The sequence below is a fragment of the Cyclopterus lumpus genome, chromosome 5 (genome assembly GCF_009769545.1).
Source record: "Cyclopterus lumpus isolate fCycLum1 chromosome 5, fCycLum1.pri, whole genome shotgun sequence".
NCBI classification, from domain to species: domain Eukaryota; kingdom Metazoa; phylum Chordata; class Actinopteri; order Perciformes; family Cyclopteridae; genus Cyclopterus; species Cyclopterus lumpus.
In genome coordinates, this window is record NC_046970.1 from 22,618,816 (window position 1) to 22,762,994 (window position 144,179).

The window sequence follows — 144,179 nt, forward strand, 5'->3', positions numbered from 1 at the left end:
AAAAACATTTGAGTTGGTACGTACATAATAATGAGATTGTGTTAAAATGTACCAGTTGTGATAACATAATAGCAAATATATAATGTGAATAACAAAGTAAGACAAAATAAGTACATTAATGGTTTTAAATTATTGCTTCACATGCAGCAGTGCATATGCAAAACCTAAAAAGAAAAAATATTCTCATAATTACAAAACTATAATCAATCATTATTATTATTTTGTATTATTGTTTTTTTTTATCATTGTTTTTATTATTTGTTTAAAAAAAAAGAAAAACTACGATACAGTATTTTTTAAAGATGCAAACATGCTAAACAATTTCACACAAACACTGCAGCTTTTTAGCTTCACTCCTTAAGCATTAAGCCGGGTCAAATAATCACGTCTTCGGCGATTATAATAGTGAACCGCGCGCTGAAATCAATCTGTGATGCCCCTCGTGTGCATTATTAGGGCCGTAATTTAACAGGGAATTTGTGTTGCATGTATTTTGAGGTACGTTGTGTGTTTACTGTTCTCGGTACACTACAGTCGGATATCTGAGCCACAGAGAGGATTTACGCCGCATTCAGACATCTCTGCTTTGCATTATGTGTATTTACTACGCAGCCGTTATAACATAGCGTGGCAGAAAGATCTCTGTGGGCAGTATTAATATCATTTCTTCAACATCTTTCTCTTCTGGCTCAAGTCAATACTCGGCCTGTATGGAACTCATTACAGCAGGTAGGGGGGGGGGGGGGGGGGGGGGGGGGGGGGGGGCGGGGGGGGAAGCATGCTTTCCTCAGCGCCTCGCCGTTTTGTTCCATCTGTGTTGTAGTCACCTGAACATGATCTGAACTCAGCCAGTCAAGTGACCTGGAATCAATACAGTCAAACTCAGTGGAGGCAAATAAATCAGCCTGGCTCATTTAACCCACGAGAGCCCCCGCTGCTATACGCGTAATAAGAAAGGCATGTTTGATGACAAATAATTCATTCTGGAATCCGGTTTCCTCATCCAGCTTTAGTGGCTCCATACTTCACGTCCATTTTGGCCTATTTCTCCAGGCGAGTTTACCCATTTCTTGTGGACTTTGTGGGCCTTGTAATTCCTCATGGACACATCTGAAAGCCAGCTTTTTATTTACTTTTTTGTTGTTGTTGTTTTATGTCTGCCTCCATCACTTTCTTTGTGCAAAAAAAAGGAAAAAGAAGCTATTTGGACATTTCTGTGTACATTGGGACTTTATTTTGATGGTGCTTTTCTTTCTCTGCAGGTATTTTCTTTGCATTTCAAACAAAGCATTTCTGCAGCTGCTTCGGTGTATCCCTATGGCATCTGTCTCCATGCCTGTCATATGAAAAGCAGAACTCTGTAAAGAAACTGGAATTTTACTACCAGCTTCTGGGAGCAGGACATTTTATTAAAAATATGGCGCACAAGTCACTCAAAACTTTGACTTTTTTTTTTGTTGGAAAAGTGTAATCCTATTAAAACTCATAAAAATGGAATGTGTTATGGTTACTAATATGCATATTTACGTATTGCATTTGCATTGAGCGTTGGAAAATGATTGCCAGTAATGTGGCTGCCAGACTGCGACTTAAATCAACTTTGCGTGAACAAGTTATTTCTGCAAGATTAATTGTGACGCGTCTCGAAGTACTTTGAGCCAACATCACATCAACTGATTATGGTTTTATGATGATTCACGAACGGGGAGGAACGTTTTTTTTTTTTTCCCCATTCGGGAGCAAGCGATATTTCACTTTGACTTTGATTCTTTGGCTCACACGGGTCACATGGTGCCTTCCATGTGATGCACAAACGCTGGTTAGCCGCCAGAAAACAACTTCATATATTTGAAAGAGCACCTCCAGCTTGATTGATCAAAAATGAATATGAAATTCACATTATCCAAATGTCAACATTGTTTACTGCGCAAAGACCAATCAATACTGCCATTATGGATTATGCATTCACTGTTATATTTCAATTAATTCCCATGTCACGGATAGACATCTCCCTCTGACATAAACCTTTAATGGACCACTTAAGTAACAGCAGGTAGACATTTTCTTTGTGGTGTATCTTGCCAAGTCATTAAATTGACCTAACAATTCCTTTGAATCACTCAATGTTTGGGAATGAGTAAGATGCTGACTCAGCTACTATCATACTTCACTTTAATACATCAGACTGCACTATTTTACAGCAGGAATAGAGTGCTGCAACTGGGACCGTCCCCACAGCTTGTAGTAATGGCCTTAAGTATTTTCTTTATTAGCAGGACACTTAAGTTCATTTTAACTGCCTTGTGGTGGTAAAGCAGTAAATTATGTATAAAAGTTTCAAAAAATCAATACAATTTAATTATATATATATATATATACAAATCTATCAAGTTTCTAAATCTATTGCGTGGGTTTAAATACACTGAGAAATGAAAAAGTGTTATTCAGATTTACATATGGAATACATCATAGCGACCTCGAGGTATAGTTTAAATTCTGTAATAAACGACCAATACGGTATGTAATTACACGCGTGTACTGTGGCTAGTGTGAGTGATTAATGAGTGCCAGTGATTAATGTGTTTACATGCTAAACAACTAGAACAAAAGCTTAATTCATTTAATGTATTGCATAAAATGTAGATTATAATTATATATTATTCGGATATTCGGATTTCCACTATCAATGTATTCCCACCCCCCCGCCCCCCCCCCAAAAAAAAAACTGATAAACATGCAGAAAACTAATAATACTCGTATTTTATCAATCATAACAATTGTAATACAAAACATGAATCTTTGCACACTAAAAAAAAAAGAAGTTAATTAATTAAAACAAATAGCGTCACGAGGCCCGAGCAGAAGGCTGGGTGCGAACCTGTAAAGTGGCCACCAATTAAACAATAACTATTAAAGAGGTGAAATGTGGGCTAAAAGAAACTAACTCAAACTTACTTTAATTGCTCATGCGGTGCTCGTCACCTGTTGTTACGAGCGCCCTTCGCAGCGCACGGGGAACCCCGCAGACACGCTGTAAAGCTCCGTCTGACAAAAGGATACAAAAACAGTATTTCCATTCCGAGTGGTCGCAGCGGTGAGAATAGCGGCTCCATCTTTTATAAATGCCCCACATGGTCCCAAAACACTTAATTATCGCTAGGTACGGCGGCGTGGGACTGTCCCTTCCACTGGTGATTGACAGCGAGGGTGAAGGGGGGTGAATCGAAGCGGCTTCGAAAGGGGGGTCGAGGGGATCCTCTTGTCGAGCGGCTGCATCGATAATTAAAATATTTTAAAACGCCCCGTCATTAATAATATAAACACAAGTGTCGTTTCTCAATCCCGCAGAAGACGAACTGTAGAAATGTTGCGTTGAAACGCGCGCGCCCGGCTTCCGCGTTGTTCCGCACTCCCCTCCGTCTGTGGGTTTTTTGGTTTCGCCCAAACTTGGTTCAGATTTGAGTTCGTTTTCGCTGCTATCTGGGATCGCTCTATCGGAGGAGAAGGACCGCCCGTCCCCACTCTGCCCCGCGCTGTCAATGGCTCTCGGGACGTATTTCATTTGAATGTCCGGGCGATATAAGTGACCGATAATGGATATTCTATGGATATTATGGACCTTACCGGTCGTAATAGCTGTTGAAGGTAAGCGAATGTGTTGCGCACCCCCCCCCCCACGCCGACGGAAAAAAGCCGCATCTTGACGGCTTTTTGAGTTTCGGACAGAAAGCGCGTGCATGGACCATTTTAAACACAGGGATGCAACCTGGAGAGAGGGGGCGGGGGGGGGGGGGGGGGGGGGGGGGGGGGCACTTTTCGTCTCCGTTAACGTGCATTAATGTGTCATAACGTTGCGCGTGTGGTGCACGGGAGTCAGCCGGCGAGGGGGATGATGATGATGATGATGGTGATGGTTGTGGTGGTGGTGGTGGTGATGATGGTGGGACACAAAAAAACATGCTTCCCGCATCCCCGCAGGTAGACAGACGGGTGCTGTTGCACGTTAATTAGGGGACACAATTAGTAAAAAAAAAAAAAAAAAAAAAGCTCGCGAGGGCAGGTAAGAAAACGGTTACACGCGTGACGCGTATAGGGTGTCCGTGGAGGCGTGTCACTGTTTTTTGGGGGTTTTTTTTTCAGCTGGTGGTGATGATACCGTGAAAGACAAACGTCTCCTTACAGGGTTTTTTTTTTTTTTCCTGTTTTTTTTTCTACCCTCTCCCCTCCCTCCCAGCACGTGCGAGACTAAATGTGCATTAAATGCCTTTACAGTTGGACTTACCAAAGCCTCTGTCTGGTCCTCGTGCTCATCGTTTGTATGCAAAGCTTGGCTAAGCAGTAACATGCAGCGTGGCTCTACGCACAATGAGACAGGTCGAATGTTGAAAATGTGTGTGTGTGTGTGTGTGTGTGCATGTGTGTGGTGTTTACAGCAGTGAGTCTGTGATTTCAAATGCATAGGACCTCTAGCACCTACAGGGTCTATTATTCTCAAACTTGACCCCGTAACCTTCGCAAAACATATTTGGAGATCACGAGAGCTGCGATTCTTTTAATATTATTGGGAGTGTCAGTCTGCAGTTTGAATGGTAATGTTCAGGTGACGAGGACAGGACGCCACAACGATGAATGGAAAGTGACAGCCCCGGCCCGTACATTTATTCAGGCTATTTTTACGATGCTGTCGGAAAAAAACAAACATGTCTTCTTCCTCTGGTCGGGTCGAACTAAATCTCATAATTGCAGGTGGGGATAGAGAAACTATGTAGGAACTCAACTGAACGCAACCGCAGGTTAAAACGACAACGGAAAGGAAAAACAGGAAAAGAAACACACACACACACACACAAAAAAAACTATTTAGCTGTTCGTTTACTGTAAACTAATTCGCTTGGCATCCATCACAGCAAAGGTCGAGGGGACCTGTCGGGCCCGGTGACGGGCTGGCACGGACTTTGACAGACGTTGTGCGTATTCATGCAGACTTCCACCCCGAATGCTGCTGTTTATGGTTACATCCGAGAATTAACCCGAGCCATCTTGGAAAGGCTCGCGTTAAATTTCACGTTGGCATGCTTTTGAAACGTGAGTCACGAGCTTTAAAAATTTGCGTCGTAGCTTTTCCATTTCGTTGAAGCTTTTATCACCAGACATTGATCCAGGACACACTTTATTTATTTATTTATTTTAAAGGAAATCGTATGCACAATCCAGCCTCGCCATTAAATGCACACCGTACAAACACAGGGACCGTTATGCAGCCTATATTTTATAGCATACATTAATATTTTTTTTTTATTTGAATATATATTTTTTTAAATTGGGTGTATTTTTCTTTATGTTGTAATAACAAACATTTCGCAAGCACAATAAAACAAATCAGATGTGTTAATATTAAAGCTGAAGCTATACTGTCACGTCCCACGGCTTTTAAATAAATACATTGAATATTAATATATCCATGGATGTATATACAAGATTTACGTATGTCCATCAGTAAAAAAGAAAAAAAAGTCTCATAATAAGTAACTGTATACGTCGTACATGCACATAATAATCAACATGATTTGTCACTGATATCACGATTTCTATCCATTACAACGGTCAGGCCTATTTATTTATTTATTTGTATCCGTGCTGTTTTCTCCAAACCCTCAGGAGTTGAAAAAATGCCCCAAAACAACGACAGATTCACGCCACACCAGGTTCCACTTCCCCATGTTTGTTGTTTCTCTCTGAAAAGCACAGACATGGCCACAGTTACGGTTTGTCCACATGTATATAAAAAAAAAAATCTTGCTGTGTGAAGCTGTGTTTGAGTAAGCTGAGAGCATACGGCGAGTGCCTCGAATACCAATCGGCACGGTTCTTCAAATAGTCATTTCAAGCGGATTGAAGTGCACTCCTTGCTCGATCGAGAAGGCGCTGTTGACGTTTGGCGTTACGCTGGGTGTAAAGAGTGCAGCGTCTCGCGGGTCTTTGGTGTCTCACTTCTTGATTCGTGAAAAAAACCAGCTAGTCCCGACCGCCAACCCGAGTACAACCCCGCCCCCCAACCACCCCCTCCATTGCAGCCTGTGAATCACCCTAGCCGACCGTCCAATGAAGTTGCGAGGATGTCTTACGTATGAGAAATAAAGGGTTGAAAAAGAGGTCACAGCAGCTATAATCCGAAGAAAAAAAACGTCCCAGCATGCAACAGAAAAAGAAGCCTCGATTGGATCGTTTTGACACATTTAGTGCCGGGACGCTACTTTTTTGTTGTTGTTGTTGCTTTTGTTTAACACAGGGTGACGTCTTTGCATGCTGTAGTTCTGTTTCTTTTTGGACGTTTTCGAACGTTACCCGCTAAATTACAAAATGAGTTGATTGCCAAAGCCCCGATATATACACGCTGAATATTTACGATTCACTAGTAAAACCTTACTCCCACATTTCTTGAAGTGTGCCTGATTTCCGGAGGAACAAACGCCTGAAAGGATGGCGACTTGTTATACAAATAATCAATAATCAGCCGGGGGGGCCATACCGGAGAGGATTAGAGGATTAAAACTGGGGGCCAAACTTAAAGAAAATCCTATCTGTGTCCCAAGTATCCGTTTAGCGAATAGTGTCAACAGTGCACGCCGTGTGAAGTCCGTGTCTCTATTCAGGCCACTCTCCCTGGTGAGATCGCCATGTTGGACAACCGCAGATGCCCGTTTCGCTCGTCGGCGGGGCATTCAGCCGCGTTTCAAAGGGCATTTAATTCACCCCCGTGGAATGTGAGACGAGCCAAAGATGTTGATTAGTGTTAACGTGATCCGCCACCGACGCGCACTTCTTATAAACGGGAACAGGCAAGGCTCTCTTTTTGAAATGTAATGGAGGTAGTACTGCCAGGGAAAATTAGCCTAGCTATGTCAAACACGCCTATGAAAACGCCGTGTGGATTAATCCCTTCATTAGTCCCCCCCCCCCCCCCCCCACACACACACTCATTGTCAACAGTGCTCACAACGGCACTCATCTAATTCTGTTGAGTGGATATTCTCAGATCCATCCCCGGCCATAAAAAAAAATGCTACTAGCCCGTACTGTTGGGGAGGAGATGAAATTTACTAGACGGATCATTTGGCCTCCCCCTCTCCCAAACCTCCCCCACCCTTCTGCTGTGGTATTACCGTTTGTACAGTGCAAACAGCAAACGTTTTCAGGGAGGATTGGCGTTGCCATGATTCAATAACAACCTCCTCCAGACATACACGTTGTTGTTGTTGTTGTGGTGGTGTTTCGGCAGGATGATAGATGACTTTGAAACACGCTTTCTTTCTTTCTTTCTTTCTTTCTTTCTCTTTTTTTCTTTGACGAAAGCACAACGGTACAGAACCCACAGCGGAGGATGTCGACGGTTTGGGGGTAGAATGAGATCACAGCGTGGAGCCTTTCAAAAAAAAAAATGTCTGGGCCAGATTTTGATTGCATTTCAATATGCGCACGCATTCCTTCAGTGCTCCGCTGAGCACCGGAGCACGCTCACTTTAAAGTCGCCAAAAACACTCCGGTCAAGACGACGCTTTGACATTTATTTTTTTAATTTCTCCAAAATTTGTTTTCATTCAGAAAATTACATATTCCATTGGTGTTTAGCGTATCCCCTTCACAGTGGCATTCCACTCACAAAACAAGGCACAGTATGATTGTTGACGTTTTTGAAAAAATAAATCCTGCCAAGTTCGGCGGAAGACGCTTTCATATGTAAATCCAGTCGCTGTTTTTGACCGGAATTGCTTTTGTTAGGGATAGACTTGTGAGTGTAACATGGAGGCATTGTGTTTTTTTGCGGAGGAGTGACAAAAGACGGACGGAGGTGGGCTACCGAAACGGGGTTAGATAAAAAGGTAAAATGAGCGACCGTACACAATCTAGTGTTTTCCCAGTCCACCCGATGAGCAGATGCAGGGGAGCCGGCCCGCACGCCAACCGCCACAGTAGGCTTTCACAAAGAATCTGTCTCTATTCAAGCCTTAATCCATGCTGCCGAGGGCCCAGGCATTGTCACTTTGCATGCAAAATTTCAATTAGTGCTGGTACCAGTTGTTTCACTGGAAAGAGGGGGGGGGGGGAGTGTCACATTTCAGAGACATCTATGGCTACCTTTTGGGGTGAGATTAAGGCAGAAGTGTCACCGCTTCGCCGATGAAAATCTTCCATTGCGTAAAAGGTCACCTACCAACGCTGGCACCGAGCTGCTGTGCTTTGTTATTATGGCCGCCCGTACGCATTAGGCCCGGCTCTAGATCTTCAGAGCTCGGGACATACACAACGTTTGTTAGCCAAAAGTCAAGCGGGACAAAAAGAATGCTTTTCATTAAAACTCTTCCCATGTGGGATTTCATTGTTGTAGGTTTGCGTCCCAGCTGGCTCCGCGAGCGAAGTAGTTGCGTATGTGGCTCCTGGCTCCCAGCTCTCGTTCAACCAAATTCACTGAGGATTCGGTTCAAGACACGTTGGTGGTGGGGGCGGGGGGCGTTCGACACTGTTTCCACGCTTTCAGCTGTTTGACTGCTGCGGTTCTCTGGCTCGAGCCCACTCTTTATTTGTTCCACACACATCTGCCCTCTGGAGGTGATGCTAAAGCGGTGGCGTTTGACCAAAGAGCTAAAGTTTTAACAAATTCAACAGCGGATTCATAGCATGTATTTAAGTAGCGCCAATATGTCTTCGTACTCGTGCGGCCCTGAAAGGATTCGGACGAGCCACGTTGGTACTTTCAGAAATATCATATTTATGTTCATTTATGCGACACATGGACAACGAGAACACCCGTCACTCACTATCACTAACCCAGTGCACCCCTGACGATGCTGCAAATGTGGGCTACGAATCCACGTTGAAATAGGCTGGAGGAGAGCTAGCTAACGAAGGTGGCATTGAGTCGCATTGCGTCGCGTTCAGGCTCTATATTTGCGAAAGCGAGCATTGAGCAAAGGTGAATCATCACATTATCATCACGTGTTCCAATGTTATCTTGTATAATTTAGTTTTCGGGGGAGAAACGTGAATAAATTCAGTAATTAAGACCTCTATACAATTCTTTTTGTTTTTAACACACTGGCGATACGCGCGTTCTGGTATCGGCACGAAAAGAAATGGCATCTCGACGCTTCAATAAAACAAAACAAGGTGCAAATAACAGCCTCACAAAAAAGGTAATCATCGGCACATGAGAGATGGTAACTGAGTTGTTCTCCGCACACGAGTTGACCCACCGGGCCTCTGAGGGGTGGTGTTGCTACAACGCCCCACGAGCTCGCTGACAAATCATTCCGGGACTCGGGGAGTTCTGGTCGTCGCCGCAGCGCAATTCCCCCCAAAATCCACGTGCTCCGGTGTTGCGTATCACGTTTGTGTCAAGTTTGCTTACATTCACTTTTCCACGAAGTGCACTGCAGAGTACAGAGCGGAGGGATCAGTTTACCGAAGCCCCCGCGTTTAACTGCCACACTGGGAAGTACTATTATACTTTTAAAAACACACTATAACCTACTCAATGACAACCTCAGAAGCCGAGCCAAAAAGAACTGAGCTGTGTCACGCTGCACGGGCTGGACCTCGTGGCTTAACACTCAATATTACTGTACGTGCCTCATACTGTATCACCAATTTTCGCATACTGTAGATTTACCGCATTTAGAGTGGCTTTTGTTATTAATAGCTTCTTAAAGAAAAGAACAGGTGTTTAATCTTCTGTCTCTTTGGTCGGTAATCAGCCCTGTTTATTTTGTAGAGACCAGCTGGTCCGATATGGCTGCGACTTGATGCTATCGGGAAAATGAAAATATTTTCATAATCGACAGGTGCTTCGAAGGCTTTCTTGCCCGTGCCCGTGATGTCAACTGAAAACATCATTTTTTTAAAAGTGAATATTAAGTTCTTTCGCTGGTTAATGGCGAATGGATATTTGCACAACAATTGGAAACACTTGGAAAGAACCTATGAAAAAGAGGAGAAATCCCATTGCGGTTAATTTATTTGTTTATCCCCCCCCCCCATCCCCAGGAAAGAAAAACCTGAGAGCTGTAAATCATACACAAGCACAGCTATTTTTTTTTACGGGTTCACAGCCATGAGGACATCTTTGCAAGCGCGTACATGTTCCTCTTGGCGATTGAAGTCTGACAGGATATCGTAATCTACAATTTCATAAATCTTAACCACACGAACAGCAACAGCTGTAACCAACCGGCTTTTCCCTGAAGATTAAGCTTGGTCATATCAAACAAAAGCATGCGCAGGTTAAATGCTAGTTGCATTTAAGCCTTTAGCATTTGATGCATCCTCTCCCAAAGTGCCTAAAAGGTGGGATTAACTTTTTAACTTAATTGCTAGTCCCTTAAAAAAAAATAAAAAATACACAAAATGACTTTGAAATACTTTCCTTGATTGTTTAAACTGTTTCTGGCACCCGTGTTTTCCACCCGCAACAAATCAAAGTGCAGACAATGAACATGTTTTTTTACAACCAAACCAAATACACATTATTAATGTTCAGAACAAGTGATCCAAATGTAGCGCACATGCACGTTGAAGAACTTTTGTCGGGCGAGAATTGCACATAAATATAAAAAAATCATGCTGCAAAGTTGAGGGACGGCGAAGAGAGGCATTATGCGGAGATTGTCATTATTATTTAGTGGCGATCGGGCGAATTTAGGGATCTCCAGATTTGTTTTTCTTTGCAGCGCTCGAAGGATAGGTGTGTACGCCGTGTGATTGGCGGGCTGTAATTGTTCCAGCGTGTCGCTATTCCAACGGCGTCATATAGGGCAAAAAGTACGGCACTCCAAACACTTTTAAAACTGCACAAAAGATCAAACTGTTCTCAAGAATTTACCCTATTAAACTCGCAGGCAGATGTTATAAAGTTTAACCCAGGAATTTATTTGGAGTGAGTGACCAATGTGCCCGGCTTCAATCAAGTTGGCGTCCGGTGTTTTTCTCGCTGATTACAGTTTAAATATGGAAAAGAAACTCGCTTCACCTTCCACGTAACCTCTCACGCAGGAAATCTAGATCAAGGATGTTCTCACGTCCTGCTATCTTAATTAGCACATGCTAATTGGCAACGTGCCGTCTCTTTGGAAGTCATATTTATGAGCCGATGGGAATAGAAATCATTAGGGGACAGTATTTTCAGATATTATTCATAACAGGAAAACGTGCCGTGGCGCTCCACAGTCAAAATGGCCCCGCAACATCGAGGCCTAATTTTGCCGTCAGAATTATTAGTTTTTTGTCCGTGTCTACTTAATTTTTTAACGGACGTCTCACTCGCGTCGTTGTGTGGAATGAAAACGTTTTTTTATGTCTCCGCCACTTTAAATGTCTTCTTCCTATTCAGGCAGTAAAAATTGTTGTTCATCAAGTCGGAACAACAATAACTGATTAATGTGACTCCCCTCCCCCTCTTGTTCCTCTCCCATCCTTCACGTGAACATTGAGTCATACACGTTAACAATATGGCACTATTTGATATTCAACCCAGCAATGCTACTCAGCTAAGGGGAAGAAGAAAAAAAAGAGGGACAGAAGAGGAGGAGGAGGAGGGAGAGTGTACCCTGAGAGAGGTCAGACCTCGTTTCAGAGACCCTCATCCACACACACCCCAGGTACTGTGACACTGCCTATATGAGCGCGCCCGGAGAACACAAACCCAGCGGATTAGTGCCTGGCTCTCAATGTCCCCGGAGCCCATCGCCCCCCTCCCCCCGAGACAAAGCAGCGCTGATTGCGTTGTCATCTGCATCACAAAGGGAAGCCTTTTCTCTACCTGAGCCGCGCCGCACATCACATCGCTCAGCGACTCTAGACCCACGTGACATCTGCCTTTTGTTTTTTCTCCATCTCTTGTCCCCAACCCCCCTCTTCCCATTCTCTCTCTCTCTCCCTGACCCATGCCGTCTGTCCACCGTGGCCCATATCAACAGCAGGACTCCCCCTCCTTCCCTCCCCCTGTGAAAAAACTAGCTTCTCACTCGGCAGCATGTGCCGTTTATGTGCCGAGCGGCGTGCGCATCGCGGCGTGCGCATCGCGGCGTGCACATCGCGGCGTGCACATCGGCACCATCTTTCACAGCCACCGACACATTTGTCGTCCTTCCTCTCCTCCTCCTCCTCCCTCTTCCCCCCCCTACGGCTGGCCAGCTGTATCGCAGCTCAGCGAACACACCCAGATGAGATGCTTCCAGCAAGTGGACGGGTTTTCTCTGACCAGAGTGGCGGCCAGGCAGGCTCTGCTCCACTGGTACTCATCACAGTGTTGGTGACACGGGCAGGTCCTGCAGCCATAACATACATCAAGCTTCCCTATTCGGATTATCTTCTTACGCTGTACGAGTTTACCATAAGCCTCATGTTGGCTTTGGCCAAAATCCCCCATCTTCCCTCCGTGTTTTGTGACCTACGTGCACTTGAACGTACATCCCATGAAATACAACGTAAATCTTGGTGGAGAAAACAAAAGGCGTTGGAGCGAGGAGAAAAAACACACTTTTCCATCTTCCCGTTTACTGTCAAGACACTTAACGAATACATTCAGAGGATTAAACAGGGCGTGACTTTTAAAAAGCAGAGAGGAAGAGATGACTTTTTTTTTGTGTCCTAAAGTGTAATAGTTGGGTTTCCGTTCACACGTAATTGCATTAGCTCGGAGAGAATAGGGAATTAACACGAGGCAATTAGCTGATTTGGCCTTTGGCTGTGACTTTGTCTGGGTTTTTAAATAAAAAATGCGGCGACCTTGTGAAGCCGACAACGGGCGACCGCATAGAACCGGATGTGTGTGTCGGAGAAATGAGCGAAATGCAGTCGACATCGGTGCAGAGCGGCGTTGTGTGTTTATTAAAGGGATTCTATCCATCCGTGTCATGGACCGCACGGTGCTGTGTGTTCCTGACGTTAGACATGAACGGTTTTATTTATTCATGTGTAACCGCAAACATGGAGGTTTACTTTCTTTTTACTGATGATTCATTTAAGTGGTGGGCGGGAGTACGTGAGCAGCCTCTGTTTTCCTCTTTAAAATAAATAATACGCTCACTTTGTGTTAAGCATCCTTAAATTCTAAATCGAGATAATTTCACGACTGAAACCGTCTTTTTTTTCTTTTCTTATAAAAGGCCTATTTGTTTATTATTGCCCGAAGACATGATGACATTCTAAGGACGAAAAAAAAAAAAAGATGAGATAGAAAGATAAGATGAGCCTTTAATGATCCCCGGAAGGGAGATTTATTTAGGTGTTGGAGCAGCACAAGGACAGAAATAAGTACAGCGAAGCAGAAAAAAAAAGAAAAAGTTAATTAGAAAAGCATGTAACGTAAAAAAAATATAAACCACGAGTGATCAATTAAACTCAAAATTACAAGGCAAACCCTGGAAGTTAGCATTTCACTGGTTCCCTCTACAACAAACCAATGAGATGTTTGCCATTAGGGAAATGCTTCAAAATGTATTTCATATCTTAGTAAAGAAATATTTGCTTTAACCACATCAAACCCAACAAATCCCATGAAAACAAAACATTCACTGTGAGATGAATTTCAATACAGACTCCTATTCCTGTATTTGGGACGATGGCGGGTTCTCAGCTTTAAGTTAAAAGTCGTTAACAAAACTTTTCCCCCTCAGAAGAAAATGTCAGTTCGCTGGCCAGCGACTGCAATCGTGAGCCAGTCAGACAATAAGAGGGCTCTGTTTTGCACATGTTCTGACAAATCCTTGAAAGGAAACTACTCGAGGGGGGATGTGTCTCTCCTTCACGCGGCCAACAGCGATCAATAGATTTCAGATCATCAGGAGGAGACGCTGCACACTGAACGTCACTGTGGTTTCATTGCGAGGGCTTTATTTTGATTTCAAACAGAGGGATAACTTCAGATGAATAAAAGACGGCGTTTGTGTGTGTTTTTTTATTTTTTCCTTCTTCTTTTTCTTTTTTCTCTGACCTCGTGCCAATGTAATCAGTCCACCTCGGCTTCCAGCTCCAAAATCAATAACCCCTTGGACTCAGCAAAGATTATACCCTTTATGATGGCGTTTACGCAGCCCCGTCAATTGACACCTCGTTGCGGCCGTTTCATATTCAGCAAGCCGCCGATGAATGGGAAAAGTTTACACCCCGGCATTTACATAATCACTCGTCTGAAAAGTGGAGGATCTCGTGCGGGGGAGCAATCAGCAGCATCTGCCGCACCCACACTCCTGTTGACGCACTGACATATTGCCCCCCCCCCCCCCCCCCCAAAATCATTGTTATTTTATTCTAATTCCAAACCTGTTAAAAGATTTCCAGCAGCAAAAAACTCGAGACTGGGCCGCGACTCTAGAGCTGCCAGAGAAAGACCGATACAGGTCCTCGAGGAGGGAGGGGGGGGGGGGGGGGGGGCTTACAAGACAGGAGCCAGGTAGCCTATATAAGGAGAGGGTGAAATGATGAGTGTTTTCCATGCCTTCCTTCCTCTGGCGCTTTTTTTTGTCGGGGGGGGGGGGGGGGAATAACAATGGATCAATTGGGGAGGGCAGCTGGAAAATCCATAGAGGATCTCAGGAGGCCTGCTGTGCCTGTGAAATCAATACGGAGGTTCCAGCTGAGACCATTAAATGAAACGCATGTCACACGATAGGGTTAAACATGTTTTAATATTATTATTCATACAGTCCGAAATAGGTATTTCATCTGTGGATAACAAGAGCGGGCGTGGACGTCAATGAAGATCACGTCTTGTATTGAAAAGCGCCCGCTACTACGCGCACAAGCGATCCGTCACGTCTCCGAACCTGTTGTTGGCCGGTAAGAAAGAAAGAGAGAGAGCAAATGCATACGAGCTTTATTTGGTCTGCGTTTCATCCTGGTTTATTGCTAAATATGAGGCACTGTGGCGGCGCGCAGGGTCGCGGGCACTCTGGGATAAAAGCTGGCCGACAGCCGTAAGGTAGCTTTGCTATTTGTGGACATTTTCCCCCCCTCACTTAATATGGAAAGAGGGATTTTTCTTTTTCTTTTAAGATTTTTAAAACGAAGACTAATCTGTGTGTGTGCGTTTTTTTTGTTTGTTTATATCTTTATTTTTCTAGATTTGAGTAATTGTAACGCAGCAAAAAAAAAAAAAGGAAATTTTTTAATAGCTTTTTGTTACGTAAGACGGAGAAAAAGAGAAAATCCTCACATTTGGAACCAGGAAACGTTTTCTTTCTTTTTTTTTTGCTTGTCAAATGCCATATATGATTAATCCAGAACAGTTACTTATTAATCTCACGTTGCCTCGTGGAACTAATGTTTCCTCCGCCGCTCCCGTGTCCCTATGGAGGTACATTTCTGTTTTGCCACTCTGTTGTCAGTTTATTCAGCGTAATAGCCGTGCAAAACCTTTTCAAGCCGTTAAACACAACATTTGTAAAACAAAGTATATTGCAAACATATGCCTTTTTTTTCATCCAAAGTGCCTTTCAGGGTAACACAAGGGGACAAATACAATTGTGGCACTGGGGTTGGGGGGGCACCGCCGCTCCACGTGCTTTCTGTGCTCACTGCTGCAGCCGCCGCGGCCTAATTACACCTTCGTCTGGGCACTTTTCAATCTGCTTTCCTTCAGAAAAATGGTTTGACACTGCGTAGCGGTCGGCTGCTTGCATGCACTACGCGGCATGCAAGCAGCGCCTGTGAGAGTTGACGGGGGCCGCCGCTGTCAGGACGCCTGCCAGTTGGAGTGATTGAAAAGGCATGTTCGGGATTAGCCGTCTGTCTGTGTGTGTGAGTGTGAGTGTGTGTGTGTGTGTGTGTGTGTGTGTCTCCGGGGGCCGGCCTGGGTGTTGAGAGGTGCGATAGGTGGAGCTGGAGTCCTCTCACAATGCAAAAAAAGACACACACACACACACATACGCTAATGCTGTAAACAGATTTTTTTTGCCTCATGACCTGCACATGCTAGCGAGCACACATCATGCCCCCTTTGCTCCGTGGCTCAACCTATTCATGTCTCCGGCTCAGAAGGAAGTCATCGTCCTCCTGCTCCAGATGTCCCTTTTGGCCACGTTGGCTTCAGGAGCTTTAACACAAAAGAGAGACGCAATTGTTGTTTTGACTTCACTGAGAACAACGGAAAGGCTTTGGGTCGTTTTTTTAATATATATATATATATATATATGTGTGTGTGTGACTTAACTTTTCTTCCCGACCATGAGAACTAGCAAAAACAGCACATTACGCAAAAATGTAACTCCTTTGATCTTAGTGCCTACAGTAATATGTCCCATTTCTTTCCAAAATGAGAAAGTGAGACCCATATTAGTGTTTAGTGGTTTTCCTTCTTAATCTGTATTTCAGATACTAGGATGCTCATTTTCTGTCTCTCCAGTCTTGTCTGTGTGTCCCTCACACACACACACACACACACACAAATGTATGAACACAACATTTTTTTTTTCATTCGGGTTTACAGCATTAACATGGAAACCAGAGGCCCGAAGCCGGATTAGTCGAGAGGAGGTGTGAACACAAGGTCGGGGCGGAAGATGGCCTTTCAGCCAACATGTTGTCCTCGTACTTTTGACTCCTGTGTGTCTCATCACAGTCCTTCGCACATACAAAAGGAAGAAATTGATGTTGCAGCCGGAGGCAGGTGTTTTGAGGAGCATCAAGTCTCCTTTTGTTGCATGAACATTATGGCAACTGGCAGCTTCTCCAAAGCTACAGGCGCGGGTTTGTATTTTAGATCTACATCCCTAGAAATCAATAAATCATATGCTCTGACAAAAAAAAAGAAGCGATCCGGTACGTGGGACTGTTGCAAGACTGTTAAACAGTTCAGTCTGGCTGAATAAAAGGATTAGCCTACCTGTCTGTCTACCTCCCTCTGTGTCTGAGTCTCATTTTTTAAATGTATTTCACCCCTCATGTTACCTACCCGAGCTTTGAGTGTCTCGCCCCTGGAAAATGTGGTTTAAATGGCCGTAGCCGTCATCTCTGCGAACTCCACCACAGCACAGGTCCGCTCTGCTTTGTCCCATGAAGACTTGAACCTGCCAGTTGTCAGGGAAACGAAACGTTTCTAGTGGAAGTCGAAAATGTCAGTGAGTAGCATTTACTGAAGTGATGAAAACTGGATGGCGTCGGGGCAAAAAAAAATTGCAGACGAGACATAAAAGAAGAGCCTCTCCAACCGACTAAATGGACTCCGAGCACCGCGCAGATGGATAATAAAACGACGCGTCGCCCCGGACTAGCAGTGAGGAAGCAGTCAGGACAGTCGGGGGACTGACGGACAGCTTCGCGTTTACAGCCCCTCCATCGGACACACGACATTTACTGCCCCCCTCCCCCCCCCCCCCCCCCCCACCACTTCAGAGGAAGTCTTTCATTATTCTCCCGACGAATGGGCATTTTAAGCATGAGAGGAATCAAGAGCGTGCGTTTTCAGGAAAGCGATTACCTAACACTAACAGTAGCTCTTACATTTTTTTGTATTTATTTTTGCCTCAATGGTCGGACCACCGATTCCACAGCAGCACCTAAGTGCGCTGACCTCCCGCCCGTTAGCTAGCTGGAGGGCACTTCTCAACCGCTAACTCTCACGCAGCCACGTCGGCTGCCATCTTTAGCTCCAGGCCCCGCCCCGTGAAGACACAGCCTCACTCGCTATGACCATCCGCCACCTGTCACGTCAAAAAATGCTAATGTGTATCCGCTAACAGCCCCTACGCATCACCTCGTAGAAATACATTACCTGTCACTCTGTCTCTGAGGTTAGGTCTTCACCGGTGCCAAATGATTTAAGGGCCTTTATTTTTTTTGCTAGGTTGTCAGGGGAGAGAGAGACATGATTGTGGCCGTAAAGAAACATATGTGCTGTATTTCTTTTGAAGGCGTCAGGCAGGCAAGTACCAGATGTGTGCGGTGAATGGTGTTGTTGTTCTTTCTTTTCTTTTCTCACTTCAACGTGTGTCAAGACGCCTTGTACAGCTGCGCGGAGGAAGAGTTAAGTCTGTTTCACGGGGAGTGAGGAGGAGGTGAGAACCAGCAGGTCTAATTGAGGCGGCTAATGGGCTGTCTGAAACCATCCCCTCCTGCCCGACGCGGCTCTTCGTCCCCCGAATTGGATCTGATAAAAACATTCAAAGACAAGCCACGAGCCCGAAGACTTTGCTTGATTAATAATATCATGCTTGAGTATTTTGCAGCAGATGTGGAGTATTTATAGAGCTCTCGCTACGGGCTGCAACAGTGCCTCTTTGTTTTGTCTTCCTCCTCGGCTGAAAAACGTCCATGTTGCTTTTCATCTCTAATTCCATCAAATTTCTTCCCAGGCAAAAAAAAAAAAAAAAAGGCTAATTTAACCACCCATTTTTTTTATCTTAAAACTTTTAAACGTTCCCCTTAAATAAAACATCAGCCATGACATAACTTAATTAGTTTCCAGTGAAGCCTTGTTTGGAGATTCTGAACGCTCGTGGTAATATCTTGGCAAAAAGAATGGACGGAACCTTTTTTTTTTTTTCTCTCAGCGGAGTAACCCCAAAAAGGGGTGAAGCTGCATCGGAAAACTACATCGAAAGAGTAATTATCTCTGTCACATTCAGACATGTCTTCATGTGTTTTCGCTGAACAAAAATCTGCTAAGTACATGGATAAATAACTTAAGATTATTTTTTGTTGCTGTTTTCCAGGCCTCAGTTGGCCTCCGTCAGCGCCGTCTCAACCACATCCCTCCCAAGCCCCATTCCTCTCCGCCTGGCTTTAGTCCCGGCTTATAGTCCCGACCTTCCTCCCCCAGCTCTATCTCGGTTCCTCCCACCGCGGCCACAGCCCAGATCCATGCTCAACTCCCAGTCGCAACCAAAAAACATGCTCAGGGGGTGGGTGGGTGGGTGGGTGGGGGTGTTGGTTTTATGCACTCTGAACACACTTTAAACATGTCAGGACGAAGCTGTTTACTGGGAAGTTGTACCGGTGGCTTTTTGGAGCAGACGCCTACCAAAAGCAGCTTGGTGGTCCGTGTGTTGTTCAAGGGCATCCCAACGGAAACAGGAGAGAAAGTTCCCCTTTGTGCATTTCACCGAACCGCTTTATCTGGCAGAGTGACCTCTGTCGTGGTTCTGAGGGTGTGAGGGCAGCAGAGGCTTGGAGGGGGCGAGGGAGCTGGAGAAAGGGGCGGGCGGGTGGGTGGGAGGGAGGCTAGAAGAGGGGGGGGGTGTTCTTCATCATTGACACAGGGAATTGCTCCTCTGGGATTGCACTCTGGAGAAGGTGCAAGGTTGTGTCAGAAGCAAAGTGTGGTTGGGTTTAGGGAACAGGCATTCATTATATCCGAGCTTTGCAGCTGGATCACATATTTCCCAGCAACCGTGGCAGGCGCCGTCACGGAGGTCCGCTGGGGGGGAAGTATAGCGAGTGTGCAAATCCAGGCTAGATGCACAAGTAAGTGGAGATACCTGCATTGCTCGGTGGGATGTGTGTGGGACACTGCAACGACACGGCATAATGAAAGCACAAAAAAAAAAAATCACAACTGATCTTTCTCCGCCGAGAAAACGTTTCATGCCGGAATTGTGAAATAGTTGTGCAATCGTCTGAAATGTCAGGAAGGGGGGGGGGGGGGAGCAAATGATGATTAACCACTTAAAGTTGGCATTAATCAAGTTTTGCGTTTTGCGTTTTGCACCCCAATCACCCTTTTGCGATTAAAACCCCACGCTCGCTCCGGCTAGGCGGCGTTTGACCTCGTCGGCGTGTTTGACCTCGTCGGCGTGTTTGACTTCGCCGTCCGGCTCTCCGACGGTGAGCCACCGAAGGATTTTGAGCTCTCGGTGAGAGATAACGAGGCCTCCCTTCGTCGTTACGCTCTATAATCAGTTTTAAAATGTGGGGCCGCGGGGGCCTTTCGGGCAGACTTCAATCGGCGGCGGGTTTCGATGAATAGTCGGCGAGGGTTCAATTCGCACAATCTCTCACTGCGGCGGACGAACGATCCGCTCAAACGATCCGCTCAATAATTACCTTGGATTTTTTGCAAAAAAACTGGCTTCATATATTTATCTCAACGCCGCCAAGATTATTCAGTGTTTTTTCTTTGATAGGCCCTCCTGTTGTCACGCAGGAGGAGCTGCTGCTGCAAAAAAAAGAAGAAAATGTTCTATTTTTTGTGCTATTTTCATATTCAGCATACAGCGTCGCGATCACCCTTCAAATAGAAAATAGAACACCCGCCATGTCCTTGATGGCCGTCTACCTTTCAATCACTTTCCCTTTCTCCTCGACACAGATCGTACTCATTCAGTCGGCGCTCCCGTTCCAATGTTTATTCCTCCACACTATTACAGTGTTTTCAAATCAGATCCTCAAATTACAGGCCGAGCAGAACCGAGGTTGATTATTCATCTCGCCGTGTGGATGTGGCTTTTTCCTCTGACAAACATATATAAATAAAAGGAATATTATTTTGTGTTAAATTGGGCCTTTTTTCTTCTTCTTTCTTCTGACGACCTTTCGAATTCAATCGACGCAAAAGCATTTTCTTCCCCGCCGACTTATAGGAGTCGGATGTGATTTTCCACCGAAGAAGACCATCTGCACGGAGGATCTTTCGCTCGTGCAAGCAGCGTACGCTCCGGGGCGCGTAGATAACGGAGGGGGGTGGGGGGGGTGGTAAACAAGCTCGTTCCCTGAGTGAATTAACCTGCCGTGACACGCTCGCGGTTGTCCTCCATCTTGGTCGTGGGACTACGTGACAGTGAGGGGTTAATCTTTAATTCCCCCCATCCACCCACTCTCCCCGGCCTCTTTAAAAACACACACCGGTCCCATCCACGGAGAGCAGATCCATCACTAGAGCATGACTCATTAGTTCCCCTTTGGCTCCCCGGCTAGCCGACTCAAACAGATTGCACACTCGACTCTCGGAGATTGCTGAGGGACTTACTGCAAACAATAATCACATATTTTCGTCGGGAGAGCTCAAATCTCGAGTTAACTGCAACCGACTGCCTTTTCCTTGTCAGCGGCAGTATTTAATGTGCTGATTATTAAAGCCGCGCTTGGCAGGCCGCAGTCCGAAGCAATAAATTACCGCGACGCGCGGTGATGTTTGCTCCCTGAGAGCCGTGGGGAGGGAAAATCATACCTAATCCGCTCATTAAAAATGCAGAAGCGAGCATGTTTTTTTTCTTGTTTTTTCTGTCTCCCTGTATTCGTGCGCTTCCTTTATTACCTAATGGCAGCCGGCATCTGGAGACGGGGCTCAGCTGCGGCAGGCTGTAGTTTCATTTTCAGACGCCCGGCAGGCAGATGGGGGGTGGGGGGTGGGGGGGGTTTTAGACGTAGGTTTCGTCACGTTAGTCTGGAGAGGCAAAGCGTGGGTTATTACACAGCGGAGCGAGTTCAGCGGAGGATAGTCTCGACACAAAAAAAACGTTGAGACGTCACATTTCTAATATTTTCACCATTTTCAAGAAAGTGGTGACTTTGCATTTTTATTTGAGGGGGGTGTTGGTCTAGATTCATTCAGCAGCCGCTATCAAATAACAACAAAGAGCAGCGTTTAAATGTCGCGTTTTGATCTCCGTCGGACTAAATGAAACCGGGGGTTTCGCCCAGCTAGAAAACGTAAATTCTCGCGTGCGCTTCAGGTCGCCCCTTTTTTTATTCTGCGGCGTACTGCGCATGTGCAACCCCCTCAATAGAGATGAGAAATAACCTTCCTTTCACTGAAATAAATTATAGAGGCAGGAGGAATTGTTGACTTGCACATGACGCCATGGCATGTTTCTTGCCCTGGGCCAGCGCGCGATCCCTACCGGCCAGAGGAGGAGGGGGGGGGGGGGCAAGGCACTGGGAGGATAGCTTACTCACTTCTGAACCCGTGAGGACTTCATCCGGCCCCCCGACTGACTATATATGAGTAATAGCTGTGTTTTAACTGCTCCACTTTACGCCGCTTTCTCTTTTTTTTTTAGCGTTTAAAGGAGTTTAATATCCCTCGGCAATAACACCGAAACCACAAGGGGAAATATCGCCCTATAATTTCTCCTCGGCTTGTTCTAGCGGTTCCCTTTTGTTCCCCTCTTTTGCTTAATACAGTAAGTGACACGTCTACTCGGGTTAACAGAAGGAACTCTGCCCTCGTTTTCGAAGCACAGAGCTGCTTCCGCATCCACTCGGGAGCAGATCTTCAGGGCGGGGGGTGGGTGGGGTGGGGGGGGGGGGGGATTGTGTCCGTCCTCTGCTTAATCATTGCCTCGCGTCGTGCACTTCTCAGGGGGAAACAGATACGCGCTCTCAGACCGACATGTTTATGGTTCTCCGAAAGAAGATCTACAGATTACCGCGGAGATTTGATCTGTGAGGCACTGTGGCCATCGACGGGGCTTAATATATTTCTCGGTGAGAGCCGAGAGGCTTCGCCGGGCCTGATTTCCATACCGTTCGGGGAGGGGAGGGATCATCTGTAGTGGCTGCACTCGAGACCAATGTTGTCCCAGACAGCTAATCAACAAGTCATTCAGCCAGCTAAACAGCAGCTCAGCTGACGTCTCACTCTTCAGTCGGGGGGGGGTGGACGAACCGCTTTTCCGAAAAGGGACAGATTTTGTTTTAATTCATTTGAAAAGCATTTCCTTTAATAAGGGGATATCTTCAATGCTTGTGAAGATGACAACTCGGCTAAACCACTCCTCTTTAGCTTCCGATGTGGGTCGTCGTGTTATTCGTTTCACAATTGAAGGCGATCGGGCTTTTAGAGGACAATCGCTCGGACGAATTCAAGGTCCTCGATTTCATTTTGTGTGTTTTTCCTTCTTCTTCTTCTTCTTCCAAAACAAACACAAGGGCGGTAACGAGAGATCGGTGGATAAGCGGGACCGCTGACCCGACTCGAGTCTGATTGTGAAATAAGTGCACGGGCGGACCAGTAAATGCATAATTATTCAGAGCATTACGAGGCTGGTCAGGTCAGCAGTGTGACGAGAGGCTTTCGGCTCCCGACGCACGCCGGAGAATTTAAATGTCATAACGAACAAAAACAACACATTAGGTTCATTTTGTCTCTTTGTGTTCTGTGCATTTAATCTATTTGGTATTATCCAGTGCTTGCTCTCAAGGCTGGAAGTGGCTCTAATTAGAAATGTGCTGCTGTTTAGTCCTCATTATCTTCTTTCAGACCTGGTGGATAAACCTTCGCGACCGTCTACGCAGTTTAAAAAAAAATATTGTCAGTGATAGCGTTTCAATTAAAGCTCTCGGGGGGGGGGGGGGGTCTTTTGGTGTCAAGGTTTTCCCGAAGAAAAAAAAAGCCGTCTTTCGGGGTCAAAGCTGTGTTGGGAGCTCTGCTGCGGATAAGCAGATGCTAAAAATAGCCTCAGGGGTCCATCGGCCAGAGAAAGTGCCGTCTCCCTCCAACGAGAGAACCCGGGTGGCGACAACGCTCCGCCTCCTTCTTTGTTCTTTCTCTGAGAACACAGCGGGTCGTGGGGGCGACATCGGCTAGTGCCGATGTCTCCGCACGCTGTCACGGAAAACCAGCATGTGTTAATTGTCCTTTCTCGTCTCTGCTAAGTGTACCGCGCGCGGTAGGAGAGGAGAGAAAAGATGTCTGCTATATGTCCTACGTGGGCGTATTAACCAGAGAGAACAAAAGGTGAAGACGCGGATTAGGCTTTGTTTTTTTTCCTCCCCCCCCCCCCTCATGAGACACTGAAAATATGCACAGTCATGTTTTCCAGAGGTTTCAAACGCCTCTGATCTGCTGTACTGCTCTACACATTTAGTCTAATATTGACTTCATCTAAAATGAACATTAGTTGAGTACCTTCGCTGTTACCGAATGATCTCTCCCCCCTTTTACACGCCGCTTGGTGTAATAGCCAGTATCCACAGAATGAAAGCATTTAACTCCAATCAACGGGATTTATGGCCCCTTTAAAAGGCAAAGGTGTCTTTTCTCTCTTGAAAGTGCTGTTTTGGCTTCCTTCCAGCTCGGATCGGACCAATAGCTGTGCATGATGAATTGTTATTATCCCGGGTGCCTGCTTAGGATTCACACTTGTCTCCCCCGAGTTTGAAAGGGCCGCAACATCATCCCGCATTAAGCGGCCGGGCGAAGCGGATTTAGGCAGGAGTTTTTTTTTACCTGCCAACTATGTGCCATGTCTTGAGGAGGATGAAACCAGACAAATATAAACCAAACAAATGCAGCTCGAGCCGGAGATTTATTGGACAGCTTACACACAGCCCATCATTACTTTCCTCCCAAGCCTCTGTTCCACGTCTCCTTCATGCACCGCCTCTTGAATTCCAGCAAAGTACCTGTTCATGAGGCCATTAGACAGTGAGTCTGCCCCCCCCCCCCGCAGATTAGCTCACGCAAGCAAAATAGATTGGGAGCAAGTGTCAAGGAGTGAGCACTGTCTGGGTTAACAACAATGTTCTCTCTGGTCCTGCTCATGTGTAGGAGAGAGGGGGGGGGGGGGAGTGTACATCATGGTTAATGCCATAAGCTGGAGAGAGTGGTGTTACCAACCTCAGGACTAATTCTGTTGTTTAGTTAGTTGCGCCTGGTTAGCGTTGTACTTCTTCACTGGAATAAGAGCCGAGGCTTTTTCTCCGTGGGAAAGACGTTCTTTTTTGGAGTTTTTGAGTTTGACAGACACATCTGGGTTCATCCAATCACCTGCCAAGTATGCCTTTGAAAGTGCCCGCCCTCCTCCAAAACGGTTTCCAACGATGGGTTCTCCGATGGTTGTGCGTAACGAGCCATCTGGGGGCAGGGGGGGGCATCGGGTTCGCCAACTTTTACATTTGTCTTGTCGTCGATGGATGAAATGTATTCGGGTCTTTGGGATCAATAAATCACAATCGCAAACTACTTATTTGATCACGTGGTCAATATGTGCCATGAAACCCACATTTAATAAGCACTGCATTGGGAATCAATGTGTTTTCTTTTCTTGGGTGAGTTTTAACTCGGCCCCTCTCAATCCCAAAACTTCAATCTTGCAGATCAATAATATAGTTTCTCCTCTCAACTACATGCCCATCTTTAACAAAGGCAAGAATTTGAGTATACCTTAATATAATATATTATATACCAGAATATATGCTTTTTTGGGACCTTGTGCTCAGACTGTTATTGCATGCTAACACACTTACGAGTTATCATAGGAGTACGCAGGTCTTTATTTGACCAAGCTAATGTAATTGTACTCATTTGTGTCCCATCTCAATGCGAACAATACGACCCTCAAACAAACGGATAAAGAAAAGGCGCCGCGTCTTATTTGACTTGATGTAGAATTAACGACTGCCAAAAAGGTTTCCCCGGCTCCTCGTGCACTACATTGGCACGAGTCGTGACCTTTCACCCCTCTCTCGGCTGACGAGTCCTGTGGGAATGAATGGTGTTGATTCTGCATTGACATGGAATCGGGGCAGATGGCTAAAAAAAAGGGGACTGGAGCAGAATCTTAATGATGTCAGTACAGTACAACCTGTTGATGTCACGGTAACAACATTTTATTTGTACTTTTTTGCCCTCCTTTTTTTATTACGACTGGATGTTACGCATTAGGAGGAGGTGGGGAAGCTGTAATCGGCTCCACATCAGTCTGAGGACTCGATACCATTCTGTGTCCTGCTGTAACCGTGCTGTGTGTGTGGGTTGTTTGATGGAAAATCCACATTGCTGGGACGGAGTCCAAACTGGGATACTGGGACTCCCGAATGTGAGATTTCATTATCTGATAAAAGGAGAGATTGGACTTTCCCAGCAAAATGTATTTATTGTGCCGAGGAAGTAAATTGGAAATGGAATGCGTGCAGCTTCACCGGTCTACATGAACTCGCGCTATACGGCCAAATCACATCACGTAGATAGCTGTTGCCTTTTTTTTTTACTGCTGCTGTCATTCAAAAAAGAAGAAAAAAACTCTTGTCTGGTTCGGATTTGTTTACAGTAGAAAAAAAAAAACTGCCCTTGTATCCAATGCAGGTGAACGTGGCACGAAAAAAGAGAAAATACCGTCCCCTGAAGAATTGAAACACACTTTATTTATGGCTCATCGTGTTTTCTTGCTACATTTCTGACGTTTTAATGCGTCTTTCCGTCTCTCTCTCTCTCTCTCGTCATCTGTTTCACAAACTGCTGCGTTTCCTCCTTCGCCAACTGCTGGAATTCCTTTTGAGAATAAGTGAGGAATAATGAATTGCTGCGTGCCGCTTGTTGAAAAAACAAACAAACAAACAAAAAAACCCCGACAGGAAGCGGTTCGATTGACGCTCGGCGACGTTTTGCGGCGCGTTTTTTTCGAGAGCCTTCAAATTCGCCTTCAAAAGAATGTCCCATTGTCATCGACGGGGATGCTCATTCTCAATCTGCCACGTACATTTTGGGACTTTAAGAAAGAAAGAAATAAAGGAAAAAGGAAGGGTATTTTAATAGGCACTCGCCGTGATTGTGGCTCCCCATCAAAATCAGACGACAATGTGAGATTATATGAGGAAGTAAAATAGTACTTATTAAGTGCTCCTTAGTTTTTGGTGAATGTCAGGATTGATTTTTGGAAAAGGGAGTGGGGTGCGAGATTCTGTCTATAGACTGTGCTTGGGACCTCATTTGCCTAATCTTGGGAACTAGAGTGGAAGCTGCATATAATGAGGACTAAGGCTTGTCTGGGATGGCGATTTGGGGCTGGGTGGGTGATTGGGGGGGGGGGGCTGAAAGACATGAAGGTATTAATCGGACAAAGGGGCAACCGAGAAGTTTATGCAGAGCGGAGAGCGCCTGTTGAATGGTCAAGCATTTTTTTTTGGTGGTGGGGGGGGGGGGGGGCATTTTGACTGCCTTTGTGCGAGTGCAAATCAAAAGACAGGAAAAGAGTTGGAGAAAGGGCCGAATGCCGGGATGCTTTTAAGGTTTTTTTTTTTTTCCGAAGGCTCCTCTTGAAGAAAACTTTTTGTCCACGTTTGGAGCGACGGCGCAGACCAAGCAATGTGCAAATTATTCTCGTGACGGATGAATCCTTCCACGTTTCTGCTTCGTTGAACCTAAAAAGGAAGGAGGAACAGTTGCCATGATAATAGACACTTCTGGTCGCTTTTTGCCACTCGACAAAAAAATAAAAAATAAAATCCTACGCCGGGCTAAAATTAACCGTGTAAAACCTTTAGACTGCAGCAACTAATTAGTGAAAACTGGAACGTCCCTAGTATTTAGCAATACTTGAGGAAACATCGGGCGTAAAGGTGAAGAACAGGTCTTCAGTCTTCATGGAATCCAAAATGGCGACCGTTTTTTATCTCCTTAAATGGACTGCAACTTTTCCAGGTTACAAGAAGTTAAACGATTGACACAATGATGTGAATATTTTTGGCAAGGTAGCGTTATCCTTTGTCAACCAAAAAAAAAAAAAAAAAGAAAATCCCCTCTCTTGAGCTTTTATTTTGATGAACCTCTCTTTAAACCTGAGGCTCACATGCACTCAAAACAAACAATGAGTCTCCATCATTACGCTCAAGCTGAGTCATGCAGGCTGTTCGCCCGCGTGCACATCTGCTTGTGTATAATCAAACACCACTTCCCACTTACGTGGGTGTCTCAAGGGTCCACAGTGGCCTCCTCGAAACACACAAATGCACATTTGCCGCCTGCATTGACACACCAAGACCACTGTCAGCCTAATTTGGTAATGATACGGGCATTATCCAGTGTAATCTAGCAGTAAATTAATTACAACCCACAATCCCTCTGCGCTCCCTCAGGAGATGACCACAGTTTGCATTTCCATTCATCCGGCTGGATGTCAGCGACAAGAGCAAGAACATCGGAAACATCCCCTCGTGGGGTTCACACACTTCTCTCTATGTCACGGGGACCGGAGCATCTACAAAGCAAACAGATCAAAGCGTCACAGAAAAAAAATAATATAAAAGCCCTCCAACTATGTAACCTTGGCGAGCGAGAAAGCCCCCCCCCCCCCCCCCCCCCCCTCCCTCCTGATCAAATATTCAGTTTATTTTGCATAAAATCTGCCAAAGGTGTGAATGCATTACTGTGTGGCGTCCCGTCGACCAAGGTCAGGCGTACATTTCAAAGTAGCCCGCAACTTCCAGGAAATGAATTCACCCTCATAAATTACAATTAATGCCGGGCGAAGTTTGACTTTGCTGTAATTAGTTTTACGAACCATCGCCCGTAGAAAAAATACAGAGCCTGTTGTTTAAACATGACATTGAAAAAAAAATCGTATTAAAGCTTACGGCCTGAAAGTGATTTTTAATTGATGCGAACGCAATCATTGTCAGTTTTTGTACTCGTCAAAAACAAAACAAAAAAAAAAACATTTTTCGGGGCGCCATTGTCCTTCGCTATTCAAAAAGGAGAAAAACTTTCAATTAGATTGCGTCCCCATTTGTGCAGAGAAATGGGTCAAACACATCCGGTCCCGGTTCAGTCTGGATGGGTCGAAGACGCCTCAAGTTAGCGGCGCTCGGGCTTCTGGGTATTGCAGCCGCTGCATGCATGCACTGGGGCTCACAGAGGGCCCCCCCCCCCCCCACCACACCACACCTCTTGAGCCAGCCAAGTAATCCAAGATTAAAATGTACATACAGCCATTATCGAGGAGGAGCGGGTGGAGGAGGCCACGCACCCCGAGTGCGGGCGAGCACACACACGGTCGCATACGCGAAGGGGGAAGCGGGGTCGCCTGCGCCGGGCCGGGGCAGAATGTGCTCAACGTATGCAGACGCACACCCTCGGCAGAGAGAACACACGGGTAAAATTAATGCGCACGCACACCTCCTCCCAGAGATAAGCTGCGGCAGCACGTCGTCGGGGGAATTCGAGCATCCATATCATCGACAAGGGGAGAAAAAAAACCCGAAGGCTCCATTAAATTTTAAAACCCATTATGTTTGGTAGTTTCTGGTGTTTATTTGCAGCTATCTCAAGGAAAGCGACCCGCATTTCACCCCTCCTGCCACACCCACCCGCCCCAACAAAAAAAAGAAGAAAGAAAGAATGAAATGTTCCCTGTTACTTTTTAAGCGTTTGAATATCTGACGCCGTTGCAAAACAAAGATAACACAAGCAGCGCTTTAGCTACCTACGGGGCACTCGCACTTCAGAGAGTTGCTTGCTTTGCATACACGAGCTGTCTGGCGGAAAGGATCTCCAGAAATAATTGACACAGCGAACAGAGCCAGACGGGTTGTGGCTGACAGGGGGGGGGAGGGGGGGAAGGAATGAAAAATAGGAACAACTTGATAAGTTTAACCTGGATATCGGATTGTTAGTCACATTATAAGAGAGTACACCGTAATCCCTCTGGCTTTTTTCTCTTGATGTTAAGTTTTCGCACGTCAGATCAGTGTGTACTTTTAGGTGGAAACTTTCCCTCTGAAGTCTTTATCCCCGATGAGCAAAAAAACCTGCTTCCTGTTGGTGGAGGAGAGCGTTTGTCCTCAAGAATCCTAAATAAAGAACAAGCGGAAAGAATCAAAAACACGCAAGAGAGGCGCGGAGGATGATTATTTCTTATTTCTTTTTTTCCTCCGCACGACGGCGCCCTCTTTTTTGAGTCGGGGGCCTGAGAGTACGACCGATGTTTGGAGATCGTCGTGTCCCGGGCTAAGTGTTCTCGTCGTTGTCTGGACGCAGCCCCCCGGGTGTACGGTTCCTTGTGCAGATGTGGTTAATTACGTACTCCTTTGGACAATTAGTGAATGAGTCTGACAGTAACCTTCATGCATTAATCACAGTGAATTACACCGAGGAAGGCGCAGCACGGAGGTTCAATTAACCTTTTAGCCCTCGTCTGAATGTGGCGGATGGGGCCTGGTTGTTCAGCGAAAGGCTCCGACACTCTCTCAGATCACCGAGGGAGAGAAGGGGGGTGGGGGGGGGGGGGGCACTGAGGACTTGTCAGAGTCGGTCCCACCCTCCCTCCGCCTTCCCAGCGCTGTCCTCGGCAGTCCCAGTCACCCACCCTTGGGAATCATTGAGCTGTCTGGAAATCAAGGCGACCTTTGTGTCTTGTGCGGGTTTTCTCACAGCTGCGGTGGCATTTTATTTCCCAAGGAGGTTCTGCCAGAATCCCCCTTGTATTTGTTGCTGTTTAATTTAGCCGATGGTGGATGCTGACCTCGCGAAAGACCACCGGCAGAATCCCCCCCCCAAAAAAAGATCTTTAGCTATCGCGCCGATTGGAAACGCGAAGGGGCTTTCGGTCTGTGTGTGACTCTCGGAGCCGGAGTTTCCAAATTATTCTGCGGGCTTTCTGACATACCGTCATTCATGCTTCGTTCTGTAAGCCAATTTCGGTCCGGGCCCTATCTCTGGCGCAGGGTCCCCCCCCTCCGATGGCCGCGTTGCTTTAAGATAAATGAGTGACATTAATCTTTAACAGCTATCACCTCATTGCCCTGCAGAGCGAGACACTAATCCACTGAGCAAGCTCTGAGGCTTAAGTACATGTGGGTGTTTCCTCTTCCCCAACTGCGATCCTGGACGGTGCCTTTTCGTGTGTGAGTGTTTTCCCAGTCAGTCTGCTGAGTTAACGTTTGCCTTTGGTAACACTATCACGTGTTTTTTTTTTGATTTTATGCGACCCTAAGTAATACTGTAATACCGTCTTGATATACTGCTCCTCTTGCGTTCTTGCACTTCGTCAGAGGAGGAATGCGCCTGAAGACCAGAGATGTAATCCGAGGATATCAAATTAGCACTTTTGCGTTCGAACGTTCCCTTTTTCCAGTCGTCGTTGGATTCGCAACCTCCTCCCTGAGCAAAGATGGAGAAGGGAGAAGGACGGAGACATACTTTACCCCCCCCCCCCGCCCCCCCCAGCACCATGAGACAGAGGAAGGCACACAGACAGATGAATGTGGACGGCCGCCGTTGAGTCAGTTCCCGAGTGACACAGTGCCGCCTCTGTCCGGCCCGGTCCGGGGTTTTTGTCCTTGTGGGCTGATGCTGATGTTTCAGGATTGATTTGTCTGCATTCAGCAGTGAGGGCCCCCCCCCACCCCCCCAGCACAAACAATGAAACAGGCATGCGGCCCTAACACGCTGCCCTCTTGTTTCCAACTGCCCAGTGGCCCTGTGAGAACCAGCGGTCACATGACCTGGCGCAGTCATTGCACTTTGGGGTTGTACTCCCCCCCCCACACCCCTTTTGTGGTCCCCCTGAAATCCCTGCTCCCCTGGGCCCACAGTTCTCTCTCTCTCTCTCTCTCTCTCACACACACACACACACATGCTAAACCACTATCCACTAATGCCTTTCTGTTGTGCCAACACACACACACACGCATCATCTCAGCACACAAGCGCTCGCACTAAACCCACACTCATTCACGCACACACCTATGTGTGTGTACACACTCCACCCATAACTCCATGCACGGCCACCCACAGGCACAACAGGCACGACCGACAATAAAACACAACCTCGGGGGCTCGTGGATGCCTAAAAGAACACGACCCTTTGTCATCCACACTGGGACCTTTGAGGGGCGGTGGGGGGTCGAAACATGATTTTAGCCTTTAAACCTCCGTCCCGACACATTAAAGGCCTCACACAGACACACGCACATCAAGCCGTACTTCCCCTTCTTTTATCCCCGTCGTGTCTTTGTGTCTTCCGCGGGACAAGAAATCCTTAATAAGTCACGTAATCCAAAGACTGGCTCCTAAATCCGGATTCTTCCTGGAGAACAACACGTGTTCTGTTGGTTGTTATTATTATTTTTTATTTCCTTAAACCCTTCGACGGCCCGCCTTGTTGACAGCTGCTATTTTTAAGTGGTTCCTCATGCGGCATATCTTTGGAGAGCTAAGACCACCAACAAGCAAACGTATGAGTAAAACCTTAAGGCAGCCCGCCCCCCCCCCCCCCCCCCCCCCCCGAAGCCTCATTAGTAATCCACTGGTCTCGTTACATTGGAAAAGGTCCGGACGATCAATCCAGTAAAATATCAATAAATACGCACACGCTGCTGTCGCATTATTTCAAGTTAGTAGGCAGATTGCTTAATCTTCCACATATTCTAACTTCTCCAGTTCGCATGCAAACATTGTCGCTATCTTGGTATCAAAATGGCGGCTGCACTTAGACCTTTTGATTGACACCTCAGATGAGCCAATAGGAGCTTCTCGGTCCTGTTCACAGCCTCCAATATACTCGCAGATTGAAACACACATTGATACATGTGCATACTGGAGGGTTGAACAGAAAAAAACGTTAACAACTAAAATGCACATTCCTAGTTATGAATGTCAGTGGAAGAAGAATTATATATTTTAAATAAATCGCTTGTGTTGATAACTAATGCTTCGTGGAGCCAAATGTTGGATACACCCAAAACATACCCTTAAAAAACATGTGCCAAATATAAACGTTCTGTAACTTGGACTGGGTAAAGCTTCATGCTGTTTTCCAGCTAATAAATTCCAGTTTATCTGCATAAATAAATAAAAAGTCTTATTTCATTGTGTTCAAACTCGGCGATATCGTGAACGATATTTATGTCACGATAGGATCTTCTTTTTTTTTCAATGTGCAATTTTTACAATAAGCTGAGTATTGCAATCACTTTATACTGCGATTTACTTTTTTTTTTCATCTGCAAATTATGCAGTTTTCACTCAGCTGAATGAGTTTTAGTCGAGCAGACTAAAACTCCCGTGTCTGCTTTCACCAACTTCCTGCCAATTTTCCATTTCATTTTTCAAAAAACCCACAAAAAAAACAACCTTTAATTTGTATTTGCAATATAAATACGATACAATAAAAGATCTTGTATTGATTTCTCCCCCTTCCAGTAAACTTTAAGCACATTTTACTGGGAATGACAGGAGGTCCATAAAGAAAGTTAAAAATATTTACACGTCATATCTTACTTGTTGGGACGATGCGTGTTTAAAAAAATAAATATGAAGTGACCCTTTTGTTTAACAGGCATTTTTTGCAGTGCATGACTAGCCCCCCCTCCCTCCACTCTTGTTGCCGCTCGGCTGGAATTCCTCGCGGATCACTGCCCGCGCCCTCTTTATTCCCATTCTGTGCCTCCTCCGACACCTGGCCGTTGCCCCCCTCCGCCCTCCCCCTCGTCCTCTCTGCCCTCTCCCTGCTCTCCCCTCTAGCCCCTCATTAATCGGTCCTGATATTGATGGGAGCTGAACGCTTGGCAAATGACTGCCTGTGAAGCCACCTCGTACCCCCCCCCCCCCCCCCCGCTTCTCACCCCCGCACGCAAAAAAAAAAGAAGCCACATGCAGGCGTGATTAGCATGCGGGCCGCGCACCGCTCCTCTGAATCAATCCCTCTGTGCCTCAGCCGGCTCGGCCCTTCACTCCATCTCTCTCTCTCTCTCTCTCTATCTATCTGTTTATTTATCCGTCGTTCGGTTTGCGCTCGTTCTTTTTCTGGCCTCCGGGACAAGAAGCGTCTCACTTTTTTTTTTGTCCTGCCGCCTCCAGTGTTCCCTCTTCGCCACCTGTTGATGCCTTTCAGACCGAGAGGCTTTGTCAGCTCGCCCCTTTTATACAAAACAAGTTTTCGAGCTGAAAAGACACACATCCTGTCGCTCGGTCTGTCACACACAGGCGGCAATTAAGACTCGAGGTAATTGTCCTCCGGAGACACAAAAACATCCACCATGAGTCTTTTTTCAAGTTGGGAGTTTTGGCCCCCGAAAAATATTTGATGTTCCTCAATGAACTTTTTATGATAATCGCCATCGGCACATCGAGTTTCTCCACAAACGATCACGCCTGCTTTAAATCTCGTGTTTCGCGTGAGTTTCCCGGAGAGGTAAGTCTCCCGTCAATATTGTGTGTCACGCTCAACATCGTTTCTGCACCATCTTGTGATGCAATATTTGTGCGCACAGATATTGTGTAGCGTGTTGGGAGTGGCAGCCTCGCGAGTGGGCAAAGAATAACCTTTCGGCATATTTCAACCTAATGCCGTTGACTGCTTCTCATGCGGGACACTTTGCATTGTGGGATATTATTATTATTGTGTGTGTGTGTGTGTGGGGGGGGGGGGGTTGCTGTTGACTGCAATGCAACAAAGATGCCATTGTTTGGAGAGGAAATCAAACCACACTGCACCGAATACCTGGACAGTGAGGCAACATGTTTATCTCCCCGACTGATAACCAGCTTCCTTTACGACGCTATCTTGTCTTGTGGGGGGGGGATGACAGCATGTCATTGTTAATGACATGCTGTCCATCACAACTCAGCACCCTGCTGACCAGTTGCCGTAGCAACGAGCGTTCGCTGCGCTATGTTCAAAGTCTTATTTGCTCTGCCGAGTTCCGGACTTTGAGCCACACCAGGCAAATTACTCAAATACCCCCCCCCCCACACACACACACACACACACACACACACACACACACACACACACACACTATCTCCTGCTATTACTCTGCACCTTGCTCTGTTTGGATATCTTCCTCCTGGGCTCGGGCTCACCTGTCAGAGGTGCTGAAATATGTCTTTTGTTTAGTTATTTCTTTTCTCCCCCCCCACCAGCGTTGGAATGAAACCTGCAAAGCCCCCCCCCCCGCGCAGACGAGACGTTTGCTGTTCCTTTTTACAAGCGCTCACTCAAAGGCAATCAGTCTTTGATCCGTGCCACGAGTAAACAACGGCGATAGGAGCTAAACCCAAGGTTGAACAGGCGCTGAAAACACTTATGCGTTTTAGCCGCTCAGGAGATAAGGGAAACAAAGTGCTCTGTCAAGCTAAGTGGCTGTAATGGCCACAAAACAAACAGACGCAGGGGCTGGACGCTCCAGAGCAAAGAAGGACTTTGCATTCCACAGAGGACGACAAAAAAAACACCCCAAAAAAAAAAAGCATCTCTGGACTCAACTCCAGCCAGACACCGTTTGTTTACCTAGCGGTCGTAAAGATGCAAACTTTTATCAGAGTTTATGGGTTAAGAGTCGGTCCACACCTTCCTGTTCCGAGACACGCAACGCAGCACTAAGCGACTTGTTGCGTCTGCAGGAAACACTCGTTTTAGAAGTTGAGCATTTTCACTTTAGTCGGCCTGGCACATTCTTAGCTGTGTGAAAATACAAGGCCAAACAGGGTGAACAAAGCAGTGCTCAGCTCTTCTTTGTTCTTGTTCTTCTTCACCTCGAGAGAAGGTCCCTCAACAATACATTCTCACACCAAAGTACGGCCGCGACAAACACAACTAAGTGCTGCTGAGATGACTCGCTTCTGGAGGCCAAACTCCCCCATCCCCCAGCCCCCTTAAAAAAAGTAATTAAAAAACAAAATTTTCTGTGGCACATTTTCATAATCAAGCTCTCCAGCAATGGACACGCTCATGATTTGAATCGTGAATGCAAAAAAAGGGGAGAAGTAAAAAAGCCGAAGTGAGGCTATCGATGAAACTCTTTGGAGCTTCTTTTTTTTACACCGAAAAACAAAAAAACAAAATAAAAGTAGTGCCCATGTTTTAGGACTCACACACCTGCATCTCTCTATTGAACTCTATTGTTTTCCAGGAGCTGCCCCCAAGCCCAAAACACGTCAATACTCCCCCCCCCCCCCAGTAGGAAAATATATGGATTTGTGATTGCGCTGCACTTTCTCAAAGACACGGGGAACAGTTTTTGCCGCAGTGCCCCCATCTATAAAATGTTGATTGAGTCTGCTCGTAAAAGTGTTACGATTCAGTAAAAAAAAGGACGAAAGTTGACTATCATAATTTATAACGATTCATAAAAAATAATATAATAATATTTTTTTTTTTTTGTTTGAGCGCTCGGTAATTCAAGTCGTCTGGACGTTTAATGAAAATTGTGGATGACCTCATTCCGGTCCCCGAAGACTTTAAAGGGTTCTTTTGCTCCGCCCCCCCCCCCCTGGTTTGAGATGAACGGTGCTCTGTTGACGCCGCGAGGACGGACACGGGACTCAGAAACGAGTCTGCTGGGGTTAATCTCCCCCGCCCCCCCCCCCCACCACCACCACCACCACCCCCCTCGCATTCAACAGAATGAGTGGAAGCCGCTGTCTTCCAACTCATTCGCAGCTGACCACCATGAAACCATTAGCTCTCCGCTTGCGCTCCACCGGTATCCGATATCTCCCAGTTTCTGCAAGTCTTGACTGAAAACAGAAAAAAGGTCCTTAAGGTGCCTTAATGATCGCCCCGACACAATCTTCACTGTGCCGCGCAGAGGATGTTGATTGCCGGAGTGCCCGGGACTGTAAGTGATATTTGGGTTACGACCGAGGCCTGTTGTTGCTGCTCGTCTGTGGGATTGAAGGCGGTAATGGTCCCAGCAGTGCAGCAGGCAGGCATGTGTTCGAGGCACTGCCTTCCTCCGCCTCCCATTCCCTGCTTTATAGACCTCCAGGGGGTCATGACCCCTCCCCCATAACTCTTCTAAATCCACAGAGAGAGGCAGAGGAGCTAGCTCACGGGCCTGGAATCCACCAACGCTCCTCCGGGTGAAATGTGTGGTCAGGAGAGGCATGGCGGGGACGACAGACAGCGGTGGTGATGGTTAGACAGTCACGGCTGGTGGGAGGTACACTCGACCTCCTCCTCCTCGGGTCAGGGAGTACATGGTGGTGGTGGTGGTGGGGGGGTGGGGGTAAAAACGGGGTGTCTTGTCAGTGGAGTAAAGCAACGTTAAGGGGGATCGGCGGGGAGTAAAGCAATAGGAAGGAGAGAGCGGCTGTGGGGAGTGAAGAAGGAAAAAAAAAAGGAAAGGATGGAACAGAGGGAGATAAATTAGGAAAAGAAGACGCCAGACACGCTGTCCGTAGTGTGCTGCCGCTAACTGATGATAAATCATTACGCCTCTTCTTTTTAAATTTTTTTATACCATTTCTACATTGTAAAACACACAGAACCGTACCCATTAATACACATTATTACACCCCTGTGTCCAGCCTCCCTCTTTACATAAAAACACTGCGTCATTCGTGACGGCACGGTTTTTATTGCAAGTCGCTCAAGCTTACTGGCTAGTGGCGTCTGCACCTCTACCTCCTGGCCTTTTAAAAAAAAAGACGGGAAAAATGAGAAAATATGTTTGCTAAGTACGTCACGCCATTGATTTACTAGCGAGAGGTGGATGTGTGTGTGTGTCTGTGTGTGTCTGTGTGTGTGTGGGAGGATTTCAGACCCAGACAGAGAGAACAACTTTCTTGACAGATCGGCGGCGTCGAGCGGCAGGAGATCGTCTCCCCGAGTATGACCCCCGTGATGTGCGCTCTCGCACATCAATAACGCATGACGCAGAGGCAGGAAGCGTTGCACCTGGAAACGGAACAGACAGCCAGTCATTAGCGGCCGGGAAGGCGGCGCGGTGTGTCGGATTCATCCAAAGGCGTTGCCGATCAGACGTGTACGCCAGTTTGATTTGACAGAACGCGTTCTGACTGCGACGAAGCAAAGCCAGATCACATGTTGTGTGCGTGGATTGTACGCTTGACCACAGATGGGCTTTTATTTTCCATTTTCCATTGTGTTTGAAGCGAAAAGGAGAGGAAAGAGAGCAGGATGTAGCCTATTTGTGTGTTTATAATCTTTCGAGACGATGTCACGGCCGGATGAAATGCAACACGGCGTCACGCGAGTAAATGAACGTTTCATCCATCGGAGGGGGGGAAAAAAAAGCAACATCGTGTGTGCAGAACACGCTCACTTTACAGGTGATGCCACCGATGGTGTCATCGCGCGAGTGTCGTTGGCAACACGCAAACTCGTCTTTGTTCTTGTTACCAAAGAGAAACCGGGTGGATCGCCGAAGCTAATCAAGCGGCGGGTTCCCCTTCGAAGGACGCCGCTCCGCATCGCCGTGTCTTTGTAATCAAAACATAAGCCCGAGACAAACAGCAGTTTTGAAAGCAAGAAGCGAAGGAAAAAGCTCCCTCATTTATTTTTGATTTCCGTGAAAAAAACATTTACCGCTCCAGATGATTCTCATTTATCATTAAAACTAAAACAAACAAAAAAAGTCTAAGGACCTTCTTTCCCCGAGCACTTGACCCAGAAACTACACCGGAGGAAGAAAGAAAAAAATAGAAAAGAAAAGAAAGCAAAAGTGTTTTTTCGAGACAGATTTATATATACGATGAGATGGAAAACTAATTTGTCAAGCAGCATCCGGGGTGTTGGTAAATCTTTGAACAGTCTTGATGGGTCTCATATAGAGCCACTGAAAGTTGAGGGTTTAAATACGGCTAAATATGCAAGTCGGGTTCATGTAGAGCCACTGAATAGAAAATAGAAAAATAAATACAGCTGAATTCACAGGACCGGTTCCCGTCTCAGGTGCCTAAACGGCGTTTTTGAAATGTGCCCCTTTGGACGTCACCAACGCCACTGTGGTGGGTCATGTGGAACCATTTAGTTTGATTAAACTAAAAGGATCTGTTTATTTCATTACTTTTGGATACGATTTTAATGGTAAACGTTGGGGGTTAGCTCATTATTACCTGTATTATCGCTCAGAGTTGTTGAATTAGTAATGGGAAGAGAACATTTCAGTGTAATTAAGCCGACAGCTGCGGGGCTTCGCAGGGAATATTGTTTAGTTTCTCTTCACCTCCGCGTTCCTCCGTTCACGCCCCCCCCCCCCTCCGTGCAGCGTGTCGGGTTCACCGTTTTTGTCGGGACGTCGCGGGCTTCACAAATTTCTCTTTTGGAGCCCGGGGAGCGGCGGCGCTCGCGTGCGGGGGGGGGGTCAACAGTTCAACCTTATCACCAAGATGACACGAACCCAGAGCCTTCGGCGCAGGAATTTACAGCAGGATAAAAAAAAAAGAGGATGAAAGGCTCTTTAAAAAAAAAAAAAAGGTTGTAAAGTAGATTTGTTTGTTTGTCAGACCTGAACGACTCGACTTGGCACAAACAACATCAAGCAGAGGGGCGAATCCTTTTATCAGCCAAGGAGAGGCCGTCGCAAACGCTGACACACGAACGCACACAAACAAACCTCGACACTTCCTTCTCGAACTCGAATCCATCGGTCTCCTTTTTATTCGCCTCCAAAATGCCTTTTTCCTGCACCGTATATCTCCTCCTCAACTCACCCAGAGCTGCCAATCAAAACTGTTGGCATGGCGATAGCTGCTCCCCCGAATACCCTCAGTAGTCGTCTCGTGTAGGACAAAACCCGAAGGGATGGGTGGGGGGAATGGGTCCCTTTGCAACCACGGTTCCGGCTGAGCATATTTTCAAGTTGAGGGGGGGGGGGGGCGGGCATTGCAAGCGCATCCTGAGGGTGTGAGAGAGACACTAAGAAAATCATGAATACAGTAGAGAGAGAGAGCAAGAGAGAGACTCCTCACGTGAAGCCGGGGACCACACATCTGTGAAGTAAATGATCGCTTCATGTTCTCGCGTGAGCCGGCTGTGTAAATTATAATTTTTTTAAATTTTTTAATCATCCACTTTTAACTAATGGCTCGTAGGCGATGCGTGGGAGGGCCCGCCATGATTACTTCCATCGAGTGAATTAGTGGCGGTATCTGAAAAGCTGTCACTCTGATGAAAAGTGATTTGTGCGTCCGTCCCCCCCCCCCCACACACACACACACACACACACACACCTTGTCGAACTTGCGCTGAAGGTATTTCCACCGCACACTCGTGGAAGGACATCGCGGCGCTCGCTCCCGCAGCACTTAAAATGATTGGACGGATGTCATCTGTGCGGATTCTTTCATGTGCATGTTCTCTTCAGCTGCCGCTTATAAAAAAAATTTTTTTTTAAAACGAGGGACCCACTTTTACAGAATTTTCCACCGCAGAATTTTAAATATACTGATCTGTTAAACAGGTCCCGGTGGGTTGTCTGGGATTTTTTTTTTTTTTTCGGGGAGGGGGGAAATATGGAAAGTGTACTTATAAATCCTCCCAGGCTGTGTTATTAACCAGGTTTCTTTCGCACAGCTTATGATTGGCCAGGTGACCGTTCCCGCTTCGCACATTTATTGCGCGCATTGATGTCTCTCTCTCCGCCGTGAAATATGGTGTCACTCAAAGCTAACTACATTTTAATGGTGGAACTGCGCTAATGATACACCCACGGGTGCAGCTGATGGCAAAAACACACACGCGACGTGTGGAAAGAAGAAGAAAAAATAGCCATACTTTCGGAGGACCGGCATGACAATGGGGTGCTGTAGTCATAGGTGCGATAAGACAGTGACTGGTACTGAGAGAAAGAAAGTCTGGGCTGCAGATAAATAATTGTTCCCGCTGGCTTGTATTTTAGAGCATTTATTTAAAGAGAGACCAACAAAATAAATAAGTGAAACAGAAAAAGGTACATTGTGTGTCAGGAGAGAGAGAGAGAGAGAGAGAGAGAGAGAGAGAGAGAGAGAAACGAGCCACCCGTATGGACCGACCCTCCTCCTCACACAGGTGTCCTCCATCTGTCGTCGGGGCGCTCCGCCTAGAACACACAGACGTAGAACAGACGCACGCACGAGCAAAACAACGGAACCCAGAGGCCACATTCCAACCCCACACACACACACACACACACACACACACCCTCTCTCTCTCTCTCTCTACCCACATTCGCGTGGAGGGTCCGCCATAATAAGTGCCGTCCCAAACCAATTAACGGGGACTGGAAGTGTGTTATATATATATATATGGATGTGTTGCGCAGATGTTAACAACTTGAAGTAAATACGTTGTATTTAGGATCAAGCGCTCCTTGCCTATTGTAGAAAACGGTATCCCTGTTTTACGGGGCAGGGGGGGGGGGGGGGGCACTGTTGCAGCTCGTGAACAGAGTTAAATGGGAGCTTTTATCTTTATCAATGCGTAGGCAAACTTTCACAAGCATCACACTGGTTCCCTTGAAAGAAAGCCAATGGGATTTTTTTTTTTCCCATTGGCTTTTGGGATTTTTGCAGAAAATACAACACAACTTCAGCATACCGACACGTTTTGTTCAGAAAGATAACGCCACGACTCTGAGGCACGCGAACGCAATCGGGAGAAGTAAAAAAAAAAAAAGCCAACGTTAGGCTGTAAATGAACTACACCACAGCTGCGTAACCCATTAAGACTCTAACACCCTGCAGCACTCTGGAGTCATCCTGAGGTGCATGGGAGAGGGCCTCAGCCACAACATCGTCCTGCCCCTGTTTTAACCAATTTCTATGTCGTTGATTCCTATTATACATCCACTTCCACGTGTCTTGGTAAAGTTGGTGTTCCCATCTGATGCGAATTGTACCCGAATACGCATGAACCGCACTGAAGACCACATTTTGGAGTGAGACCAGGGTGAGACGAACTGTGCCAGTTATGACTGTTTAGACTCATCTGAAATGAACTGGACTTTGGGGTGTTAAGGGCACTCGGATCCGGGGGGCCCCGGGGGTCCCTGAGTTGCTTTTTTCCATTTGTTTTGGGCTGGTGCCTCCTTGGCCTTGCTGACAAGTTAAGTTACCCTGACTGATAACACAGCTCGGCTGTGTAGGGATTACTGTCGTATATCCTGCTCGAGGCCCCTGGGAACGCCGCGCTGTATCATTCTGTCAACAGTTAGCGCTCTGAGAGGGTTCGACTTTACTTAGTTTGTGTGCGTGGAACCATATTTCACACGGCACCGTCCTCTGCCAAAATCAACTACCCAACTTCCTACCTCATCTTTCCCTGCCGTGGAAAACACCCCCTGCTCCGCAGCCCTGATGAGGTGCAAGGGGGTGTAGACTTGTGGGCTCTTCCTCATCGCTCCCCTGAAGCACCCGCAGACCACCGCCCGAACTCCGGAACCTGCCTCATCAGGACTCGACAAATTCCCCCCCCCCCACACACACACACACACACACCACATAAATCTCCATGACAGAGGGCTGTCCGGTCGCCAATGGCACACCGGGTTGCGCCCCCTGGACACCCTGCGCCTCCCGATTCTTCTTGAAAGCGGAGAGAAAAGAAAAGCCATAGCTTCTTGGGTTTGGGGCCGGTGCCACATGGTCCACAAAGCCCCCGTTTCATTGTGAAAGCGGGATTAAGGATTCATTTAACACACAGGGGGGGGGAGGGTATGCCGTTACGTGACAGTGGTGGGAGCTCTGCTATACCTTAATGGGCCCGGCTTGCGCTGACAGATGAGTTGAGCTGAGTTTCTCTCCGGACCAGGGCCTCCATCCACTTCTTCCCTCGAAAGGAAACGGATTGTTATTCTTTCCAACCGGCCATACAGTAGCCCCCGTCCATCATTGAAGCTATGAATCATGTCTCTGGACTTGCCCCGGTTCCCTCAGGGGTATATCATTGCCTCGCCCCTTAATCCGGGCAGATTTCCGTGCCGGGTCCACTATATAGGGGTTCTGTTTTTAGTACAAAGAACAGCTTGCTCGCGTTACTCACGCAGACCACAATCTTCCCACATTTGCCTGTCAAGTACTATAGTTTCAGGTGTTTAGTGAAAGGCAAGTAAATGCACATGCGCCCTTCAGCAGCGGTTAAGCTGAACTTTACCCAGCGTGGGTTTTATGGGGAGAACGTTTAGCTGCTTTTTAGCCCCGCTAGCTGACATTATCACTACCGTGCAAAGCACCATATGTGGTTTATGTTGCTGTCGATTTTGAATGTTGAGGGATTTGTTACATACAGAGCGGGAGGCTACGGTTCCGCCGGCGAGAAAGATTAAAAAGAAGTCATGCCTGCAAGCTGCTTCACGCTGTTTTGGAGGTCAAGTGCTTCTTCAAAAACACCCTCATTAAACTGCTCGTCCTGAACACCGGGCTACTTGGTAAATTCTCGTTTTTGTTTCCGGGGTTTGAACCGCCACGTCGAGGTAATTTACCTCAGCGGTGACGCAATACGTCGCAAAGCAATTTGTTGGATTGGATTCTTCACGCTGAGAGAAAGAGAGTCGAGGATAAATACAGTATCTCATTTCGGCCGTTTAACGGTATGATCGGTCGACATAAAAGTAGGTACCGGATATGCACTTAGATAGAAAGAGTTTGCATGTCTTGTTGAATTCAACTGTCTGGGGGGGAAAAAAGGTTGTCCACATTGGAAGGTGTAGAGGTGAGGGAAATCGTCTCATCTTATACATACTTTAAATCTATTCACTCTAACTAATTGGCCATCCATCTGGCACGACCTGATTTCCAGGTCGGTCGCCACCGCGAACCAAACCGACCAAGCAAGTTGTTGAAGGAAAAAATAAACGCAAGACAGCGCCTTGTGCAAGGGGGAAAGTGAACGTATGAACGCGTTAGCACATCACGGCGAATCATCAGCGCACACGGCAGCTTAAGTAGAGACGCTCTCCCTCCTTTTGTTGCTCTCATTTGTTCATTCAGCAACACATCAGCTCGAAGGTCAACTTGAAGCCTTTTGTCCGTCCGCGTAAAGAAATGTTTATTTTTGAGACGTCTTTCCACGCGAACAAGCTCTTCTTTTGTCCCCCCCCCCCCCCCCCCACATCAGTGAAAACGTTGCTGCTTTCTTTAGAAAGCCGAGATGCAGCACTGACCCCTCTTTAGAGGAGTGTTGTTGTAGTACCGCGGCGCCCCTCCTCCCCCCCCCCACCACTCACTTCAGACGGCCTCTCACTGGAGAGCTCTCCCTCTCAGATCCGCACTAAACTCTCCTCTCCTTAGTCTCAGGAAGTGTTGGAGGAAGCACTCACTGGTTAGTAGGCTTTTCTTAGTCTCCTATAGGTCTCATCGCATATTCATAGCCCCCTCCACAGTCGAGGGGATCCAGTTAAGAAAGAAAGAGACACACAGGCTTTAATTATTCACTGTAATGTTGTCAGAAAAAAATACATATGAAGGTTTGCACTGTGTGTGTGTGTAGACGGGGAAGTATCGCTGCCGCCTTTCGAACCGAATAACACACGAATAATGCAAACACACACACACACACACACACGCGTGCGTGTGCAAACACTTCATAATCGGCGTGAGCAAACTGCAAGATGTTTTTTTTCAGAGTCATCGGTTTTTAGTTGGAAATGCTACAAAAACACTGGATTGTCTTTGCAAAAGAAGAAACTAATCACCAGTAACAAGGTTCTCTTTTGTGGAGCACAGCTCATGAAATACTTTTTTAAAAAAGGAAGAGGGTCTTTTAATAATGTGTCCAAAAGCAAAGCTACAAAACTGTGCTTTTATAAAAAGTTAACAAGACTCTCGAAAGTTCTCCAAAAATTACTATTTACTATTTCCCGTCCAAATGCTGAATAACATTTTACATGCAGCGAGAAGCTCGTTAAGTTGCAAAAAGCTGCTCACCCCAACAACAACAAAAATCAAACGTTCCTCAAGACACTCGAAAGCGGAACACACACACACACACACACACCAGAGAAGCGGCGAAGTGCGCCTACAAAAGGACGTTCGCAAACAACTAAAACCGTCAACTCCGCTTCGAGGGAAACGATCTCGTCCCAGATGACGGTCGCAGTTTTGAAATAGTTTGAAACGCGCAGTTTAACGCTGCGAATTGTAACGAAACAAAAAGAGTTATGAAGCCACCCGGCCAGGTTGAGTAAAAAAAAACCATGGTTTTGCTAAAAATTTGAAGCGAAACAAAACAATAAAACACACAGAAAGCTACTTCTGACCTCCACAGACTCCTTTTAAAACCGAAGTTCGGGGGATAGTTTCACTTCTGGCTGCAAAGGGGCGGGCAAAGAGTCGTCACAGCCAATCAGAGTCCTGTGGCCTCCTGTGACATCATTGACCTGCGTTACAAATCATTTCTTCCGTTTGTTTCGTCCGGCGCGGTGGTTTAGAGTGCCACCTGGTTTGAACCTCACAGGGTCCTCCACAGAGCGTAAACAATAAGACGATACAGACTGATGACATCTGGTCCTCCATATCCGCATGCGGTGCGATGTCTCGCCCACAAAACGGGGAAAACGAGTGATTCATGCGGTCGGATTCGAGGCGAGGAGCTCTGCGTCCCGTCTCGCCTTCTGATTAATGGCCTAACGCGTCTCGCTGAGCGGCCACGAGGGGCGGGGGAGGGGAGGGGTGGGGGGTTCAGGCTGCGAACGGGGCAGGTGGGATACGTGCCGGGAGCTAATGAATCGGTGTGGCCGCCCGGGGTGAAGCGTAGGCAGCAGGAGGAAGGAGAGTGATCCGTCTTTCGGGGTGAGGACCCTTTGCTTGTCTGGCGTGTGGACCGCTGATAGCAGAGGAGGGGGGCGGGGCGGGGGGGGGGGATAGAGACAGAGGGGGAGGTGGGGAGAAAGGAGGTGAGACGGGGCGAAAGAGGAGAACGAGTAAAGGGAGTGGAGAGAGGAAGCAGGTAGAAAGGGAAGGAGAGAGGTCGGCTTCGTGCAGAACAAAGACAAAGAAGGTCGGGGAGTCGCCGGTCCATGTTCACATTCCAGGTGAAAGTCGCCGAGTCCCCCTTCCCCCCCCCCCCACCCCCGCCACGGCACTACTCAAACCTCCGCAGAGGGGGTTCATTATTCTCACTTTGCTCCTCCACTAATTATCGTTATCATTATGGGGGATAATTACCATTTCGCCGCCTAACACCCATGCAGGCTGCTCGGCTCTGAGTCACGCGCACGCGAGGTTATCAATAGCTGCTCAATTGCGGTCTCATCTGCCTAATTATACGATTCTGTGCCGCCGCGATAACTGAATAGGATGTGGAATCTAGCATTACGCCTCGCGAGCAGCGCTGGCGAGACGCGAAAAAAAAGTCTGCCGAGAAAAGGCCCCCTGAAAATAAACCGGTGCGTGCGGAGCCTGTTAATTAAATGCCGCGGCTTTCGCTGGAATATAAATCAGAGGAAATCCAGGCTCGTGAAAACTACTGGAAGTCTCTAAAATATCCTTCAAGCTGGTACAGAGCACGCGGCGAGCGTTAAAAACAAACTTCAGATTCTCTATATTTGATTTCCCTTCGCTCACAGTTTTTTTTTTTGGGGGGGGGGGGGGGGGGGGGGGGGGGGGCTCGTAAACCCTTATTCAATCTGCTCATGCCACGACATTAAGGAAGAGCCCACAGCAGAGGGCAACTTTTCACCGGACTCGGGCTGAACTCGCCGTGTCTGTCGAGGTGTTTTTTTTTCTTCTTCTAAATCCCTCCGTGGCATTTCGGAGTTGCAGCTGACGCGGGGGCCTAATCAGCGCGGGGGGGGGGGGGGATTCATTAGACTTGCCACACACACAGAGAAGCAGGGCGAGGTGACAGCGCGAGCGGAGCGGTCCGGTAAGCGTATGACGGACATTCGGGTCAGACTGGGAGGAATGTGCGCCGCGGAGGACCTCGACGTGACGGACAGGAGGCACATTCTCCTTGACCCCAATTACCAGAGGTGTTTCTTTTCCCCCGGCTAATCCGCTGGCGTATAGGGTGGCCGCTTCTCCGGGCCTGTTGTTTGTCCCTCCGAGTCATACGGCGGAGGGCAAAGTTCTGCGGCCTTTTTTTTTCGTGGAACTCTCTGCACCTTAACGCACGAATGGTATCGCGTGGGTCCTTTTTTTTGTTGTTGTTGTGGTTGTTGTTAATGATCGTCAATTTCGATGTCGATACTAATAATAAAAAATAATCAGCTTCCCAGAGCTAGAGGTTACAAAACTCAACAGGTTTTTTAAAAAATAAACAGAAAAGCAGCCAATTATCAAGCTGGTTTGCTCAATAAATAACGATGAAGATTATTTGTGAACTCTTCTAATTAAAAACCTATTGGCAGCCCATTTATAATATAATATTTATAACGTTCAGAAATATGTAGCCCTTTTATAAACAATATAAATATATATTTTAAGTGTTCTCTGTTGAATGATTTCATTTGAGCCTCAATAACCGTTTCACTCTATTCTGCCTGTCAAAATATTTGTGTTCACCGCAACCAATTTGCAGCAGTGCGTTCTTGTTGTTTTGCCGATTAACCCGACCACCATTTCTCCCTGCGTCTTCCCCCACAGAGACACTTATGGACTCCACTACAGCCACGGCGGAGCTGGGCTGGACGGTCTACCCCGTGTCAGGGTCGAGCGACAACAGCGTAAGTGAAACCGGGGGGTGGGGGGGGGGGGGGGGGGGGGGGGGGTCTCTACGCTCGCAACGATCTCTTTTCTTATAATTGAATTATTATTGAAATAATAACATAATTGCAAAGTTTTTTTTTTTCTTCCCCAAACTTGTTCATCGTGACAAGAGGTGAGGTCTCCCTTTTGTTAGGATATTTAAGTGCAGCTAATGTGTAAATTTGTTCAGTCCCCCATGATAACTTTATTTATGTCGGTAGCCACTGGTTTGGTTTTCTCACTCTTAGGTCAGAGATCGACTAATGCGCCGGCCCAGTCCACAGGGGGGGGAGAGGGGGGGGGGGGGGGGGGGGGGGGGGGGGGCTCAATTATTTCCCCCGAAGAAACTCAAGGGGGAAAATCAAACTGAAGAAGATCTCAACACGAAGAAAACCTTTGTAATTGTCTAGAATTTAAACATACCACCGCTTTCTTTTTCTTAAAAGCTGTAATTCCATTTTTTTTTTTTTTGGGGGGGCTCGATGATCCATATCCTGTCTAATTTTAACCTTATCTGAACTCTCTGCTTCGCTCCAACAAAAAAAAAAACACGCAGGAATAATGAACAATCATAAACTTGCCAGGCTCGAAGCGCCGCGTTACATGGGCCCCCGTCGGTGTTTGAAGCGCAGTGTTTCCACACGGTTTGCCAGGGCATCGGGTCCTCCTCGCCACATGCGAGCCAGGCCCACTTAAAGCCAGCCAAAACCAGAGTCTCAGTCTCCTCCACTTCTTTCCCCACCACAAGATGTAGACTTCTTAGAGGGAGAGCCTTAAACGAGAAAAGAGAAGGAGAAAAAAAAAATGACTCCTAGACTTATTTGCTGGTGCATTTCAAAAAACCCACTGCCGATTTCATTCAATTATTTATGCTTCTGTGGTCGGTATTAAAGATGGTTTGAATTATACTTTATCATGCTGTGTCTTTTTGACGCTGCAAAAAAAAAAAAAAAACCCCCCGCCCAAAAAAGGAGCACAAACTCGCAGTTCGCGTTCGAGTTGGCCTGCGACAGTTCTACGATACAACTTCAAAGTTGTCCAGCGATAATTCTGAATAACTCCCGTCTCCCCCCCCGACCCCCGAGGGCATGGTGTCTCCTCCCTGCTAATTCCTTACAATCAATACCAAAGCAAAAGGACGCCGGCTTTCCTTGCCTCGCGCCAGCTCTGGATCCAATTTACGCAGAGAGAGAGAGAGAGAGAGAGAGAGAGAGAGAGAGAGCTTGCGCACACATGCCGACTCCAAAGACAAAGTTTACATCACATCTTCCTTTCATCTCCGCGAAAACGTTAAGATTCAGCAAAAAACATTCACTCGAACCATATTTCATAAATCGGATTTGATACTAAGTGGAAACTTCAGACAGGAACAAAAAAAGTCTGAATACACGCTGCGGGAATCCAGAAAGGTCCGCTCTGGTCAGAAAGAGAGGGTGAAAGAATCGTCTTTGCCACGACTAGCTCTCCTCTTCCAAATATCGAAATGTATACACGTTTATTTTTGACTGAAAAGGCTTTTATCTCCGAGGACTTCCCCCCCCCCACGCCATTTTCCTGCTTTCGCTTCAGATTATTCCAATGCTTCCGTTCCCCCGACAACATATGCGGTTACGATATATCTTTCCTCTCTTTTTTTGGGGGCGCAATGAAATGCAAACAAGTCCCTAAGCCCCGCGGGTTTAGTCAGGTATAGAGCCCCCGGGGTCTTATCGGCGTGGGCGCTGGAGTTTTTTTTTGGGGGGGGGGGGGGGGGGGTTTACGATGATACGGCACAGAGCTTTTTGTCCAAAGCGCAAGTCCTTTTTTTTTCGGGGGAAAGTGAAGAGTGAGAGCGGACGGAGATGGCTTGTCCCTCATGGCCCCCGGGGGCAACAGGTGTGGAAACGGAGCTCGCTCTCGCTCTCGGTAGAACAGCGAGAGGTGCTTTACAGAAGCTATTGTCTTACACACATATATATGCATGGCTTCGCGGGCTTAGCCGGTGGATCAGTAACATCCAGCCGAGCGCCCCGAACCAGCAGTTGGCTTTCAATACTCTGTATAGCTTCATGAAATATATCCTAACTTGACATGCGATACCCTTCGAGACACAATGGACGTGCAGGCCAGGAACGGTGTGATATTAAGGCAGAAATGTTATGGCAGTTGGTGTTATTCCACTTTTTAAAGTAATATTTTGACACGGCCTACGGGTCTCAACGCTAACTGGTTGCTAGGCCGGCAGCTTTTTGGTTGGAAAATGAGACGAAAACCCAACAGTTTAAAAAAATTTCGGTACACCTCAAAGATGCCGGGAGACTTTCTCCGTTACCCAGACTTTTTTTTTTTTTTTTTTCATTCCGGGTTCATCCAGTTCTTTCAGTTTTAATACATGTGCCGTCGTTTTTTTTTTGTGTGTGATGTTGCTCTGAAACAGGTGAGCGCTATCACGTATACAACAAATGATGACACCAAAATATACATTTAACTGCCCTTATTTTAAGAGCTATGAAATCAACTTCCAATAGAAGTGATACAGTTAAAACTTCTGTAAATCAAGTCGTGTAAAACGACGGCGTGCAGTTCGTGGGGGGGGGGGGGGGGGGGGCGTGCAGGAAGTTTACTGAGCGATACGCTCTTTGAGACGCCGGGCAATCAAACGCAGCGCTTTCGCAGGCCTCACTCCGCCCGCCCCGCGAGAAACCGGTGCAGTCAGCGTTAGCGGGACTTGAATTTAGATGCGTTTGACCCCCCCCCCCCCCCCCATGTGCACACAATATGCATAGATATCTTTCAAATGCAGCACATTGAGCAGCAGAATCTGCTTAAAAAAAGGAGTTTAAAGAGGAGGAGAAAAAAACCCGACTTTAACGTCAAGTGACTGGACACACTGACAATCTACTCCGTGGCACGGAGTAGTAATGTACGGCCGACCCCTGCAGAGCGGGTTAAGTGGTCAACGTTTTCCTCTCAAGTGGAGCGCTGAGAGACGCAGTGAACGTCAGGTCGCACCTCCTGACCCCTGAAGTACTGAGAGTAAAAAAGAGCGAGGTCTCGCAGGCGTAAACGCGGCGAATATAACGAGGTGGTGTGCGAGGCGGGTTAGGTTCATCATTACGAACGTGTTGTAACTGCTGGTCGTGTCGCTTGGGGACACGACGCGGCGGCAGAGTATCTGCAGGGGAGGCGAAGCGTTGAGAAGCAAATGGGTTTTAACAAAAGTCACTCCGGCGCGTTGTCTTCAAATATATAGAATTCCTCTGGAACAGGACGGGAGGTTGTTTACGTGTAAGCGTGGGGCTGCGCGGCAGCACGCCCGCAAGCTCATTTTCTTCTGCTCGTTAGTCGACTCGTTTGTTGAACATTTTTCATTGGATTTGGACATCGTGTGGGACTCGAAGCGGCCGCAAATTTTGGGCACGGTGACTTTGATTCCCAATCAAACGCAAAGAAACAAAACATACAAACGCAAACATAATCCATTATGACAGTTTGTGGAATGGAAGGCGGGGGTGGGGGGGGGTGAAATATTGAATTGTTATTCTAGTTTCACGTGTTGTGCGTTAGTAGTGGACAGTGGTAATTGGAGCCGGCTGCAACAGACAGTTTGTGTGTGTTAGTGTGTGTGTGGGTGTGTGTGTGGGTGTGGGTGTGTGTGTGTCCATGAAGCTCGGTCTCCAGCAGGATTCGTCTCTCTCTCTCTCTCTCTCTCTCTCTCTCTCTCTCTCTCTCGTAGTAATTGAATGCAGAGAGTGGGTGTCATTTGTCCCCGTGTCCCTTTAGGGAAGACACTCTCGCTCTTGACAGATTTTCCACAACTGCAAATGGGGGTGTGGGGGGGGCGCGACTGTGCCGCCGGGACTTTTTTTTCCACCTCGCTCCCCTGCGTTTGTGTGAATAATTTATTTGCTCGTGTCAGTGATAGAGCGGCGATACGCGTCGCCTGGACTCCGGGGTCGTGAAGCTCTCAAAAAAAAAAAATAACACACACTGCGGTGACAACAATGTGATAAATACGCAGTTCACGTGGCGTCATAACAATGAAAATCTCGGGGGGGGGGGGGGGGGTTCTGACTCGACCGACTGCTTCCTACTTCTGTGGTCTCGAGCAGCTGTGGCTTTAACTAGGAGACGTGCACTCTTGTAGTGCACCCTTCTACAGGTTGTACGGGATAGCGACGTACGAAGGTGCGCGCACGCTAGGCACAGCCAGAGCTCTGTGAGGGCATTAGCCACCAAAGATCGCTAATGCAACCTAAACAAATGAACACGTAGGCGTCCGCGTATAGAGGCAGTTCGAAATCGAGTCAAATAAAATTTTCTTTCTCCCACAATCGGGAAAGATCGATACAAACGTCCACATTTGAGTTGAAAAATCATTTCCCCTGACAACCATCCGCTGATCTTGCTCATCAGCAATAAACGGTACAAATTCTGCAGGCAAAACGTAGCAGCCGGTCAGAAGTAGAGTACGTGTGGATGGGGGGGTTATCAATCAAACTACCATAAATAACAGGCCACAAAAACTGCCAATGGCTGTGAAAGAAGTAATTTGCCAAGCGAAAGAGAGGACACTTCCACATTCTCAAAAACGCTCTCTTAGAAACGTACAAGATGGCTGCACGCGTGCCTCAAATGTCCACGCCCCCAAGCCAAGTCATGTAGACGCGTTACTTCGAGCGGTCACAGGACGTATATGCATTCGGCTGAAAGTGACTCGCTGAACCAGACTCCATGCGGTCTCGGAAAAATCCTGGAGACGGGTTTCAGGGATATTGACTCTGACAAACGGAGCGCGACAACAACCAGACATTTTAATGCTGTGAACAGCTTTAACTCAAATGTTTAAAGCTCGCTAAATCGTCCGGATGGCTGAGGCTAAACGCCACTTTCGTTGCCAACATTTTTTTTTGATGTTCCGACGGGCCGCCATCGGGGCCTGCCGTCGATCCTATTGGGATATAATTTGGTTTACAGCTCTTTGATTAAGGTCGGATCCCCCTGTAGGCTTTTCAAAGTCACGGCTCACTCAAACGGCGACGTCCGTCGACAGCTCCGCCACAAATCTATTCATCATCATAACAAAATACATTAAAAAAAGGGGGTTGTTGAAAACAAGTGTCCATGAAGAGTGTAATTGTGGTCAACTTTTTTGCAGCCAACAAACTTGTTGACCCGTCTGCTCGCTGGCTGGAGTTTTTCCTGGTTTGCGCAGATGTGCAGGAAATTGTAGAATTCTGACAGCTCGATTTTGCGTTGCTCGCCGTCTACGAATGCACAGCAAGAGCACAGTTGTCCCGACGGAGCGATATATAACACATGACGCGTCAAATAATCCACACACGCATCCGTCAGCAGACTCTCGGCCCGACCGCTCCTCGAAAAGGGAAGCCGATCTCAAGGTTTCTTTCGCCGGATTTTGGAGGAGTTTGTACGTTTTTAAAAAAAAATGGAAGTTGTATATTTTCTCCTTTTGGCCTAAAAAGGACTATAACTCTAAAATACAGTCTATATACAAATGCATGAACTAATGTGTTCTTCCAACACCAAGTTAGATTAAATTGTTGGTTAAGATGTTAACGTGCATAGGAACGTGTGCAGTAGCCTAGCTCGCTAATTGGTTGCCACAAAGAGGTCTTTTGTGGCAACCAACTTTTTTTCCTTTCGCTCCCCTTTCTTCTACCTCCCTCGGAGGAGATATTGATCCCACCTCCGCGCAACTCCAGAAGGACGAGGAGGAGGAGGAGCAGCTGACACACGGCAGTCTCCACCGGCCCTGCCGGAGTCTAACCGCCACCAATCCATACTCGCGTCCGACGGTTTTTTTTTCTTCGAGCATTATGTTAAAACGAGTAGTTTTAATTAACGAAGGACAGACAGACGGCGTGGCGACACGTTTTGTAAACGGTTGGAAATCGGTTGAATCGGCGAGCCGATCAAGGTGAAGGAATTAGCGTTGGGAGCGATGAAGGGCAATTTGCACATCGCCGCTCGGTCTATATCGAAGATGCTTTATCTAAACAGCAGGCATGTGCCCCTCTTATCGCAGAGTGTGCGCCGTTAAATAAACAGAATTACTCTCCGATGAGTGTGTGTGTGTGTGTGTGTGTGTGTGTGTGTGTGTGTGTGTGTGTACGCACGGCATTAAATATCCACCGCAGGTGCGTTCCACGGTGTTTGTTTGAGCCGCCGTGGAACAATGGAGAGGCGCGACACCCGGTTTTCGACCCCGGGATTATCGGGAGCCCAAGGAGAGCAATTAAAATCGTAAAAAAAAAAACAATGTTGTTGTTTTTTTTTTTGTCGCGCGTTCTGCTTCACGCCATTTGATTCGATATATTTTCCTTATTTAAATCGTAAGAGTTTGTTTCTGTGTTTCTCGGAGGAAGGAGGCACATTCAGCGTACCGTGAAAAACACACATTTCTTGTTATTTACCTCGAAGTCTCACAGTCTTCCGTCGCGTTACTTTCCCAAATGCAAATTAGCTTTTGATAATATTTGTCATGCCTTTGGTTATTAAGAAAGCCCCTTTGATCATTCTGGCATTAAACATCTATTTATTTTATGTTAAGGTCGGGCGCTATTCAACGCACTCAGCCCGACGGCTGTTGACTTCCACACTCGGAGAACAAGAAAAACAACATCCTGCCAAATGTAACGGGATCCGGAGAGGTTTATTTTTTTTGGGGGGGGGGGGTTTCCTTCGTCATCAGAGGGCAGCTCACCGCCATGAACTAATCCATCTTGACACGCACCGCCAGAGTTACCTCCACCTTCTATGCTTGAAACACATGACATGCCCTTTTACAGCACTCTCGGTGAAAAAGAGCTGTGAAAATGAAGACGTTTCTTCTAATTTCACACTCGGCGCTTGATCGCTGGGCTCTTATTATGCCCCATTTGCTTCCCTCCACTGGCTGCGATGAAAGCGGGGGCAAAGAGGCCATGACGGGACAAAAAGGGGGCCCTCCATCAAAACACATTTTGTTTGGGGTCTTTTTTAGCCCGGATCAACCCTTCCCTCCCCCCCCCCACACACACACACACACACACACACATCACTGCCAACACTTTTCCCCCTGCAGTTCCCCCCCCCCCCCCTGTCTGCATCCCTCATTAGCAGCAAACCCCACCTGTCTCCGCATTCATTTTTATTAAACTGCGATTGTCCAACCGCTCTTGTTTAATTGGCCCACAGCCTCCCCCCCCCCCCCACACTGCTCCTCAACAAGTGGGGAGGTCAATGGCTGCTCATGACCTGCGATGATGATGTCTGCCAGTACGGGCCAAAAGACAGATTCATCCTCAACGCCACCGATAAACCTGTAGCTCGCACGATCGTCTCGTCATTTATTCCAATGATTTAAAAAAAATGTTTTAAAAAAAAAAGCTACTCGACGGTAAATCTGCGCTGATTAAAAAGAATCTTCAGTTGTGCTCATTAGGAAGAAAAGCCCAGTTTTAATAAGTAAGACGCAGATTAAAAGCTTCTTTCTATTTACCCTCATTATTATCATCATTATTTTTTGGCTGAGCATCAGTTCTGTTGTGGTTGGCTCTTGTGAGGGGGGGGTTTGAATTTGGAGTTTGGGTCAAGCCGAGCGTCACACTCGCAGTGATTAATTAGGACATGGGAATTAAGGACCAAAGCTGTTCTAATTAGTCAGAAAGTGTTTGATAGAACGTCGGTTTGTAACAAGAAGGGTGACTTTCTTCTCCCCAGCCCGTCAAAATCCTCTCTTAAGTGGGCACTAATTTGAGAAATTATATCAGCTGTGAAGTGAAGAGTGAAGGAGGGGGGGGGGGGGGTTATAGAGGCAGCAGAGGGTGCAGCTGATGCAAAGTGGCTCTTGGGGGTTGAGAACATGGGTTTTCTCTTCTTCTTTTTTTTTTCTTCATCTTGGCTGAGATGCCGAGGTCAAGGTCACGACCCGCTTGGTGGTTAGAGCGCATGGTGTTTAAAGCCGGTTTGATCCATGGCCAAGGGGCAGGAAAACCACCGAGGCTGCATCTGGAGTGGGAGTGAGTGCTCACACTGGTGTGCACTCACTATGTGTGCACTTTGAAGCTGAATGACATGCTCAGAAAAGTCTGGAGTGAAATTTGCCCCCACCCCTCCCCCTGATTGTTCTTTTATATGATTACCTGTGTAATATGGTTATGTCAGTTTAGTGTGACTTTGATTAGGGAAAATGCATGTCATGTTTCCCCCAGTGCTCCACTGCGGTGAAAGGGAGCTTTCACTAGGATGTCAGTAACCCGTTACAGCGTGTGCAACGAATGTGTCCTATTATGAGACAGTAAAAGGAAAGAAAAGTAGGACACGTTAACCAGAAACCTCTCCGCTCGGGTTCGTTGTCACATTTCTCCAGTTTCTCTTAAAGCATTACAAGATGGGAATGGTTTCCTCAATGAGCGGACGAGAAAGCAGAGGGTGAACATCAAAGCTCCTCTACGTAGCAGGGGGTTACAGTTTTTTTTTTAACATCCCAAAATGCAATAAACCAGGTGGCAACCTCCGGGGTCTGGAAAGTGAAGCCGATGCAGAAATTCCTTAAACTTATAGCCTCTTGCATCTTTCTAATGGACCATCAGGGGGCGGCAAAAAGAAGTCAGGTTGTATAGAAGTCTATGAGAAAATGACTCTACTTCTCACTTGATTTATTCCATGATGACCATTTAGTAAACGATGGTCCCATTTAGGGTTAAATAGACCATAAAGCAGGGTATGCTTTAGGGCGGAGATACTTTGTGATTGACAGGCGTCTGGGAGCTGTCAAGATATTTTCGTCTTGCAACTTCATACGTTCATTTTTTTGGTCGTGTAAACATTTCTTATTGAGTGTTTGGTCGTACTTAGCTCCGCCCTCTTGGTGTCACTTCTGTAAAAAGTCAAGATGGCGACGGCTAAAATTGTCAAACTAGTAGTCCACAAACCAATGGGTGACTTCGTCTATGTGGGAAAACTTCATGGAACCATTATTGCAATTGCACATTTTAGAAGACCTTCTTGCTATATAAGCCAAGTAGGGTCTTAAGTGACTTCATAATGCTTTTGTTTGATTGACCTGTCAGAGTAATGCATGGTGCATAGTGTAACGGATGCCACACAGTCCAGATACCCACTTCTTCTTATGTAAAACAACTTTATTTACTTTGCTGAACAAACTGGAGAAAGGGGTCAGAGCAAGTAACCCGTGAGTAGAGTAAATACAAGCGTTACCTCTGGAGAGGCTGGTTCTCATGTGCCCCCTTAGACCCGTCTAATTCACCCATGCAAATTGGTTTATTGGAGCTATTTTTGTCTCTTTGCACCATGTAATCACTTCAATCAAAATATTGTTTAAGCTGCGCACTCCCGGTAATCAAAGTATTATAAAGTATGCATAAAAACATTCTTGTTATTGCTGAAACAAATTAGGTATCAGCGGGCGCTTTTATGGCAGTTTATCTTAATAGAAAACCCACACAGACTGCTTTACAGCTGAATTGCACTTAATTGAGTGAATCGGGTTAACTTTGTCTCGCACTTACCAATTTGTTTTTTTTAAATTCAAAATGATGTATTTAAGTTTGGCTTCTTCACAGAAGAGTCAAATGTTGACTTACTGTTTGTGTCTGTCCAACAGTGGGAGGAGGTGAGCGGGTACGATGAAAACATGAACACCATCCGGACGTACCAGGTTTGCAATGTTTTCGACAACAATCAGAACAACTGGGTACGGACAAAGTACATCCGGCGCCGCGGCGCTCAGCGGATCCACGTGGAGATGAAGTTCTCGGTGAGGGACTGCAGTAGCATTCCCAACGTGCCGGGCTCCTGCAAAGAGACGTTCAACCTCTACTACTATGAGTCGGACGCCGACACGGCCACCAGGACCTCGCCCGCTTGGATGGAGAACCCCTGGATCAAAGTGGACACCATCGCGGCGGACGAGAGCTTCTCCCAGGTGGACCTCGGCGGCAGGGTGATGAAGATCAACACCGAGGTCCGGAGCTTCGGCCCCGTGTCGCGAAACGGCTTCTACCTGGCCTTCCAGGACTACGGCGGCTGCATGTCGCTCATCGCCGTCCGCGTCTTCTACCGCAAGTGCCCCCGGATCATCACCAACGGCGCCTCGTTCCAGGAGACGCTCTCGGGGGCGGAGAGCACCTCCCTGGTGGCGGCGAGAGGCGTTTGCATCCCCAACGCAGAGGAGGTGGACGTGCCGATTAAGCTGTACTGCAACGGAGACGGCGAATGGATGGTACCCATCGGACGCTGCATGTGCAAGGCTGGCAACGAGGCTGTGGAGAATGGGACCGTTTGTCGAGGTATGTTTTGCTCTTTACGATGTTTTTTTTTTCATCAAATCTGCTAAGCCTTGTGAATCGGTCCGCGCCGCCATCAAAAAACGAGTAATCCAAATACTCAAGGGTACAAATCCACACAGTGTTTATTCCTCTCCCTAAACTGCAGGCAGCTATTCAATCCCATTCAATTGATGGTTTAAGCCAGCGATCCATGGTGAAAAACTATGATGGAAAAAAGGTATAAGCACGCATGGGTTATATAACCGGAGCCATCATATTTCCATACAAATGATGAGCAACCCTTTCTGTTTATTTTCCAACAGAGCTGCACCGACGGTTATGGCAATTCACATGATAATTTGACCTGAAAACAAACAGCTGCCTTTTCAAGTTGTGGCTGCAGACAGAACATGTTCATTTCTTCTGAGCCGCCTTTTAAAGGGAAGGGAGTCGCTCAAAACAGGTTGCGAATCACGACGGCTTGTCAGGGTGTAAATATATTTATTTGATGTATTACTTTCCTTCACGGGGACCAGTCCCAGCCCAGTCTATTATTATGTAGCAGCTCTATTGTCTCCACATATTCTGCATTCATATGTAGAATATGTAGGCAACAAGACAATATTTTTGGTTTGTTTGTAGCTCTCGTAGTCTGGACCGACCACGTTCGAATGCAGGTAAAACTGCGGACCGTGATCTGTGCATGGAAATGGAAGCGTTGGCCGGGATATCCGCTGGCTACACAGGAACCCCAGACCTAGAGCATCTGGCCCCCCAGAGGCTCATCCTCCAGATCGATATCCGATGGGTTCAGAGATTGCTCTAAAGCTCACTCTGTCGGTCGGTAAGTTAGTTGATCCACACTTTTCCCCCTCGGGAGGCTGACATTTTGGTTTGGAGGTCAAGTGTGAAGGTGTGCGTGTTTGTGTTCATGCCAACTGACAAAAAGGGGGGGCGGTGGCAGAGAGAGGGAGGAGCCCTAAAGGAGGTTGCATAGAGTTGCTTTTTCATTAGCGACAGATTGCCTCCGCCCTTTACAATTCAGCCCTGCCCTCTGTCATAACTCATAAACCCAGTTTGTCATAGACTCTTGAGTGGAGGCATTAGTGAAAGTTCCTCTTTCATTAGCGTGATTTAGCCCTGCCCCCATATTTAAACCACGCCCCTTTCCACCACTCTTTAACCAATTCTCATAGACTCTCGTGGGAGGCACCGCGTGCACTCAGAAGAGAGTTCCCGTTTCCTCCTTTTGCCTTGAAGGTTAAGTGTCTGTGAGGTTGTGTGTACGTGTGAAAGCACTTGTTTTCAAGAGAAATTCAAATGAAAAATAAGAGCAGCGAATGTTGGACCCGTAAGACGTCCGCGCTGATCTTTTGTTGGTAGAGTGTCTCCTTCCGCCCAGCAGGACAAAGAGGATATTTTTTCCAAATTGCCTGCATTTTCCTCTCAGATTGGAATCCCTCACAGGCAAAATCGATTTGAAAGCATCAATGTACCCAACGTTTACCCGCGCCGTGCTCTATCCGCCTGTCTGGCAGGTGGTATTTAGTCAACGTGCTTCGGGATCTTGATCACTGGGGGGGGAAAGCAGCACGCCGGCGTCGCAGCAGCCTGGAGCCGTGCTGCTCGCCGCCCAGCACAACAAAAACCACCCACCTGCGTTTTTTTTTCACACCGCCGTGTCGCTTGCCTCTCTTATGTGCGCCTGTAATTACCCCCCCCTGGTGGGATTGGAACATCTCTGGGGTGTCCTCGGTCGTGGTGTTTTTGTGCTAAATGGGATTATACAATTGAATGCTGTCAGATTAACGGGGGGGGGGGGAGTATGTTGATTCATTTATATCCTCGTGCAGCTGAGCGGGGGACTTTTTGACTGGAAGTAACATTTCCCATTTGGCTTCTGATCAGGTTTTCATTTTTTTATACCTACTGGCTTTGTTACTCAAAGTGCACCAGAAGAGAAGCTCCCCCCCCCCACAGCACCCTGCCCCCCCCCCCCCCCCCCCCCCCATACTGCAGCAATCACAGCACTGCAGGGCTCACAGACAAACTAGTGACCCCTGACGGAAGCACACACATACTGTAGGTGTCCACGGAGCTCTCTCTCTCTCTCTCTCTCTCTCTCTCTCTCTGTCACTTGGCCTGCCCTCTTTTCACGCGACACACTGACTGAATATTAAAGATTCATGGGAAGAAAAAATAAATGCTTTATATCCGTGAGTGCAGCAGTGGAATGCAGCAAAAATGCGATGCGTGGATTTTTACGGCTTCCATACAATAGATACGAGCCTCCGAGCAAACAACGGGGAACGGTGGATTTTACCCAGAAGGAAAATAAAACGGATATTATTCTATGGTTAGCCCCCCCCCCCCCCCCCCGTTGTTCAGAAGCCCCCTTTTTTTTTTTGACGGAAAGCTGCCACCACTTGGGCTGCTCTCTAGTCATCTTCCTAAACACTGAAAGACGATACCGGTGCTTGAAAGTGTGGTCAGCCACCGCCTTTCAACTGCCATAAGTCGGATAATGAATTGATCTATGAAAGATGCGCCGTTTGCCTGCCGATATTACGGGGCGATGAATTGATTTGTGAGAGGAGCCCTGGGAGGTTTTGTAGAATATCCTCTTTCATAGCCGGATTACGGAGCCGCAGAGACGGCGTTAAAGCATCCAAGATGAAAAGGGACTATTTGTACTGTGATAGTAAAGACGCAACCAGTGCTTTGTTCCAACATCCCCATCAACTAAACGTGTAATTACGCGTGTAACAATTAAATCCTTGGCAGGGATCCCGGCAAATAATTACGCTGTCATGAAATCTGTCAAAATATTGACAGCGGGGGGGGGGCTTCCATCAAATTGCTGAAGTCTATTCTGCGTCTACGATTGTCTCACAAGTGAGATTTTAGTTTCCTCTCTCCCAAGATGTGCTTCGAGTGAAGGAACCACGCCCCGGGCTGTTTGAGCTGAGGCCTTGAAAAGAGAGATGCTGCCTCACCTCAAGAGCCTTGAGACATACAAGGTCCCGTCTGTCATCCCCCCCCCCCCCCCCCCCCCCCCCACCCCCACCACCAGGACAAAAAGCCTTCTCTTCAGTGGTGCACAATGAGAACCACGTCCACGGGTGGAATCGCACACTCCCTTAACAATGCCCATGTGTGCGCTTCACAGTAATCTGATCATCTAACCCCCCACGCCCCTTTGTGAGTTCAAGGGTCTCGTTGTGCGGGGGGGGGGGGGGGGGGGGGGGGGGGGGGGGACACTCGTGTTAAAAGTGCAGCCGCGACTCAGACGGAGACAATCTTTTTTTGTTACGCCTGTGTTTGTCGAGTGGGGAAAGAAAACACAAGCGGCGCGGGTATGTGCGCGCGGCCCTGTGGGCGGGGCTTCATAATGCCGCGTGCATAGCATCACACGCGGCATGACTAAACAAAAGTGCAAACGTTACATACACTAATGACGTGAGAAATGATTCCTTCTTGAAGAATTTGTCTGAGAAAGAGACGCGAGAGAAAATATCCCATAAACGTACTGTTCAGGAACATGGACACACAATCTACTGTACACGGCTAATTGTACCGAACATGCACCGCAGGCCCCCACGGCGAGTCATGATTGCATTTTTTTTTGGGGGGGGGGGAGGGGGTCATAGTCTAGATGATTTGGAAGCACACTCGTACCTCTACCAATGTCAGTCTCTCTCTGTGAGGTTGCACCCGGAGCAATTAGATTAAGGAGGAAAAGCATCGGTGGTTCTTCGGCTAAATGCAGTTGCAGGTAAAAAAAAAAAAGAAAAAAAAGAGAGAGAGTGAGGAGGATCAAGTGCAAAAAGGTAGGTGCTGGGCGGGCGCGATTGGATAGACATGATTGCATGGAAAAGAGGAGGGGAGGAGGCGAAGGCAGGAAATGAGTCTCCCCCCCCCTCCTCCCCCAAACCCACTGTCAGAATCCCAATTATGGCAATCTCTTCGTCTGGAGAGGGTTTACGGGTGGAAATCAGCGCGGCACAGACGAACCCACGGCGCCGCCTTTATTTCCCTGGGTGCCGCCGTCTTTAATGGCAGCTCTAATTGACTGAACGGCGCACGTGAGGGGGGGGGGAAACAGCGCACGCTGATGCCTGGACGACTGTCCTCTGTGTGCCCGGGAACAAGACGCAAAGCAAAACAAAAACAAAACACACACACACCGTCCCACCTCGAAGCTTTCTGCTGCATTGTGCATTGTGCAAACAAAGATGAAGCCGGGTTCACGTTGGGCTGCAGCAACAGAGCGAGAGGGGGAGAAAGTGAGTGGGAGAAATTGAGAGAGAGAGAGAGGGAGAGCAAAAAATGTTAACAAGTCTGCACACACACACACAATATTACGTTAAAGTATAAAAAAAAGCCCACACTTATTCTCTCGGATTGATGGCTGCTGTTTGGAGCCGTTTCGTTAAGCAGGAAGAATACAAATTAGCGTCGGAGCAGATGTTCATCGCCGCAACATTTGTCTGCTGAATGGCATCGGAGACAACGTGACTCAATTTCCGCACCATAGGCAATATCGCTTAATTTTCCATTACCGATCTTTTCATTTAGAAACATTCAGGAGCCTTTAGTCCCTCTTCCCCACTGTGATAGGAGTTCACTATGGCCAGGTGCTTTTTTTCTTCTTCCTCTCTTTCTGTTCACCAGTCTTCTTTTTTCTCTCTCTGTTCTGCACTCAATCAATACATCAGAAGAGAGGAAATAAAGAGTTTTGGGGGGAGGTGTTTTAATAAGATGAAGGGAAAAGTCTAATGAAGAAAATATATATATATATATACACACACAATACAGCCCTTCTAATATACGTTACAGTGTAGCGAGTGCACGGATCGGGTTACATGCACATGGGCACAAAACGCGCCGCCGCGTGTCTCACGTCCACTTCATCATCCTCCTTTTCACAGCACATTCATCACATGCGGACGTGATAACGTGACCTGCGATCCCCGTGAATCTCCCCGAACTCAACGATCACGCCGCCCCCCCCCCCCCTTTAAGCCCGTAAACGCATTCCACATGTTTTTGCACATGTCTGTCTCTGCTCCATACCACCGTTGTCACATTCCTCATTATCCCACACCATCGTTTGAATCTCTCAAATTCAGGACTGTATGACCTCTTATAATCCCAGGACTTCTCCCCCCCCCCCCCCCCCCCCCCTTCTAGCGTCATTGGTCGTCTCCTCTACTGTTGAGGCATCCTGCAGCTCTGGTTCTTGCTTGCCACACCTATCCCTGTCTCACCCTGAGCCCCCGAGATACCGGAGAGCCTGATGACCGCTGACAGTCTTCTGGTGTTCCTCCACCAGACCGAAGTTGGGTGACAACCCCGAGACCTCATGGTTTTTCCGCTCGTGATGAATTCGCCTCGGACAGACTGTCCCGACTCTGAGGAAATAAGAGCTGTGCAGTGCATTGTATTGAGATCCTTCCATATGTGCCCTTCTCTTTTTCTCCCCCCCCCCCCCCCCCCCCCCCATCAGGGACAAGGCCAGGGGCTTTGTCAAAACATCCCCATGTGCTCTCTCTCGGATGTCCTCGGCTCGTGTCCTGTTAGCGCTCTCCGGCGCGAGGGGAGGCTGATGGATCAAGCATCTGTCTGGACAAAAAGAAGATGAGAAACAACCGGCGCTCACCGTTTAAAAAGGACCGGGATCCCTCTCGAGTATCGGTGACCTTGTTTTCCAGCGGCGCGTCAGAACGCGGTCAACATCGGGGGAGGAAAAATCGCGGGCGTCTTGTGTTGTCTGCCGTTGACCTACATTCGAGCTATTCTTAAAAACGAGAGCGGGTATGGGAGCTTAGGGGGGGGGGATGCTCCACGGCCATCTCGCGGAGAGATGAGCACGCACAGTTGTTCGCACGCAGTTAACCCCTCGGTCACTCGCCGAGGAGCAGAAAGGATCGGCGGGTCTATATGCAGCTTCACACCGGACGGTCATTCAATCTCGGACGGCGTCGTAGCTTCGCAAGCACTGGACTCCTCCGCACGTAGAGGTGCTCGACCTGAGAAATTACAACCCAAAAAAAAAATCATCTGCCGGTTACATAACTCGCCATTCATCGTGCCGCTGGATCATTTGACAGTCGGGTTGCTTTCGAGAAGGACTTTGACAAACGGCAACTTATGTAACTAGACGACCGCAGTCTCCAGTCGGGCCTTCGCTTCCACCCGGTGCAGCTGAATAGAGAACAAGGCGTTTCCCCCCGAAGTATAATGGATCCTAAAATAAGTAACATCACCCGACGGCAAAGATCTCTCGCCTGTTCAACTTCAGGTGATTAAAGATTCAAGCGGCCGAGAGACGGGAGGGTAGAGATGGATGGGAATGGAAAAGAGAAATATTAACAGACACACAAAGAGCTGTGTTTTTCTCATCTCCTCCCTTCTCTTATCAGTGTGATATGCCTCACTGCCCGTCAGAAATACTGCACTAATAACCACGAGGGATCATCTCCTTTGAGCAGGCTGAGAGGAAGACATCACAGAACACCAACGCTGTGAACTTCCTTCGCACGCAGCATTCTGTGATTTCCGATGTCTCGACTTCAACTGGAAGGGATTACTTAAAAGATTTCCTGATACGGCGTCTTACAAAAACACATTTCATGATTTTCGAGCTAAAAATAAGGCTGCTCTCCTCCAGTTCTTGTCATGTAGATAAATTCCTGTGCATTTAATCACGTAGCAAATCGCCGTGATTCAGATTCAGAAAGTGCACCCTGTCGCTCTCAGAGGAAAACAGTTTCATTAACAGCGAATTCCGGAGATCGAGTAAGAAAAACCAACAAACAGAAAAAAAAAGTATCCTTGGATCCGAGGGCAACATCTTTGTTAATCTCGTGGCGAATCCCTTTGAGGCGATCGTGTCCACACAAGCTTTATTTGGGGGGGGTGTGGGGGGTGTCTCTGCCGTGTTTGAGCAAAACCAACAACCGAATCAAGTTTATATCGAGATTTGTTTTACTTTGGGATTTAATTACGAATTGTTTAGAAATCCGCGAGCTAATGTCAACTCCAAAGTTGGAATGGCGTGGCCGAGTTCTCCTGTCATCGGGCTCCCCGGGAGGTGTTTGAAATTGAAATTGAACACATGCCTCTAAATTCCCCCCCCCCCCCTCGTCAATGTAAAGTTAAGCCCTCCGCTGTCGAGGGCCGCCGCTGCAGGATTGTACTTTGTTTTCTTTACCTGCGAGTCCCTGACTTCTGAGGGAATCCATCAAGCCTTTCATCCTATGGACATATTTCTTGTGGCATTTCACTGAACTGAGTGTCAACGCTCCGGGAAGAAATATTGATAAAGTTGATCCGTGTGGCTAAAATCAGTTGGGAACAATAAATTCTCCATGTGTGTTGTTGTTGTTCTTGTTGTCAGTAGTATTCACTCCCTCCCTCCTGTTGCGTATCGCGTCGCTTTAGCCGGTAGCCGTGCTGCGTCCTCGATGCCGGGGCCAGGAAAACGCTCTTGGCTCCGGTGGCCTGGTTTAATTGTCGGAGCCTGGTTTAGGGGGATGGTGTTCCTTTGCTGCGGGGGACAGCTCGCCTCTGTAAATGGACTACTTACAGAATTTTTCTGGATGTTAAAACCTTTTTTTTTTTTTATTTCCCCTCGGGCAGCTGCTAAGCAAATAAATTACTCGCTATAATGAGCCGTTCCACTCTCTTGTGGAAATTCCCGAGGTTTTCGGCTGAAAGGTACCGTTCGACACGCTTTTTGTCAATCTCATAGAGAACCGGGTTCATCTAAAGGATACAGGGGCTTTTTTTTTTTTTTACCCCACGCTTTGGGAGATGAAAGGCGTAGCACAATGCGCCCGGCTAATCCCTATCTAGTCAGTGAGAATATTCATACCAGTGCATTGTACTCCGTAGCGGTGGTTTATGGGTGAGAATAATCCCACCACGTTACCCCCGCTCCCTCCTGTTCTTCTCATCCACCTCGACGTCTTTCCGTCGTGATTAGAGATATTTTCCCACAGTTTATACTGTAAAGCCTTTTGGGGATTCTCCTGTTTGTACTGGATTTATATGGAGATGGAGGAGGAGGAGGAGGAGGAGGAGGAGGAGGAGGTGAGACTGTAAACAACAAGCTAACGAGAAGGCTGCTCTATTGTGGAAAAAATAACAATCGCTTCCTGTGCGCCTCACAGCGTGAGTTAAACTACAGTGCTGGGATATCATAATGTTTTTATGTCCCCCATCATGCTTGAAAATGAAACAGTAATTACGGCATAATTACCAAAGTATATTCGTCGAATTCCGTTTTAATTCTAGACGACATTACATTCACCCCGCGATGGTTTCTTTCAAATTAGGGTGGTCACATGCAAAATATTGAATTATTTCCAGGAGAAGACTCAGCCGACACTTTATTTACCGAACGAATATATATATATATATATATATATATATATATATATATATATATATATATATATATATATATCTTCATTGTTGTTTAATTGGAACACATGGTCCAGTATCTTAAACTCAAGTTCAGATCCGTCACATTCAACTCGTGGGTTTTAAGGATCGACGTGAAAAAGAGAGAAGCGTGAGGTACCGTGGGGCTTGGATTGGACGGCGTGCCTGAAACGCACAGGACTCGAAGAGAGTTCCAGTCAACAGACCAAACAGAGAAATCACGTACCCCGACCGGACGTTAAGCGCCCGCCAAGTGTTTTTACCGCAAAGCCCGGATTGGCCTTGCAGCGAGTGGATGCCTGGGAAAGACTCGCTGCGTGCTGGGACCAGTGTTCTGGTTTATTGTGGCCATCTCAAGGCTGTGTGGTCTCCACAGAGTTATTCGGGGCGGTTTAGGTGGTGGTGGTGGGAGGGGGTGTGTGTGTGTGTGTGACTCAGTATGGCATCGTCTCTCAACGCACACACTAGGGCCACCGCTGCCCCACCTCCCCACCCACCTCCCAGTGCAGGCATCTCTTTCTCTGTGAAGTAACAGGCTTAAAGAGCCGTCTGGAACGCATTAGTCACAGTTATTAATGAGGTTGTTTTGATTCTGCTCTCTTCCTTGTCTTCACTTTTTTTTTTTTTTTTTTCTCCACCGTGCAAAGTCTCGACGACGTCGAGGATTTGGGCTGAAACTAAAACACGGACCTTGTAAGCTCACACGGGAAGACGAGATGCATTTAAACAAGACGGAAAGGAGAGATCACGGTGCAGCGTAGACCTGTACTGCGTCTCTCTCAGTTTATACGGCGTATGGATTGTTAAAAACTGCCCGTCTACCGAGCATCGCCGATATAGAGGTGCCCAAAGGATATTAAAACCCAATACCCACTCCAACGACAACGAACAATGTCAATAAATGAACCTTTTAGTGCAGAAATGCAGCTACTGGGGAAACTATATCTGAACATTCAGCAGGGGAATAAAAGAAATCAAACATCCAATTCAATTGTTTAGCTTTTTTCTTTTTTAAATCACTTTTCACACCGTTCTGTAATTTGAGGTATGACGTGGCGATTGGTTGAGGGAGTGTTTTGAGACACAAAAACGTATTCTCTCCTGCGTCAATACAATTAACCATATTGAATCCATTGGAATAACAATGCCCCCCACCCCCACCCCCCCCTGATTACTTTGCCTCAGTGTGGCAGGTAATGTTATCACACCATGACGGATCCCTCCGCCCTCCCAAACCTTCGCCGGAGAAGCCATTTTGGAGCCGTCCGCATCTAAAATAAGCCGCGCCCGACTCGGCGATGTCTCTCTCATTCCTTGTACAGCCTTTGATAACTCCTCCTCGCGACCTTCTTTCTAAATATAGCAATTTGCGTATTGATTTGGGGGAAGCGGTGCATTCACAGCATGCCTCCACCATAATGACCTATTTCAACAGATTGCTCGTAGTTAAGTACTTTCTTTTTCTTTTCTTTTTCGCCTCTCTTTGTCTCGAGGCTGCAGGAAGAGGAGAGACGCAGCCACATGTTGCCGAGCCAGGCGCAACACATCTCGGCCGCGTTGCTCATGGGCCTCTTGGCAACACGAGTGCTCGTGCGTGTACCTTCTATGCAGGAGCTCCGTGCATGTTAAAGCATTTCCATTTTTGTTCGTAGCTTTAAATGTTTGTATTCACAGTGTGGTACCTCACCGCTATTAAAGTGTCGCAATGAGTAGAAGGCCAATGGAGGCTTTGGGAAAAGATAACTTGAATTCCATCTGTGTGTTTACCTTGCCAGCGGGGCAGGCGTCCCATTTATGGAAGGACTGTTGTGTGATGGAAATCGTAGCTTTGATGGGCTTCGTTATCCGTCGGTGTGGTGTTGCAAGAGGCACGGTCGGAGAGGTGAGATCCAGAAAACCCCCGGCCGTGTTTTATGAAAACAGGTCGAGTGACGTACCTAAACACCTCCGAGATATGTCTTTTTATGTAAAAAAAAAAAAAAGGAATAACAGCAAGCCCGTGAAAGGAAAGCTGTCTGCGAAAGAGAAACTACGCATCAGCGGCAGCGTGTCCTCGATTTCAATGGAACAATCTTTCATTTAAAACTCATTTATCTCTTTTATTCTGCTCAAGGTCAAGGATTTTGACCTCTGTGGAAGCAATTTATCCAGAAGAACTTTCCACAGCGGCATTGTGATTCTTATCGGCCTCATCACAAAACCCCCCCAGAGACCACAAGCCCTCCCCCACCCCCCCCCAAACCCCCCTCTCTACCCATTCACAGACCTTCCCGACGGCCACAATCGGGCCTTTGTGGGCTCGGCTTCTCCCTCATCGCCCCGGTTCTGTTGATATGGGCCTCGTGCTGTGAGCGCGCTCTCCTCATACACCGCGCCAAGCGCTGGCTAATTGGTCATGTCCAGCCAGAACCCGTTAGTGTGCCGATAAGAAGGTATTCGACCTCTTCGGAGGCCACTGGCGGTTCCCCGCGGAACATATTCTCGATAGGTTCCTTTTGTCAGCCGCAGGCTAGATTGTTAAAGAACATCTCTGCCTGTACTCGTTTGTTTTATGGGCCTCTAATGAAACGCTTGGGTCTGTTGGTACTGGAACGGTGCATTTGACATGTTAATATTCAGACACCATATTTACGGTAAAAGTTAGAGGGCGTGTGGCGGGGCAGATTGTTATCACGCGAGTCAGATCGGACCTCTGACACACTAATCACAGGCTGTTGTTGCAGTCTGAGGAAAGAGGCCGTTAAAAAAAAAAAATCCCCACGCAGGACTGCTGGTAAGACTGCTTATTCTTTGATCAATTGCTTATGTCTCCGGTTGAGGAGGGGTTGCCTGAGGTCCACAAATCGAAAGCTCTTGGATGGATGCCCTTCCCATTTCCTCATCAAACGTCAAGGCAGCGAAGCGAGACTAACCGTGCCTCTGCCCCTCCTCTGTTATCATCATCTGCGCCAGCATCGCTGAAGTAGGTTTCTGCACATAATTCCCCCCCCCCCCCCCCCCCCCCATTTGTTTTCCGTGTTTGCAGCAGAAGATGATCGGGGGATTAGGAAAGCCAAACCATTAAGACGACACACGTGCTACAACGAATTCAGTCCCGTCTGGCTTTTTTTTTTCCAAGGAAAAAAAAAAAGCACACCTCATCTGGCATTGCGGCCAGGTTAAAACATGTGTAACGTTTTTTTTTGTTGCACGAGGCATTTCATCCAACGTCTGCTTCGCACGGGGGGGATTTTCATCTGAGTGCAACTGACATGACCCCCACTAGCCTCCCCGGGATAATCCTTCTGCCTCCAGGAACCTAAGACTAATCTTGCCAGTCTCCTTTTTTTTTTGCAAGCCCTCACTCATTCCAAGCTGCCTCCGCTTCTATAAAACCTTCACAAACAGTTGGCAACCACCAAGGCCACAAACCCCCCCCCCCCCCCCCCCCCCCTCCTCTGTTTTGGGCGTGTTTACAGTACGGTTAAATGTATACCCACATTGAATAGTTCCTATCTACCCTCCGATATAGCTGTGATGACTCGCATCACTTCCAGCTTATGAGTAAATACATTCCTGTACAGGCATCCATTCTCAACCATTACATTTTTACAATCACCTTTTTTACCGTCAAAGATGATATGTGTCAGACATGCAGTACTGGAATGTGCCAAGGGGGGGGGGGGGGGGGGGGGGGGGGGGGGGCTGTGCCTTCAGGCTAGGTGGGCTGCTTTCAGGTTATGTGTGTACATGTGTGACTAATCCAGTCTAACTGAGAATGATAGCCAGGGTGTGAGAAAAACATGAGGGTTTTTTAACTGTAGTGCAGTGAGTGCGACGTCACGTTAATCTTTTTGCTCTGGCAATAAAAAAAAAGATAATCCTAAAAAAATGTACAGAAAAATAAAAATGGCTTCCTCCCTCCCTTAAATGCCAGTTGGTGAAGTCAACACCTGGTAGAACCAGTAGAACCGACGCGGGCAGCCATTTTGGAACGAACCATCCGCACAGGGGGGGGGGGGAGAAAAAAAGAGTTGGATGGAATATATTGGGCAAAACTCAGCAGCAGCGGAGTTGCCAAGGTAACAGAGGGCTTTGCCTATCTCTCTGCCCCCCCCCCCTGCCCCAACATTGGCCCTATCCCTCTCTGTGTGAGCTGGGTACTTAATTTCACTGACCCCCTGGGTCTGGGCTGAACTGCCTCCATTGATTAGGACAAATGGAAGGAAGACCAGCCAGCCAAGCCCCTCCTTCATCAGGGTTAAGGATGTAGTCATAGAGGAGGAGGAGACGCCGAGCGGGCAGATGAATAGCTCAGGGATCCCTTGTTTTAGATGAATCAACGACATATTTAAAGGCTAATTAGTCGATCTATTCACTCACTTTAAATTTGCCGGGGCCACCACCTCACTCTGCAGCCATGATTGGGCTATTTAATGTATTCCACCTCTAAATAGCGGCCATTACAGCCTTCAAATGAATCTCCTCGCAACAATACCAGGCTTTTGAGGCGCAGGTGTAACAGTGAAGGGGAGTGCGCTGTGGGGTGTGTGTGTGTGTGTTTGTGCGTGCGCAAGTGTGCTTTTTAATCCCTTCAGGTTGCATCTTTGAGTCGAGTTATCGGGTGAAATCCTGTTCTTCCCTGGCTTGTCATGGTTTTGAATGAGCTTATTATTCCCCCTGACAAGGAAGCCTGATGCAGGTCACATGATCAGAGCACTTTGCCGGGGCTCACGCCTTACGTCGTAGGGACAGTTAATAAAACACTAAAAGGCTTCATACGCCTGCAAGGAGAAGATATTAATAAGCATCTTTTGTCCCCTCTTGGGTGTGAAGTCGGCGCATTACAGCTGTTGTTTTATTTTTTTTGCCGTCTTGTAGATGGATAATAAAAAAAACACTCGGACCCCCTGCTGCCTCATTAAATGCTTGTGGTCAGAAGAATATAGATATAATCTTTAATAAACACACTCCAGCGGGTGAGATGGCCGGAGATGTGAAATCCACCCGATGAACACGATACTCGCGGTCCAGCTCGGGGTCCTGTTTCTGTTTGAGGTGTGTGTGTGTGTGTGTGTGTGTGTGTGTGTGTGTGTGTGTGTTCTGTGTGTTTGTATATGTGCATTAGAGGGTTACACAGGGACAGGATTCAGCACCAGCTGCTCCTTGCAAAAGCCCCCCCCCCCCCCCCCTCCTCCGACACCCCCTTTCCAGTGACACCCCTCTTGTCCCAACTGACTGGACGACATGCAGCCCCTTTATGTCACCTGTCTATCAGCTACACTGCACCTTAGGGAGCCTCTGTCGCAGAGCTTGGAGCTGCCGCTCGCTGCCTTTGTTTAGACTCTGGTAGACCCCCCCCCCCCCCCCCCCCCCCGTTCTCCCTCACTCTGTCTTGCTCTCTGTGCTGTCCTTTACAAATACAGACACACAGAGAGACACACAAATACAGACTTGTGATTGCCTCTGTCAGCTATTTCCTACATCTGTCTCCAGGCACAAAGGACCCCACCCCTCTCTCTCTCTCTCTCTCTCTCTCTCTCTCTCTCTCTCTCTCTCTCTCTCTCTCTCTCTCTCTCTCTCTCTCCCTCCGCCCCCACCCCCAAAACCAACCACCGTCTACGCCGCCTCTCCCACCACCCCCCCTCTCCCACCACCACCCCTCTCCCTGCTTGCGTCTCACCTGTATAGGGCCAGGAAGCCGGCTGCACGGGGCCGTAGTGTTGCACGCCAAACCCCCGGCTGTTGTACCAGATAGGGAGAGATTGAAAATCAGCGTGACGCCGATGATATTTTACAAATGTTTTTTTTTTCCTGGCGAGCTCCGAAAACAGTCGAGGCAACTTTACACGGGTTGTTTTATTTCTCCCCCGGCCTGGGCAGCGTAATTCATCCTGCACTACGTCTTATCACGCCTTTCGGTCGGGGTCACTGAGGTCATTCACCCTCTCCTCTCCTCCGTCTACCTTTTACCCTCCCGTCTCTTTCTCCAGCCACTGCACTCCCGCTGTCATCAGCCGTCTGAGGCTGCGATCCGGGCTGTGAGGTCCGGGGTGCAGCCTGCGGAACGGAGCGGGGGAAGCTGCTCTCACATGGCAATCGCTCCTGTTGCCCTGGCAACTAGCTGTCCTTGAGAAAAAGGGGAGGGGGGGTTTCGGTAGGGCCGAGGCCATGACGGCCCCTGTCAGAACTCATAAAGAGTGGAGACGCATCGATCCGCGTGTCTAGGAGAGGACTTACAGTAAACGCGGCCCTAATAAATGCATGAATCAAAGGCTTTAGAGAGATGATGTGAAATGTACGTGAGCGGCGGTCCACAGGGGGGGGGATTGGATGTTTTTCAAGGAGGGGAAGAACTCATTATTGCCCCCTCTGTACAATCCGGTGATAAGTGGGTGGGTGTTTCCAGGACTGCTGTGCTACTCGGCGCATCCCCGCGGTGCAGCAGGTGATGCGTTTCCGCGTGAGGGAGGGCGGAGGCCGCACAGCATTTCTTTTGTTTGCCTCGACAACGACGGCCCCATTCGACATCCGACTCTCCTTATTTACCGGCCCCGTTTCCAAAACCTCAAGGCGGTGTGCTCCACCTCCCCGAGGCGCTGCATGTACACGAAAAAGACAGCATTCCCACCGTGGGAAACATTCTCGCAATAACTGACGCTCGGTGTCACGTGACAGCGAGAGTTCAGAGCGGCTCTCGGCGTTAAATATGACCAAACTGGTTCTTCCCCACCAGACAGCGACAGGGGACGCGTCACTGGGCTGGTGCTGGAAGGTTGAACAGAGGCTAAGGCCGTTGTTGTGTAGATAGATTTTGAAACAACGTGCCATCCGATGTGGTTTAATCAAGCCCAGCTAAATTAAGGCCGCGGGGCAATTAATCCTTAATCGGTACACACAGTTATTGAGCTGAATTAATTTGAATTAGTTTATTTTGTAACCACTGAACACCACGCATACATCTGCTTATTCCAACCCTCATGCAAGCAGCCACAGAATTCCAACTGAATTAATTACCCCCTTCCCTTCTGAGGACTGAGGCTCATTTGGAGGCCAGATTTTGGAAACCATAATGTCAAATTCATTAGGTGATTTTTTTCTTTTTTTTCCCCCCTGGTAAACGATCCGTCGCCACAAATGACGGAACACAGCGTAAGCTCGTCCCCGACGCGGCGCAGGTCCTCGAAGGTCGACAGGCCGGCCTTCGAATGGAGATTAATGCGGACGAAGAGAGACCTGCCTCCTGCCACACCCCAGCCATCTGCAGCCTGGTGTGCTGAAAAGGGAGGGAGGGGGGGGGGTGGGGGCAAGCAAGCCACCTTGATTGGACCCCCGCACCCTCTGGAGAGCAAGCTGTCAAGTGATCGGCCTGCACCAAATGACCCTTTTTCCGCCACCGGCCACCCGCCTCGTCCTTATTCCTGCCCTGTGCGTGTATGTGTTGGCTCAGATGCCTGTAATTGTACCATTCCACGTTGGTGCCTCCCCCCCCCCCCCCCCTCCTCCCCTCCTCCCCTCGTGCCGAAGAAGTGGGAAAAAGAAGAAGAAAAAAGGGAAAACGGAAAAGGGAGCGCAGTGAAAATTCCAGACGTTATTACTGTGCTGCATGCACAGCTCCGGCGATGCCCTCCTTTCATCTCCGTTTCCTCCTCTATTGACAGATGGTAGTTATCAGACAGTATGGAAATACTGTGGTTAAGATAGTTTTCACTGACTTCTTTCTGCCCCTCCTACCACCACCCCCCCTACACCCACCACCCCCCTTTGGTATTTATGACCTGACGATCATCACGAGAGCGCTTGCGGGTTCTCGAACCGGAGCGTTGTTTCGAGTCGAGAGCGTAACGCTTGCCACATGGTCGGAGGAATGACGCACCATCTCCAGAGCGCCGGCGTGCGCGCGGCGCTTTCATCGACGCAACAACGTTGCTGATGGACGACTGCGGCGATTAACTGATTAGTCGATCGACGAGACGTTGACGGGGCCTTAATCGCCGGACAGCTGCGGGCTCCTACAATCTTATTTTTTTTTTTTCGGCATTTCAAATGAGAAATATGGTTGTGTACGTCTATTTCTACTGTGAATATAATATATATATATATATATAATATTTTTAAAAAAGCCTCCATTGTTCTGCCCTGTTGCTTAGCCGGTGTTATTTACGGCCCACGTGGAGGAGATAATATGTATAAGGTCAGTTAGTGGGAAATTAATTTACACCAGTTGTTACATGACTAATAGAGTATTTTTAGCTGCTACTGACATTCTGAAAAGTGCTCTACACTTTTCGTCCTTGTAAATACCAAAGCTTGGGATGGCGAGGCTCGTGTGTGTGTGTGTGTGTGTGTGTGTGTGTGTGTGTGTGTGTGTGTGTGTGTGTGTGTGTGTGTGCCACGTATATATACGAGGTTAAGCCCCCCCGGCTGTATGAGCCGAAACTGTCCTCTGGCCGGCGGCCCAGATGGGTTTTTATGAGCAGCGTTCTTCTTTACGCTGCTTATTGACGTGTTGATGTACCTGTATCGAGAGAAGATGGAATTAAATGAGCTCTCGGAGTGAGTGAGCCTGAGCCCCGAGCACCCTGAGCCCCCCCCCCGAGCACCCTGAGCCCTCCCGAGAACCCTGAGCCCACTGAGCACCCTGCGCCCTCGGAGCTCATTTCCCAGGTGCCCCACATTTCCGGGCTAATCTGCAGCTCACTTTGGCTCCTAATCTGTCCCAGAGGAGGCGGCTGGGGGCGGATTGGGGATGTGAGCTCTGTGACGACTGCAGAACAGATTCAGCTCAGAGCAACAATAAAAAAATGCTTAAGGGGCACCGAGGGAAAAGTCACCAACCCAACCAACCGTCTCCCAGTCCTTCCCCCACGGCGACACACACGTCCTTCAGTGTGCACGAACACACGTTCACACAGTGACGCACGCGTTTGTATGAATGCTATTAGAGGTCTGGATCGGCGTGTGTGTGTGCGTGTGTGTGTGTGTGTGTGTGTGTGTGTGTGTGGAGTGCTCGGGGCACTTAGACAGATCATGGTCTTTGTGAAGAAGCTGACTTCTGGGAGTCTTTCCCTGTTGATTTTGGGCATTTTTCCCAGCTCGAAGTCGGAGATTTGCCACTAAAGTTAATGGAGTAAAGAATGGAACATAATCATTAAAATAACTGCAATGCTTTTTTTTCCTTTCATTGGGTAAGACGGTGAAAGTGCCCGTGTCCTTTTTTGTGTGTGTGTTTTCGTTACTCATTAAAGTGATCTGTTCGCTGCCCTCAAACTTTTAACGCGTCTCGGTCATAAATGTAGAACATTTCCTAAAAAAAAACCAACCCATTGAAACGACCACGTGCTCTCCTTGAGCTCGTGATTTACACCTTGGAGGTCACCGGTGGTCACCCTCGCTCGACCGGCACTGTCCCGGGCTTACAGCACGGGAGGAGCCACACGAGAGTCCCAGACCCCGTTAATTGCACCAGACGTGGAAACCTAGAGGGAGAAATTAATATCTCATTTGTGTGTGTGTGTGTGTGTGTGGGGGGTGAAGCAAATGCCAGTTGTCTAATAGCTTTCACACAAGCCTGATTGAATTAGAGGGCGAGGAGGACCGCTTTCCTAATTGAATTGCGAGGACCCTGTATTGCAAACAGTGCTAGCTTGTGTTCCCTATAGAAGTGCTGAGGCGGAGGGGGGTGGGCGGTGGGTGGGCGGGCGGGCTGACACACAACTCGTGGCTGCTCTCCTCTGGTTAATCTGTGGCCGTGACCGTTTCACAAGGTTACGCTCCACTTGGACGTGACCGGCTCAAAGGCTGGCGGGTCGGTAGTCGTGGTTGGAGGTAAATCGACAGCAACTACAGAAATCTAACAGATTGTCTCAATCTGATTACCCCCCCCCCACACACACACACACACACACACACACTCCGCTCCGAGGAACAGCGGCCCATCTCGTAAAAAGAAACGCATCGCGTCACGATAGCCTCTGATCCGTCCCCTGGTATAAATAGTTTTTAACAGGCGGGCAACCAAAGCAAAAAGAGGCCCTGACTTGTACGCTGTAGCGGGCTCTTTGGTCACAATGAAAAACGGGGGAAACACCCAGCATCCGCACACACACACACACACACACACACACACACACACACACACAAACACACACAAACACACACAACGCCGGCCGTTTTCACCGCTTTCAGCACTTTTTCCTGCTGTGCTCACAAAACCTAGCACCTCTGATTTCTCTTCTCTTTTTTTTTTTTTTTTTACCCCTCCAGCTTTTTCTCTTTCACACCACACACACGCACACGCATGCGCACACGCACACCTTGCCTGTCTTTGTCTCCCTTGGCTCTCCTTTAATGATGTGTTCATTTAATAGTTTTGGGGCGGGGGGTTTGATCATGAAGGGGGAACAGGGGTTGTTGTCGCTGGACAAAGAGTCTCTCTGTCGGGCGGTGGGGTTGCAGATGGTGGCTGAAAGAGACTGGATGAGTGTTGGGTTATTTTTTTTTAGTCTGGGGGTGGGGGGGGGGGGGGGGGGGGGGGGGGGGGGGGGGGGGGAAGAGAGGGATGTGGGGTATTTTTTTTCCTCAATAGGTGTGGCCTCGGGCCGGATTACCTGGCTGGTTGTGATGGCACAACGTCCAAAAAAACTGATGGAAATGTCAAATGCCCCGTCTTTGTTTTGGCCCCCGCTCTGTGTGTGCGTGTGTGTGTGTGTGTGTATGTGTGTGCGCGTGCACGCTATTCTGTGTGCGCGTGACTGCTGATTTGGTTTCGGAAGAGCCAGAATCACAGGGAGAGTTTCAAGTTGCCGGTTGTTTTTTCAAAAAACAACGAAAAAACACAGCACTCCCTGCTTCTCTCTTTTCTTTTTCTCTACCTCTTCCATCTGCCTCTCTCTCTCTCTCTCACACACACACACACACACACACACACACACACGCACAGTCGCACAGTCGCACTTGCTTTGCAGGATTTCAGGTGGGCTTTTTAGAGCTGCAGGTCTTCAATGTGCTATAAATCTCTCCGGCTGTAATATTCAGGAAACCTTTGAAACAACCAGCAAATTACCTGCTGTAAAAACTGAGTAGCACCCTAGCGCGGCCGACTCGCCTCTCGCAGTACTATTTTTATTCAGTGAGTCTAGTTAAACCTCTAATTAAAGCTTTTATGTCATTGTATATTATTAAAAGTCGTAAACATTAGACAGACACAAGCAGCTGGGGGTTTGGAATGCGTTGCCGGCGAGGTAACATTCAGATTGTGTTTAACGTGTTAGATTAAAGTAATGTAATATATATATTATATTTATACTACGGCTGAAGGTATCATTTGTTTTTACAAAATCGGAGATTTAGGAGTTGAATACGCCCCGCAGCGTCTCTGGAATCACTTTGAGGAGATCTGGCCCTCTTCGACACGACGACCACGGAATCGACTCTGAAGTTTTTACACATCTTCTCGCCTTCATCTCGACTTATTGCCACATTTCATTGTTTGTCCCAGTTCCAGAATCCAGGTTGTCGGTCCCCAGAGAGACGCGGGAGCACAAAGCGGCGGCATGTTTTCGAACTTGATGATATTAATGTTATTAATAGCAGCGTGCGTGCGCGCGTGCGCGCGTGCGTGTGTGTTTTCTTTTCTTTCTTTTTTTTAAGTTTGGGAAGCAGGAACAACAGAGGAGCTGTTGTCAATGAATATTCTCGCAGTAATTAACTCTTCTTGCCAGAAGGATTTCTGACGTTAGAGGAAACATCCCAAATAACAGCCCTCAGCTCTCGCATGTTGAGCAACGACTCTGCCAGCATGGTGATCAAACGGCTCAACGGCAGCAATCTGGGCAGGCGGGGAGGTGGGGAATTAAAGCTCTGATCTGTTTTTTAATCACCGCTCTGCACGTCGCTGCCTCTCTTCCACATCCGACACACCAGACAACTTTGCAACTCTTCAAAAAAAAAAAAAAAACCCTGTCATCCAGGGTATGAAGTGGAAATTCCCCAAATATTTCACCTCTCCCCCCCCCCCCGAAAAAACAAACTAATGACGGTGTCCCGGGCAGAGACACGGCGTGCCAAGACACATCGTGTGCCCTGTTGAACTGGGATTGGCTTCGACACATGTACGCTTTGTTTGTTTGAACTTTGGGAGCAGCCAGAAAGCTTTGTCACAAAAGAAAAAAAAGAGGGGGTTAATAATGCCAGTTTACGTCTCTCTAATGAACTCCGGAAAAAAATCATCTCGACGCCGGCGGGGAGCAAGCGAGTCATAAACCACCGAGCAGTAACAACGACAACGGGGAGAGGTCGGTGGGATTTGCCACTTTTTTCCCCCCCAAGTTATTTCATAATGAATGCTGCGTGCTCGTAGGAGCAGCGTGGACATGTTCTCACAGAGTATAAAACGCACGTCTTAAGATTGAACACATTTGGCCAAATGGAACATATCAGACCATAATAAAAAAAATGGCGTCTTTCGGATGTCTGGTACGTTGGTGGAAAAAATAAAAATGTGTCCAAACAAGTGACCGCGGCGCATTTAAATGCAACCACTGCGGTAGCGAGGCATCTCCGTGGTATTCATTGGCGCTCATCAATTTTGATTAATTAATTGGAGTCGCCGCCGTGTTGTTATGCACACTGTTGCAGCTCAAAACGTGTGCACACACTGCGGGCGCAGGAACGCTCCGAATTCCTTCCGCTGGAGGGGGGGGGGGGGAGGAGAAAAAAAGAAAAGGAAAAAAAAACCCTCCCGAACACAGCCCCCTCTCCCCCTCTCTTTGTTCCCGTCTTTACACGTCTCCCTCTCTCCTTCCCCTTCGCTCCCCCTTTATGCTGCTTTCCTTTGGTGTCGCTCCTTCTGGAGCGACGCACTCGGGGCAGGCCCTCCTCAGGTTCGGTGCCCGGTTCCCCACACCGCTGTTGCCCGGGCCTCATTCACAGAGCCTGTTGACCGGCAGTGTGAATGTCCAGGCCTCGTGTTTCGCGCTACGCCCAGAACCCCCCCCCCCACCCCCCAGCAGCCCCCTCCCCCCCCCCCCCCCCCTCCATCAATCATGGAAGAAGAAGAAAAACATGTCAAAGCTGATACTTTGTGAGGTGATCTTTGGGATTACTTTACTTTCCCGTCGGACTTACTTACGATAGTTGTTTCTTCTAAAAAATTGCCAGAAAATTGTGAAAATTGTCCGCGTTTGACATAATGTGCATTTAATGAAACCAGTCTCTCTCTCTCTCTCTCTCCAAACCAAACCAACTGTTTTGACCATGCCCACCCCGGAGGAGACGGGTTTGGCCGACCGCGTCGCACCACCGGATAGAAAGACAGCGAGACTAATAGAATTCACTAAACTGCAGAAACATATCAGCTCATTGCTTTCTTTAAAAAGAAAAATCATTGTAATGGCCATATCAGATTTAGAAGGTGATGGAGCTGAGTCATGTGCTTTGAGTTACAAAGGGAGGGGTGGGGGTTGGGGGGGGGGGGCATTAATCCCCCGGCCTGTAGGGTCTCCGACTACAGTGATGTGTCGCTCTAATATAAACATTGGGATTGGACCTGGATTAATTCTGCTTTGTGATCTGACCTCCTTTTTAAATGGGACTTGCAGCTGCAGATGTTTCCATATTCCAGATGCTACAGTTAAGTTGTAATTGCCTGTGCAGCCTCAGAATGAAATAGTGTCTGTATTTTTATTACTTTACGATGTAGAACACTGCGGTCATAGTACGTTTTTAGAAAAGGGGGGTTGTGGGTGGGGCGGAGGGTACTGTTCCCACAATGAGTGAAAGATCATTTTCTAAATTTGTTTAAGAAAATATTATTACACATGATACGAATGTAAGTGCTAATACATTTGTGGGAAAAGCTGCTTCATTTTTGTTCTTTTTACACTGTTTTTAAAGAACAACAGCAGCGCCGAAAGACCTGGGGGGGCTGGAGGGAGGTGTGTGTGTGTGTGTGTGTGTGTGTGTGTGTGTGGGGGGAGGGGGGGTATTTTTAGATATGCAGTGTGTCCCGAGTGTGAATCTCTCTTGTTGCTGTACTTCCACCACCTCTGTCTCCACACCTCTGCGTTTTGTCTTTCATCGGTGGAGCAGGTGGTGAGCCGCGTTACCTCGAGCAAAACCATAGCTAGCTTTGGCCCGAGATAGAATAAAAACAACAACATATATATATATATATATAAATAATAAATATGCTGAAAAACAGTTACTTTCTTTTGGCAGTGAATGTATCGGATCGGATGTGAGTCAAAGACGAGGAGATTTCACAGACGTGCTAAGCTAGTTTGTTTATCCCCGCGATGATGCACGCTCGTGGCAACAAACGGGTTCACCCTACACACACGGGCAGATGCAAGGGCAGAATTTAACGTAGCCTCCCTCCCAGGTTTTTTCCACAGAAGAGCTCGTAACTGGACGCACATGGAGATTTCTCTCTCAGGCAAGTCGAGCTCCGGTGAATAATTCAAAGCAAACTGACAACGTGTTGCCACGTCAGAGAGAGGAGTCGCCTCACATGCAACGCTTCGCCGGTGGTTTACGAGACGCCGACGTGTACGTTGGGCATCTCTCGCTTTTGAATTCTCTCGTGAATGAGTCATTTATTAGTTGATTGACAGACAGTGAAACGGGGGAAATTAGGCTTTTTATTTTTTATAAATTCCATATATTCTGCTCGATAAACCAGGAATTTAGAGACGCCTCCACTCTCAAGCCTTTAAAAACCTGTACATTGATTTGTGCTGCTGCTGTCATACTCTGAATTACTTGTTGTTGTTTGTTTTTAATTCTGGTGGTCGACCTCACGACATCTTGTGCCCTCACATAACACCCTTTACGTTGCCTCGTTTCTCAGCCTTCTAAACTCTCCAATCCAGGCTGCTTTTTTCTTCTGCTCTTGTGGTCCCCGGCTGAGAAGAGTCTCCACCCCAAAAACAGACGGAGATCTGTTTTTAACAAAATGAACTAACCCTTTATGTCATATTAATCGTATTACCTGTCCATGTGTGTGTACTTTTCACATGCGACACCGTGGGTTTTAGTTCCCTTTTGGCCCTTTAAATAAGCAGAAGTTGGAGATCATACGACGACTTTAACATACATTCTCTGTGCTTTTAAAAAAAAAAAAAAAAAGAAATACGACAAGCGTTCATCGTTTGTCCCTCCCTCTTTGTCTTTTCAGCCTGTCCGTCGGGCTTTTTCAAGCCGACCCAGAAAGACGAGCCGTGCATGCAGTGTCCCATCAACAGCCGCACCACCAACGAAGGCGCCATGAACTGCGTCTGCCGCAACGGATTCTACCGCACGGACTCGGATCCTCTGCAGATGCCGTGCACGAGTACGTACGGCACTCGGGTTCCCTTTTTTTTTGTTGCATTTTGCACCTAAAAAAAATAATTAAATAAAAGAAACACACAGAGTACACAGACATGAATACGCACCCACAAAAAGTCTTTTGATTACACTTTTCTTTTCTTTTTTTGGCACATGCACATTTCACACCCGCAAGCAGATGAGGCCCCCGGGGATCAAAGGACAGTGGTAGTCTGTGTAACTCCAAACAGAGAAATCCTGTCAGAGCTGTCCCTCACACAGACACAACGCTGACATGCCCACAGTGTGGCTGTCCACAGATCTGACCCGACACACAAGGCTCGGGCCGCCCCTCCTCAACATCACACAGCCCCCTCCCGCCGCCGCCGTGCTCCGAGCCAGACCCAGAGGTTACTGGGCCAGGGCGCGTTGTTTTGTGAAGGGGTGCCGGCACGGAGAAAAGAGCCCTGCCGAGACTCTCTCTTGTCATGCCAATGAAGCTGTCTGAATTTGAATTTGAATTTGAGGCTGACACCGAGGTTCAGAGAGAGAGAGAGACGGAAAGGATAGACCAAAGCAAAACACAAAAAGTGAGTGCAGGGCTGAAGCATGAGGGAAAGTAATGAAGGAGAGGCAATTTGAGAGGGGATGGAGAGGGGATGTGTGTGTGTGTGAGGAAGACAAGAGAATCGGTGCATAGAGTGCAGTCTTACTAAAACAAAACAGGGGCGAGTGAGAAAAAAGGAAGAAGAAGAAGAAGAAAAAAAAGAAGCTCCTTTCAACGTTTTCGGGGTAGTGTTTTTTACCCCTCGCTCTCCCTCTCCGCCTGTTGAAAGGGAGAGAGGAGAGAAGAGATTTGATGGTCTCCAACAAAGGAGATTTGCATAAGCCTGGCTCTGGGAGTCGAGCAGCTGTTGTGAATGAGAAAGCAGCGGCGTCACGTCACTCGTATTAAGCGCAGCAGGGCCCGGGGTCTGATTAAAGCAAGGGAATGGGCACATCGGAGCCCGCCAGCTAATGGGATGGGGGGTTATGAGTCCTCCCTCTCTAGGAAGGAGATGCCAAGGAGGAGTTATATTTCCATGTCTGAGAGACACCAAGAAGGGCACTCCAGCGGGCTTCCTTCCAGAGCCGGAGATCTGTTAATTGCTGCCAATTAAGAGGAGGTTTAAATAAGAAGCGATCGATTCAGATTTAGGATGTCGTGGGCGGAGGGGAGCTGTTTATCCCATTAGTCCTGGAGGGGTACGACTTCCACCAATTAGGCGCACACGGCTGTAAAAAGATAAACACGTCCCATTGTTTGTTTGTTTGTTTGGCCCGTCACTCAACATGCAGCGGCATGTGGAAAGTTTCCAACCTGCGACGCCTCGAACGTCTCGGGGGGAGAGAACCCCTCTCTCTCTCTCTGTCTCTCTCTCTCTCTCTCTCTCTCTCTCTCTCTCTCTCTCTCTCCGCCGCAGTAACTCGACCCGACGCTCGCTCCATGAGAGAAACTGTCGAGAAGAGACGTTGTGAAAACACTCGCCAACCGGGCATCGCGAGGGGGGAAGCTGGGAACGCCGGCGGCTCAGACGAGAGCCTTTTAGTGAGCGCGTGGATTTTCTCTTCACCTGTGTAATTTTAGGAGAGCTGGCAATTATGCCCCCCCCCAACCCCCCGTGTCGTTAAGTACGCAACACAGCGGCCATATTACAAACTGAACCGTGCTCCCTTTACTTCATGCATTGTACGTACGCTTACAAAGAAACCGTCCAAATGTTAACTCTCAAACACTGTTTTTCGTTCCTTTTGCCCACTGAGCACAGACATTTTAATTTAACGGCCTTAATGTGGATTTCTAACTTTACGAGTGACCCCCCCCCCCCCCCCTCTTTCACATAGTCACAGTCACGTGATCCATCGCAGCGACGAAGCCACAAGAGGATGATCATCAAACTCCTCAGGGGACCGTTTGACACATTGAGCATGGCGCTCACTCCCCAAAGCATCCCCCTTTTAAATCACTCGAGCGATAACCACACGGCCGTCTCTCTTTTTCCTCCAGCCGTGCCCTCGGCCCCGCAGACCGTTATCTCCAGCGTGAACGAGACCTCCGTGATGCTGGAGTGGACGCATCCCCGGGACTCGGGGGGCCGCGAGGACGTCGTCTTCAACATCATCTGCAAGAGCTGCGGCGGCGGCCGCGGAGGCTGCACCCGCTGCGGCGACAACGTGCAGTTCTTGCCCCGTCAGCTGGGCCTGACGGAGCCCCGGGTCTACATCAGCGACCTGTTGGCCCACACCCAGTACACGTTTGAGGTGCAGGCTGTCAACGGGGTGTCGGATCAGAGCCCCTACTCCCCTCAGTACGCCTCAGTCAACATCACCACTAACCAGGCTGGTAAGTGGGCCCATCTGTCTTTTTTTTCCTGCACTTTATATTCCCCATGTGGTCTCCTCTCCCCCCTCCTCTCGTATCTATTTCTGTGTTCCTCCTCTGCAACTCGCGCCCCCCCCCCCGTGCAGTGCCTCTTCATCCCACTCGCTCCTCTCCGAGCACATAATGCACAGCGCATCGACCTCCACTAAGCCCGCCGCGCTCCCGTATGGTGATGTATGCAGATTGAGGGGGTCTCTAAACCGGGGAGGGGAGAGTGCCTGTTGATGATGTGACGGACAGAATGTGATGGCCTGCTGGTCTCAACAACGTGACCTCATCACCGTGTTTTTGTTTGTTTTTTGTAACAAGCTTCCATTCTCATCCACCTACTTGATTGTACAATAGTGCCACAGTACATTAAAACATACGCGTAGTGCATTAGATGCATGCGCGCTACGTGTGAGCTAGCTCGTAAAATAAACGTCTACTTCAAAAAGGGAGGCGGTACTCCGGTTTGTTTTCCGAGGCCTAATGAAAAGCAGGTGACTTTTTTTTTTTTTTTTAATCTGCCCGGATCTTTCAAGAAAAATGCAACTCTCAAAATCTCCTTCGATAATTCTTCCGGAGCTTTTTGCATTCCTTCCACTGCGGTGGAAAGTCGGGCACCGCATCTCTAATTATTTCACAGAGGCAGCGGCATTGGTTTGCTCTTTAATTGTCTGAAACGCATCATTTGGCGTGCCAAGCTTTTCTTCCCCAAGCGCTGATGAGCGGGTGGGGTGGGGGGGGGGGGGGGGGGGGGGCTGGGCTTTATCTTTGCACTGGCTTTGCATCCCATTAGCAACGTACGTAAGTGCCTGTCATCTCACATCATCCATTCCCCTCCGCTGAGGGCTGAGCTACCTAAAGGAACTGTTACTGTGGTTTTATTGCGACGGACATATTGGGTTTTGTTTAACTGCGCTCTCGCTCTCTCATTACTTTTCCTCCGGAGTTCCCAGATGTCCAGAGGCCTCTATACAGAGCAGTCACATGCAAAAAAAAAAGGGGGTATACAAGTGGGATGACAACATTTAAGAGGAGGTTTCCACACTTAAAATGACCCTTTGTTGCAGTCTTCAATGTTTACGGAAATCTGCACGCGCGCGTGTGTGTGTGTGTGTGTGTAAAAGCGCCATAAAGCACTAATTCACAATGCTGGAACTCCACGTCGCCGCTAGAATGGGGTCCTTTATTCCAACGGGCAACCCTTTTTTACATTTTTTTTTTATTGTCTGTTTTGATTTGAGTCACTGGTGTGGTGGGTTAATGAGGGCCTGTGAGTGCAGTTAAGCGTTGTAATGAGGTCCCTGCCCCGCTCTTTCTCGCTGGGCCACAATAAGTCTGCCACCCCCAACCCCTTTGGCTTCTCCAGCTTCCCCCCGCCCCCCCCCCCTTGCCGTGGAGTCCTGGCGGAAATTGGGGGGCTCTGCGCCCTCTCCACCGAAGTGCCCGTCACTTTGGATTAGGCCGCGAGGACTCCCGTCAGAGGGAGCTGTGAAAAAGAACTCAACTCTGGCCTGCGCCCACTCCGCCCTCCCACCTCTCCCCCCCCCCTCACCGTGACCCCTTCGAAAACCAGGCTCACCCCTGGGACACAGGGCTGCAGGGGGGCCCCGCGCTACAACCTCGGGGGGGGGGGGGGTGTCACGGGGACCAGGAGCCCATAATTGCATTTGGTTCGTGAGGCTTGGAGGTTACATAAACATCATGTCACCCCTAATTACCTCAGGCAGTTCTGGGCCTGCACTCTTTACACCGAGAGGTGAGTTCGATGAATAAAATAAAACAAAAACAAAAAATCAAGTATTTGAAATATTGTACGTGTTAATCTCTCGGTAGGCTTCGGCCAGAGCCTGAAGCGTTCCATGAAAAGCAACGAATAAATAACTACATTAAAAGTAAGTCTCCACATCTTGTGTGGACGTCCGTCCTCAGCTATGACTTGTTGGTGTGAATGAGGTGTGTGTGGGGGGCGGAGGGGGCGGGACTTCTCACTCGCCACCGTACCCAATCAAGCACCCACCACCCTCTATTCCCCGCAGGGCTTATCCTCCCACTCCGTAGGTGGTTGGCGACAGTTCCTCCGCGATAATAAAAAAAAAAAAAAAAGGACGTGATTGCCCCCCCCGGTAAAAGTGCGGCGCTTGATTACACACTGTAATGCCACACAAAGGCTTGATGGCGTGCTGAATGGGCGCCCGGGCAGGTTTTATAAGCATATGACTAATTCCCCCCCCCCAAAAAAAACTGCATTGTGTTGGAATATATGCAGAAGCCTTGAAATGCCGCTCCAAGCTTTTCTTCTTTTTTTGTTGTTGTAATAATGAGTCACAAGTAAGCCTTTTGGCTTTGAGCTGTCTATAAAATGTTTCTCTTTGCGTGACATTTAATGAGCAAATCTGGTGCTTTCTGTCAAGGACTGAGGGGGAAAATCATAGTGTGTGTGTGTGTGTGTGTTTATGTGTGTGTGTGTACGTCATACAATGATTTAACTAAGACCGGTGTCACAAACACGGGGGGCGGGGCATTTACATACATTAAAAGAAGTGTTCTTGAGCTCGGGGGCGTCATGGTGATCATTTTAGGAGTGATCCCATTTAAAGTATTAAAACAACATCACGACGACGGGAATTTACAGACATTACTTACTTTGAAAGTACCCGGCAAGGTGACTTCCTGTCTAGCGAGGCTCTCGTCTCGTAGGAGTAAGGTCACATGTTGGAGTCTGTTCACCGACACAGCGTGGAGTCAACCCCCCCCCCCCCCCCTGTGCTCGAAGAAGAACCTGAAGTACCGACATCATCTGAGAGCACGCATTTGCCCTTTCTAAACCACTTTACCATTCCAACCCAACGTCCTCCCCCGGCCTCAGTTGGCCTACAGTACATCCATTATGAATGTAAGAAGGGAAAACCAGGTTCCCACCCAGAGGCTTAATCAAACGGCCGCTGACAGACGAGCGGCAGGATGTGATTTTGCCCTAATAGACTCTCGTTAACGGCCATCTTGTCTACACACTGTGGGAGACGCACACACGGCTGGATGGAGAGGCCACAAACACACGCGGAAGAAGTCCTCCTCGAGGTCTCGGTGACGACTAAGTTGATTTACTAAATTGCACAATAATAGCCAATGAAAACTGGTCATTCATAAACCTGGGAAAACGATCACGTCACGATATCGGACGGCCAAAAGAATTCCCGGCCACGAATAATAATAATAATAATAATAATAATAATAATAATAATAATAATGCTATCAGTCTCGAAATATTGGGGTAATGCGATTTTAAAATTGTCGGTTTGCAGATATTTGCTAAGGAGCTAATCTTTATATATATATATATATATTTTTTAAACTTTTTAATTAAATCGGGTGTGAAACACTGAGTAAAAACAAGCTATGTGCAAATCGCTGTATGTCATTCATGTGTATATGAAGGCAAAAGAGTCTATTTAAGAATATTTTCTGGATTACAAAATAATTAATGTTTAAATCAAATAGACACAATAATAACCAACTCATAAAGGGGACAGCCAGCTCACTCTGGAGCTGCTGGTTTCATCAATTCGGGTGCGCAGAGGTGAGATAACCTCAATTCAAACCATCGGTGTTCTGTGAGATTATTCAGAATTGCACAATGGATGAATAGGATCTCCATATTCCATATTGCCCTCTATAGTGGGTTTTTGGCGTATTAGATTCCAGAGGACGTATTTGTTTAGGCGTTTCATTAACTCAAGGTGAGTCACGCCGTCTGCCGCCGACGCCACCGAGGGGGGGGGGGGGCAATTGGTTTCTTATCAGGTGAACCGGCTGATTGTGGAAGTGAGGCGTATTACTCAGAGAGAGGGCGCCGTAGTCGGACGCAGCCTCTCTTCATGCGGTCGAGACATTTACGACTTAATCACTGGTCCAAATTGCCCCCGGGGACCAGAGCAACCGGGCCCCTCCGGGGAGGGGGGGGGGGGCTCCGCCTGCTCCACTGGACCCCGCGGTGTGAAAAGGCCCGTGCCGTGCGAAGAGCCAGGTGGGACTGCCAGAACGTGTCAATCCGCCAGCCGGGGCCAAAAATGCGTCTGCTCCGCTGTTGACTTTAGGCCAGCGTCGCCAGTGTGTGCGGGGCAGTGGGCCACATTCATGGCAGTAAACGCAGGGGCCAAAAAGCATGTCGTCCCCCCCACCCCCCCCCCCCACGCTGGAGCCAAAAGTGACTCGTTTGAATACAACTCAGAAGTACCTGACGCCCCGCCGAATGAATGCTTGGTTATCTGCCATTTTTATCTATTTCTATGTAACGTAACTTGCACGAAAGCAATGTGCTTTATTAAAAATGTAAGAGATGTAAGTGTACGGTTTTAAGTACGAAAGAGATCCATTTAATACAAGTACATTCTCTCATTACACGGAGTCATTGGCAAGGAACGAGATAATCGTGGCAAAAGATGAATTTTACCGTTACAGCGAGTGGATACATTAACACTTTTTAAAATAGAGCGACGTTAACAAACTCGGTTAAAATGCAGCTCCGAGGCGACGAAGAGGGTTGAGACACAGAGAGTCTCAGACAGACGGGGGGGGGGGAATCGACCGCGTGACGCGCCGCCCGCCAGGTGACAGAAGGCGTTGAGGGGGGACGGCATATGGCGGGTGCCCGCGTGTAGGTCAGCCGGGGCAGACAGACAAGGAGGCCCCCAGCATGCACCTGGAGCACGGGCGCTGTCAGAGCCTTGAGACGAACCTGTTTACAAAAAAAAAAAAAAAAAAAAAGGCACACCGGGACGAGAGAGATAACGTGCGCGCTGAGCAGCCTGCGGGGTCTGACAGTGTCAGATGACTTTAAATAACCTATGCATGCAATATGAATTTAATTATGAGTCCCCCGTGAGCGAATTAGCACACTGATGGTCAAAAGGAGTTAAGTAATTGATCGTGTTCATAAACCATTCAGTCGCCATGCGGTTATTCTTCTTTTTTTTTTGCCGTATGGATCTCTTCCTTCAGGATGTGATCTGCAGGGGAGGGGAGGGGCCATTAGCCGTGGGTAGAAATGTGCTGAATTAATTGTGCTTTAATGACGTCGTTCATTTACTCTGAAGATTAAAAAATACATTTAAAAAAAGAAAGAAAGGGGTCTCGACCCCATACCATCGCTGCGGTGTTACATTTATAGATTTGCATCCGAACTTCGTGGCCATGCGATGAACACGACGGCGCTCCTCCCCCCCCCGTCTCTTTTTGGGCCCTCGCCACGCTCTCGTTTTTTCTTTCGCTCTCGTTTTTTCTTTCGCTCCCGTTCTCTTTGCCAAACACACCCTTGAAGTTCAAGTTCCCGCGGTGACACTCGGATCAAGTATTCCTTTTTAAAACAGGGACGGCGTTGTCTGGAGTTTCTGGATTGAACACGACAAGCTGCTGTCCTCTCTCCCCCCCCCCCCCCCCCCCCCCCCCTCCCCCCCCGGGCTCCCTTTTCGAATGTCACTAATGCCTCTCATTTTTTAATGTAGCCTCGATTCCCTCACGTCGATCACGTCGATCATGCCATCTGCATCCGCCATCCTCCTCCCCCTCGAAGGTTTCACGTGTAAATTGGGGTCAGGAACTTTATAAGCGCAGATGATCTTTTATAATCCTTGCCATTGTGTGCCAGTCGTTGCTGCCTGTGTGTGTGTGTGTGTGTGTGTGTGTGTGTGTGTGTGTGTGTGTGTGTGTGCGCGTGTGTGTGTGCGTGCGTGTGTGTAGATAAGCATGACTTCGACATTAAGCCAGAAGTCATCTCCGTGCATTAAAATTGAACTGGAGCAGATGTGCTCGATGCAACGTTCACGTCTCGATGCTCGGCAGCAACAGTTGGAGATGGGTGGGAGTCCTCGATATGACATGACTAAATATTATACTCGGACTGCGTAATAATAATAATAATAATAATAATACATTTATTTATATAGCACCTTTAAAAACAGGGTTTACAAAGTGCTCTACATAGAAGCAAGGTAAAAACATAACATCAATACAAGTAAACATTTCAGAAAATACATGAGGCAAAGGAGACAATGCCATATAGGCAATGAACACAATAGAGGAATAGAAAATTACAAATACAAAATAAAGCAGAACAGACAAACTAAAATAGGGGAACCAAAGAACTGCATAAAAGGACGACATCTTGGAGTGTACCAGTCCGGTTTTGGGGAGTGGAGTCAGCAGGAAGAGTAGAGGGTGCTGGGGGAGCTGTAACAGTTCCTAATTTCGTGCCACCATCTCGCTCTTGGGGACTGTTCTGATGACGAGCTGCAGCGATGCGCTTGGCCGACCAGAGGGAGGGGATGGAAAGCGTGGAGCGATCAGGCCAGGAGCAAACAAACCCTCCGCGGGAGGCTCTGTGGATGCAACGGGGCCGACGAAGGAGTCCAAGCGCCCCGATGGCCGAGACGAACGGAGGAGCAGAGAAGCCGTTGAGCCCGAGGAGCTGCGAGGTGGAACACTGCAGAACCACGCCAGCCGGGGAGGATGCAATCGCCAACCACGGACCGGACCACCGGAGCACCGGGACCGCTGAGAGGCGACCAGGCTCAGAGCAACAGCATGGAGCAGGGAGTCGGCCGGCTCGCCCGCAGCCGCCGTCCAGCAAGAGACCGTTGGCCAGCCAGCAAGAGACCGTCGGCTAGCCAGCAAGAGACCGTTGGCCAGCCAGCAAGAGACCGTCGGCTAGCCAGCAAGAGACCGTCGGCCAGCCAGCTAGAGACCGTCGGCCAGCCAGCAAGAGACCGTCAGCCAGCTAGAGACCGTCGGCTAGCCAGCTAGAGACCGTCGGTTAGCCAGCTAGAGACCGTCGGCTAGCCAGCTAGAGACCATCGGCTAGCCAGCAAGAGACCGTCGGCTAGCCAGCAAGAGACCGTCGGCTAGCCAGCTAGAGACCGTCGGCTAGCCAGCTAGAGACCGTCGGCCAGCCAGCAAGAGACCGTTGGCTAGCCAGCAAGAGACTGTCGGCTAGCCAGCCGACGCCAGTTGACCAGATCGCAGTGGTGGAGAGCAGGAATACAAAATAAAAAAGAATCCAAGATTTGCAGAATAATTAAGTCAGAAGAATGGCTACACTGTTGAATAAAATTAAAAATAATTTAAATGAATGTTAAATTGTAAAAAAGGTAGAAAAAAAACAAATAAAAACAGTCCTAGACGGAGCGGCGTTAAGTTTCGCCAGCGTCCCCGTTGCCAGGACTACTGGAGCGTGTTTTGGAGCGACCGACGGCAACCGATCCGATTACAAGATTTGAGATGCACTCGTACAGATGTATTGAATCCAGAAAACTCCACTAGGCAATAAACAGCTTTTCAGCTCTGATCCCCTCTTGTCAGCGTCCTACTTCCTCGACCAACAAAGTCGAAACTTCTTTTGCGTGCCACCGACCAAATCAGAGAAAGAGGAAGTTGTAGCCCAAGTTGCAGGAAGTTAGAGGAAAACAGCTCGCAAATGTTAAAACAGAATCCGGTTCCCCCAGAGCTGTGAGTCAGGGTCCTCATTCCACATTCTGTCTGTTCCCCCCGAGACACTAAAAGACCACCGCAGATCTGCGTGCCTTTGTAAAATCTTACTGTTACCATCTATCTTTCACAAGAGGGCTTTTGAGAATTTGCGAACTTTGTATTGCATTAAAAAAATGGGAAAAAAAGGATGGACGTATGCTTTGCATCCAGCTGAGCAGGTTCACTCAAACCACAGAAGAAACACGTGTTTTAACTGCAGTGAAGGGACTACGTGTACTATTCAATTATTAAAAGGGAATTGAAAAAGCTCAAAGTGGCTCAAATACGGAGGATTGTATTCAGCGCCGTCCAGCAACAGAACCTCTCAGGAACAATATATAAGTCTCTCTGCAGCGTTCGTCGTATCCATGAATACCGATCTCGGTTGGATTAGATTTAAGCCCCGAAAACTCTTCAAGCCACCCGAAGTGCCTATTTTATAATTAGTTTATGATGTGTATACGAGTGTATTATGAGCCCCCTTACAAATCTTTTCTAGTGCAGATGGTTTAAAACTTTGATAAACTGAAATCTCAGTTTTGTAGCTTTACTGCACTGGAAAAAAATCTTTATAGATGTAAAAAAAACACACCCACACACACACACACACACAATCCCTTGCAGCTGGGGAAACACGCAACTCTCCCTTTTAAGACGGCCCGATGCGCTCGCTCATAAACGGTCGGCAGTCGGTGGAGAGCGGAGAGCAGCGGCAGCCTCGTTTTGGGGGGGCGGCCCGGTGGAGAACCAGCTGGTTCTGGGCCCTTTGGGAGAGACTGCGCTGCAGGGGAGGGAGGGGGGGGGGAGAAACCATTTTTACAATGAAAAAGGGAAAAAAAAGGGGATTTACGAGCCCGGACCTGTTCTCGCTACCTCCCCCCTCCCCATCTTCCCCCCTCAAAATGATAGCGTTGCTCTCTGCAGCAGAACGTCTAATCATCAGAACCACATGGTTGTAGACACATTAGGATGTTAGAAAGAGACAGATGAAAAGGCCAGAAGCGTATACTTTCTCAGCGAATTCATGCGACAGCAGATGTTGGAGGTTATTTTTAACTTGTAAAGACTGAAACAGAGCAAAAGGTGTCAAATTGTGGGGTGGCGTTGTCTCTTGCGGCCCACCTGCAGAGAATTAAAAAGGCCCTATTTTGGATTTGCCGTAATTTCCCCACCCCTGCTCCTCGTGGCGCGATGGAACAGGTTCCTGCTGGTGTCCTGGAGCACCTGAACCCCCCCGCCCCCTCCATTCCTGGATGAGACCTGTCCAAAAGAGGGCGGTTTGAACACGGGCTCCCATGACTGAGCTCCCCCCCCCCCCTCCCCCCCCCCTCTTCTGCTGCCATCCGGCCACCACTGGTCTCACTTCAGCAGCCCCGCTTAATGAACGTGCCCATCATGCTCATAGCAGTACGTAGTAATGAGGCTTAACAGGAGAGCTGCAGCCAAACAAGGACGCGGTCGGAAAAAAAGAGGAAGAGAAAAAAACAAAGCCCACCAAAAGAGTGCAGCGTAATAAAAGATAAGAGGCATCAATTAATGGGACGGATGAAAGCCTTCGCTCCTGTTAAGCAGAAGCGCGGCCCATTAAATCGGCTTGGATTTAAATGAGCGGAAATATCCCCGTAAACTGCCATCTTTAATTGATTAGGGAAGTCACTAGGTGTTCAAACACAAGCGCTGAGACACAGTATTAGAGATGTCGAGCACAAACGGAGCCCTTTGTGTTGTGTGTTGTTGGGCCGAGGCCAGAGCGACATGCTGGAATACACTCCGGAGCCGCCTTTCGTATCGGATCGCAGGGCCCGGGGTAATGATGTGGGGTCTGAAACCTGATGCTCTGACAACAGCTGGGGCCTCCCATCCTCTCACAATCAGGCCTACGCGATACCTTGAAAGTTTCAGATGGACAGCCCCAAGCATATTAAAAAGTCTTTATTGTTTGCAGACTTTGATTTATTGGAGAAAAAGAAATTAAAAACCTGCAATCGTTTCGTAGTTAAACTGATGTTGAACACGCGATCCCACGTTAACGGGGGAAAATGAAACACCTTGTATATAACATTAATAATCATCAGCGATGCATCTCCAGCTTTGACATGAGAGATGATGTCTGCGGCTCTCTCTCGTCTGGTTTCTCTCTCCTGGTGGCGCACGGGGAACTCCAGTTACAGACGTCGTTCATCGGGGGGTGGGGGGGGCATTCATCTTTCCGATTCAGCCTTCTAATTTAATTATGTAAACTTACAATCCCCCGTCTTTGTCGTCATAACCGCTCCATTGGTTTTAAGGACATGAATGGAGCATTCATCCCCCGGTGAAAGTGGAGCTCACCCACTTTGAAGAAAATTCACCCGACTCGACGCGGTTAATGATGAGTTAACATCTATCATGTAAACGACTGGGAAACTTTTCTCGTGTTTTTAATTTCTAATTGTCTCTAATGGGGGTTCCAATCCACTCGGTTTGAGAAATAATTATTGTAACAACAAAGAAAATGTCTTGAAACAACTAGAACACGCATTTAGCGGCATAACTCGGGGAATGAATGATGCAATGATGAAAACCAAGGATTTACTCAAGCCTGTAAATTATAGATTAAGTTGGGGGGGGGGGTTCTAGCTCCACTTTGAGTTTATGGAATACAATGGAGAGTTGTAGATTACATAAAATAAATGTACAAAAATGGTTTGCATATGTGGATCGTTGCTGCCGCTGCATTCCTCGGGCCAATTGGTGGAATGTCAGTTTATCCTAAAACGCATGTAAACCCGAATTGACTTGAAATATACTCAACGCAGCTGGATTGAGATTTTTCTTCTCCAAGCTGAATATTTTTCAGCATTTTTACCCCCAAAAACATATCTTCCTTTTTTTTATCTTCCCCCCCCTCCCTCCTCACCCCCCCCCCTTGGTGCTCAGACGTGGCGACCGCCACCCCGCCGTCTAGAAGTTGTTCTCCGAGCAGAAGAAGAAGTAAAAAAAAAAAACCCACAGTGTTCTCCTGCAACAGCTTTTTCATGTTGGCATGCGTCCATCCTCTGTACATGAATACATGAGCTGCCTTTTGTTTCCCCCCCCCCACCCCCCCGGCTCCGTATCGGTTTACTAGGCATGGCTGCGCCCGTGTTGTTTAATGGAAAACGCTGTGCAGGAAAGAAAAAAAAAAGGGCCATGTGGCGGTCTTGAATATGTGTACATCCGTAATGGGATACTCGTGAGCTCCTCTTAGAGGAGCCGTGTGTCGCCTTGCGACTGCAAACAAACTGGTGTGTACAGCGAGACGGAGGAGATTCCGGTAGTTCCCGACTGGGTACTGTATCCATTACTGTACCTCCGGCTCCAGGGAAAGCGTTGTGACGTATGCCCCCCCCCCCCCCTCCCCCCCGAAGAGTCGCAGGCCATCGTGGCGTAAAGTGCTCCGCGCCAGATGAAATATGGATCGTCTATTTATCATCTGCAGGCACACGAGGACACGCTCAGTATCTCTCTCTCTCTTGAGCGTCGCAGGGTTATTATGAGACGTCGTGATTTGTTGCCCGAAGGTGGACGCTTCTGTTTGGGCCTGCAAGGCGGGGGGGGGGGGGGGGTGATTAGCTGATGAGAACGAGGCTCTGGCTAAGTGGTCACTTCACCCCCTGCTTCAGGACAGATAGCTGCAAGAGCGTCTCACTTCCGTATTACAGAGAGGGGATTTTAAAAATGCGGGCCTCAGAATCTTTCATTATAGAGGCGTGGCAGGTTGTAATTTCCCAGAGAGTGGATTTATTTATTTATTTTTTCGTGGAGAACGCGTGCCGGTGGAGAGACTTTTCGGTCTTTATTGCCGGGACTCAGGGGAGCCACTGTGCTGCATGTGTGTGTGCAGCCTGTAGGGGATGAGTGTGGGGCTGGGTGTTCATAAATCCTTCTCTACCCTTCCACACACACACACACACACACACACACACACACACACACAGAGCGGCTCAGACCTAGAGGCCTGCAGGCCCTTGCCAGGCTCCCCACAGACGGAGCTTTTTTATCTCCAGCTTCTCTTAGCTTTACACTGACCCACGGCACCCTGAACTAATCTTAATGGCTGTTGGAGGACGTGAGGTGATCACGCTCCCCTGACCTCACGGTCGTACTGAGGAGAGTGTACCACGCTTTTAAGTCCCGGGGCTACGCAAGACTGTAGTGGGCCACCCATGACGTAACGAGTCGGAGCAATCGTGCTCACTTGAATATATGTGAATAAACTCAAGCAACGGGATTTGTTTTGATGCGAAAAGAAAAAAGAAAGGGTTGATATTGTTTTTCAGACGTTGTCACTTGTATTACTAATGTAAAGTAACCAATACTAAAAGAAAAGCTACTTTTTTTTATTTATGATGTTTACAAGACGGACGTGGTGTTATATGGTAAGACCTCCATGTCCACCATGACTCCATCATACCATATATATATATATATTTAATATATATATATAAAATATATATATCCACATATATATATGTGGATATATATAAAATATATATATAAATATAATAGTGCTAATCTCACAAAATAAATGTAGACAGACAACAGTTTTCTATTTGTTTTCTAGAGATATTGTTCCAACTTGTTTTTCTGTGAAATTGCATCATCATTGAGTAGCACTGCATATGCGGATGGTGTAGTTTAGATGATGTAGTTTGGGTGGTGTAGTTGGGATGGTGTGGTTTAGATGGTGTAGTTTGGGTGGTGTAGTTGTTGGTGATGTAGTTTAGATGGTGTAGTTTGGGTGGTGTAGTTTTTGGGTGGTGTAGTGTGGATTGTGTAGTTTAAATGGTGTAGTTTGGGTGGTGTAGTTGTTGGTGGTGTAGTGTGGATGGTGTAGTTTAAATGGTGTAGTTTGGGTGGTGTAGTGTTTGGGTGGTGTAGTTTAGATGGTGTAGTTTGGGTGGTGTAGTTTAGATGGTGTAGTTTAGATGATGTAGTTTAGATGGTGTAGTTGGGATGGTGTGGTTTAGATGGTGTAGTTTGGATGGTGTAGTTTGGGTGGTATAGTTTGGGTGGTGTAGTTGTTGGTGATGTAGTTTAGATGGTGTAGTTTGGGTGGTGTAGTTTTTGGGTGGTGTAGTTTAGGTGGTGTAGTTTAGATGATGTAGTTTAGATGGTGTAGTTGGGATGGTGTGGTTTAGATGGTGTAGTTTGGATGGTGTAGTTTGGGTGGTATAGTTTGGGTGGTATAGTTTGGGTGGTGTAGTTGTTGGTGATGTAGTTTAGATGGTGTAGTTTGGGTGGTGTAGTTTTTGGGTGGTGTAGTTTAGGTGGTTTAGTGTGTATGGTGTAGTGCAGGTGGTGTAGTTTGGGTGGTGTAGTGTTTGGGTGGTGTAGTGTGGATGGTGTAGTTTAGATGGTGTAGTGTGTATGGTGTAGTGTAGGTGGTGTAGTTTGGGTGGTGTAGTTTGGATGGTGTAGTTTAGATGGTGTAGTGTAGGTGGTGTAGTTTAGATGGTGTAGTTTGGATGGTGTAGTTTAGATGGTGTAGTGTAGGTGGTGTAGTTTAGATGGTGTAGTTTGGATGGTGTAGTTTAGATGGTCTAGTTTAGGTGGTGTAGTTTAGATGGTGTAGTGTGGGTGGTGTAGCTTGGGTGGTGTAATTTGGGTGGTGTAGTTTAGGTGGTGTAGTTTAGATGGTGTAGTTTGGGTGGTGTAGTTTAGATGGTCTAGTTTAGGTGGTGTAGTTTAAATGGTGTAGTGTGGGTGGTGTAGCTTGGGTGGTGTAATTTGGGTGGTGTAGTTTAGGTGGTGTAGTTTAGATGGTGTAGTTTAGGTGGTGTAGTTTGGGACGCCGTAAACTTCAAATGGTAATCATCGGCAAGCAAAACAGCCGTGGAAAACAAATATTGACTGTAAATTCAGTTTAAAATGTCGGGTCACTGCATTGAGTCAATGCCACCTGGGGAACACAATAACGTTGTTGTGTTGGCCCATCCAAATAGAGCCGGTTCAAAGTTCAACACGTTGATTTTTATATCTTCTGAAAGGCAAAGGAAACCAGCATGTGCCTGGAAAGAAAATACTGTAAAAAAAAAAAAAAAATTTAAATAGAAAAAAAAAAATGAAAAAGATCCTGGCAGTGTTTTTTTTTAAGCGTGTGGTTTTGGAGCATAGAAAAACCTTCTGCTCTGGTCCTTTAAGCTGTCATCTACATGCATAAACAACTCAGTCAGTCAGAGCGGAAGGCGAAAAAACAACTGCACGAAGAAAAAAAAATGATGTGCTGCATTCTGCGACTCGTGATTTGTGCTTTTTTGTGTTTTGTTTTGTTTAGTCTAATGCGGCCCACAGAATGGGCTTCCTCCTTTTTGCGTGTAACGCACGGTGGTCTGGTGATTTCAAACTGATTTATTTGGAGAACGTGGTCTGTTATCAGCGGTTTGACAAGAGCGAATTAATCACATGAAAATCACAGTTGACACGGGGGGGGGAGTCCCGGGAGGCGGCTGCTGCGGTTGAGCCGGCGTTGCAACTTGCCAGCCTTGCAGCGCAGACTGAGGGCTGCAGTATATCTCGTAGACTTTATGGCACTGCGTGGAACACCTTTGCAGAACCCCCGCTGTTTGTCTCCGAGATTAAAGATGCTATAAAACTCTCCGCGCGCCATCGATCCGCCTCGTCCTTAACAAACTCTCTTTGTCTCTCTACCCCCCCACCCCCCTTGCAGCGCCGTCCACGGTGTCCATCATGCACCAGGTCAGTCGCACGGTGGACAGCATCACGCTCTCCTGGTCCCAGCCGGACCAGCCCAACGGAGTCATCCTGGACTATGAGCTGCAGTATTACGAAAAGGTATCGACACATTTCTCCTCGCTGATTTCATAATAATACAACAAAAACACGTTTGAATTGAGAGTTATCCCCCCCCCCCTCTCACACTCACACTCACACTCATACCAAGAGGCACGGCAGTCAGAGCTTCTGAACATTGCTCAGAACTTCTGCTCGTCTCTTTCAATTATAATCACGGTCAGTCACTGGAAAAGGGAAACCGCTCTCGGGCCCTGCAGTCGGGGCCACAGGGGATTGATGCGCAGAGACTTGCGGTTGAAACAATGGTGCGGCCGGCTGCTGTAAAAATAGTATCGAGAAGAAGAAAAAAAAAAGGGCAAGATCGCACCGAATCAGCATACTTTCTCACAAGAACGACTCGCAAGTGTACGCGTCGGCTCGATGCACAGCGATCACCGGGAAGGGGGGGGGGGGGGGGGGGGGGGGGGGGGTGAAACACAATCGTGCGTACACAGCGTTTGTCTGCCGTTCCACTTTTCAAAGTCTTTAATTCAGAACCCTTTTTCTGACACTGCTGGAGAAAGAGCTGTCAAGAACAATTGTCCCGGCCCCTGAAGTGCTTCGCGGAGCAGCAAGCAGGGGTTGAAGGGAGCAGCTAAAAAAAAAAGAAAAAAAAAAGAGTCTCACTCTCATCCGGCCGCCGCTCTCAGGCCTGTCAGGAGTGAGACGTAGCTTCTGATCCTCAGAAGGCGCGGCTCAGAAAACTGCCGGCCTGACCTGAAACTGCCACCGAATCTACCTTCTTTAAACGGCATCTGCCTCTCTCAGTCAGCCCTCTCAGCTTTTTGTGTGTGCGTGTGTGTGTGTGTGTGTGTGTGTGTGTGTGTGTGTGTGTGTTTGGTGGCAATTCATTCAGATTTCTTCTATCGCGGCGACTGTCTGTGTTTAAAAGATGAGCATCGGCGCTTTTTTTCTCTGTACCATTTCTGTTGGTACATTTAAAGTATTATTTGCCTATGAATGGCTGTAATGAACGATAGAATTACATGTAAAATGACAAAACACTCAAATGAAGTGCTGCGTTTTCGGGATACTGTTGTATCATTCGCTCTTCCTCCGAGTCCCAGATCTCAAACATACCATGTAATTTAATTCTCGTGGCATTTCATAATTGTTAGCCTTTTGCAATCGGACTGTAATTACTAATGTGCGCAAATTCAACAAATCGCTTCTTTTCTTCCTTTTCCCCCCCCCCTTTTTTTTTCCTAGGACCAATCGGAATACAACGCCACCGCCGTCAGGAGCCAGACCAACACGGTGGTCATCCGCGGCCTCAAGCCGGGAAGCATCTACGTGTTCCAGGTCCGAGCCCGCACCGTGGCCGGCTTTGGACGCTACAGTGGCAAACTGTACTTCCAGACCATGACGGAGGGTGAGAACGCCGCTAACGTTCCACGAAGCACGCAGGGCCGTTAACGCCTCTCGTCCCCCCCCCCTCTCCCCCCCGCCCCACCCTGTTGGACGCACCACGTGGCGTGGCGTGGACAGCTGCGGGAGTGAAAGGGAATCTTGTAGTGGAGTAAACGGTTAAAAAGCACTCCAAAGTGTATTTATTCCCTTCGTTGTGTGCATATCGTGTTTTTCCTTTGCCAAAGATAGCTTTTTTGTTGTTGTTGCTATTTGCCTTGGAAGTCGAGGTCGAGGGGCGGAGTCTTATCTACTGGTAGAAGAAGAAGTTCAGGAAGCATCATGTAGGTTCATATTAGAGCCACGGCCTCCCCCCCCTCCCCCTCTGAACATCTCATTTCCTTCAGCCTGCAGCGCCGTCATTAGCCCGAACATTCATACCAACATCGCTGATGCTGCCGCACGCACAGATAAACACTGAAAACGTATCAAAACCGACTCGCAGCTGTAAATATTGAGTAACGACAAAAAAGGAAAGACCGGTCCAAAGGGATTTTTTTCATCTGGATTTTATCTTCCCCACATGCAGCCAAAAAGTTGCTTCCTGCTGAAAGAAGACACTGATTACCATCGTCTCAAGTCAACAATGCACCTTTTGTGTAGACGTGGAGGAAGAAGGAAAAAAAGCAGCCACGTCTGCATCCCCTCATATCTATCAGCATGGTTCTAGATGACGTTTGATGAACTTTGTTTTATGCATTTATTGAAAAAAAATATACAAATGTTAAATTCCTCTCATCAGTAAACCAAACGGAAAGTACGCCTTTTTATAATAGATTCAATTACAAGCAGGCATTAATTTGCCTTAAAGGCGGACTGCGGATATTAATGTTAAATAAACGATGGCAATAATTTATTTGGCGACCCTAATAAACTCACCTGCGAGTTGCAACATAGTCTTATTACTGGCTTTAAACGACAGTCTTTGCACTATAATTTAAAAAAAATCTGATTATCAACTGGATTTATGTTTTTTAACACATTTTTTTACAGTAACTCAAGACTCATAAATTCCATTAATTCTACTGATAGTACTTAGCTAGTGGTACTTCAGGCCTGCTGTATTTCAGGGTTATAAACAATACGGATGGACAGGCGTGTAATAAATCAACAGTATTCAGCAGATCTCCCCCCCCCCCCCACACACACACACACACTCTGGTTAAAGACACTTTACTTTAACGCCCTCTAATTGGCTTTCAAAATTACTTCGTCAATATTTCATGAATGTTGTTAATGCACCACAATGTAGTTAGAATGTTGTTAGTAAAAAAATAAATAATAATATTTATGCATTTGTCAAAATACGAAAAAACTCATTCTGTGGGCGTCTCAAGTGGATTCTGGTGTGTAAACCAATAATAAATAAACATAATTATGTACACAATACGTCTTCAAAGGATGACTAACAACTACATTAATGAGTATAACACCTAATGTTCATACCATGCTCATGTACACCACCCAGAAGCCCCTCAGAGGAGGGCCTGGCCCCGGCCTCTGGCCCCGGCCTCTGGCCCCGGCCTCTGGCCCCGGCCTCTGGCCCCGGCCTCTGGCCCCGGCTCCGGCCTGGCTCCGGGCCTCCGTGTGCCCCCCTTCAGTAGCTGGCTTTTGGCTGCCCGACCGCTCTGGGTCTCGCCCAAACACGCTCTCTCTCTCTCTCTCTCTCTCTCTCTCTCTCTCTCTCTCTCTCCCCGCTCACTTCACACGCTTTTCTGCCAGATGATTTGTTTCCCGTATTCCGCGGCGTCGGAGCACACCGAGCGGGCTTTTTTTCGGTAAAAACGGTCCACGCTGCCCAGTCGAGATGCCAAGATGATCAGCGGGTTCATCCAGCCGTATGTCTGTCTGTCACCCATTGCTCCCGCCATATGCGGAGGCTCAGATGCTTCCCCATATGTGTGTCAGCTTGCGACTCTGCGTGTGTGTGTGTGTGTGTGTGTGTGTCACTTTGCTAATGTGTGTGTTTTCTTTCTTCTTCCTATAGAGGAATACAACACCAGTATTCAGGAGAAGCTACCGCTCATCATCGGCTCGGCAGCCGCCGGCCTGGTCTTCCTCATCGCCGTGGTCGTCATCATCATCGTCTGTAACCGGTGAGTCAGTCCGGAGCCTTTGAGCCAATAAAGTGGACGTGGCTCCTTTTTTTTTAAGTTGCTGTGTGTCGTACGAGGTCCGCTCGGCTTGCACTTTTTTGTATTCTTTGTTGACAATCGTCAGATGTCGCCGGCGCGAATGTGCATATTTAACCGTCGAAAAACGATCGTTCAGGGTTTGTAGCCGCGAGTCCGTTTTTTTCCGAAAACCGCCTGGAGTTGCGTGCAAGTCCACCGAGCGCGGAGGAGAGAGTCGAATTCCTCGTATGCGTACACATACTTGGCCAATAAAGCAGACTCTTATTAAAACTGTCGATGTGAGACGAAACCATCTGTTTTTTTTTCGAAGATATTTATTCTTAATGAATACCAGTCTTTCAGCAGAAGGAATAATATATAAACGTCAACATTGCTAACATTAAAGTTCTATGTGCTCCTGCTCGGCGGGTATCAAATGTTTGTACCTCTGCCAAGGTCAGAGTTTTCAGATCCCACCGAGGCCGCTCATATTAAAGGCAGCGCAGCTCCTTTTCCCCGTGTTCTGATTCACAGAGGAGATTGTGCGCCGCGTAAACTCCCCCCGGTGTACTTGTTTCTTCGCACAATGACGGCAGGCTGCGCACTGCATTGTGGGCCGACAGGAAAAAGAGTGTGTGTGATCGAGAGCGTTAAGAGCCAGGGCGGACAGTCGAAAGGAAATAAATAAAAAGAAAGGTTCTAATGCACTGCGACAGCCCCCCCCATCGCAGAAGTTTAAAAAAAGATATTTTAATGTGTCCCCCGTCAGGCTGCTCGCCAGTTCAAGCTTAGCTTAACAAATTGTGTGGAACACTATATTATTTTGGCGCGTGTATCGTTATCAAACTGTCCCTCGATGCATCACATGAGCTACATAATCCCGTCTAAAGGAAAATTAGGTATGAATTTGTGAGACGTCACATTCATTTGGAAACAAATTCATGTCGCTTAACCAGCTGTTGGGAAAGGAAAAAGGAAAAAGGCAGGTTTGATCCTCGTCAGTGTATCTTTAGTGCAGGTCGACCTGGGGGCCGTTTGATCCGCGTGCCTGCCCCTCCCTGCTCTCTCTCTCTTATTTTTTTATTTTTTTGAACCGGAGCTAGAGTTCTTTGTCTTTCCCCCCCAGGAGGCGTGGCTTCGACCGGGCTGATTCAGAGTACACCGACAAACTGCAGCACTACACCAGCGGCCACAGTGAGTAAACCCGCCCGGGCACCTCCCCCCCCCCCCCCCTCAGCATCACGATGCACACCTGTCTCCATAACTACCATCTCACACGGTCGTCAGTCAGCCCTCGGCCAGCCTCACGCACCTGTCTCCATGGCTACCACCTTGCACGCCGGTGTCCTTGGCTACGGCCCAGCGCCCCCCCCCCCCCCCCCCACTTGCGAGTAATCCTGCCTGTTGTCTGACTGCTCACTCGGAGCCTGGATTCAACCACATAAAAAAAATAAAACAATGTTCGAGTGTGTGTTCTGTGCATCATCACATTTCATAGTCAGCTCCATCCATTGTGGTCGAAATAGGTCAGCCGTCACTCCCGTTAACGCCATTAGCATGCTAATGCCGCGTGAGTCATTTGCCATTGTTAAATTTAAAAAAAAAGATTCAAAAGACTCGGCGAATGAATGGGATTTCTCAATGATTTACAGTAGCGACGGAGCTTCAATGACAACGATGCGGGAAATTAATCCGGGAGAGAAAGGGCAGGGAAGTAATTTCACCGCGGCTCCGCCTAAAGATATTAAAGCTAAATCCATCTTTCTCCTCCATGATTGGAAGAAAGAAAACAGCGGATCCCACCTCAAAGTGTATGACCCCCCCTATTTTAGTTTGTTTATTTGATTGCGTAATTACCACCCCGCTACATCCTATTTATGTTAATTCCCTTCTATAAAAAAAAAGTAACGGCTTTCCCAATATGATCCGATCACGCTGTGATTCAGTGAGACAGTGTGCCAGTGAGACGTCCTGGAGTTTCACAGCTATTAGCTATTAGCTATTAGCTATTAACATTCCGGTGCACATCCCGTCCTCGCACTGGTCTGTTGAACAGTGCATGGGCTTGGGATGGAGATTGTAGGGTTTTAGTAATGAGGGGGGGGTTGGGGGGGGGGGGGGGGGGGGGTTGCCTGATCAGATCATCTCCATCTGTTCATCTCTGCAGCACGTTTTCTTCAGCGTTAGCGTGCCAGGTTTTTGAGACGCCGTGCGTGCTCTTGTAGCTCTGCAGCAGCACCGGCCGTGTTTTTTAGTACCCACCGAAATAGCCTCAGGCCTGATGTGGAGGTGAGAGCCGAATAATCGGATTTAAAACTCAGGACACTTAAGTCCCCGAACACTTACAGGCCACCTTAAGCCAATTTACCTGGCATCGGGGCTTAGGAGAGCCAATTTATTTCTTGGAGTGGAGCTGAGCGATGCTGATATAGGGTCCAGGATTCTCGCCTGAGTGTTAATGGCACTATGACTCACAGCAGATGATATATCTATATATATATTAATGTGCCTTATCGCAGCTGCAGGACACTGCAGGTGCCATGTCCTTGCTGGCTCAATCGCTACACACAGTAGCCACGAGGCACTAGTCACAACCGCCATTTGTAACCACGCCACCTCCCTCCATCCCTCAACCTTCACCATCCGAATGTCACAGCGAGAAGAGTCACATAATTGTTACGGCGCCGTGCGACCGCGAGGCGAACGGGTTCGTTAATGCGTCGGGACTGTCGAGTGTTAGGCGCGACCACAAGAATCAAATATTACAGAGGCTCTTTCCTTTTTTCCAAGTGACTCCAGGAATGAAGATTTATATTGATCCGTTCACATATGAGGACCCCAACGAGGCTGTGAGGGAGTTCGCCAAGGAGATTGATATATCCTGTGTGAAGATTGAACAGGTCATCGGCGCAGGTAATGAAAAATATATATATATATATATCTCACTGAGACGTGGACGGAATACAACGCTGTGAAAAAAGCTCTTAGTCGGTTTCTAAATACAAATCGAGTAACTGCTCCGTGTTACTCACTCGTGTCGCTTTCAGGTTTAATGGCGCCGTGTTTTTTCTTCCTCAGGAGAGTTCGGAGAGGTGTGCAGCGGAAACCTGAAGCTCCCGGGTAAAAGGGAGATGTTTGTGGCCATAAAAACCCTGAAGTCCGGCTACACTGACAAGCAAAGGCGTGACTTCCTCAGCGAGGCCAGCATCATGGGCCAGTTCGACCATCCCAACATCATCCACCTGGAGGGCGTGGTCACCAAGAGCAGCCCCGTCATGATCATCACCGAGTTCATGGAGAACGGGTCCCTGGACTCCTTCCTCAGAGTGAGCAACAAAAAAAACAGCGTATTGCAATTCCTTTAAAATCTTCATTTGCAGTGGTCTACTAATAAGATAGGACTAATCAGAAACTCTAAACTCATTTGGTTTCCATCAATAGAATCTGAAAACTCTTTTAAAAGTGCTCAAAAATTTACAAAAAGATGAATCATTCAGCCCGAGCAGCACTTAACTTCATGAGGACAGCTGACAAACATGGACTCCTATCCCCGTCGCTCACAGACACACTCTTCTGTGTGTACACACACACACACACACACACATATTTGTCCAGTAATTTGACTTGATTCATACACTCGTGCATCCCACTTCAAGGAAACGTTATTATTCAGAGTTCTTGTCAATCGTGAGTTCCTCAGAAGTATTCTCGAGTCCATTTAGAGAGAGTGTCCGTTATCCCCGAGTATTGATTTATTTTCACGCTGTTCTCTATATATTTCATATTTTTCTTCTTCGTTTGCTAGTTAGAGTCCAGCACTTGTGATTCTCTTTGATGTTTCCCTTGTTTTTGCTCTGCACATTTCGTCCACTCCTCCGTACGTGGACGCATATCGGAAAAAAAGACAAGAAACATGCAGAACTCAGAGGGTCACAGGATTTATAATTTTCATTATATTACGGAGAAGCGGCAATGCTCCCCCCCCCCCCCCCCCCCCCCTCGTTTACGACCCGCATAAATAATTAAAATACTTGAGATGTCGGATGTTTAAAAATGAATCTGGCTATAAGATGAGATGTCACGCGGCCTTTCACCATCCGCCAACGGGACGTTAGAGACATAAAACCCTTTTTTCTCACGTGACTTTTTGGAACGCTCTCATGCCTGAAAAAAGGGCCTCTGATTTCTGGAAGTTGGGGATGTAGGATCTCTATTTAAGTCCAACTTGAAATGATGTAACGGGAACTCTCTGCTTCACTGTGAGTGCACTGAGAATGCCACGCTACAAATATGAGCAGCCGGCGGCCGCTTCATGCAGCGTAGTACGATAGAAAGTTGTTGTTTTATTTTTGGGCCGCAGATGTAGCGTACGGTAAATTATGTACGCACTGAATAAGGACCATTAAATCGCGCACGTGAATTACTGTCATTAAGGACTCAAACGGCCTCATTACGTCGTCTGAAAACAGTCCCTACCTCTTTAAAGCGACTCCCTCCCAGTCTAATATCCACCGTGATAGTCGGTTTAAGCCCTCTGCTTGAAGCCTGCATCCAAAACCACCGACAGGAAGAAGACACGCTCGCTCCCGTCAGCACTCGGGCCGACCTCAGAGACACAAAGCATCAGCTCTTTTTTTATGGGGGGGGTGGGGGTGGATTTGATCTGGCGGGTGAAGGTTGTTTGTATATACGTAGATGTTTGCTAAACACATTCGACAGCACATTGTATTCAAAACAACGGGGGGAACCTCTGTGGCACCTCGCGCAGGGGGGGGGGGGGGTTATGACAACAATCGCTGACGGTGTCAAAGCCTCTAGAACGCGGTTCGTGTCTCCTCCGAAGGCGATCGGTCGGGGCCGGTTGTTTAAAATGCTGAAGGATCGTCTCCCCCATGCTGCCTGCTGCAGAACAAAAAACCCTGCTGGGTACAAAGAGAATCCATCCAACCGCTGAACTAGCTGTCTGGAGTCGAGAGAAATAGAGCTGCGGGTTTTTTTTTTTTTTTTTTTTCGAACAGAAGGAAGCAGTTCTATTGCCAAAAATCAGAAAATGGGGCAAAAAAAAAAAAAAAAGAGAGAGAGAGAGAGAGAGAGCGGCTTCACAAAGTCCCTTCAGATGGTTTAATACCGTCTGAAGACGGATCGAGACCAATCGTACACTCGCTTCATCGTCACAATGGATGCAGCCCCTTCGCTAAATGCACTATCTGGTGGCATTAGGGGGTTCACGTGGCAACGGCTTGATGGAGAAAAAATACATCCAATACATGCACATATTTGGAGACAATATTTGCAGCCCCCTGATGAGCGACCTCGACATATTTCTTTTTTTACGCACGTGGATCCACGGTGTCCTTGATTGGACATACAATTTCTTTATTTACAGTCTTATTTGTGTTGCGCACATTTATTTATTTCTGGCTTCAGGTTTTGTAATGATTAGCCCAATTGTCGTATGACTTATGACATATAACAAGCTTTTCATGGCTTTTCAAGGCTTTTCAAGGGTTTTTGGTGGCCCCTTTTTTTTCGCCTCTCGGCGCTACAAACTCCTGCTAATTTCACCCACTTAACTTGACCTCCAAGACTTTGGGAGGGATCCTTCCAATTAAAATAAGCGCAAACACAGCACACACGTATTACTCCGGGTTTGCGATATGTATTAGCGAGGAAAGGTTCGATGAATAATGCATTCTGCTTAATTGCCGCGTTACACGGGGAAACAGCAGCTTGGCGTGAGGAGAAGCATGCGGCCCCCCGTTAATGAGCTGCAGGGTGTTTGGAAAGAGAACGAGGCTGGTGGAGCGCTCGTGCAGGCCGTCAACGTGGGTCGGGGTGAGGGGGGGCGGGGGGGGGGGGGAGGGGGCTTTAGCTCCGGTGCCCCGTTCTCTGGAATCTCGTGTTCTCCGGGGCGTCGTGGTGGGTGGTGGGTGGTGGAGAGAGAGTGCAGGTGTGTGTGCACAGTCGGGAGGCACAGCTGCACCAGCGCTCCAGACGGCCGCGGAGGGGGAACAGCTGTAGACCAGCCAGCCAGACCCCAGCTTAGTCCTGCCCCGGGCCAGATGAGCCCAACCCGAACCTGGCTGTTGGTGTCCTGCAGGGCCCCCTCCGCAGAAACTAATACTACAAAGTAACTTTTCCACATCAGCCACACACAGGGGGGGGGGGGGGGGGGGGGGGGTCGGGTTACGAGCAGACATGTCGAAAAGAACCAATTGGAGTTTGACATAAAATGAGTCATTTTGGATTAATAATGGCACCTTTCGTTAAGGGGTGCATAGAGTTCAGAAAGTCATCAACTTTTATTGAGCGAAACAAAGAGGTTATTGTCGATGTTTGGTCTTAAAGCCACTGTGTGAAGTGTTTATATAATTGTTTAAATGCATAATCCATATTTCTTTTGTTGAGCTCGTCTGTGATGCTTGAAGCCCCCCTTCACACTCCTAGTCCACCGTCTTGAACATTGACATGTCAGGCGACCCAGATATCCCAAGAGCTCCTACTCTATAATAATAAAAGGTATTGTAACCCAAGATGTCTGTTTCACAGCAAAACGACGGGCAGTTCACGGTGATCCAGCTCGTCGGGATGCTCCGCGGCATCGCCTCGGGCATGAAGTACCTGGCCGACATGAACTACGTGCACCGCGACCTCGCCGCCCGAAACATCCTGGTCAACAGCAACCTCGTGTGCAAGGTGTCCGACTTCGGCCTCTCGCGCTTCCTGGAGGACGACACGTCGGACCCCACCTACACCAGCGCTCTGGTGAGGAACACGGGAGCCTTCAGCCCGCCTGAAACCGGGTCCATCGGCCTCCTCAAACATGTTTGAGGAGGCCGATTTGAGAATCCCAATGCCGAGTTTTGACGTGCACCACGGTGCTCTCCCTACCGGTACAAACATCACCCCTCTACCGGTTCTTCCCTTCCTCCTCCTCCTCCAGTATTTGATGTTCCACACTTTACTCCCTGGGGCCTTTGTAGTATCCTCCTCCCAGTTCTGGTTACTGTCGGCATTGTTGCCGTGAACAGTCTTTCTCTCTCTCTCTCTCTCTCTCTCTCTCGACGGTCGGGTTTCGGCCTCGCCGTCCCGCTCTTGAGGTCGTGCCCTTTGTATTTCGCAGGGAGGGAAGATCCCTATCCGATGGACTGCGCCCGAGGCCATCCAGTACAGGAAGTTCACCTCGGCCAGCGACGTGTGGAGCTACGGGATCGTCATGTGGGAGGTCATGTCGTACGGAGAGAGGCCTTACTGGGACATGACCAATCAAGACGTACGTATCTTACCTCGCCTTTAAGTCTTTGTATTTTTTATTTATTTTAAAGTCGATCCTTCAGTCAAAGCCCCTCCTCCACCTCAAACATTCTTTTTGAAACAAGGCCTCACTGCACACATACATCATCTGCTGGCTGAGTTTCATTACAGCCTCAGATTCCTCAGAGAAACCTTTTTTTTTTTACGTCATTGTATCTGCTTTCCCGCAGCTAAACAGCAGCTTTCACTCATGGGGTTTTATATGAAAATTCACCCGCACGCTCACCACGGAGGCATAATCAGATCATTTGAAATGCACGGCGGTGCTCGGCGGACAATTTCTGCTCTTGACTGGAGCCTCCATTTCCTATCTCCCTCTGGGCAGCGCTGGGAGAGAGCAAATTATGGGGCGAGAGAGATAATGAAAATAGTTTCAAATTGAAAGCGAGAACACTAATGTGCTGAGAGGGACGAGGACCTCAACGGTTATCTTATTAGCGGCTCCTGATAGTGTTTCTGCTCCATCGGGGTCTCCCCCCCGTTCCGAGGTCTCATGAATGAGATTAATCCGACGTCTGAAGGCGGCTCCTTTAATGGCCCCCGGTAATGAGCAGGGGATTGTGCGTCCTCCTCACAAGTGTCCTCCGGGTTGTTTTCACTCTGTTAGCCGTGCAACACCTCCGCGTGCCCCTCCACCAACAACATCGCCCGAGCCAGACGGGTTTTTAATGTGGGGGGGAGAGAGAGAGAGAGAGAGAGAATTAAATACTTTGTGGAGGCCAGAAATGAGGTCACATCTGGCAGGAGTGTGAAGTTGGTGGAATAAGGTTTATGTTATTAATGACCTAACTGGTGTTTAACAACTCCACACGGGGAGAACTATGGCAGTGATTTGTGCACAAATAGATGGAGTTATACATATATACGTGTTGAAGTAATAACTTTAATTCAACGGTTTTGACTGTTGGGCGGTAATGACTAAAGCAGCCCACGGTGAGAGGAACAGATGCTCCAGTTCATCAGAAAAATGTACTTCAATTTAATATTATCCAAAAACTCTATTACGGCATTTATTATATATCCATAACTGCTATTCAAGGAGAGAGGATGTTTATCAACTGGACCGTTTTGACTGGCTGAGACTTGAGAAACTCACATTTATTCATACTGTATATGTATTGTAGTTGGGTTGCTTGTACTTTACTTCAGTCACTTTATACCTCGACTTTTCAGACAGCTACAGTAAGTTATTTTCCAGGTTAAGATTATAAAAACACTTAATCGTTAAAGATTAAACCAATGCTTCCCAGTCTTTGTAAAGTATATACTTAGGGCCCCCTTGCCACATTCCAGATGTCGGTAAGTTGTTAGCACCGTTGCCACCCTCCAAACCTCTCACATGGTTTCCTTTTTTACAACGTAAAATTGAACAATATTTCACACTAAAAACAATAAATCAAATTTTTTCTTTTTCTTCCACGCAAATCATCTCACGACACCTCCGATTCATCTTGTGAACTGTGTATAAAAGCCGTTTCAACACGCTCCACCACAACAGCAAAATGCCACGTATGCATCCATTCATCACAGTTAACACGTCGAATGCTTTTGCACCTTTTTTAAATTTTTTTTGGGGGAGTTCAGGACTGTATTTGTACTTTTACTGAAGTGAAGAACGAGTACCACACTCCCTTTTCCTCTCCATCACTCCATCCACCTCTTCGTATCTCTGTCTCCCCCTGCAGGTCATCAACGCCATAGAGCAGGACTACCGGCTGCCCCCCCCCATGGACTGTCCCAGCGCGCTGCACCAGCTCATGCTGGACTGCTGGCAAAAGGAGCGCAACAACCGGCCCAAGTTCAGTCAGATCGTCAACAACCTGGACAAGATGATCCGCAACCCCAACACGCTGAAGGCCATGACCCCGCTGTCTTCAGGGTGAGCGGTTTACGGTCGTAAACACGCGGCGTGGAACAGCGTGTCCTTCGTCACCCCCCCCCCCCCCCCCCCCCCCCCCCCCCCCCCCCCCCCCCCCCCCCCCCCCCCCCCCTGTTATAACGTCTCGAACATTAAAATGCATCTGATCTCCTCTCAACAAAGAGTGCCATCCGTGGCCTCGATCGCGGTGTCTCTGGTTTCTCGTGGCATGTAAATGCGAGACTTTTTTATATTTGTATTTTTTTAGGTTCGATAGATCAAATCCCTTTTCTTTTTTTTTCGCCAACGCTTCAGGACGAACACCTGGACCGAAGCAAGTCGCGCGTTTTTCCTCTTTCTTTTTTCTCGCAAACAAAACATTTTTGAGGCGTTTTTGCTCCGGGTGTTAGTTTCCTTTGAGAGCGAAGGGGTTTACTGATCTCCATTATCCCCCCCCCCATCCGTACTTTCAGTTGTGGTGGCGTGCGGGACCGAGAGACAGATTTTTCCACAGACACCCGAGGATAAATATTTGGCTCCTCGAAAGCCTATCACTTGGAAAAATACACTTTATGAGGAATCGGTTTGGAAAAATGTCGGTTCACGGACGAGGCCAGCGGGATTCTCCCGAGTCCTGCGCGTTTGAAAAAGAATGTAATGTAATAATTCATGTTTGAATCGCATGAGACTTCAAAACCTGCCATTTTTGTATGACCAGTATTCTTAATGGCTCCTGCTTGTGTCGCCCTCCCCTCTCAGTGTCCACCTCCCTCTCCTGGACCGCAGCATCCCGGACTTCTCCAGCTTCAGCACTGTGGACGAGTGGCTGGATGCCATCAAGATGGGCCAATACAAAGACAATTTTTCCGGCGCTGACTATTCCACATTTGACGTGGTGTCCCAGATGACCATGGAGTAAGTGCTGGTGACTCTCCTGCCGTTCTGGCTCCGGTAGCTGTGAAAAGGGGAAAAACTATCGCCGAAGGTCTCGCTTGTGTCTCGAAAAAATATATATATATTAAAAAAAAACGCCGAACGAGCACCAGACTCGGCCTCCGGCGATAAAGAAACACGCTACCTGCGCTGCGTGTAATTGGCGGAATCGTAACGCTGCAGTCGCGAAGGCTCAAAGCCGTAACATCGCCCCCTTTGTCCTCTTGCCATGTGTTCAGCAGGCCTCTCTTTGACCTCAGTTTAAAGGACGGAGAAGGAAGAAGAAAAAAACATCATCATTTGGGAGTCGGTTAGCCAAATAGCGAGGAGAGAAAATCCTCCTCACACACGCGAGATGTGATCTCGTTAAGAGTGCCACCTGTAGAGAAAACAGATGCAAGGCATTTCCTGTGTGTGGATGAAAGCTTCATTCCTCAGAGCAAAACAGATTTGCAATGTGTCATCCGATAAGCGTGATTTCTGTTTGAGGTTCAGAGTTCGGAGGATAAGAAAGCCGAACGCGCGTTGGCTTTGAGGACGTCGTGAGGTGGTGATTCTTTGCATTTGTTCTGCCGGTAGGAGACAGGGGGGGGGGAGGAGGGGTTTAATACACTCGACTGGTTATCCCATCGTTTGGTTTCCGCGATTATAAAAGCTCGCCGGCTTCAAAGATGGACGAACGCGCAGCTGTTCCCTGCCCGTCACTTTGCTGTCGTCTCCATTGTTCAGCTGTTCTCCAGCGGGGCCTCGTCGGCACGCCCTCGTCGTTTTGCGAACGCGACGCCCGTTGATAGACAGGATGCATGGACGCTGCACGGTAGACGCGCTCGTAGCCCGCGGTAACACGACCCTGACATCTGTCTCCCCCTCACAGTGACATCCTCAGGGTTGGCGTGACGCTAGCGGGCCATCAAAAGAAGATCCTCAACAGCGTCCAGATGATGCGGGCGCAGATGAACCAGATCCAGTCGGTGGAGGTCTGACAGTGTGGTCTGGTCTTCCCACCAGACTACCGGTCATCCCCTCCCCCCTCCCCCCCCACCATCGTTCCCCTCGCCGCGACTCTCCCTTCGCTGCGTCTTTGGGATCAGCCGTGGAGAGTCGTGGAAAACTAAAGTCCAAGTGATGAGGCCTCAGAGGGACGCAGCCGAACCCCTCGACGGAGGAGTGACCAGCAACACGTGTGTTTCAATCTTCCACAAATTTTTATTTGACGTTGAATTTCTTTTTTTTTTTTTTTGGGGGGGGGGGGGGGGGGGGGGTTGTTTCTTCCGATAACTTTGTAAAGAATTTTTTTAAAGGCAAAAAAAAAAAAGAAAAGAAAACAGAGGGAAATGCAAGGGAGTTTATCTATTTTATAGATGATATAAGCTTATACACTAGATGAACCGAGTAGGAAAGCTACCCTTTAAAAGGGCAAAAAAAAATAATAAAAAAATAGAGAAAAACAAGGAAGAGCTGGGGAGACGAGGCCATCCTCAACAAAAGAAGTTGTGGATATTGTCTTTGCATCTTTTACATTTTTGGACATCGTGAGGAACAAGGAGCCAGAGAGCGGAGCGAGGGACCCGACGTTGCACCCCCAACCGTTTTTCCCCAGGAGAAAAACACATGAAATGGACAACATTTGGCATGGACTGATGTCAAAAAAAAAACACTTTAAATCAGACTGACAATTCAACAGTGAAATCAACACTCAAGAAAAAAAGAAAAAGGGTTTTTTTTCATCATTGCAAGTAAATTTTTTCTATATCGTGTGAAATGTCGTGATGAAGAATTCCGTCTCACCATGCTTCCTCTCGCTGTAGACAGAGTTTGTTTTTATTTTATTTTTTTTTGTATTTCTTCTTCCACAGTGAAGAAGAATTCACAGCCTGCCAAATAGAACTCCTCCCCCTTTTCTGCACCGCCAATCATCGGTCCTGTACTGTACATATCAGATGCACTTGACCTGCCATCACAGTCGTAGCTGATCGGTTCGGGAGCAGCAAGAACTGACGTAAATAAATAAATAGCTTGCAGCCGAAAGGGAGAATAAAAACAAACAAACAAACAACGTCCTACATAGAATCACACAAAAAGAAACAGGTTCTACTGTTTACATCAGAGTCCACACACATACAGTACGTCCTCCTTCATCTCCGACGCCGTCTGTGCACACGTGCACGTGTCGCTCACGGACACACACACACACACACACACACACACACACACACACGTACCCACGCGCACAAGGAAGCGGTGGCTCCCGAAGCGCCGGGGCTGGTGTTTGATAGCATGCTGAGTGAGTGGTTCATTTCACAGTGCTTTGATTTGCTGCAGCTACTAAAACTCTGTTTGGATTTGACACACTTTACAGAGAATAATGTGGCTGCGTTATATTCCCGTGTTTCTTCTTCTTCTTCTTCTTCTTCTTCTGCCAGACATTTTTACGTTTAAAGTATTAAAGTTTTGATACCACACGCGGTCACGCATATAGACTTTACAATCAGGCAGTTTGTTGAATTAAAAACAAAACAAAAAATATTTTTGCAATTTCCGTACGGATATTATTGAGTTGTTGTTATTACTTTTTTAGGTTTTTCTTTTTCCTTTATTTTTTTTCTGCACTGAGTCTATTGTTTGACTCCAACAAACACTCTGGATCTTCCATCAATGCTTAAACATTTGATTATGAAACATGAATCATGTTGGTGCACAAAACCATGTAGATAAACAGCAGATTTAATTTTACAGACAGTATAGCTCATGTACTGTATGTCCCGCCCCTGTCACACGAATACACAGCTGTCAATCATTGTTTACGTCGTCATCTGTAACCTGGCGTAAAGGGTTATGCGGGGGTTAAAAGATGGAGTTTGTTGCAATGCCGTGATTCCCTGGAGACAGTGAAGCAGGCGTGGGTTTGTGTACACGGCCATTAAATGACATCAGCAGCGCAGAGTTCCTACTGGGCTCCGCTCGCAGTCCTGACAGCCAGACACGGACGTCCAGCTGTGAACTATCGGTCAGATGTGTCCGGTCACAGCGGGGCGGCCGCACCCCCGATCACAGCCGCTCTGTCCAGGCACTGATTCTTCCTCCCTCCCTCCCTCCTCCTCTCTCTCTCTCTCTCTCTCTCTCTCTCCCCTTGATCACATTAATGCCTGTCGGCCACCTGTCTGCCTCTCCCACTGATCTCCTCACAGCCGGCTTTCAGCAGTTGTCTGGTTTTGTCTTTATAAGCAGCAGCAGGCCGGTGGGGCAGTTTGTGTCTTGTCTTGTCCTGATGCCGCGTGCCACTGAATGTGTACGTGGAAGGAAGGAAGAAAGAAAGAAAGACGGGACCATGCTTCCACGTTGATCTGAGGTTCTGTCAACGTCTCCACAGACAGCTCGAGCAACCTTAGTCGAGTTACCTGTCGAGTTACCTGTCATCTTCCCCGGCTCTCCAGAGAATTCAAGGACATGAGCGGAGGGGATTTTTTTTTTTTTTTAATTCTCTTTCTGCCCCACAATCCTTCTCCTCCTCGGGTTATTTCCATCACGGTGAGGAACGTTCCCTTTGGGGAGGAAGAGGCCACGCCGTTAGTCATCGCCGAGGAGCGACGCCGTGACCTAAATGCCACCGATGCCAACGCGCCGTTTTGCTTCATATAAGCCGAGCCTCAGACCGTCTTCCTTTTCCATTGCTCACTACCTAACAGCTCATCAGTTTCCTTTTTTTTTTTTCTTCGTGAGGCTGAGGCTGCACGTCTTCTCACGGTACGGCCAACACGAAAAGAAAAAAAAAAACGCCCCAATCGGAGCTCATTCGGATGCTCGTCCACGGACGCTGCCAGGAGTTATTAATCGAGCAATTATCCTTGAACTGTGCTTCAAGGAACTACTTTAAAACAGGGCGGGCGTGCTTATTGCTACACATAAAAAAATAAATAGTGCCGAAGCTGTCTTTATGTTGCATATTACTGTCAGTATATTTCTTGCCGCCGAGAGGACACGTTTCGTTGAACTCCTTTTGTTGAAGGGTGAACTTTTTTTTTTTTTTTATCCGAGGGAGTTTTAAGAAAACCATTTGATTGAACGTGAAGTGTTTTGAAAGCGCTGCGTTAAGTATTTATGTATCTTATGGTTTTGATGGCTCCAAAAAACAAAAGAGAGAGTTTTACACCAAAGCCCAAATCCAAATTATACACCATTGAAAATGTATAGAATTAAAGATTATTACAATTTGGTTCAGTTTATATGGAGGGCATATTTTTTAAAGAAAATTGAATTGTCCTTGATAATGGTGATGTTTCCTTTTATCGCCACCATGAAATCAGAATGAATGTTTTGATTAAAGTTAAATTATTGTCCATTACTGTAAATCCCAGTAAGGAAACTGAACATTGGCTCACTGGTAAATGTAAATCCTCTGTGTGTCCGCCGTGTGTATACAGAACGGTGTCGCTGCCCTTTGTGTTACACTCACTTGCTTCAAAGCTGTTTATTTTTCTCCCCCTCACTCTCCAGTATTATTTAACAAGTTTTACCAAAAATCCGCCATCCACACTTCAGCTCCTCTAGTTTAAATTTTTTTTAAAAAGAAGAGTTTTAAAAAAAAAAGTTTTTCCCTGAAGGAGATGCAGTGTGAGGGTCTCACACGGCGTACACTACACTGTGCTCTCTCTCCTCTTACATCTGTGAAGTGGAAACCACTCGGCCTCCTCACCGCCTGCCAAATCATTTTTGAAGGACGGGTGAAGAAAAAAAAAAAAAAACCCGTGAAGCCTCGGCGTTCCCGTTGTTACTCGATCGTGTGCATAAACACGAGAGCCGTGGCCAGAGGTCGGCCTCCTGAACAGAAAATGGCTCCCCCTTTTTCTTTTTTTCTCTTCTCTTTTTTAAATGGCTGCAGCACACAAAGTGCCAGAGCGCCCTCTGCTGCCGCGGTGGCCGGATGGAGCTCGCCGGGTTGATATCTTCAGGTGCAGAGAGAGAGAGAGAGAGAGAGAGAGAGAGAGAGAGAGAGAGAGAGAGAGAGAGAGAGAGAGAGTCTGAATGCTGCAGCAGGCACAGCTCCAGCGAGCCGCTGATGGACGACCGCTGGCTGCTGCTCAGAACAAACCCGCCTTTCCCTCTGTTGGATAACCCTTCGGACCCCCCCGCCCACCCCTAAACATGACCCTGTGTTCCCCTCTGTTGCCCCCTTCCCCCTGATACCCCCCACCCCCTCCCACTACCACTCTGGCTGTTGGCAAGTACAGGCAGGGGGATCTCCACGTGCTCCCCGGTCCTCTAAAGCCCACATTGTAAACCAGTGCCGGTTCAGACCACTGTGACTGACGTGGGAGATCCTGTATTTCTGTATAAATGTATATTGACTGTAACCCTGTGAATGATGTAACAATTTCATTATTTGTAATATTGTCATTGGTTTATTTTCTAAAAATGGAAAGCCCAATTTGACTCTCCTCAATAAATAAAAAAAATAAGATCTGTTATTAAACAGTGATGAGTAGTCGGTTTATTCGTTGTCCATTTAAAGTATAAAATGTGGTTGTTTGTTTGTTTTTTCACTTAATTTTTGTTGATGATGGTGTAGCCACCGCTAATGTCCAGCACTATTGAAACAACTGGTGACTAATGCTTGTTCTTAAATATTTATTTTTAAGCATTAACACAGTTAGACCGAACTGACATTTTAATACCAAGCAAAGGGGACAATTAATAAATGCTGTTAAGCTAGCCGGTTAGCCGAAGTTAAAGTTTGAACTAAATGAGCCCAATTTGTTGTTTTTGCAGACTTATTGTCTGTAAAAGTATATTTTGATGAACCGGCATCTTCGTAAAAACAAATTCAAGATAATAACTAAATGTTAAAGTGGCCGAATCAAATCCAGACGAAGAGACAAACAGCTACGCTACTTCTGAAGCTTCTGATTTCAGATTTTGACTAAAGCTTTATTTTACATATTTAAATGTATTAAATAGTGAATAAATGTGTCTTATTTTTTTGCGTTACTGCATTAGTGATTTAATTCCCATGAACTACATGCTATGAATAATACAAATATTCTTTAAAAAGAAAAAAATGAGAAAGCTGTCAGGATATATATATTTTTTGTTTTACTTTGTGTTTTATAATAATAATAATAATAATAATATAAAAGGACAACTGCATTGTCTATTTCACACTAAAAATAACTAAAAAACAATAAACAACAATCTTTAAAGGCCTAAAATGAAGGCTACTTTAGTTGGACCTGGAAACTTTAAACCCATGTTTCTCCGTTTCACTGCTTCAGGAGTAATATCTCTCTTGCAGAGTAGTTTTAACTATGCTTGTTCATATTCCTATCATTTAAAAATACCCTACTTCCAGTCAAGTCTGGGTTGGACATGTTTTCAAGTTCTTTACAATTAGCGCATTCGTTTCCAGCTCATTTTAGACTTAAAGAGTTCCGATAATGACTCAAGAAACAAACTTCTCTAAAAAGTTTACATTAAATAAATAGTGACCGATGCTGCAGCTTTCTGATCTTTACACCAAACACCACCAGAGTTCCGACTCACATTCTGGTGCCACGAGTACTTCGGGCTAAAAGTAGGCATCAGCGTGAAATCATTTCTGGATCAGATTTACTCGGGAATGAATTGGTGGACTTCGCTAATGTTTTAGCCTCTGAGCGAGCGCCACTTCTCTCAGTGTATCCAGACGTCTGCACATTGTCCCCGCGGTTTAATGTCAGAAGTGATTTCACCGACAGCGCGGCGGCCTCAACGCGGCTCAGTCTCTTGAGTAGAGGTCAGACTCCCCTCACCTCGCCCGGCGAGTTTGCAACCTCATTAGCGGCTAACGCGTGAAAGGCTGGAGACCTCGGCCTGACCCGCCGCAGAACGGCGCGTGTTAAAAGGTTTAGCGTGAAGCGGGAGTTTGGGGGGGGGGGGTCAGGAGTTCATCGGAGGAGGGTGGGTGGACCCCCTGCTGGGGCGCCAAACCCTTTCTTACTTTCAGTCCCGACCACCCGTAAGTCCATCCACCTTCTTACACCTTGATGACTCGAGGGAGGTGCATGGGAACCAACATGGAGAGAGGCTTGTCATCTGAGCTCTGAGGGTCATAATGTACAAATGGGGGAGGAATAGATGGATGTGTGTGGAGAGTGTCATATGAGTGATTAAATGCCAAGCAGTGGCAATATTTTCAGGTAAGGCCCGAAACTTCACGTGTGATGAACGGTGAGTTTGAGTTGCTGGCGGCGGCGCAAGGGGGGGGGGGGGGGGGGGTACAAAGACTGTGTTGTGGTGGGTTGAGTGGCGGTGGATTAGAGGGGAGGCGTAGAGGTGGCGGCAGCCATCACCGCTGCACACGAGCCCATGATTCATAGCTACGGCCCTGCGTGTCCATCTGAGTCTTCCCTCCTCCGAGTGGAACACAAATACGCTGTCGAGTTTCGATCTAACTCTTTGGTATGAAGATACGTCAGTCTGTTCTACCACAAGCCGCTTTTTTAAATTTTTTTTTATGTTTATTTCTTTTGATTCATTTAAGGATGAAAGAGCTTTCGAAGCTGATGCAACGACTGAAAATACTCGTATGCGTCTGGGTCAGAACTGAAGTTCTTAACACACAATAAACGCCGGCTGGCTTTGTTTACTGTGGAATAAAATGGACGTCGTTGGCGTTCAAGCATGTCATCAGCATGCAATTTGGGGTTTTTTTCACCTATAAATACACTTTGAAAAGTTCTTTTTTATTCAAACGTTTTAGTACTGTGTTTATTTTATTTTTTTACAGTGTGCCGTTAAGAGATGACAGTCAAACATGAATAAAGGCCTCAATTAGCAAAATGTCTTTTTGTGTTTATGAGACAAAGAAAGAATTTCCACTCACCATCACCTATGATGAATTCAGTAATGCTTTGAAATAAAATGGGCAGAAAATCACCAAAACACAGACTATTTGGAAAAGCCTCAGCAACACTGACAACGTCCCGTTTGATGTGAAATAGCGGTAATTGGTGGTAAACCAACTATTCTGTTTATCGTCACTCGAACCTCTTCTCAAAAGCGGCTGCAGAGCATCTGGACGAAAACAACTCAAAAATGAGTAATCCAATAATAAAGAGTTGTGTGTTTCTCACTCTAATAAACCCCCCCAGTCAGCAGTTGGAAATGTTAATTAGTTGTAAGTATGGATTTACATTTTTTTGTCCAGATGGTCTGCAGCCATATTTCAGATGATAAATGACCTGTTGGATGGGTCTCTCTTATGAATTCAAAAGCAGCAAAAAAAGAGGAGGATAAACACATCATTTGTTTATTTCTGGCAACACAAACAGATGTTCATACAAAAGGCCTTATTACAGTTTTATGAACCATTATTAAATGCAAATGACTAAAACAACTTAAATAGATTGTACACATTAATCAAACAATGAGTAAAAAACAAACAGGCCGTGTTATAAAATAGCCCACATACTATAATATATGTTTAGTCGAGTCGGTGGCTGCTGTTCCGTCAAATATCCTCGTTCTCCGCTCTGTCTGGGAAGCGGGAGGTCACTGCAAAAATCTTCCAAGATGGTGGCTGCGGCCAGAACTGTCTGTGGCCCACGAGGTCATTAGGGCCGACGCGAGCGACGTGGGCTCGCGCGGTGTGGTAAAAGACCTCCAAATGGGTCAGAACTGTCACAAGCCATTCCCATCATGCCCCGCTCCCCAAACATGATGGAAAGTGGAATTAGAATGAAATAAGACATAGTGACTCCTCCGGGCGCTGGAGGAATGGATCTGCTTACCGTACGGCTGTCCTTAATTGGCAAGAAGCTCTCGAGTTGGACCCCAGGAGCCAGATTTTAGGAGAGTTACGAGACAGTGGCTAATGCACCGCAGACGGCTAAAAGACCCTTTTGCCGGGATTAATGCGTTCGAGAAAATCTGGACATCTGGGCTCGGGGTACCGAGAACTACATCCAAGTCTAACCGGTCTTAATACAGCCCAGCAGCAGCGACAGTAAATAAGACTGAGAGGTTAATGTGGGGCCCTGCAGGGGCCTTGGTTGTAAATAATAACCATGTTTGATCCACACTGTTTTGAACTTGGCAGGGAAATCAAAGGACGCTTTTTAAAAAACAGAAGCCATCAATCAAGGACAGACAACAGCGTATTTATCGGTGAAAATGATCATTTATAGCAAAGTTCCTTCCTCAAAAACTTGTGTTTATGTGCACAGATAATTGCAGAGCAACTGACTTAAATGAGTCATTTATTTGAACATTCATGTGAAGAAAGACTCTCCCCGTCATATTCACGGTTCACACACAACCAGTCTGTAGAACGAGGGACATTTGTGCTACATGTGTACACAATAACCACTGTGAAGACATTCACACTGTGATGCAGAGAGACGCGTGAACTCTCTGTGACTGCGAGTCCCCGGACCTTTGCTCTTCTTACTTCCCTTCCGCTTGAGTTACACAACCCACATATGCCACATCGTGTCGGGCAGAGCCAGAAGGGGCAAGACGAGATGGAGGTGGCGAGATGGAGGTAAGACGAGATAGAGGAAAGACGAGATGGAGGCGGCGAGATGGAGGAAGGACGAGATGAAGGCAAGACGAGATGGAGTCAAGACGAAATGAAGGCAAGACGAGATGAAGGCAAGGCGAGATGAAGGCAAGACGAGATGAAGGCAAGACGAGATGGAGGCAAGGCAAGATGGAGGCAAGGCGAGATGGAGGCAAGATGAGATGGAGGCAAGACGAGATGAAGGCAAGATGAGATGGAGTCAAGACGAAATGAAGGCAAGATGAGATGGAGTCAAGACGAGATGAAGGCAAGATGAGATGGAGTCAAGACGAGATGAAGGCAAGATGAGATGGAGTCAAGACGAGATGAAGGCAAGATGAGATGGAGTCAAGACGAAATGAAGGCAAGATGAGATGGAGGCGGCGAGTGGAAGGTAAGACGAGATGGAGGCAAGGCGAGATGGAGGCAAGACGAGATGAAGGCAAGACGAGATGGAGGCAAGGCAAGATGGAGGCAAGACGAGATGGAGGCAAGGCAAGATGGAGGCAAGACGAGATGAAGGCAAGACGAGATGGAGGCAAGACGAGATGGAATCAAGACGAAATGAAGGCAAGACGAAATGAAGGCAAGACGAAATGAAGGCAAGACGAGATGGAGTCAAGACGAAATGAAGGCAAGACGAGATGAAGGCAAGACGAGATGGAGTCAAGACGAGATGGAATCAAGATGAAATGAAGGCAAGACGAGATGAAGGCAAGACGAGATGGAGGCAAGGCAAGATGGAGGCAAGACGAGATGGAGGCAAGGCAAGACGAGATGAAGGCAAGACGAGATGGAGGCAAGGCAAGATGGAGGCAAGACGAGATGAAGGCAAGACGAGATGGAATCAAGACGAAATGAAGGCAAGACGAAATGAAGGCAAGACGAGATGGAGTCAAGACGAAATGAAGGCAAGACGAGATGAAGGCAAGACGAGATGGAGGCAAGATGAGATGGAGTCAAGACGAGATGGAGTCAAGACGAGATGGAATCAAGATGAAATGAAGGCAAGACGAGATGAAGGCAAGACGAGATGGAGTCAAGACGAAATGAAGGCAAGACGAGATGAAGGCAAGACGAGATGGAGTCAAGACGAGATGGAATCAAGATGAAATGAAGGCAAGACGAGATGGAATCAAGACGAAATGAAGGCAAGACGAAATGAAGGCAAGACGAGATGGAGTCAAGACGAAATGAAGGCAAGACGAGATGAAGGCAAGACGAGATGGAGTCAAGACGAGATGGAATCAAGATGAAATGAAGGCAAGACGAGATGAAGGCAAGACGAGATGGAGGCAAGGCAAGATGGAGGCAAGACGAGATGGAGGCAAGGCAAGATGGAGGCAAGACGAGATGAAGGCAAGACGAGATGGAGGCAAGGCAAGATGGAGGCAAGACGAGATGAAGGCAAGACGAGATGGAATCAAGATGAAATGAAGGCAAGACGAGATGAAGGCAAGACGAGATGGAGGCAAGATGAGATGGAGTCAAGGCGAGATGGAGTCAAGACGAGATGGAGGCAAGATGAGATGGAGTCAAGATGAGATGAAGGCAAGACGAGATGGAGGCAAGGCAAGATGGAGGCAAGACGAGATGGAGGCAAGGCAAGATGGAGGCAAGACGAGATGAAGGCAAGACAAGATGGAGGCAAGGCAAGATGGAGGCAAGACGAGATGAAGGCAAGACGAGATGGAATCAAGACGAAATGAAGGCAAGACGAGATGGAGTCAAGACGAAATGAAGGCAAGACGAGATGAAGGCAAGACGAGATGGAGGCAAGATGAGATGGAGTCAAGACGAGATGGAGTCAAGATGAAATGAAGGCAAGACGAGATGAAGGCAAGACGAGATGGAGGCAAGATGAGATGGAGTCAAGACGAGATGGAGTCAAGATGAAATGAAGGCAAGACGAGATGAAGGCAAGACGAGATGGAGTCAAGACGAGATGGAGTCAAGACGAAATGAAGGCAAGACGAGATGAAGGCAAGACGAGATGGAGGCAAGATGAGATGGAGTCAAGACGAGATGGAGTCAAGACGAGATGGAATCAAGATGAAATGAAGGCAAGACGAGATGAAGGCAAGACGAGATGGAGGCAAGGCAAGATGGAGGCAAGACGAGATGGAGGCAAGGCAAGATGGAGGCAAGACGAGATGAAGGCAAGACGAGATGGAGGCAAGGCAAGATGGAGGCAAGACGAGATGAAGGCAAGACGAGATGGAATCAAGACGAAATGAAGGCAAGACGAGATGGAGTCAAGACGAAATGAAGGCAAGACGAGATGAAGGCAAGACGAGATGGAGGCAAGATGAGATGGAGTCAAGACGAGATGGAGTCAAGATGAAATGAAGGCAAGACGAGATGAAGGCAAGACGAGATGGAGGCAAGATGAGATGGAGTCAAGGCGAGATGGAGTCAAGACGAGATGGAGGCAAGACGAGATGGAGGCAAGATGAGATGGAGTCAAGACGAGATGGAGGCAAGACGAGATGGAGTCAAGATGAGATGAAGGCAAGACGAGATGGAGTCAAGACGGGATGGAGGAGTGGGAGGAGTCTTATCTCTGCTGTGGGGGAAAAGGTCACCTGTCACTCACAGGAAGTACAAGTCTTAATAACAGACTTCAGGAATGCACCTAAAGTCTGCAGAATGTCCCATTTCAGAATAATATTCATCAGTGGGTTAGAATTATTGTTCCATTCATGCGTTTCATCACTTTAATGTTGTTGCGGCTTATTTGAACTACTTCACTGCTCTCTCCATAAAAATGCATTGGCATTTTTTCTCCGGTTGATTATATTTTGTTTGTATTAATAATCTGACTCTGTAAAGGACTTGTAATTAAAAAATCTCAAAACATATTAAGTGGTGTGAAAGTTGTGCAATATTTGTCTCCAAAATGAAGTATAATGCAACGTAAAATGGAAATAATCAAGTACATTTTGACATTAGCATTATTAGTGTATTATCTTTTATATCATATGAAAAATGTTTTGTATTATTTGAAGAAAAAAAAACATAATTGCACAACAATATTAAAAACACTGAGTCAATAACTTAGTTTTGCAGACAAAAACAAATCAGTGCAACTCAGAGGCTTTTCAAAGAATAGATCTTGATCGCCATCTAGTGGCAAAGACACCGCATTACCAGATGTCTTTCATCTTTTCCTTTAACTATACATTTTCAAATCAAGTCAACTATATATAGAAATCACAACGCGCTTTACCATCTGCACATGCTATTGAGGTAAAAGTACAGAAGTATTATATCGCAAAATGTACTTCAAAATTAAACGTTTTCTTTATGCTGACGGGCTCCTTTCAGTGTGTTGTATAGGTTCACTTTTATGTTGTAGTGGAGCTAATTTGAGATATTTTTTTACACTACGGGGTGTATTAAAAGTGCAAGTATATAAAAGTATATAAACAACACATGCTTTAAAGTAAGTAGTACTACTCAAATAGATTTCTCTGAAATTAGCAGAAAATAAAGATATTTCACAAGTATGTCAAAATTGTATTTAAGCCCCAGTATACATGAGTAAATATACTTAGACACGTTCAGAAAAAGAATCACTTCCATAAAGGAGATCATAACAGTATCACAATTACAACATGGACAAACCAAAAGGGACAATAATAAAGGTGGATCAATTATACTTTAAGGAGGTGTTGAGGCTCGTAAGCAGGACTGTTTGGTGGTGTTTGTTTTTAACACTACTGATGTTCAAATCTTTGAATATCTTTTTACGTCCTTTTTCCTAATTTATAAAGTGCATCTTTCTTTTCCGGCAGGTCCTTTGACACGGATACAAGTGTGGAAACTTACAAGCCATTAAAACCATGTGTGCATATTATCAAGCCAAACACATTGGTATATTTATCCAAATCTATATTGTTGAACAAGTGGAAGTAGACGTACATACAGACGAAGAAGTATGATGCATTTTGTGATTTGTTTATTTAGCCCGAAGAAGACGCCGACCCAGTCTCTCAACGTGACACACATCTGATGAGTTGAAAGAAGAAGCATCCGAAATAAATCTGAAATAAATTTTTTTTAAATGTATAAATACAAAAAGATATATGCTGCTGTAAGTAGAAAAAAATGAACTAGGTGCGAGTTGAAGGATGCGAAAGTAGGGGTTACATTTAAAGGCTTTAGTGCCATCTAGTGGTGAGGCTGCAGATTGTATCCAATTTTTTCTTTCATACCTTTTATACTGCTGCATTTGGCCTCAATAAAGTGTGTACTATTCCGTGTAGTATGCATTTAATTGGGACATACTACTTCAATACAAAATAGTAAGGTATTATGGATTTATTCAAAGACACTTAGTGATGCCAAACGTCTGCTAATGCTCAGCTTTTTACACCCAAAAACACAATCTCTATCATACCAGATATGATTGTTCTGTTGGCTGAATGTGTCGCCTACAAGCACGATGCACAACACCTGCTTTGTGTGTATAGTATTATATCATATATTATACTATATGCTCTATGATATAGAACTAAATTCTGAAATACAACATTTTCCCAACCAAAAATATCGGATCAAATTTGGGGGAATATATTTCCATTGGTTGGGGTGGTGCAGCAACAACATATAGTGTCTTTACTCACTAACACCGTATGAAACAAATACAGAATAAATATGATGATGTAATAGCTACTTGAGAGGAAACAAAGTGCATGTTAAAGGGTTATTAAAACTGGCTTTGAGTTGCACAGTCGACATGTTTCACCACAAGGGGGCAGTGTTTGACAACCGGTCGCCCAGCGTCCCAGTGCAGAGGACACGGTCCCCTCCAAGGTCTCTGCCTGTCTAGACAACCTGCAATTTTACCTCATTTTATGAGAGCGAGCGGAAAAGAAGAACGAACGCTTCGACCTGAATGCTCGAAGCAGACAACTTCACGGCTTATCCGCCGTTGAGCTGAGGAAATGTGTCAACAAAAACAAAAAACAAAAACTGGAATTGGGCTTCAAGGAGAATTGGGCTTCTCTGCCCTCTCTCTCTCTCTCTCTCAGAAATAGCGTTTTGAGATGCAGCGAGGTGTGTCCTCAAGTCTCATCAGATTATCGAGTCCGCCTGGAATCCAGGAAAGGTCGTAGGTCAACTTTGATCTCGTTCCCGCGTCACGTTACGCCACACCTCCTCAAATGATTGATGGGGAGGGGGAGACGACGACGTCATTAACATTGCAGTCACATCGTCTCTAGATGAGTGACATCGGGTGGTGATGTTCAGCATGTCAGCGAGTGACGGCCGAGAAGGCCTCGCAAGTGGTGTGTGTGTGTGTGTGTGTGTGTGTGTGTGTGCGTGTGTGTACAAAGACGTAGAGGTAAGTCACACTACTTCTGGTAAATGCAGCAGATGTGCCGATGCAGCTTGTGATCAGTAGATGACGACAGTCACTCATTTAAAAATATCCTCTTTCAGAGCATTAATATAGCAGTAAACAACTATTGTTCTACTATGATCTAGGATATCTCTACTATGATCTAGGATATCTCTACTATGATCTGGGACATGTGGTGGAGTCGTGTCCTGAGCAGAGAAGGAAGTCACTCTCAGTGTTGTAAACTTTTGTTTCGAGCGTCTTTTAGTGCATAAACTTCTCACGTACTTTTAATTAAAAAAACTCCTTTGTTAGATTTATGCTTAACCATACACCATACACAGTAAAAACAATGAAAAGCTCTCCGAGCAGCGAACTGTGGAGTTACTTGATGATTTTCCGTAGGATTGTGACTATGAGCGACCTCTTTCAAATACAAGTCCACTGCGTGCTGCTTTGCTAATAGAAAAAATATTGATTGTCGCCGCGTTGACCTTTTATTTACACCGGGTAGGTTACGGAGCAGCACTCTGAACACACTGTTAGAAACCGCTGCCTGTCACTCACTTCTTCACATCTCCAAGTCTTAAGCGTAAGGTCCTCTTAATATTCAGAGCATCAATATGGCAGCAATGAACCCTTTGTTATGTGGAGTAATGGCTACCTGGTTCTCCGCGCTCCCTCTCCTCGCGGGCCTTTTTTTTAGTGCACGTGAGCGCCCCCCACTGGCTCGCATCATGGCGCCTTCAAGTATATGCAAATAATTCCATTTGCTTTGACTAGTTAATGAAAACGTGCACAGAATATTTTCATTTCAATCACACTTTGAACACATATGAAAACCGTCTTTTTAAAATGCTGTGCTAACCCCCCCCCGATGGTACTCCACGGCAAGTCCATCCATCACACTCGTGAGGGCCGAACGACAACAGAGTCTCAATGCCCCCTACTCACTCCCTCACACACACACTCTCACACACACACACACACACACACTGTTTAGGCCGTGACACGCTGACATTTGCCAGGCGGGAAGGTGTTGTTCATGATAAGGGAGGGAGGCGTGAGTGATCGCAAAGTCTCTCCCTCGGAGACGTCCGTTAGATTGGAGGAGAATTGAGGAGGACGTTCGTCTCTCTTGATCTGAGGGGTTTCCTTCATCGGAGTTCAAATCAGGGGGACTTTGAGAGGAGGTTCGACATATCCTGTCCTGTGTGTGTGTGTGTGTGTGTGCCAACTTATCTCTTAATGAGGTTCTCTGCTGCGTCCCTTCCCGTCCCGTGTCCTTTGTTTCCGTTCCTGCCCTTGGAAGACGTCCCGTCCTGACATAAATGTGCCTCATCTGCAGTTTGTATATATAAACGTTTGAGGATGCAACACTTTGACTTTATTTATTTACCAATTTGATAGTTTTCTCTTTAAATCTGGACCCTGTTTTTGTTTGACATTCATAAGATGTCATGTCAGTCATTGTTTTGATTTCAATATGTTGTGATAACCAAATTAGAAAATAAATAAATAGTACTCCTCAGGCTCACAGATACGCACGCTTTGGCGTCTTTTAGAGTCTGTATGAGACGCACCAGACTTTTAACGAACCATACGTCGAGTGATTTTTTATATACGTCATGTAATATATTAATTTACTTGCTATTATTTGAATTTGTCCATCGATTTACAAGTAATGGTCATTTCCATGGACACGATCACTGACCTAGGGTCAAATGTCCGTGTGTCCTTTCTTGTGTAACTCTGCAGCGCAGGTCAGCGGGGGAGGGGTGGGTGTGTGTCTGTGTGTGTTTTTTCAGGGGGGGGGGGGGGGGGAAACACTGTGTGGACAGAGTGTGTATTCATGCACGCCGCGAGACCCCTCTCCTAATTGAAGTAGTGTCTCCAAATGTCACTCCGAATCCATCCATCGCCACAAAATATGGCTTCCTCGGCTGATTTAGGGAAACGTTGACATGCCCCACGAAGCTCAAATGTCATCGCTCTCCTCCAGTACGTGTGTGTGTGTGTGTGTGTGTGTGTGTGCACACCGTGGCATGTGCTGACAGAACGTCCTTACACTTGCTGACTAGCTGTGAACGAGAGGGAGATGTCTTTGGTGACAGTCAGAAATATTTTCCTCCACTCGTCAGTGAGGCTGTGACTTTGATGGTGATCTTGATGGAAAAAAAGGGGAAAAAAAGCAGGCGAGGCCCCCCCCCCCACCACACACACCTGCGTCACCACGACGACGTTGGGGGCGCTGAAAACCGAAAACATGATGTCTGACGTTGCAGGAATGAAGGACTGGGATACATTGGAGGAGAGGAGGGAGGAATACTAAATGACCACAAAAAAAACACATCAGGCGGTGACGCAGAAGTCACACCTCGTGCTCACACGACTTATCTCCTTGGCAACCATCGCCGCCTTCAATTGAAATGGTCCCTGTCTCTGCTTCTCCATCCCTTTCATTAGCCCTCTCAAAATTAATGCGCCTTAGAAGGAAATGATGCTTTCTGTCCGAGATGGCCCGTCTCATTCCATCTTTGGACAGACTTTAAAAAAAAAAAAAAAAACCCACAGATTTCATGAAACTGGCGCCGGAAACACGAGTAACTTTGGGTTTCAACGTCCCTCTTTGACACAACCGAACGCCTTGTGCGGGATTTCCGTTGGCCGAGAGGAGGAGGCACAAATTCAACACTGCCGTTATTTTTGGCCCCCTCGACCCCCCCCGCGGTGCCACCCGGCATGCCCTCTAACTACCATCACTGAGCTAACGATGTCATCATTTCAAGCCATCTCTCAGCCGGACCTCTTGACCCCCCCGAGCTCGTGTCAGGGACGCATCAGTGATGATGTGTGGCGTGCAGCTGCGGAGATGACATAACATGCCAAGATGTTTTGAGAATGCCCGCAAAATGCAAGTCGAGTGGTCGTTGGAACAAAAAACTGAAACATTTAAGGATTGGCCTGCTCCGAAGTCTGGGGGCTTCATATTTAAGACAAAATAAATCAAAAAACATACCAGATTATGTATCGCTGGGTTAAAACACAACTTACACCCTGGCCTCGGATGTAGCAGATATGGCTCTGAGGAGCTGACCTTTGACCCTTTGGTATAATATCTGCGAGTGGTGACTGGTCCACGGCAACGACTTGTGGGCTGTGCCCCTCACATCCTCAAAAAAAACACCCGCTTCGTCGGGACGTTTCTCCGTCCGATCCAGGAGAGCCATAATTCTGCTGCTGGGTTTCGGGAGGCAGCTGTCAGAGGGAAACGACCGTCAATCAATCCGTCGACGTGGCGGCCGACAAGGTCATCCCACGTCACGTGTCTCCCACGTCCTTCCTTGGATCTACGGATTACCACTCATGTGTTTATGTGTCCCTCCTCATGAAGTCTGAAAGCTGCATGTGATACCGCTGTACATAGGAACACGCTGTATATAGGAACACGCTGTACATAGGAACACGCTGTACATAGGAACATGCTGTACATAGGAACACGCTGTACATAGGAACATGCTGTATGCTGTACATAGGAACACGCTGTACATAGGAACATGCTGTACATAGGAACACGCTGTACATAGGAACATGCTGTATGCTGTACATAGGAACACGCTGTACATAGGAACATGCTGTACATAGGAACATGCTGTACATAGGAACATGCTGTATGCTGTACATAGGAACACGCTGTACATAGGAACATGCTGTACATAGGAACACGCTGTACATAGGAACACGCTGTATGCTGTACATAGGAACATGCTGTATGCTGTACATAGGAACATGCTGTACATAGGAACATGCTGTACATAGGAACACGCTGTACATAGGAACACGCTGTATGCTGTACATAGGAACACGCTGTACATAGGAACACGCTGTATGCTGTACATAGGAACATGCTGTACATAGGAACATGCTGTACATAGGAACATGCTATCATATGAACATGCTCTACATAGGAGCATGCTATCATAGGAACATGCTGTACATAGGAGCATGCTATAATATGAACATGCTCTACATAGGAGCATGCTATCATATGAACATGCTATAATATGAACATGCTCTACATAGGAGCATGCTCTACATAGGAGCATGCTATCATAGGAACATGCTGTACATAGGAACATGCTATCATATGAACATGCTCTACATAGGAGCATGCTATCATAGGAACATGCTATAATATGAACATGCTCTACATAGGAGCATGCTATAATATGAACATGCTATCATAGGAACATGCTCTACATAGGAGCATGCTATCATATGAACATGCTCTACATAGGAGCATGCTGTACATAGGAACATGCTAGCATAGGAACATGCTAGCATAGGAACATGCTAGCATAGGAACATGCTAGCATAGGAACATGCTAGCATAGGAACATGCTAGCATAGGAACATGCTAGCATAGGAACATGCTGTACAGACTGTTTCCCAATCTCTTTTTCTGGGGATCCACTTTCTGAAAATACACACCATTGTTACCTAATTCCCAATAGGCCTTATCAACAACAAAAAAGAAATCAGTGCAAATTTATGAATAAATTACCATTCCTGATCATTTTTACTGCCATTTCTGCCTCACCTTATACCATCTTGAAAAGGTAAACCAGCCGTTTCGAAAAGTTCAATCCCAAATTAGTTTTATGCAAGTTTTATGGAAGTTAACAGCAGAAATAAACCTGTACGAGTAGTGAATTCTTGACTCACCAGTTTGAGTAATATGAAGGCCTGCAGTGACAGGTGCGTGCCGTAGTGCCCCATGTCGCTAGCTGTTAGATGTCTCCTCTGCTGAACCGCCAGTCTTTGGCATGTAGAGTATTCTCCAACAGTCTACACACATATTTGTATGGCGATCTCTTTCTTAAATAAGATTTTAAAAATCTCTTCTCGTATTTCTGTGGCCAATCCGGAAGAGGATTTTAGACCCACTTCCCCAGCAGATCCTCAGTCGGAGTACAACAGATGAACCTTGAGCCAAACTGTTCTCAATATAAAAGACTACTGCATTATTCATAATGGAGACATGCCGTGCTTTCAAATAATTTAACGTGTGGACCATTTTCAAAATGTGTGTCAATGCTGTTCAGATTTGGCTGCAGGCAAGACACACACACACGCACACGCACACACACACACACACACGCGCGCGCGCGCACACACACCTAACAGTTATATTTTTATGTTCTGCCGCAATAGCACGAGAAACAATAAATCCTCATACCTAAACGGAAACAATAGGCCGGTTGTCAAAGCAACCTGAAGCAATCCATACGTCGAGTGTTTTACTGACGGATGGCTCTCTGCGGCTTTTTCCTAATGACAATGTATGGAGACGTAGGAGAGAGAGTGACATCTGACTAAGACCGTTGATGAAAGTGAAACACTTGAACGCATTCTCTTTTAAAAAGCAGTGAAAATATTGGCAATAAAATAAAAAAGACGTCAGACGTCATGTTGCATGTCGCCTGCATTCCTGTAACAATGTACAACCGCAGTCTGTAGTCGCGTCGTTTCTAGCAAAATAGTTACAAAACAAAAACAGACGTTCACTTAATCTTCGCCTCGCGGCTCCATCTGTGCCTCCCGTAGTATATCGTCTGTCGTCATGAGCCACACCGAGAGGCCAAAATAAGGCAGAAGATTGGAGATCAGACGAGTCTGATGTCACCCAACACGTTGTACCGATTGCATACTTCGGCGCTGAAGATCCATCTGGAGTGTCTTTGGTAATACTCTGGGACTGACGTTGAGGTGTAGTCATAAAGTTTGAATATGTTTGTTATGGAAGTTTTCACATAAAACTAAAGTGCGGCCTTGTAAAAGTTACTTTTATTACCATCCAGCGGTGGAAAAACACTGGCAGAGCAATGCACACTGATATAGTTTTCTACAAACAAAACCTATAATCAGAATCATTTGAAAGACAACTAGAGTGAAATGTCTAGACTAGTCTAAACTTTTGGATGGATCGCCTCCTTTATGGGAACATTTATGATCCCCAGAGGAGGAAAATGTCAATCACACATTGAAATATATCAACATGCACCGTATGGATTGGCACATCATTTTGAATGCACTTTCTTGCTTCCCATACATACTTTACTTAAACAAAATGAGAGGCCTTTAGTTGTAAAATCACAGCCTCAAGGGGCTTATTGCGTTTTTTAAATGGTTACTAGGTTTCATTCAATAAAACAGGAAAGGGGGAATGCAATAATTTATTGATAAATTGAGGAGGTATTGATTACTCACATTTCAGCTGATCAGGAACAAGCCTGCGAACCAAATTCCCTACATGTGCTTTCACAATGAAAAGATGCTTCAATTCAAATAAATAAACTCTTAATGGTATCCTCAGCAAATAAAATAGCAAATATTGTCGGGAGACAGAAACTATGAAATGAGAAAAAAGAAGAAGAGGACCGTGTTGGAAAAATTCACAATTCCCTGTATTGAACACTTTTTAGTAAACCTTAAAATACTCCAATCTGTTCTTTGACAACTGGCTAATGTAATTAAAATAGCGATATATTGTTTTTTATAGATGGTTTTGCAATATCATTGCTGTGGCTCATATGAGATTGTATTATTGAAATATTTATGTAAACTAATAGAGACATTTAAACGAGTGGCACACACTAGAGCCATATCGATGGGGATGCCCTTTGCAAACAGCCATTCACCCATTTGTTATCATCCAACATAAGATGGGACACTGATTCTCTTTATTATAATCATTATGCCTTGAGCAATGTGTCCCATTGTGGTTGCCAATTATGTGGCGTACTGGCTCCCCAGCTCTCATCACAATGAAAAAAAAACTATCTTTTATAATAATTGAATGCCTCTTAAATAAAAGGAAATGTGTATAAAGGGGGTTATTGAATAAATAAATCCTGCCCGCATTTAGCAAGCAAAATCTCTTTTGATGGCACAAAGAGCTGCACCGATGCAGGAAACTAGTGGAAAAGTGTTTCAGAATGACAGCCGGGAAGTCTGTAAAGGGCTTAAAGAACAGAGCAAAATAAAGTCTGCTTTAAATCCAGGAAGGGAAGGATCAGAAAGCCCTGGGCGGGTGTGCAGTCCCCCACCTCTCTAACGAAAGGGCGTCGCCAGACCCTGATTGGCCAAGAGGGGGGAATGCAGCAAGCTGCTCTCACTTCATAATTAGGAGCCAGCCTCCTGCACACCAGGTGATCCCAGTAGACCTCCAATCAACTGACTTGGAACTGAAAATGGAAATGACAGCACAAAAAAAAAAAAAAAAAAAAACGAGTGACGAAATTACGATTGTTTCGCCAAGAAAAGTAGTTCTTCGGCAACATCGGCGGAAAGCATGCTAAAAGATTGGTCTGTTTGACGTTCACTATTTAATGTACACGTTGAAGAGGCGTTCAATCATGTGAGCGCCCCTTCTTTGGCTGGGTGCTGTTTTATTATTGCAAGGACGATTGCAATTTATGCCCGCCCCCCCCCCCCCTTCCCCATGGGCTAGGATTGGATCAGGTTTGGGTCAGGGATGAACGCATATCGACAGGGAAACAGTATTACACCTGCTTAGTTTCTTAACTTTTACAGCTCTTCTATTTCTCGCTCAGAAGGTGGTGTTTTTTGTCCTTTTTTGTTTTTGTTTTTATGTAACCAGAAGAAGCAATTTGGCTGAAAGCTGAATTATGAGACAAACCGCAGCTAAAGGTTCTCCAGGGCCGCGTTCAACCACAGTTTATCATTTTGAGCGTTTAGCTGGAATTGAGCCGCCGGTTCTCAAGAATTGCTTTTTCAAAAAAAGCTCCAAAACCGAAATGATTGGCCGGTAAGCAATCTAAGGGACTTCCGTGTAACTGATCGTTCTAGTTCCCTATAACTCGTGCACAGAGGAACCTTCTAGAGACTTCCACCGTTAACGATGACGCGGCAGAAAAGTGTCCCGACTTGAGTCTCGTCGACGCTGTACGGACGGGAGCTGCATCTGGTCGCGGGAGAGTTGCACAAATTCATCTGAGGGCAAAGTTAAACCCCCGGTCGTCACATCAACACCTCCCCCAATAGCGCAGCTCGGAGGGCCTCTCAGTTGCAGGAGGGTAATACAAACCCTCCTCCAGATCAACCCAACATCTCATTTGCCCTGGCAGTTGGCAAGGAGTGTGTGTCAGTGTGTGTGAGTGTGTAGTCAGGGGAGAGTCCGGGGTGGACAGGTCACGCTCCTCGTCAAGTGGCAAAAAAAAGCCACGGAGAGTCGTCTCAAAAGTGCGTCTATGGTTTTATTCTTCATTACGTGGCGCCTCGGACATATTTAGGATTCCTTCTCTCCTTGCGCCTTGTTTCCTCTTATTCTCACCCGCTTTTCCTCGTGCCGAGAGATTACACACTTAGGAGGCAGAGCTTATCTTCGGGTGGAGGAGGGATGTTAGCCGCTTGGTTTATATGGTTTCTCTTTACACTGTCTTTTGATTTCCGCAGCCACGAATGAGGGATCCAGACCCACGAATGAGGGATCCAGACCCACGAATGAGGGATCCAGACCCACGATTTAGGTTCCCCTGACAGACTCCTTCTGTATTTATGTTTTGTTCGTCCGTGCTGGCTGCGATCAGTCAGAACCACCTCCCACTTATCCTCAACCCTCGATGGAAAACCTCATGAGCTCAAGGACATGAAGCAGAATTAGGAAAAGACAACCACAGTGCTCAGAGAATCCGACAACTTTGATCCATTTGATAACTATTTAATCGCAACGACATTTAATTTGTGGAATAGTATTTTCTCCTTTCCTTTGGTGAAATGTGCTATGCTGATACTTCCCTGAGCATTAGGGAACTCAAACAGCATTCATCATGGCTGACACTTCCATACTTCTGGGCCATTTCACTCATTATCTGCAAAATAAAAACTATTTTCTGTCCTTGTCCCGCGTTTGGGTCCCATCTGAGTCCATGCAGCCCATTGTATTGTATTATGCATTTGTAAAAACATTGATAGGATGTCATATTTCCTCTTCTTTAACTCTTATTAGCCCACTTCACTGATAACTGACAGTGAACTGGGTTTTCCGTCCATCTTTTGCTCCAGAGTGTTTACAGCCGTCGGTCAATCCAGCCCACTTCGATTGAGCGAGTCTTCCGTCATGGTGGTTCTGTTCCCCCGGACCCTCCGACAGCTGACAGGGACACAACGATGACCAGTGACAGCTTATGTCTCACAGTGCCGCTTCATAACACACATCGAAACAGCTGGTTCTCAAGCTCTGGGCTGGGGGGCCACCCGAAGAGATCCCTGGAGGGGCTCTGCAGGGTCTCTAGCAAAATGAGGAAGTATTTGATTGGGTTATTGATATACGATGGTTGCGGACGTGGGCGATTTAATTAAAGGTACTATGCGAATTTCTGTTTGAGTTATGGAAACTTTCATGCTTGTATGTTTTATTGCCCGTAGCACAATATGTGCCATGCTCCTACAGTGCCCCTAGTGGTAAAAAAATCCTAAAGTCGATAGTTTTATTATTCAAGTCTTATATCAAAAGAAAACTGTTCTGTACTTAGAACAAATGGGGAAAGAGAAAAAGTTAAGAATGTTTCACAGATCTAGCTTACCATAAAATATAGATTTGTTTTATTCTAGTAGCTGCATAATACAATCTTTCATAGCCACAGGTTTTACACTGACATGCTATAATAGTACATGCAGTGTTTTATGTATGACCATCAACTCTTTTTTATGTTTTGAATGGCCCAGAAGCTTACAGCTGGTAGTGTCTTTACATATTCTGGACCTATGACACTGTGGATGTTGATGCTGTTTGATTTTAGGACTTTGGGACAAACACATCAGACATGATGTCATGTGAGGGGAACATTGTTTTTGTCCCACAGCTGCAGCTGTTTGTGAATGACAGCTCAAAAAGGACCTTGTTTTTCTTTTAGGAACAACATTTTATTTAGTTCTTAACTTACTTTGACTGCTAACTTTATGTTTGAACATGGATTTGACAAACACCAGAGGCCACTATTTACTGAACATAGTTTCTATCTTCACTGTGTTTCTGCAGCTAATTACTTCATGACATCATGTCACTTTTCAGTTTAAGTTATTAGAGACGTCAGAAAGCGATGATGTCATAGTTGATCTGACAGTAGTTTACAGCAAAACACCCAACAAAGGGCAAAGCAGGTAAGATGAACCAGATGGTGAGTTTATGTCTGCACATTCTTATTAAATGTATCTGCAGCTATAGGGTGGAAAACACGTTCACCTTCTTCATGCCTCTTGAGATGTATGCACTGCCACCATCACAGCATTAAAAAAACACTTTGAAATGATATATTTACAGTAAGCTTGTATTCAGTGCATATTTAAGTAGAGAAGGGGCCATTGGCTGAGACCGAAAATAAATCTTTTAATTGTTAACATTTACAGGAACTGTGGATTGCCTCGATAACTCGCTAGTATTACATTGTGGGTTATTACAAGAGTTTAATTTGCAAAGGTAGTCAAGAGGTTTTTCAAAACCAGGATCTAATGGATAGTGCTTTTACTTAACATTACAAAAGGTACTAGGAAATGTACCCATAATGACCTTTGGTAGCCCCCGCATCAATGTGGTTTGAGGCTCATGAAAAGCTGATATTAAAGACTGCCCGTCGGGAGTGTTTTGCACGCTGCCTGTAATCTAAGCGGACGGAATGATTTGGTTTGTTGGACCGAGCAGGAAGTAACACTACCCAGTGAGCGGGGACCAAATGTGGGCTTGGACGACACTGAGAGAGCTTCTTAAACAACAATAACTCTGACTCAATCTCTCTCTCAGCTCCAGCTGGTCAAATAGGCAGAAAAAAAAGGAACCCTTCCCACAGCCTTGAGAGGGCCGGTTAGTCATGCTATAGTGATACCGATGTTGCTGATATTTGGCAATGTGGCGCCATTGTAAACGGAGCTTAAACACAGTTGCGTGGGTGACAAGGTGGCACCTGTCATCCTAGGACAGGGAATAGTAGGTGTGGCTTTGTCAGATTGTTCTCAGGTGTTCTGCCCTTTTCATTTGACCTTTGTGAGCTTAGGTCAGGAGAAGGTTGCAAGAGTTCCTACCCGAATGTGGAAAACACTGTGTTGAGTTACAGTAATACTGCCCGGTGCTACTGCGACGATGTGACCGCGAGCCATACCTTTCCACTGTGCCCTTGGCGTAAAATAAAGGACACCCCCGTGTCCTCCATCCTTGCTTCCTGTGCCCGGCTGCCCAGAATCCCAAATGTCAGCGGACGGCTTAACGAATGACAGCTGCCGCCGCATCTTGAATGTCCTGCCGACCACATTCCGAGAAGTGTTGAAAAGGACAAAGTGACATTTGCAGCAGGGTTTTTTTCTTCTTCACATCCTCTTGTTTCTCCTCCCCTCTCTGCGCCTCCACCATGCCGTGTTTCCTGCCCTGCCCCTCCCCCCCCCCGCTGCGCTCATGAATCTACATGGGATACGAGCCTGCTTACCAGGCCAAACATCACGCTGTGTTTGACATTCATCATTTATTGATGGGCTGCTTTTCAATTGCAGCGGGAGAGTGCTCGGCTTCTCCGCTCTCACACTGGCTGATCCGTGGGGAGGGCTCTCCGACTGAGGGCCCCACATTTACTCAGCGCGCTGTTGACTTATAATGGTTGTGACACACAAATACCTTGCAGGGTGTTTGTTTTTTCTCCCTCCTCTTTACATTTTGTTAGCATTTCACTCTCTGCTTACACTTCTTCTTAGACAATGATGGGAGTGGAGAGTGAAAGAGAGCTCATCGAGAGAGTGAAAGAGGTTCATCGGAGCCTGTGAACCGGAATCCACAGCTGACTGCAACGACCTCTACTATAAAGAGATATGCAATGAGAATGGAAATGCAGTGGAAACCCACAGTCTATTTATCTGCGTGTGTGTTGTGCATTTAAACAGAACTCATGAGAAGTCCTGTCCTGAACCCTGTCTTGTACAGCTAAACTAATCCCTCCATGTGTCACTCCCTGCAACCACCCCACACAGGAATATCCCCTTACTCATCTAATCCCAATCCGGCATGGGATTAATTCGCCTCCATATGCAGCTGCAGTTGGTTAATTTTAGCTGAAAGAGGGCACTGATTGAGCTTTGATGGTCACCATGTCTAATGAAAATCTAAAATGTTACTGCGACAGCAATGGATGGCACAAGTAAAAAGGTCCTATATGTGTACTGTTCGTCCATGTGTGCAACTTCTTCTATGCACTGATTCTTGTAGATGTGAGGAAGTAAAAAAGTCACCATTATTTTGATTGCACCTCACTTGTGAATTTGGTAACTACTTTGGTCATGATATATAATATATCAAGTAGATGCTATAGAACAAGATGCATGTTGAGTATACTCACATCAATGTGTTGAAACATGTGTATCAAAACTTCATTTTTGGGGCATTTCTTTCTTTTTTATTGGATGTTTCGTGCACGCATTTATGTCTAAAACCTACTCTCCATTTCTTCGCCGCATAAAAGTTCGGATAAGGTAGAAAATCGTGTTTTAAAATATCGAATTATGAGAAAAGATGCCTGTTTTTAGTAATAAATAATGCAGCAAAGTCTTTTTGCTGCTAAACTCAGATGATAACCTGGGGACGCATGAGTTGGGTAAACCTGGATTGATGCTCAAGCACCGGCTTGTTTCCCCGTCGTTGCACATTTACACGACGTGACATGCCGATGCTGCAAAGACTAGAAACATCAATTTGTGCAAGCGCCTGTTGACAGAAATACTCTCTCTGTTCCTGTTGTGGTATGAAGTTGTTTTTCCCTGGTGTTGAAGTTTGATAATTCCTTGTTTTCCCATCTCTGGACTTTTGGGTCCACATGTGTAAAACCGGGATAGAACCGGAGGGCGAAGTGGCTTTCGGGTTTTCTTTGCCTTGAAGCTCCGTACATTGCACAACATACATGGGGTTCACATCAGCCGGGTCTAAAGCTCCGCCACTCAGTGCACAACATACGCAGTCCACCCTGTTCTTCAATGGCTTCATGATTCATGAGTAAATTTCACCCTGATTAAACAACCAAATAGCGACCTCTTTGTCCTTGTTTTAGTAGTAAATACTCATCAACCATGAATATATTCAGGATTATCAACTCTTTATAAAGCTACGTGGCGCATATCCATCAATCCCAATGGGCATACCAATGCTATGCCCATATGTGATGCCACAACGATGGGCCGTAGCCATAAAAGTCCTGTAACTTTGAGCCACAGTGGGGAAAAAAGAGCAGAATCACATTGCTGCTGCTTTGTCAGTCAGAGGATATTAATGAGGCGTGTATAGTTTTAACAGTCGCCATGATCCACCATGCATGGCAGCTCAATGGATTGGCACTTTGAGATGGATACTGAAAGCTAAAGTCAAAGTAATTTAGGCACAGGCCGAAAGAAAGAAACAAAAAGACATGTGCGGTCAAAGACTGCACTGAAACACTAAAACAAAGAAATACAGATTTTAAATGCACAGCCAGACATTTCTTTCATTCTGAGGTGACTTTTAGGCCACAATCACACCTGGTACATGCAATCTGTAGGTGAATAGGTTAGATCTGAATGTCGTCATGCTGTGTCCAAATGTAAATGGTGAGTGCCTACATGTCTAAATATGGAAACCAGTGATGCCACGTTAATATTCCTTTAGCAACATACACAAATTCGTCACCACTTTTCACCAGCATAGGTGAAGTAGTGAGTAGTCAAACAAGTTGAACAACTTCAGTTAAACTCTGGTTAAGTTGGAGAGTATCTAGTTAACTAGCTTTCACCGCAATGTCAAAGTTGTTCGTATTGAAAGTAGCAAAACAACTATTATTTAACTATTACTTAATTAACTATTACTATAAACCGGGGGGGTCGATATGATGGGACTTTCCCCAACAGTCACAGCTTGTAAACACATTTTCTGACGGGGGAGGTTCACTTTTGGGTAAAACATCGCTATAAAAACATGTCTGGTGCCATGATGGCAGGAATGGAGACCTAAAATAATGGTTAAATAATAATGAAACAAGTCTTCCTGAAAGAATTCATTCTCTTTTGATTGAATTCATGCTCTTTTGATTGAAATGGCAGAATGTTCAAAGTATTATTAGGTGTGTATTTCCAAGTGTTTATGAGGGCAGTTCTGAGATCCCTGGATTGCCCCAATGCAAACACTTTTTATTTTAGAGCTTTTTACGCTGACAGATTTGCTGTCGAGAGAGTTTTTCCGCATCACATTTGGGGCTTGGACATCTGCATGACTACCCTCAGCAACAGTGGCCATTACATGCGCCAGTGGCGGTGCTCTAGTTGCATTTCAATGTTAGCCATCTCCATTTTAAGCATCTCTAAGTCCATTTCATCCGAGCTGCTTAGCGGGTAATCAGCTGACAGAAGCAGGGCAGAGGAAAATGTATGTACTTGAAGATGTAGCTTGTTTTTCCCCCCCAAGAAGATAGTTTTCTGTTTTTTCTGGCCTTGCAGCTGTGAGGTAAAAATACAAAAACAAATTACAAATGACAAATTACATTAGTTACATTGGTCACTTCACCAGATTAACAATGGCAACGGGACCTGAACTGCACTTATTTGCATCCCCACCTTTATGTCCCTTGTTTCATTCAATTGAATCAGTTGCTACATAAACAATGATTTATGTTGCTGTGCCGTTTAAAACACCTTTGTTTACACCTTAGCGTGACTCCGCTGCAGTAAGGTGTAGGATGGACATCTCTTCTTACAGTGTTGTAATACTGGATCACAGATCTGGTACCCAGAAGCAGACTCAGGAGGCGGAACAGGTGTGTTTACCTGGTCTGCTGGGCAGCACCGAGCAACAAGAAAGGAGTCTGACCAGACAAATTAATCAGAAGGGGGGGTCATAATGAGGAGGCATAATGGGAATTAGAGCAGGCACAGACAGGGAGAACACAATATGGTTGTGCCCATTGTAAATGAGAAGCAGCTTTTGTGGGTAGGTGACCTGGGTCAGGTGACTGAGGCGAGAAACAAAGTGGTGACGCCTGGTGGGCAGGTGTGGAATTGCATGTCTGAATTAATAAGTGGTTTGTATGCACAACTGTGGCGGCTGGCCAATAGAGGGCCACCCACCTTGAGCCACAAATTATAATTATAATATTAATAATATTTATAAATTATACAAATTGTCAATATTTGTGTTTTGGAAACATGGAATATACCCAGTAATATATGTAAAATAGGATATCTGCGCAAAATATATGCTTTTCCTGCTCTCCGTGCACGTCCTCTCCGCCTGTCTGCACGTCTCAGCTGCAGCTGGGGCCAAATCGTTTTGGCCCAAAAGAGACGGGTCTAAGAAGCAGTTTAGCCTATTATTGATTAAAGATATAAACGAGTGATACACAATTTAGCCAATCAGTGTCCTAAAATAGGTTCAGCTTTTGGGCCAAAGTCGTGGCCCAAAAGCTGCGCTATCTCGTCAGGCGAGCGTGAGCACTTCTCTTCCAAGAAGACCCGACCCGGTCAAACCTCTCCTCCAAGACCCGTTTGAGAGAAGAACTTTGGCGGAGAAACTACAAGTAAAACAACTGGGCCCAGATCAACCGGACTTAATAAGATAACGGACTGGCTGAAAGGGAAGCAGCACAGGAACCCTAGAGACCGGTACACCCGGAAGGTTTGGCTAGCTGGATGCTGTCGTGCTAATGACGTATTTAGCTTTATAAATCAACGGGGACAGTTACGGGAGTAAGGGACATGTAGCACTTGTCGGAAGAATTAAGAAAACATGAGAACACCAGGACACACATGGATAACTCCGTCCAGCAGCCATATTGGGAACGTCGCTACCAGCTGGACGACGGACACAGGATTGAGGTGAAGAAACACAATGAGGAGGTGGAGAAAAACAGGCAGACTTTAACCCTAACAAGGTTAATAGGGGCTTCTTAATATATAAACATGTTCTATTAGTTTTCATATATATATATATATAATTTATATTATACAATATTTATATTTTATTATTATATATTTATGATATTGTATATTTACATTATATGGTATCTATATTATATTATACTGAATATTATTGTATGATATATATATATATAAATACTGAATTGTATGAATAAGATGTCCTTATTATGTTGGAATAAATGTAGAAATGCGTGTTTGATCATTTTTTTGCATTAAATCATACTGGGATGTTTGCTGAAATTGATTGGATGGCCAAAAAATTATTCCACCAGCCGCCACTGATGCACAACAAACATTAATCATATAAACTAGAGGGAAAAGAGTGTGATACTCGTCACCATATGACCATATGAGGTTAGTAAAAAACTGATTGAAGACAACAATAGTTGCTGAAAATATTTTCTGTGTGATCAATAAAAGAAAAAGAGTTTTGAAGAAAATCAAATGGTAACACATCATCATACCCCCAACCCCTCCCCCGCCCCCCTATTTAGCATTTATTAGCATTATGTAAACATTTATGATCGTGTTAATAACATCCTATAATGTTGATACACAGAGCCGATACACATTAAACAAATAAATACACGCACATCTTTGCCAGTCGCCACAGAAAAAGGTTGATCAGAGATCTTTATCGCAGCAGTGATACCAGGACAGGCAGTCGTTCAAGTGGGCTCTGACAAATGATTTATTATTGTCTGTTTTCATAAAGCAAGAGTCTCTCCTTCACATCGGCACATCAAACACAATTATCCAGAGATCGGTTGCATCATTCTCGGTGCATGAAACGGAAGGTTTTTACTTTTAGAGAAACATCAAAACGAGACAGAAAATATTCAAACGTATGAAAAACAGTAGCGCCACTAAATGTAATTATAACAGTGCGATGTACTGTGTGTTTGCAGGAAACGATCGAAGACTTGTCGTGTTGTTTAGATGATCGATGCTGACTCCGATTAAAGAGCTGCTCTCCTCTGATGTGGCACAAAGTAAACATCACAGAAGCCGCAGACTCGTCTGACTTGAGTGGACGCCTCGAGGAAGGAGCGGTATTATTAGATTACCTGTGATGAAGTGAGTTGGATGTTATTTATGTCTGCCTGGACCTTTATGAGCTGCAGGTGCAACCAGTTTCATCCGCGTGTGTGCATGCACATTTTTTTTTTTTTTTAATGCATTAAATTTGCCTCCCGAATAATGTTATCTGTTATAAAAATCCACAATCACCATCGGCGACTGCGCGGATGTTCTCAGAAATGTCACGCTTCCCCCCTCGTCTTCTCAGGTCTAATCCCCCCCCCCCCTCCCCCCCACCCCTGTGCAACAACCTCGGTCTAATTGCATTTACTTGTTAGAGCAAATCCCATCTGGTAAAAAAAACTCAATACACATTCTGAATTAATCGTCCATTACGGCCTGTGTCTACTTGCGCCGCTGTTTTACTCTTTAACGTGTTTCAGGTCGTAAAAAACACATGAATGGAAAGGCAGATCAATTAATTTAGAGATCAAGCAGAGTGGTGATCTGTAATGGCATTATTACCCCCGAACTAAACCTCCACTGTGCTAATAATGCTGGATTTGCAGATACGAAATAGACGCACAGGGATAAAAGGCTAATGGTGCATATTTACCAGTTAACTGTTTTCCATTAGAAGACACTAATAAAGCTTCAGGCTGTGTTTAACAAGCTATTCTGCTTGCTATTGTCAATGGGTAACAAAGCAGGTGAATAGATTACAAATAAATGTATGAAATGGCAGTCTAGGACACAAACATTTTTTATTTTGAAAAAAAGAAATACAGCATCACAAACGTCTTCCATCTTACAGAAGGTTTTCCAGATGCAACCCCTCG

General features: G+C 46.8%; 1 protein-coding gene across 1 annotated transcript; it reads left to right on the forward strand.

The window, feature by feature from the left end:
* Window positions 1-46,965: 46,965 nt before the first annotated feature.
* ephb2b (eph receptor B2b) lies at window positions 46,966-112,428 on the forward strand. The gene is made up of 16 exons (XM_034532373.1): window positions 46,966-47,013; window positions 52,915-52,923; window positions 56,670-57,354; window positions 80,942-81,097; window positions 83,120-83,455; window positions 97,695-97,819; window positions 99,029-99,191; window positions 101,214-101,322; window positions 102,467-102,534; window positions 104,131-104,253; window positions 104,419-104,666; window positions 107,890-108,105; window positions 108,464-108,613; window positions 110,340-110,533; window positions 111,272-111,427; window positions 112,320-112,428. The coding sequence occupies exons 1-16, from the start codon at window positions 46,966-46,968 to the stop codon at window positions 112,426-112,428; spliced, it is 2,895 nt and encodes a 964-aa protein (XP_034388264.1).
* Window positions 112,429-144,179: the final 31,751 nt, after the last annotated feature.

Coding starts and splice junctions, on each gene's coding strand:
- ephb2b (XM_034532373.1), top strand. CDS start 46,966: ATGGACTCCACTACAGCCACGGCGGAGCTGGGCTGGACGGTCTACCCC. Junction 104,254..104,418: donor TGAACAGGTCATCGGCGCAG/GTAATGAAAAAT, acceptor TTTCTTCCTCAG/GAGAGTTCGGAGAGGTGTGC. Junction 108,106..108,463: donor CCACCTACACCAGCGCTCTG/GTGAGGAACACG, acceptor TGTATTTCGCAG/GGAGGGAAGATCCCTATCCG.